The sequence below is a fragment of the Hemiscyllium ocellatum genome, chromosome 2 (genome assembly GCF_020745735.1).
Source record: "Hemiscyllium ocellatum isolate sHemOce1 chromosome 2, sHemOce1.pat.X.cur, whole genome shotgun sequence".
NCBI classification, from domain to species: Eukaryota; Metazoa; Chordata; class Chondrichthyes; order Orectolobiformes; family Hemiscylliidae; genus Hemiscyllium; species Hemiscyllium ocellatum.
Window position 1 is genome coordinate 65,020,572 of NC_083402.1, and position 142,977 is coordinate 65,163,548.

The 142,977-nt window shown below is 40.5% G+C and overlaps 1 protein-coding gene across 4 annotated transcripts; it reads right to left on the reverse strand.

The window, feature by feature from the left end:
* Window positions 1–5,886: 5,886 nt before the first annotated feature.
* pja2 (praja ring finger ubiquitin ligase 2) lies at window positions 5,887–102,212 on the reverse strand. 4 transcript variants are annotated; one of them, XR_009645549.1, is made up of 10 exons: window positions 101,952–102,212; window positions 76,982–77,182; window positions 67,759–68,815; window positions 67,234–67,416; window positions 60,892–61,083; window positions 31,173–31,281; window positions 18,815–18,929; window positions 14,503–14,618; window positions 6,435–6,616; window positions 5,887–6,065 (listed from the first exon to the last, which is right to left on the reverse strand). XR_009645549.1 is itself a non-coding variant. In XM_060837272.1 (9 exons), exons 2-9 carry the CDS (start codon window positions 77,178–77,180, stop codon window positions 6,494–6,496), a joined length of 2,091 nt encoding a protein of 696 aa, XP_060693255.1. In that variant the 5' UTR covers window positions 77,181–77,182; window positions 101,952–102,212; the 3' UTR covers window positions 5,887–6,493. The 4 variants fall into 4 exon arrangements, 3 of the variants coding, with proteins under 3 accessions (XP_060693255.1, XP_060693241.1, XP_060693265.1); XM_060837272.1 differs by having other exon boundaries at window positions 5,887–6,616; window positions 67,234–67,413; XM_060837258.1 differs by having other exon boundaries at window positions 5,887–6,616.
* Window positions 102,213–142,977: the final 40,765 nt, after the last annotated feature.

The window sequence follows — 142,977 nt, forward strand, 5'->3', positions numbered from 1 at the left end:
GTCATTTTACTGCATTTGGACACTGTCAAAAGGGTATTGAAAAATATATTTAGTTGTTTAAAACCACATAAATCAATCCAATAAAGATGGGGTTCAGGGTAGCTCTATTCAACAAGGGAAATTGAAGCACATAAAATCACCTTTCAGTCATCAAATCCTCGACCGCCACGATATAATAATCTCTGGACTGTAAAAAGCACCCAACAACCTATATCTGTGCTCTCTGCAAGTAATCAACTTTCTCTTATCAATGAATAGCCTCAAAATACTTTTGAAGAGATTTTCAAAGAGAACGAACGATCTAACACATCAGAGCTGTTGCCCATCAATGAAGCAGCCCCACAAGAGGAATTCCAAACTGCTCATTCCAACTTTGAAGTTTTGCACTCCATCTTAAAAACAAAGACATTGAGCAACTGGTATCCCTCAATTACTTTGTTGTTATGTTGTTAATAACTGAATAATTTCTCTACTGTTTTCAGTTTGCGGTCTATTTTTGTTTGTGAATGTGTATTGTAAAGCTTTTCTCCCCCAGCCACCATGACGAAAAGAACAAATTAAACCGGACTTCTGATTTAACGTTATAACTATTATTATAGTCCTTCCAACGTCAGACCCCATAAACAAAGGATGCGAGGGAAATATGCCCTCACTGTTTTGTAAGGGGAGAAATTAAACAACAATCAGCTTATGGATAGCTGGTGAGAATAGGAAGAGAGATCAGTTTTAAAAATTTTCAACATTGTAACACACTTTTAATATGAGGATGAATCATATCAAGAGATATGTAGAAATTGGTTCTGAAACAAAAGATCATGTCATCATAAACTTGCTAAACTGTTGCAAAATGTAACTTGTCACAAATGTACTTTAGGGAAGGAAACCGGTTTTCCCTGTCCATTCTGGCATGAATGTGACTAGTTCCATACTAATGTCGCTGCCTCTTAACTGCCCCATAAGATCATGTAATAAGCCATTCATCCAGTAAAAGGAATATACTAGAACATGGTGGCACAATGGTTTGTACTGATGCCTCACTGTACTAGAGAACTGGGTTCAATTCCAGCCTTGGGTGATTCTGTGGTGTTTGCATGTTGTCTTCGTGTCTGTGTGGGTTTCTTCTGGGTGGTCCAATTTCCTCTCACAGTCCAAAGACATATAAAAATGCTTGTAGTATCCAAAGATATGCCAGTTAGTTTTTACCATGGCTAACCCACCAATGTGGGATTATGAAGATTGGGTGGGGTGTAGGTCTGGGTGGAATGACCTTGAATAGCCTCTTTCTGCACTGAGTTCTATGAACGTGAGCTAAGTGAAGCCTTGCAGCAATTCCCACATCCTGAAGAGGAAGGGAAAAAAATTTGGAACTCCAGAATTCTGTTCCATAAAAAACTAAACCGTAGGCAATAAATACATTGTAATTCAATACAAATACATTTTGTTGTGATGACAAAGATCAAAAGTGCGCAAAGAATTAAACTGCATGACTTCCACAAGTGTACAAATCTTCTTGGCAATTCTGAGGACCTGCATAATTAGATGTACAGAAAGAAAACGCCTGAAGTCACTGATATCAATCTTATTGCATTCATTCAGGTTTCTGAAAATAATACACATTTGAAAAAAAAGCCCACAAATCATCAATATTTATTCAAGTAATTGTCTATTTTTGGGAAATGTGTCTGCTTTAGGGAAATTAGAAGCTAGCAATGAGTCGCTGCACATTTTTGTGTGAAATTTAAAATTTAAACAATATGAGCAGAATCTTCATATTTCCTTGAATGGCACAGGCAATGGTGATAACAAAATGGCAAGATCATAAAAATCAGATACTTGACATTAAGACAATAGATTTTCCAGCCAGTGTTTTAATGACAAGAATTTCAGTAATAAGCAGGGAGGGGCCTATTGAGAGCATTAATATTTCATTGTTACTAATTCTCATATAATTTAATCCAATTTACTATTTGTCAGCCACAGAGAAAAAACAGAAAGTGAGAATTCCCGACACAAAAAATCAGCCCAGGTTCTTGGTGGATCCAGCTCACTGTTTGATTTTATCAGCATTCCCCAATACCTTCAGATAGGCTTCATGGGTAGCAAATGTTTACAGCTCCCATCACCGACAATAGAATTTGGCATCAGACATTCATGAACCTCACTGCATCATGACGACATCTCTGACTCATTCATGATACAGTTCACCACTTTAGTACTGTCAACTCCCCACATCAATCTTCTACCAGCAAGTCACATTGTGGGCAGGGACAGATGCATTAGAGAAGAATGCATCTCAGGGCTCTTCCCTTATTTTCTTAGTGCTCAATCACTGTGTCTCTACTTGGATTCTTACAGTATCTCTGCCTTATCTCAACATTTTACATATTTCTGCCTCATTCAGAACTTAGACTCTCAGTACTTCTGTCCTTCCTTTTTGGGTGATGCAGAAGACTGACTGTCAGACTTGGCAGTGGAGATCAATCAAGGAGGCATACTGCTGGACAGTATCTGAGCTACATCAATCTCACAGCTGTACCATGTGCCAGCAGATAGTGTTCAGTTACATGTATGTATGTTTTCTGCACTATGATTCAAAGATAAAGGAATGTGGCCCTCAATCAGTTCAAGGGGTAGGAGCACAGTAAATCTGTTGTATCATCCAATATCTTGGGGTTGGGTACAGTCAGTTGGACACTTGAGTATTCAGAGTCAAGGGTTCCATTTCACTACAGTCTGAGGAGTGAGCTGTGCTAAGCCCTCATGTCCATTGCAAACATTCTTGGGATTTGTAATAAGTAATTTGGGGACCTTCAGAGATCAGTCAGGGGTCTGGCTACTCAGCAGCATATGGACTGTAGTGGTTACAGAAGGCAGTTCACTACTACCTTCTCGAGGACAACTAGGGATGGGCAATAGCTGCTGGCTAGCCAGCAATAATCACAGTCCACAAGTAAAAAGGTCAAGACTGACCTTCCAGGTTGGGATTGAGGGGGGGACAGCAAAGTCAGAATACATGCTCTGTCCACTGAAAGTTGAAGGGGGCTATACAGGGCCACTGCAATGGTGGGCAAATTGGGAAGCCAATTGTGGAGATTGAAGGCAGAATGCTGGAATGCAGAAGGGACAATAAAGGTCCATCTCTAGGTATCCTGGAGGTGGTGGTGGTGGTGGTGATGAACTGCCTTCTTGACCAGCTACAAGTATAACAGGAGAACAAAGCAGCGACATGAGGTACCATGGAGCAGGTGATGAAATCACCAAAATGTCACCATTACCCTGGCCTCAAATGGAAGGGGGGGGGGGGTGTATAAGCTGTAGGTATAGGGTTTGGGAGGGGAGGGAGTTAACTGGGGTGATAAGCAATTATATGAAAACAATTTGATGGTAAGCAAGAGGATCCACATAGATGGGGTTGCCAGGCTGAGCAAGACAAAAGGAACAATTTTGAATAAGTAAACCCTTTCTCTCTCCACACATGCTGTCACATGTTGTCCTCATGTCTGTGTGGGTTTCCTCTGGATGTTCCTGTTTCCTCCCACAGTCCAAAGACAAATAGGTTAGGTAGATTGGCCATGCTTAAATAAAAATGCTTGTAGTGTCCAGAGACATGCCATTTGTGTGTTCCAACTGCCAACTCGTCACATTACTAAGTCGCTACGGCTGGCTGGACTTTAACTTCATTCTTGTTGCCGCTAAAATGATAGTTGATCACAGAGCTGATAATGAAAAGCTAGCATCATAAATTAGTAAATATGTTACGTACCTATGTGTTCTTGTAAGTTTTTTTTTCCTTTTCTCTCTCAATACAGACATGTGCAATCCCAATTGCCACAGCTGTAGTAAAAGGGAGCCTAGCCCATACTGGGAGGTTTGGGGAACCACCTCAGGGACATTTGTGGCTAGAGGGATCAAACATGCTGTAGCCCCTGCTCAGTTGCAGTCTCATCCTCCTCAGCCTGAATTTACATTGGATTAAGAGTTGCTGGCTGAGTGGAGGTGGAGAGCTGAGCACTACTGGACTGTTCTGAGAAGACTTCTTGGGGGTCTTTATTTGGTTCCTCCTCAGGCTGTGCACCTACTGACATCACCCTGTGACTTTGTCAGGGAGGGAAACATGGAGCAAGGTCAAGGTCCCTTTATTGCCTTGACAGCTGACAACCTGTCCATGGAAACAACCAGACACATATGTGCTAAAATTTTAGAAGTGCTGGAGCCAGCATCATTACAGGTGGCATTAGTGGTCTCTTCCAACATTCAATCTGTTTGCTGAGTGTCTCCAAGAAACCTGTCTGCTGCTCCAGTATCTGTGTATTTTAATAATATATTAATGGCAAGAGCATTGAGTCCTCTACTGCCTGGGACGGAGTAGGTACTTGGTTGCCTACAGTCCAGAGTGCCAGAGAACTGGGTTATTTTTTCCTTAGCTGGCTGAAGAGCCTTGGCAGTGATTTACTCACCTAGAATGTGCTCCCAACCCGAGCTACTCACTGAGGTGTCAGTATCTGAATTTGTGAGGCTGCAGAAACCAGCCTTGCCAGTGCTTTCTCAGAAGGATCAGTGGTTCCTCCAAGATGGAGGAGATGATGTCAGATGGGCTGTTCCCTTCAGCGTGCAGGTTGTGTGCATCGCTTATGCCTGCAGGGTCAAGAGAAGGAATGAGTTGCGACAGAGAAATTAGAAGCGTGAGCACCTTAAGAACGCAGTCACATTGGTGGTTGGGGAATCAGCACAGCACTTGACAATGTATCTTACTTGGTTGTCAGGACAAAGATGTCTCAGGAGTACCACAGTTGCAGTCTCTATCCTTTCCCACTAAGGCAAGGATTCTCTCAGCAGGGCTAAGGATACAAATGTCAGGCACTCCACCACCCATCTTTGTTCTCTCTGTCTTAATTGTGAGCTGCTCTTTCCTGAATGAAAGGAAGGGAGGGATCAAATGAAGACGTGTCTGGCACACAGATCAGTGCAGGTGCACAGCCAAAAAGGTGGTGAGGGTCCCAAGTAAGGTTAGAGGATGTGCAGTGGATGGAGTGGGTGACAGCCATTATGGACGCAGTAGTAGTGATATAACATGAGCCTTGGTAAGATGTGGGTGCAGTGGTGGAATGATTTCACGGTAGGGAAAAGGTGGTGGCACTTACCCTTGTGGAATGCAGAAGATCCTTAATCTTCTTCCTGCATTGCTGGGTATTCCTCTAGAATATAGGCATTTCATTGACCCTGCTAGCTATTTCTGACCAGGTTGGCAAGATCAGGTATCATGATCTCTACTGGTGGACCTGAGGAAAGAGGCCAGTCCTTCTCACCAACAGGTCCCTGTTGGTGAAATGTGGTGTCAACTTTCCTTCTCAGCTATGTCTTTTAGAGTTATGCAGCAACATAATAAGTGGCAGATTTAGGCATGCAGCATTAGACCTGACGCACAGCCAGGTTTTAAATATTTTGTTGGTGGCAGAAATCATATAAAGTCCCAGTCAGTAGTTCCACCACTAATGAGCATATTATACAGCAGTGCCATAAAGATATATGTTACATACATAAGGCAAACAGCAAAGACTTTTGTGATGTAACGCTCTAGATTTCACTGAGAGAAAACTTCCACGATGTTCCCCAAAATTTGCACTTAGGCGACACTCTGCAATTTTGATTGATAACTTCACTATTATTCAATATATTGCATTCAGTGATGCATATCATAATGCACTAATCACGCATACAGAACAAGGAAGAAAATTCAACAAATTCTTTTAAAAAATCACGCTGTATAATTACTTAAAACAAAATCTTTTCAAAAAGCTCTTCCAGTTTTAAACATTGAGAATATTTCCTCAAGTTTTTGAATCCAGAATAAAATTTAATTTCATTTAAACAGTATGACAGAGCATGCAATTTTAATAATGCAGTTTATTGGAGGTGAAACAAATCTCAATACTGTTGTGAAATCAGATGATGTCTTCATTTATGGTCACTGTTCTGGTCACATTGAAAGAAACTAAACTTTTTTATCCCATGGAATTAAGACAACTTCCTCACGCTCCATCACCCTATGTAAAGTCAGTGTGTTACTGCATTAGACAAAACAAAACAAAAACCTTAGAATTAACTTCCAACATTAAATTAATACATTCGTGCCCTAAGCTTTCTGTGCAAATACAGATATCAGTGTCAAAATACATGATATATTTTTAACCAAAAAGCCCATTCAGAATTTCATTTGAACAGACAAAACAAAATCAAACACGTCATAAATCCAGCCCCCTTATATTAACAACTATGAAAAAGATCTAATTTTCTGTCACAAAAATACAACCATTAATGAAGTTTTTTACTATAATTATAATGCAGAATTAAACACCTCACCAGTAGTAAGACAGTTTTATCAGCCTTTTACCAAAATAAGCCTAGAAGTAAAATCACAAACATATTTTTCATACTTTCTGCTCCCATTTAAATAGTGCAGTTCCCTTCAACGTTCATTGGTAGAACTTCGGCTCTATCGTATTGCAGGACCATCACGGGTAGAAGGAGGGATCTCTGGTTCTGATAAAAATGCAGTGGTAGCAGTTTCTGGAAGTGTTGATGTTAGAATGTGACGACACACTGGACATGTCCCAGACTGAAAGAGAACAAGTTAGTTAGCAAAGCCAATGCAATCACTCTACTCTTCCACTCTTTTCACTCGATTTGTAAAAAAATCATGTGGTATCTCCATCAAACTGGAACTTCCATGATTCTTGTAAATGCTAGCATTTTAAGGTTAAACGAAATTCTTTTACTGACTTGTAATCATTTACAAATTCTATGGACAACCTCATGAATGCAGATTATCACTTGCAAGCAGGCTACCGCATTGGTGGCAGACAGTTGTAAAATTGGTCCTCAATTTGTTTGAAAGATTATGATAGTTTCTTCATCAAAAATATTTCAAGAATTAACATTGGAATTTCAATTCATTTTACTGAAGAATGCCTCAATATGTGGATCACATGGTAATACACTTACTACTGAATTATAAATTCAGGTTCAAATCCCATTCAAGGAATTTAGCATACAATTTAAAACTGAACTTTATATTTCCCCACTGTAATGTCAAAGATGCAGTCTTTCAAGTGAAACTTTTAATTAAAGCTCCATATGCTTGCTCAGGTTCAAGGAAAAGTCCCATGACATGACTGAAGGGAAGGACAGCAATCCACAGCACCAAGTTTCATCCATCAATTAACAATACAAAAAATATATTTTCCAAACATCATATCACTACTTACAGTCATTGGGTAATATAAAACTGGTATATAGCCGAAGAAGGCACTTTCTCTCTATAGATGCTGCCAGCCTGTTGAGCTTTTCCAGCAATTTGTTATTGTTGCCGATTTCCAGCATCCACAATTCTTTTGGTTTTTATTTTATCAAAGCTTTTCATCTTGCACTCTTCAGGACAATTTGTAAGAATACAAATTCATGGGAAAACCCCTCATTTCTAATAAATGAGAGGAGATTGCTGATTGGTTGGCTAGTGGACTCTGGTAGAGAGGTTACTATTGACAATGATGGCAGATCAATAGTATAGTATTGATGATAGTTAACAGCTGGGATTTGTTTAAATTTTAAATTGGTTCATTCTGATTGGTCATGGCAATGAGAATGAACCAGTAAATGGCAATCACTTATTTTGTTGCATTCAGACGTCTGTTTCAATGCAAAGAACAGGGCCCTAGATATTTATTAATTAGATCACCACATATTCTTTGAAACTCTCGGGAATACAGACCCAGTCTCCTTAATCTCTCCTCATAAGACAATGCCCCATTCCTATAGATCATAGGAATTTAGAGAAATATAAGCTTTCTATTCTATAGAAAGGCAGCAGAAAGCTGTATGCAATACTCCTGATGTGGTATCAAGTCTCAATGCAACTACAGCAAGACATCTTTACTCCTGTACTCAAATCCAGTCATAAACTAAGGCCAACATACTATTTGCCCTCCTCATTGCTTGCTGCATCTGCACAGTAGCTTTTCAAGGAGATTGTTTGGAGTAGTGCAATTGTGCTTAGTGTACTAGCTGACTTCCCATGTCGTGAGCTCTAAATGTCTTAGTAAGTGTCTTGGCTGCTGTAAGTGCTGTAAGTGTAGCAGCAATTAAACAAATATCATTTAAAACATCAAGTGCAACTTTGATTGAGGTAAATTGGCTACATTTTCCACTTTCTGATGTGAAAATGAAAGGAGATACAAGGAGAATTGAAGTATTTTCCATTCACAGTGCTATAATGACAAAATAGCCACACAATAAATTTAAAAATCTCACAGCAACATCTTGTTATCAGTGCTGGAGGAAACATGTACAAGCTGTATTGCAGTATATATCTCACCGGGAAGCAGAAAAACCAGACAGGATTTTTTGCAAGAATTGCAAATACATTTTGAACCCATACTGATATTACTTATGAATGGTATTTGTTCACCATCTGAAGGGGAGAGGTGGACTGAACAATATGTGATTGCACTGATACATCTATCTGAATGAGATTTTAAACACCTGAGAGATGATGATCTCTTTAGAGATGATTATCTCTGGCAATAAAAGATCCTGCTATTGAGCACATATGCTAAGAGAAGAAATGTACTGTCAAGCAAGTTATCAACATACAGTGAAGCTAAAACTAAAACAGAAATTGCTGGTAAAATTCTGCAGGTCTGGCAATAATGGAATGAAACTCATCCCAAGTGTTCAAACAAAGCTGAGAGGCCAATGCAATAAGAAGAATGAAGATTTGGAGTTCCAGATGGCAAATGTTTAACAAATTTCATTCATCCTAGTTGAGGGAGATATAAAGCTTGGACTAGTAAGTCTAGACATGCCATCAGAGATGTGCAGCATTTCACAGGCCACTAGCAACCACACAAATTAAAGATTACAATAATACAACTTCAGTCTTGGATGTCTTTCTGATGAAGAATATCTCTTCTGAAATAGGTAAGAGTGTGAATTCAATGTAGCATCTATTCAGCTACTCCAAGGTCTGAAAGACTAAACAACTGATCTGAAAAAGGAAGTACCAAACAAGAAAATGATCATTTCTACACATCAGATTAGCAGCATGGTAGCAGTAGTGAAAAAAGCAACTGTAACACTGAAAGAATGTAGGTCCAAAAGAAATCAACCCCAGTCTGTGCAATCTCTCATCGTTGCTAAAACTCTGCAGCCCAAGTAACATGCTGGTAAATCTTCTCTGTACTCTCCCCATTACAAACATATCCTTTCTATAATCTGGATGACAAAAAGAATCTCAGTTTTCTACCTGTGATCTAACCGTTTTATACAGATTAGGCATAACCTCACTGCTCTTAAATTCTATGCCTTGGCTAAGGACGTTAAGTATGCCTCATGCCTTCTTATCTAGCTGCCTTGTGCTACTTTAAGCGCACCAAAGTCCCTCTGATCCCTGGTACGTCCCAGAGTCCGATTGAACAACATGTATTTTCTTGCCCTATTTGTCCTGTCCAAGTGCTTCCTCTCATACTTATCCAGATTGAATTCCATTTGCCATCAATTTGCTCATCTGACCATCTATTTATATCTTCCTGTATTCTATGCCTATTCTCACTACTTACTACCCCACCAATTTTTGTATGATTTTCAAAACTTGCTGATTAATCATTCCCCAGTGAAGTCTAAATCATTTTGATTACACCAAACAACAAGGACCCAAACACAGTTCCCTACAGAATCCCACTTGACACAGTCTTCCAGTCAGACAACCACCTTCAATCATCACTTTCTACTTATGGTCACTCAGCTAATTGTGGCTGCAATTAGCCAAACTTTCTTGGAGTCCACTCTTCACTATCAGTCTCCCATGTGGGACCAGATCAAAAATCATGCGAAAGTCCAAATAAACTATGTCAAATATCTTGCCTCCATCTACTTGGTCACCTCTTCAAAGAATTCAATTAAGTTGGTCACAGATGACTTCTCCTTCTTAAACTCATGCTGACTGTTCTTGATCACTTCCTGCCTCCCCAGTGCAGATTAATTCTGTCCCTTTGAACTGCTTCCAATAATTTCCCCATCACTGAGGTTAGACTGACTGTGGTTGTTTTGTTTCTTCTCTCCTTAAATAACAGTACCACACTGGCATGCTTCCAGCCCTCTGGCACCTCATCTTTAGCCAGGATGAAAGGTTATTTTTAGTGGCCCTGCTATTTCCATCCTTGCCTCACTCAATAGCCTAGAATACATTCCATCTAGCCTTGGAGATTTATCTACCTTTTAAGCCTGCCAGACCATGCAGAATCTGAGTGGTATTTGAGTAAAGATCAAGCAACAGCTTTTATTAGAATTCAGCTACTAGTGATGAAAATGCCAATGCCAAGGTGCTAACTACAATGTCAATGATGAAGCCACCTTGCAATGTGATATCAACTGGACAGGGCTTGGAGAAATCCTAGTGCAGCAAGAACAATCAAGTACATTTGTAAACATGGCATTAATGCAAACTGAACAGTAGATTTAGACTAAGGAGGACTACTAGCTGTTTTTCTTTATTTGAGAGTATTTTAATCAATACCTGCTTGGGAATAACAAAGTGGCGAAAGAGTCTGACCGTAAGTCACTTCAAAGCATCTTTCTCAAACCGCTTCTAACTACACAAAACAACTGTAAAGAATGCTACTTCATTTGCAAAAACATCAGGATATAAAATTTATAAAAGGGAAATAAATGCACATTATTGTGCTGTTCAGTGCAGCACTCTCTAAGAAAGAAATTAAGAATGCTAAGGCAGAGTGTGAAATCTGCCCGATTCAGTAAGAAACAATAGCTTGATATTTTCTGGGAAGTCGTCAAGACAGCAGGGATGTAGAATCTGAAAATCAAGTGACTTGTTTAAATCAGATAATTGTGCAACAACATACAAGTCTCCAAATGCTTCAGGAAGTAGTGATGAAAGAATGACCTTAGAGAACGTATGGGGCAAACTGAAATGAAATAATCAGTCAAGATGGAAGCTTATACATAGGAATTAGTCATTATCCCCAAGGAAATGAAAAAGAATTGAGGCACATCCATACAAGACATCAGTGAATTAAGTCTAGTCGTGGGAAGCTAAGAGAAGTGCTCTACTGGCCAAATATGAGCAATGAGATTAAGAATTACATCAGCCAGAGGACCTGCAATGGAATTCAGGGAGCTAGGTAGAAAATTAGCAAGCAGACATAGAAAGCAATCTGTTAACTTCGTTGACTGAATGGCTGGTTTACAACGCAGGGTGACACCAACAGCATGGATTCACTTCCTGCATTGGCTGAGGTTACTGTTAAGGACCCTCCTGCCCAACCTCTCCCGTCACTTAAGGTGTGGGGATCTTCAGGTTAAACTACCACTGGTTAGACCTCATCTGGAATAGTCTGTATAATTCTGGGGACCACAATATAAAAAGAATGTGAATGCACTGCGGAGGGCGCAGAAGAGTTTGACAATGGCTACTGGGATGAGGAACTTCAGTAAGTAATGGAAAAATGTAAGAAGGGCACTAAAACTGTTACATCACTATGTCGCACAACTTACCCAGAAACAGCATGTTTTAGATCTAGTAATGCATAATGAGAATAGGATCAGTTAGAGATCTTGGAGTTAAGGATCTTCGATGGGATAGCAACAGCAAGATGTTAGAATTTCAAACTCAAACTTGAAGGCAAATATCTCAGGTTTCAAACCAGTATCCTTAAGATAAATAAAGGCATTTACAAAGGTATAAAAAAAGTCAAGGAAAAAGTGAGGACTGCAGATGCTGGAGATCAGAGTTGAAAAGTGTGGTGCTGGAAAAGCAAACCAGTTCAGGCAGCATTTGTGGAGCGGGAGAGTCGACATTTCAGGCATAAACCCTTCATCATTCTTGACTCTCCTGCTCCTCAGATGGCGCCTGTCCTGCTGTGCTTTTCCAGCACCACACTATTCGCCTATAAAAGAAGTCTCTAAAGTGAAGTGGGGAAATAGACTAAAGGGTAAAGTCTGGATTAGTGGTGCTGGAAGAGCACAGCAGTTTAGGCAGCATCCAAGGAGCAGCAAAATCGACGTTTCGGGCAAAAGCCCTTCATCAGGAATAAAAGCAGTGAGCCTGAAGCGTGGAGAGTTAAGCTAGAGGAGGGTGGGGGTGGAGAGAAAGTAGCATAGAGTACAATGGGTGAGTGGGGGAGGGGATGAAGGTGATAGGTCAGGGAGGAGAGGGTGGAGTGGATAATTGGAAAAGAAGATAGGCAGGTAGGACAAGTCCGGACAAGTCATGGGAACAGCGCTGAGCTGGAAGTTTGGAACTAGGATGAGGTGGGGGAAGGGGAAATGAGGAAACTGTTGAAGTCCACATTGATGCCCTGGGGTTGAAGTGTTCCAAGGTGGAAGATGAGGTGTTCTTCCTCCAGGCATCTGGTGGTGAGGGAGTAGCGGTGAAGGAGGCACAGGACCTCCATGTCCTCGGCAGAGTGGGAGGGGGAGTTGAAATGTTGGGCCACGGGGCGGTGTGGTTGATTGGTGCGAGTGTCCCGGAGATGTTCCATAAAGCGCTCTGCTAGGAGGCGCCCAGTCTCCCCAATGTAGAGGAGACCGCATCGGGAGCAATGGATACAATAAATGATATTAGTGGATGTGCAGGTAAAACTTTGATGGATGTGGAAGGCTCCTTTAAGGCCTTGGATAGAGGTGAGGGAGGAGCTGTAGGCGCAGGTTTTACAGTTCCTGCGGTGGCAGGGAAAAGTGCCAGGATGGGAGGGTGGGTTGTAGGGGGACGTGGACCTGACCAGGTAGTCACGGAGGGAATGGTCTTTGTGGAAGGCGGAAAGGGGTGGGGAGGGAATATGTCCCTGGTGGTGGGGTCTTTTTGGAGGTGGCGGAAATGTCGGCGGATGATTTGGTTTATGTGAAGGTTTGTAGGGTGGAAGGTGAGCCCCAGGGGCGTTCTGTCCTTGTTACGGTTGGAGGGGTGGGGTCTGAGGGCGGAGGTGCGGGATGTGGACGACATGCGTTGGAGGGCATCTTTAACCACGTGGGAGGGGAAATTGCGGCCTCATAAAGGAGGTGGCTATCTGGTGTGTTCTGTGGTGGAACTGGTCCTCCTGGGAGCAGATACAGCGGAGGCAGAGGAATTGGGAATACGGGATGGCATTTTTGCAAGAGGTAGGGTCGGAAGAGGTGTAATCCAGGTAGCTGAGAGATTCGGTGGGTTTGTAAAAAATGTCAGTGTCAAGTCGGTCATCATTAATGGAGATGGAGGGGTCCAGGCAGGGGAGGGAAGAGTCAGAGATGGTCCAGGTAAATTTAAGGTCAGGGTGGAATGTGTTGGTGAAGTTGATGAATTGCTCAACCTCCTCGCGGGAGCACAAGGTGGCGCCAACGCAGTCATCAATGTAGCAGAGGGAGAGCTGGGGAGTGGTGCTGGTGTAAAGTCATTGAATGGTCAATGATAGATACTTAAGTAGATATTTCATAATGCTCAGAAACAAATTATCCTGGTCAAAAGAAAAGAATTGATGAGAAGGATGAAGCAGAATAATGAATAACAAAAAAGGTAGTTAAGAAGAATATCCAATCAAAAACTAAAGCATACAAAGGAACAAAAACTAATTCTAAAGGAAAAAGTCATTTCAGACTCGAAATGTTAACTCTGCTTCTCTCTCCATAGATGCCCATAAGATTGGGATGTTTCGTTTTAGGAACCAGCCTTGGCTGACTTAGAAGCTTATAAAGAAGTAGAAAATTGATGATGTAAGTAAATTAGCAAGAAATATGAAAACAAACAATAAGAACTTCTGTTGTTACATAAGACAAAGCAGCTAAATGAGTGTGGGACCTCTTGAGGATGTGAATGCAAAATTGATAACGCAGATAATTTAAACAAGTATTTTCTCTTCACAATGGAACAAATAATGAATATCCCAAAGATGTCTGGGAAAATGGATATCAGCAGCAGAAGGAAAGAGGAAATAAAGGCCTGATGTACCTCTGCATTATAAGTCAGCATGTGTTTCCCAACCCAAACTGCACTTGAACTCAGAGGGCAGTAAACCACACTGCTGTTGATTTGGAGCCACGTGTCAGTCAGATTAGGTGAAAATGGCAAATTTCATTCCCGCATGATCATTTGGCCAGAATCTCATCTCAGAGTTAAGTATAACACCAAGTTTGTAAGCAACCTGTTTCTGTTCCAGCAGTTGCCACAGAGTTAGATTCAACAGCTAGAAAATGGCAGAGTTTGTGGCAAAGTTTGAAAAAAGTGACCTCAGTTTTCTCTACATTTAATAAAAACATTACTATAAAAACATTTACATTAATTCCTATTGTGCAGTTCAACATTAGTTCTGCAGACTACAAAATAACTAAATAATAATAAAATAACCTTTCTTTTAAAAGGTAAGCCAAATGTAATCAGAATAGAAGAACAAATCAATATTTTAATCTTAAGTTTTTTTATTAAATAAATTGATTTAAATTCAGATCAGAAGTACATACCTTCTGTAGCCAGAGGGTTACACATGGCCTATGAAATAGATGATGACATGGTAACTCCGTCACCAACTCTTCCTTCACATATTCGCTGCAACAGATGGCACAGGATTGCTCCAGGCCTACAGGATCAATAGTAGAATGGCCATTTAGAGTCAAAATCATAGAGGCATACAACATTGTAACATGCTTTTCAACCCACCAAGTCTATGCCAACCAACAAACACCAAATTACACTTATGCCATTTACCTGCATGTTGTTCATAGCCTCCATTTTAAGTACTGTAGTCATCCTGATGCTTCTTAAATGTTGCAAGAGTTCCTGCCTTCACCAACCTGTCAGGCAGCATGCTCCAAATTCTTACCCTACTCTGTGAAGAAACATTTTTTTCAAATCTCCCCTAAACCACTTGCTCTCCACCTTAAATTTATACCCTCTAGTCTTAGATGCGTCTGCCATGCAAAAGAGATGCCCACAATCTAATCTTGTCCACGCCTCTCAAAGTTGGAAACCACCATGGATACTCCATGGAAAACAAACCCATGTTTTGCAATCTCTTCTCATAACAGAGACATCTAATCTTATGTAAGATACTGATGAATCTCTCTGCACTCTCCTCAATGTAATCACATCCTTCCAACAGCATGGCAACCAGAACTGCATGCACAGTTATCGAGTCATAGAGATGTACAGCACGGAGACAGATCCTTCGGTCCAACCCATCCATGCCAACCAGACATCTCAACTCAATCTAGTTCTACTAGCCAGCACTGGTCCATATCCCTCCAAACTCTTCCTATTCATATACTCATCCAAATGTCTTTTAAATGTTGCAATTGTACTAGCCTCCACCACTTCCTCTGGCAGCTCATTCCATACATGTACCACTCACTGCGTGAAAAAGTTGCCCCTTAGGTTTCTTTTATATAGTTCTATGGCCTAACAATGTCTTAGCAAGTTGAAACAAGACTTTGTTGCTCCTGTATTCTGCAGCCCAGCTAATGAGGGCAAGCATCCTATATGCCTTTTTCACCACTTTATCTACCAGTGCTGACATCATTAGGGTGGACTAGAACACCAAGCTCCCTCTGTTCCTCAGTTCCTAGGGATGTATCATTCATTGACTACATCCTTCCCTTATAGACTTCCCAAAATGCATCACCTTACACCTGTTGGGATTAAATTTAATTTGCCATTGCTCTGTCCACATTACCAATTGGTCAATATCAGACTATAGCTTGAAACCATTTGATTCCAGTTTGTTAACTTGCCTTGGTATCATTGACTCTTAGCTTTTGCACCAGCCTTCCATGTGGAACCTTGACAAACGCCTTATTGAAGTCCATAAAAACAACATTTCACTAACCTCATCAATATATTTTGTCACCTTTAGTCAGAATGGAATTCCCTCAAACAAATCTGTGCTGACTATCCCTGATCAAGCCCTGCCTTTCCAAGTACAGTATTCATTAATCCTGTCCTGCAGAATGTTTTCCTAATAACTGGTGTGTAATTACCTGGCCTCTCTCTGCTGTCCTTCTTAAATTAAGAGACAACATTAGCTATCCTCAAGCCATCTGGCACTACACCTGCAGCCAAAGTATTAGATACTTCTACCAGAACGCCAGAAATCTCCGCTCTTCCCTCCCATAAAGCTTGGGATATACTTCATCAGGCCCTAGGAATTTATGCACCTTTATGCTTGCTAAAACATCTAATACCTTACTCGTACTTGGAAATGCCTGGAGGTTTTCCATCATCTCTCTGCCAAAGATATTCCATGGCCTCCAAACTTCTTCTTTAAGCAACCCTCTATACACAATACTTTTGTTGGGCCTCCCCTGTTTTTAATATGCTATGCTTGACATATCCTTCTTTCTTTTTTCTTTATCAAACTCTTGATATCCCAGGTTCTGTGGACTTGCTGCCCATGCCTTTCACTCTTAGGAGAACTTGCTGGCCTTGAATTCTCACTATGGTACTTTTAAAAGACCTCCATTTTCCAAATATAGATTTACCTACAAGTAGCTGCTCCAATTTTATGTTTGCCAGATCCTGTCTAAAGACATTGAAATCAGTCTTCCCTCAATCTAGACACTTAACTTCTGCACTATTCTTAAACCTTTCAAGAATAACTTTGAAACTTAAGAGTTATGGTCACTATCGCAACATGCCCACTAACTAATACTTCAACCACTTAATTGCATTATTTGCTAGAGCACAAATCACAGATCCAGGACACAATTGTACAATTTTTGTTTGAAATGAAAAAAAAATTATCCTGTATTTAAGAACATCTTAATACATTACTATTCCATTTTGACAACAGCAATAAGATTGCTCAGCCTCCACAAATTACTTCTTTTTCAGAACATAGTTATTATGCAGCTGACAAGAAGCCCCCATTCATTTATGTGAATCAGAGTCATAGGGATGTACAGCACAGAAACAGACCCTTCAGTCCAACTCGTCCATGCCAACCAGTTATTCTAGTCTAATCTAGTCCCATCTGCCAGCACTTGGCCGATATTTATATTTACCAATTCAGATGCCATTTAAATGCTGTAATTGTACCAGCCACCCCCACTTCCTCTGACAGCTCATTCCATACACGCACCACCCTCTGAGTGAAAAAAGTTGTCCCTTAGGTCTCTTTTATATCTTTCCCCTCTCACCCTAAACCTATGCTTTCTAGGTCTGGAAAAGACTTTGTCTATTTATTCTATCCATGCCCCTCATGATTTTATAAACCTCTTATAAGGTCAGCCCTCAGCCTCCGATGCTTTAGGAAAACAGCCCTAGCCTGTTCAGCCTCTCTCTCTATAGCTCAAATCCTCCAACACTGGCAAAATCCTGCAAGTCTTTTCTGAACCATTTCAAGTTTCATAACATCCTTTCGATAGGAAAGAGACCAGAATCGCATACAATATTCCAAACATGGCCTAACCAATGTCCTGTCTAGCAGCAACATGATCTCCCAACTCCTTTACTCAATGCCCTGACCAATAAAGGAAAGAGTAAAAAATGAGGTCTGCAGATGCTGGAGATCACAGCTGCAAATGTGTTGCTGGTCAAAGCACAGCAGGTTAGGCAGCATCTCAGGAATAGAGAATTCAACGTTTCGTTATGCTCGAAACGTTGAATTCTCTATTCCTGAGATGCTGCCTAACCTGCTGTGCTTTGACCAGCAACACATTTGCAGCAATAAAGGAAAGAGAACTACATCCAATACAAACTGAGAAAACAGAAAAGGTGAACAATTTATTTGAATAATATCCATTTTAAATAGAAATTAAGTATTCAATTAGAATACTACTTATAACTTTTTCATAATGGAGATAAACCGTTTAGTTAATCATTAAACATGTCATGTTATACTCGTCCAATGTTGCTTAATAGCATCTTCATTCTCTGCAACCTCTGTCACAACAAAAAACAAGATTAATGTTGTGGAATCACTATTGCTTTGCAAGTTACCCATTAAATTTCAGAACATCTGGACTTGGCTGTACAAATGGTCCCCAATTTACCAGTGTCTGATTTACAATAACTCATAGTAATGAACAAGATTCCACATTGGGGTGTATTGATATTATAATCCAACATGTAAACATTTACTCATACTTATATTGTACGGTATTACATTCAGACTTGTATATAGTCAACTTATGAACATACTTAAGAACAGAATCAGTTCTTAACCTGGGGATCACCTGCATAGTACTTCCTTCATTGATGCTTCATCAAGTATTTTGGAGCTCTGTTCCCAACTTATTTTTGGGAGCACACCTCCACTACGATTTAAGAAAGCTCCCCTCCTTCTTAGGACAACTGGGGCAGCTGTTGAAAGGTGGCTAAGCAGCAATGCCCATGATACAAAATCATCTTTCAAAATAAAAAAAAAATCAACATTGGGTAATTGCCCTTCTTCTGAATATGACGCAAGTGTGGATGTGTTATGCCACTTAGGTAGTAACTGATATCTTGTCATTAGATAATGCACCATTATCTAATTAGATACTGCTGCCACTGCTGAAATCAGCTAATTCTGTACTACGAGGGGGATCAAATTAGTGTTTTGCTTAATTTATTCTTTGAAGGAGGAAAACTCCAACACTCGCATATCAAATTACAATCAAAATAATGAATGAGATTTGTGATACTAGCTTCAAATAAATTTCTATTGTATGATTTTATTTATTCTTCAAACTTTATGTCAGGGCCTACTCAAATCATTTAGGTAAACAAAATAATTTTCAGAAACATCAATGCATCAAATAATGCCACAAGTATTTATAAATACATTAAGTCACTTACCGTTATGCCCCTCAGAAATTGAAACTTGAGGTAAGCATTCAATTGTTTCCTTGGGAGCTGGAGGGGGAGCTTGCTCACCATCTATGGCCAGAGACTCAAGGTGCGCTAAAGCAGCCTTTAAATAAAAACAGATTTAAAACTGAAACATTAAAATGTAACAGAAAAAAACTAAAATGTTAGTTTGTGTATAGGTTATGCATCAGTATATATGAAAAAATATACTTCGTAGCTTAAAATTACTCTATATTCAATCTGAATACCTTTGTACCTTTGTGAATAGAATCAAATTGCTACAACATGTGATCAAATGCAATACTGAATCAGGTACAATTGAGATGCAACATAAGGGTACTACTGCACTAACCTTGGCCATTGCACTGAAAGGAGTTCATCACCATATTCAATTGGGTTTGATATTTGTCTCAAAATGTTGCATTGTAGAATCAAATGAATGCAAACTACTAATTACAATTATACTGTAATTTCATTTTAATAGGTTCACTACAGGTTCATAGAATATGCATAAGTTAAATATCTCACACAGTGGGATATGGCAGAAGAAACCTGTAGATAAATAACATTCCTTAAACTCTTCTCACATTACTTTATAACTTCAATTTTTATTTCTTGCTCTGGGATAGCACAGTTGCTTACTGGTTAGCACTGATGCCTCAGCGTCAGGGACCTGGATTCGATTCCACCCTCGGGCAACTGACTGTGTATGGAGTCTTCCCACAGTCGAAACATGTGCGGGTTAGGTGGATTAGCCATGGGAATGCAGGGTTACATGTACAAGGTGGGGGGTGAGATGCTGCTCGAAGGTCAGTGTGAACTCAATGAGCAGAAATGGCCTGCTTTCACACTGTAGAGATTCTTTAATTTTAACTTTGGCACAGAGGCAGAGTAACAAGATCTCCAATTCAGAAGAGCAAGTCTGTAAAGCAGGACTTAAGATTTCAGAACGATTAAGAGTACCGGTGTTATGTAGTTGTAGAGAGAAAGTGTGAAAGCTGGCAAGGACTTAACAAACACAGAGTATGCTGTAGAAGTTAAAAAATGCAACATTTGGCTTGAACCAAATAGCTGAACTGAGTTGCTATGGTACACAACAAATTGCAAATCGGCCAATCGGTTTAAATTATGCCCCGAGATACCAAACTCCAATTGAATTTGAATTTTACGGTTTTGACGACATCAAACCAATGAGACGATCTGTTGTTTTGGGGTATAAAATTCAGCCATTTTGAACAGTAAGCCAGAGCAGCAAAGAACACTAACAAATAGACTGCCCGCAGAGATGCTCTCTTAAAGGTACCTTTTCATAAGAAATCTGTGCAGCAGAAAATCGAAGAACAGACCCATAAATATCTACATAGGAAGATACAGAGGAGAATCGACACAACTGAGTGGTTTTGAAATTTGAAGTTTGGTAAAACCTACTCGGGGGGGCATTTTATCAGATCAGTATATTATTGTAGAGTGGGAGGTAGATAAATCAAAGAAGGCTTACAGTATAGATAGTTGTTTAATGATTTTTTTTCCTTGGAGATAAGAATAAATTGTTATTTTTTTTCTTTAAATAGTGGGATATGGTAGTTCTTTGTCACTCATACTTTTACAGATTACAAGGTAAGGTAAGCTTTTCTGTATGTCTGGTGTAAATTAGCAGAGGTGTTTACTCAGTGTTGGAACACCGATAAAAGTGCAGTATGAAACTACACCAGGTTATAGCCCAACAGATTTATTTGGAAGCACACTAGCTTTTGGAGCACAGGTCCTTTATCAGGTGGTTGTCACTGATGAACCACCTGATGAAGGAACGGAGCTCCAAAAGCGAGTGCTTCCAATTAAACCTGTTGGATTAAAACCTGGTGTTGTGTGATTTTTAACTTTTATACCCCAGTCCAACACCAGCATCTCCAAATTATGAAACTGCATAAGACTACGAGCAAGATAAGCTAGAGTTGTGAGTTTATGCTTATCTGAAAGGTCTGCAATTGCAAAAAAGTATTTTTCTGCTGGTTAAATTCTACTTTCATTATATTTGCAAAAGTTACTTTCGATAGTGACAATGACTTGAGAAACGTGATGTTAATAAATCTGTGAAAAGCTCGACTCTGGGCAGATTATGTATACTATAGGTTGCAACTCACTAGTCTGGTAGCATCAGTACCAGGTCTTCGCCAATCAGAGTACATTTCCCAATCATAAATGGTCATGATGTATCAGGATCAGCTTGTGAGCTTTCAAATCCATTTCTTTCGCTAAACACTTGGGTTACCACTGGCCAGAAAGTGAACCGGCCCACCCATATAACTACTGTGACTAACAAGAGCAGGTCAGAGACCAGGAATCCTGCACTAAGCAACTCCACCAGCTACAAAGCACAAGTCAGGGGTGTGATGGAATATTCCTGACTTGCCTATATGAGAGCAGCTGCAACAATACTTGAGAAGTGTGACCCCATCCAGATCAAAGCAGCCTAATTTAATTGCATCATATTCACAAACATCTATTCCCTTCGCCATTGACATATAGTTGTAGTTCTGTGTACCATTTACAACATGCACAAATTTTGTCAAGGTTCCTTCAAGAGTACCTTCAGAATACATGACTATTATAATCTAGAAGAACAAGGAAAGCATATACATGGAAGACCACCACCGTCAAATTCTCCTTCAAGTCACTCACCATCCTGACTTAGAAAGATATCATTATTCCTTCAGAGTTGCTGGGCCAAGATCCTGGAACTCTCTCCCTGACAGCTTTGTAGGCATACCTAGACAAATGGACTACAGTTTACCTCCATCTTTTCAAGGCAATTGGTGACAGATAATAAATGTTGGCCCATCCAGCAAATGAATGAAAAAACCCTGCCATTCTTGCTAATGATGTAGTTAAATCTTTCATAAAAACAAGTCTCAAAGTGCTCCTTATTCTTGTCCCTCAACCAACTCAGTCAGTCATTTATTTAATTTGCTGGTTTTAATGTTTTGATTTGCATAAAATTTGAAGTTCTACTGACCCTATATTGCAACAAGTACTTCCTTTCTTGCAAAATTCCAAATTGTCACAGCCAGATATTAATAGATCCGAAGCACATAAACTTTGCTTTCAGATTCAATGAATTTAAATATGTTGGATGCCCAAAGAGACTAGGGAATGCAGATCCATAGATCTCTAAAATACCACAAACAGATGTAGAACATAATCAAGAATGCGAATGGAATGCTGGCCTTTACATTTTAAGGACTGGAGTATAAGGCTGTATAAGTATTGTAGGAGAAAGTGAGGACTGCAGATGCTGAAGATCAGAGCTGAAAATGTGTTGCTGGAAAAGCGCAGCAGGTCAGGCAGCATCCAAGGAGCAGGAGAATCGCGTTTCGGGCATGAGCCCTTCTTCAGGAATGTGTAAGTATTGTTTCAGTTATATAAAACCCTGGTGAGACAATACTCTGGCTTCAAGAGGTGTATTTTATCCTGATTTTATGAATGAAGAAAAGTTGAGATAGAGGGGTTGAGTAGATTATTCAAACCCAATGAAGTAACCAGTTGAAGCCTTGGCTTTTTTTTTAAAAAGTTGGAACAATGCAAGCAGCCTGAGTAGGTGGAGCCAAGCTCCCACGGAACCAGGGCTTTTAGTTTTAGCTTTCAGCAGTTGCTGGAGAATTGAAGTTGAACATGAAAACTCTTATTCCTCTTTGCTACACCTAAAGCCGCAGTTGTCTCCTGCTGCTAGAATTGCATGTGAGACAATTCTACTGAATTTGCCTTTGTTGAGAGTGTGGTGCTGGAAAAGCTCAGTAGGTCAGGCAGCATTCTCCTATTCTTTGGATGCTGCATGACCTGCTGTGCTTTTCCAGCACCACACTTTCAATTCTGATCTCCAATGTCTGCAGTCCTCACTTTCTCCTCCTGAATTTGCCTTTTCCAAGGGTGCATTTATGGGATGTTGGTATATTGGATCAGTAAATGTGTAGTAGTTAACATTTATATTATGTTATGCATTTTGACAGTTACAGTTAAACTTTTAAAAAAATTTGCCTGTATTTTAACTGTAGTTCAAAAATAAAGTGTGTTTCACTTAAAGTTGAATAGCTTGTCCAATCAAATTGCATCTGGAACACAACACCCTACACTTACCTTTAAAATAAGAAAACATTACGGCCAAGACTATCTTAATATATTTTGAGGTGGTTTGGTCTGGTCCACAACAAACTGGGGCTCTTGTCAAGATCAAAATCTCTAATTCCAGATTGAGTTGAGGATTGTTGGACTCAAAGGCGGCGAGTGGTATTTTATATTTCAGATGTTGCATTTAGTTGGTTTAAACAACGTGTGCCCTATGTAATAATGGCCTTTTCAGTCGCTAAGAGTTTCCGAGGGCTGAAAGTAGTCACTTCAGAATTTATAATAAACAAACAAGGCAAGGATTTCAGAAATAGCAAACAAATTGAAGTTGAGTGCCTGTGTCTGAAAAGAATGGGAAAATAATTGCAGCAATAACTCTACATTTACAATTGCCAGGAATGCAATCAAAATCATTGGAGATTGCTGAAATTCAAAAGCAGCTTGAATTAGAGGCAATAGCAAAGGTAAGAAAAAATAGCCCTGGCAGAACAAAAAGAAAGGATGGTTCTAGCAAAAGAAAGGGAGGGAGGGAGTCTTTCAACTTCGGAGGTTGGAACTGAAAACTCAAAGTTGACTTTAAATAGCGAAGGAAGAGGTGAAAAGTTGAAGTAGTGATGCAGACAGTGATGGAGAGCAATCCCATTGTAGCCATAGGCCTGGTGCGGATCTTATTAAATATGCCCAAGCATCGCCAAAGTTCAATGACAAAGATGTAGAAGCCTTTTCTATTTTATTTGAGAAAGTGGCTAAATAAATGACATAGTCAGTGACCACGTGGGTACTGTTGATCCAAACAAAATTGGCAGACAGAGCTAGTGAGGTATTTGCATCACTATCAGAGGACATATCTGGGGTGTATAACAAGGTGGAAGATGCTATCTTAAAAGAATATGAGCTAGTATCAGAAGTCTACACAGAATGTTTTAGAAATCCGAGGAGGGAACTTGGTCAAAAGTACATAGAGTTTGAAAGGATCAAATAAAGTAATTTTGATAGATGGATAAGGGCACTGAAAACAGATTAAACATATAATGCTATTAGAGAGAATTATTTTAGAGGAGATCAAAAATTCACTCTCAGAAGTAACAAGAACTCGTGGAAGAGCAGAGCTAAAATTGCACGAGTAGCAACAGAAATGGCTAATAAGGAGCAGTCAATTCATAAATCAAAGCTTGGCTTCTGACCGATTTGGGGAAAAGAGAAATCCTCAGGATGTAAGGGAAAAACAGATCCCATTGAAAATAGTGAAGATAGTTTACCACAGGATAGAAAGAAAACCCATGAGGGAGAAAGAGAAGTAATACAAAAAGCTCAGGTGTTTTCACTGTAATAAATTAGGCCACATGAAGTCACAGTGTTGGTGGTTTAGAAAAAGCAGGGGGAAGACTTGCTGCAGTCATATAGGGCTTTGGCAAGACTACACCTTGAGTAGTGTGCGCAATTTTGGTCTCCTAGTCTAAAAATGGACATCCTTGGTATTGAGGAAGTCCAACAAAGGTTTAACAAATTGCTTCCTGGGATGGCAGGACTGACATCTGAAGAAAGACTGGATCAACTGGGCTTGTACTCACTGGAATTAAGAATAGGGGTGGGGGCTGGGGGGAGGGGAATCTCAGAAACACAAATCTTGATGAGTTTGGACAGGATAAATGTGAGAAGCATATTCCCAATGTTGGGGAAGTCCAGAACAAGGGGTCACAGTTTAAGAATAAGGAGTAAGCCATTCAGAACTGAGATGAGGAAGAATTTCTTCACGAAGTTGTGAACCTGTGAAATTCTTTCCCACAGGAAGCTGTTCGGGCCAGTTTGTTCAAAACATTCAATCAGGAACTGGATATGGTTCTTGTGGCTAAAGGAATCAAAAGGTATGGTAAGGAAGCAAGAGTGTGAAACTGAAATTGCATGATCAGCCATGGTCATATTGAATGGTGGTGCATATTAGAAGGACTGAATGGCTTAATTTCCATGTTTCTCAGACAGATATGGGAAAACACAAAACCCAGTGAGTTTTGTTTGAGTAGCAAAGGAAAACACAGTGGAAGCTAAAAAGCTACAAAAGAATGTACAACCTGATCAGGGGTTGGTTGAGAAATAAGTGCCAAATCTCTTTAAATAATTTACTTGCATGAGTTAGGTTTACTCATATATGGCAAGAGAAGTAGGTAAAGAAATTAAGATTTTGAGAGATACGGGAGCAAGTATATCTTTGAAATGAGAGATAAAAAGATATGTAATTCGGGAGTATTGCCAGAAAAAGTGATAATGTGTAGAATTCACGGTGAGAATAACAATCTTCCATTGTATAAAGTGAGGTTGGGGAGTCCAGTAAAAAGTGGTGAAGTGGTAATGGAGACAATTTCAGATCAAGAAATATAGTTTATCCTTGTAATAATATAGTTAGATCATAGACGGGAGTGATGCCAGTGGAAATTAGGCAACTGAGGTGTTACAAGTATATCCTGGGATTTTTTTCTGACTGTGTGGTAACAAGGTCACAAAGCCACAGGGTGAAGCAGGAGGAAAAATCACGGAGTAAAGGACAATAGACAATAGGTGCAGGAGTAGGCCATTCAGCCCTTCATGGCTGATCATTCCTAATCAGTATCCGCTCCCTGCCTTATCTCCGTAACCCTTGATTCCACCAGCTTTGAGAGCTCTATCCAACTCTTTCTTAAATGAATCCAGAGACTGGGCCTCCACTGTCTTCTGGGGCAGAGCATTCCACACAGTCACCACTCTCTGGGTGAAGAAGTTTCTCCTCATCTCTGCCCTAAATGGTCTACCCCGTATTTTTAAGTTGATCAAAGAAGTTGATGTTCAATCATCAGAAACTATGTTTGATCAAATGGTTGACAAACAAAAACAAGAACAGTGGGAGGACAAAGTGGACTTTTAACATTTTTAGTTGAGAGAAATTAGCTGAATTGCAACCGAAAGATGTAAAACTGAAGTAGTTGCTCCAAAAGCATCCACAGAAGCAGAATTTGAGTGTGTCTCAGAATGTTACTATCTTAAAAATGAAGTCTTAATGAGGCAAGAGAGATCATCACATATTCAGATGAGAAATGGGCAGAAGCTCATTAAGTTCTATTACTGGTGGGTTATAGAAAAGGTGTTGTGGGTAGCACATGAATTACCAGTAGGTGGTCATTTGGGAGTAAGGAAATCATTTTATTGGCCCCAACTGAATAAGGATATGCTCGAATATTACCAGACACATCATACACGTCAGTAAACCTCAAGCAGTGATAAAATCAGCACCCTTAATACACATTCCCACATTGGAGGAACCTTTTACAAGAGTCTTAAGTGATTGCTTAGAATCTGTCCTTAAAACAAAATGTTTAGCAATTTGTATTTGATGAACACAATGGATGTATCTACTAGATTTCCAGAGGCCATTTCCACAGATACTTAATTTTTTTAAACTAGAAACAAACTACCTCCAGAAATACAATCAGAAAAAGGATCAAATTTTCCATCAACTTATTCAAGAAAGTTACAGACATTTTATGAATAAAACAACTCAAATCCACCATGTACAATTCAGAATCACAAGACACATCAGAACTGGGGCATCAATTAAAGGCCATGTTGAAGGCTTATAGTCAAGATTATCCAAAGAATTGGGATAAAGGAATTCCATTTGTACTTTTAGCAATCATCTAAATTCAGTCCATTTGTTTAGTTTTTTGGGCATGAGGTGAGAGGACCACTGAAATTATTTAAGGAGAAATTGGTGAGTCTGGAGTTTAGAGATCACATATTTGGAATGTGCTTTAAATTTTAGGGAAAGATTAAATAGAGTAGGTGAGTTAGCCAAACAGCACAACAGGTGATGAAACAGGAAGTAGACAAGAAATCAAAACTTGTAACTTTGCTTGTAGCAATAAAGTATTACTGTTACTCCCAGTGATAGATGAAACCAACCTTTAAAAGCAAGGTTATCAAACTGAAATAAAATTGAGTGAAGTGAATGATTTGATAAGAAAGAAAGATATCTCACACAGTGTCTTAGGAATATGCTCAAACGTTATTTTGATAGGGAAGGATAGAAAACAGAAAGAGGAAAACAGCAAATGTGACACCACTGTTTAAAAAGACAAAAGATTGGGTATTATAGACCAGTTAGCTTAACCTCTGTAGTGGGGAAGATGCTTGAGTCTATTATCAAGGAAGAAATAGCAAGGCATCTAGATAGAAAATGTCCCATTGGGCAGACACAGCATGGATTCATGAAGGGCAGGTCACACTTAACTAATCTTTTGGAATACAATGAAGACATTATGAGCATGGTGAACAACAAGGACCCACTAAATGGGTGTACCTAGATTTCCAAAAGGCCTTCAACAAGGTGCTGCACAAGAGGCTGCTGCATAATATAAAGATGCAAGGTATTATGGGTAAAGTAATAACATGGATAGAAGATCGGTTGACTAACAGGAAGCAAAGAGTGGAGAAAAATGAGTGCTATTCTGGTTGGCAATCAGCAACTAGTGGTGTGTCTCAGGGATCAGTGTTGGGACCGCAATTATTCAGAATTTATATTTTGATTTGGAGTTTGGGAACCATATGTAGTGTGTCAAAGTTTGCAAATGTTACTAAGATGAGTGGCAGAGCAAAGCTTGCAGAGGCCTGTGAAACTGCAGAGGAACATAGATATATTGAGGGAGTGGGCAAAGATCTGGCAGATGGAATACAATGTTAATAAATGTGAAGTCATCCATTTTGGTAGGTGTAACAGTAAAAACAATTACTACTTGAATGGTAAAAAGTTGCAGCAAGCTGCTATGCAGAGGGACCTGGGTGCCCTCGCATATGAATCACAGAAGGTTGGTCTGTAGATACAAGTAATTGGGAAGGCAAATGGAATTCTGTCCTTCATTGCTAAAATGACTTTGTTTAAAAGCAGGGAGGTTATGTTGTATCTGTATAGGGTGCTGGTGAGGCCACATCTGGAGTACCGAGTGCAGCTGTGGTCTCCTTACTTGAGAAAGGGTGTACTGGCACTAGAGGGGGTGCATAGGAGATTCACTAGGTTGATTCCGGAGTTCAGGGGGTTGCCTTATGAAGGGAGACAGAGGAGACTGGGATTGTATTTATTGGAATTTAGAAGAATGAGGGGGAATCTTATAGAAACATATAACATTATGAGGGGAATAAATAAAAGTAGAGAGGCCTTTCCACTGGTGGGTGAAATTAGGACAAGAGGACATAGTCTCAAAATTAAGGGAAGTAGATTTAGGACAGAATTGAGAAGGAAATTCTTCATCTGGAGGGGTGTGAATTATGGAATTCCCTGCCCAGTGAAGTAATTGAAGTTTCCTCAGTAAGTATTTTTAAAGCTAAGATAGATAATTCTTTGAACAAAGAATTAAGGATTAAAGTGAGAGGGTGGGTAAGTGAAACTGAGCCCACAAAAAAGATCAGTCAAAACTTTCTTGAATGGTGGAGCAGGCTCGAAGGGCCAGATGGCCCACTCCTGCTCCTCCTTATGGTCTTATGAAAGCAAAAAGGAGAATGTGGTCCTGGTCACAACACAGAATGAAGAACCAAGTTCAGATGATTCTGAATAGAACTTTCCTCTAATTAAAATGGACAGTGAAGTTTTCAAAACTTGAGATAAACTGAGTCACCTTTCAGAGGAAAATCAAAATGAGTTGAAAGTGTTATTACAATCATTGTGGAGATATGTGGGAGTAAACTGGAACGTACTTAACTGATTTTGCATGATGTAGATGTAGGAAATGCTGTTCCAATTATGCAACGTTCTTAAGGACTTAAAATTGGCACAGGTCCAAAAAAAAGAGAGACCGAACGCATGCTCAAAGGCAATATAATCCGAGTTTTAGTGACTGGAGCACACCCGTAGTAATGATGCCAAAACCAGACGGCACCCAACAATTCTGTGTGGACCATCGCAAAGTCAATGCAGTTAAGAAGTCTGATCCATATCCTATTCCACATTTGAAAGACTGTATCGAGAAGGTTGAACAAGCAACTTGTATTTCTAAGTTGGACTTAGTCGGAGGATACTGTCAGATTTCTTTATACAAAAGAGCAAACAAAATCCAGCTGATGCCAAGTGGACCATACCAGTTTACAGTCATGATCTTTTGTATGAAAAATGCCCCAGCCAAATTTCAAGGATGAATCAATAAAGTCATTTCAGAATTACCCTACTGTGTGGTGTACATCGATGACCTGGTGATTTTTAGTCACATGTGGAAGAAACGTTTGGAGCATCTGTCACAGTTGTTTGTTCATCTTCAGGAGGTGAGCTTGGTGATAAACCTGGCTAAAATTGAGTTTACAAAAGCCCAAGTCACATTCTTGGGCCATATGATTAGCCATGGAAAAATGACCCCACAGGATACAAAAGCAAAAGTTATTGGGGAGATTCCCATACCATCAACGAAGAGGGAAGTCCAATGACTCCTGGGATTGAGTATTTTTTAAAATTGGAAGCTTGTACCAAATTTTAGAAGTGTGATTGCTCCAGTGACATTCAGATAGCAAGGACTATAGATGCTGGAAAGTCAGAGTTAATAAGGTGTAGAGCTGGAAAAAGCACAGCACGTCAATGAACAAAAGAGCAGGGGAGTCAACAGTTCAGGTTGACTGAGTCAACCTTGCATCAGGACCTGAAACGTCAACTCCCCTGCTCCTCTGCCTGACTAGAATCCCAGGCTATTTGGCCCAACAAATCCACACCAACTCTCCAAAGAGTAACGTTCCCACGCCCATCATCCTACCCTAACACTCTACATTCACCCCTGACTAATGCATCTAACCTAAACATCCCTGAACACAATAGGCAATTTAGCATGGCTAATTCACCTAATCTGCACATCTTTGGATTGCTGGACGAAACTGGAGCACCTGGAGGAAACCCACACTTACACGGGGAAAACGTGCCAACTCCACACAGACAATTGCCTGAGGTTGGAATTGAACCTGGGTTGCTGGTACTGTGAGGCAGCAGTGCTTACCACTAGGCTAGTGTACCACACAAGACTTGCTGTGCTTTTTCCAGCTCTTATTCCACTGACTGACTTGAAGAAGTGCAGAAAGTTTCAGTGGACAGAGGAACGTCAGAGGGCATTGAACAGCCAGAAGACTGTGTTAAGCACTGCCCCAGTGTTAACCACACCTAAATAATGCAAAGCCATTCAAAGTGGCTATTGATGCGAGTGTTGATGCTATATTCCTGCAAGAAGACAAGATAAAAAGACATATTGGGTATTTTTCCAGAAAATTAGTTAATCATTAACAGAAATATTCCACAACTGAGAAGGAGTCCTTGAATATGATGTTGGTATTGCTACTATAGCCCATTTCAGTCCGTTTTCTTCTGCCATCGAACACCTCCATCTTCCTTCTTCAAAGTCACGACAATCCGTCAGCAATTACTTTCTTTCATCCTGCCACGTGTATAATTTTCAAATTGATTGAAAATTGATTGAGTGTTATCTCCATTTAAACAAACGTGTATTTTTATCCTCCAATTTTTTCTAAAAACTTTAAGGAGTTGTGATTATTATATACAATTTTCTTAGACACATTAAAGGCAATAGAAATGTTGCAATACCAACATCATATTCAAGGACTCCTTCTCAGTTGTGGAATATTTCTGTTAATGATTAACTAATGCTACATACAAGGAGTGGTAGAGGTTTGGTAATTCTTCCACAAATGGCAGTTGATATTACATTAGTTGTTAGTGTTAAATCTGAAGTAGAAAATGTTTTAAGTGTAGGTATTCAGGGATATGTGCCAATAACAGGTATATAGATTTAAGCCACAGATTGAGTAGAATCTCACTGAATGGTGAAACAGGTTCGAGGTGGTGAATGGCCTATTCCTGTTCCTATGGGACTGAGAAAGAGGATGTCAATGATGTTTCTAAAGGCAATTATATTCTTTTGCAAACTTAATCAGGATTTTTTAGGGGATAAAACTTAAATTGAATCTCATGCTTTGAGCCAAAGGATAAATTTTCCACTTTTACTTCTGGCTAATAGTATGTCAAACAAAAAGAGGAAATTAATAAAAATAATCCCAAGTACTTAATAAATAAACCTGACTATTGTATTTCAAGTGAGGACTCTCAAAAGCTTATTACAAGGATAGATCAGATACAAAATCAATGATACTTAAAAAGCTCAATGTGGTTAATTTCAATTTTGTAGGTTTAATCACAAAATACATTAATAAAGGTTATCACCTCCATTGCTTGAGCCAAGCGCTCTTCCAGAGCCATAAAGGTAAGAAGTTGTGGATCAACAGACGAAATAGCTTGAGCTGTAAGTCCTTCACCAAGTTCGTCAAGCAATCTGAGAAAATACATGAAATAGACAAGATGAAGATACGTAAAATAAAAGTTCATGACGCAGGGGTAACAATAGTGTGTATAGAGTTTTCGCTAACTGGGAACGCTAACTATACAGAAATGGGTCATTTTAGACAGGCAAGGTGCAACAAATGCAATGCTACAGAAATCAGTATTAAGACATCAACTGTTCACAATTTATATGAATGATTTGCATCAAGGAATCATGGGGTGTATTGTGGTGGTGGCACAGGTGCTATCCATTGAGGAAAGGTATAGATAGGCTTGACTGAAAACCACGATTTCAGAAAAATGTGAGGTCATCTTCCTGTGACATAGACAATCCTGGTATGGTTTAACATGATGATTGCTAAAAAAAAGATGATTCCACAGATGTGAGAGAGACCAGATTCAGAAGACACAGCTTTAAAATAAGGAGTCTTGAATTTAAGACAAGCGTAAGGAGATTTCGTTTTGAGTGAGTCTTTGAGACAGCCTTCCATAGAGAATGGTAGAGTCATTGAATATTTTTAAGGCAGGGATAGATTAGATTCTTCACTAACAAGGGAATTAAAGTGAATAGGGATAGGTCGGAATACAGACTCAAGAGCACAATCACATCTGCCAAATCCTTGAATGATGGACTAAGATCAAGCAACCGAATAGACTAATCCAACTTGTATTTCATATGCTAAAACAATTTTGCATATCATTCAATTCATCAAATTGAAGGGTCTTTGTGTACTGAACCATTAAATAAGATTGTTTATTAAATTTTTAAAGCCAGGAAAAATATTAAAGCAAAAACAATGGATTCTAATATTATTTCTAACTCAAATGTAACTGAATTAAGTCAAAAGTGGAACAGAACCCACAAGAAATTATTTAACTAATTTCACAGAGTACTTTGCAAGTATAGTTAAAACATTATTATTCATTTACCAAATTCAAAATTTAAACCTGGAATTTTTTTATACCTTCTAACAGAACATGATTTTTATGACCACATTTAGTATTAGGTGGTAATGTAAAAGATTCACCATCAACTATTTTATTTATATTCAATGTTTACTCAAAATCTGGCCATTCTTGTTTTTAACATCCTTTAGTTCTCTTGGAAGAACGAAAGAAAGAATATGTTTAAAAAAAGTAAGGAAAAAACTACATAACTCTTCTCCAAATTCTGTAATATGGGATAACAGGTCACACCACAGTTTTCAAAGATCTCCCATTATCGCCATAAAAGTGAAATGCTTCAAAACACTGCTTATAGTTGACTACGTAGCAAAGCTCAAAATTCTTGGATTCCCCAATGCGTAGATAAAAACATTTTGAGGCTAATGTCTAAAGATTTTGACCTCAATATATCCAGTAGATAAGTACATCGCATCAAAGAATGACAGGTCACTAAATGAGGAAGTGCAGATGCCCATTCAAAGCATGAAACAGTAGCACTGCTGGCATTAGAATCAACCAAGTTGTTTGGCAGATGGAGATGGTGAAGTGGAAATCAATCGTGTCAATTCTTATAATCTACTTCGAGTGTTAGTAGGATAGTGCCAGAAAGAAAAGACTGTATGAGCCTTATGAGAAAAATAAAATCAGAGCCATCATGTCAAGTGGAGTCTAAGTTTCAGATACTAATCAACAGCTACAGGCTACTGTTTTACAAAATCAGAAGTAAATCACACTAAACAGGAATGCTATTAGATAACACAACATCCATCTTTGAAGCAGCAGCTAAACAGGAACTTCTGGGTTGGAATTGTCAAGCAAACTTCTAAGGAGACAGTAATATAATGATAATTTTTATAAAACCAGTAAGCTGGAGTTGTAAACCAACGTTTGAGGCATGAGTTCAAATTTCAGCTGGGAAGTTAGTTCGGTTAGTTAATATGTTAAGAATAAAATTAATTTCTCATTAATAATGATCCCAAAGAGGATTAATATAAAAACCAATATCCATCAAGGTAGGAAATCTTACCCGGTCTGGATTACAATTGATTGCACAGCAACATGGTTGACTCTGAACTGCCCTCTGACCTGCCTGAACCAAATCCTTCAATTGTTTCAAATTGTGATTAACAAAAAAACTGAAGATTATTATTGATGGACTACCTTCCATCAACCTAGGCCCAGGAAATGACCTTGCAAAGTCCACCTTACTTATTTCTGGGGAGGTCTGCCGAAATGTAGGACAGCTGAACCGCAATGAATCAAGCAACAGTCCGACAGTCATTCTCATCAAATCATACCTTACAGCCAATGTCATGAACAAGAAAGGTTAATTTATAAAGTTACATACAAACATATTACTCAGAAGGCAGGCATTCTTCAAAATGAACTAAATCCTGCAGATAATAAGGCATTCCTGGGAAGAAATGGAGCAGACCTAGAGTCCATCCCAAAATCTTGTCCCATAAAAGGTGCAACACAAAATGTGTACCTGCTTTACCCCAGTAATTTTTCAACATCAAAACCTTGATGGGAGGTTGAGGGAAGGGAAAAGCCATCTGTCTTCATCAATTCTCACAATACATTTCTCTTTCCCCTTTTTTTAGCCAATAGCATTGGGCATCCCACTGCTATGTAATCATTATTCGTATGCACCTATATCGGTCACATGCGTAAAATCAATTAGCTTAATATAAACCAAGGTTAGGCCACCATTTATTGCCAATGCATGAAGTGACATGCAAATTTTTATCATGACCTGCATAATATACAAAGATCATATGCATTGTTGTCTTAACAAAGATTTTAATACAACAGAAAATTTCCATTCAGCTCATTAAACTCTGAATCAGAACTCAACTTGTTTTTGTCTGCAATCTTATTCCCCAATACCATATTTACCAACCTGCATCAGAATGCAACTACTTTAAATCTTCAAAAGCAGCACTTTATCATAAATATATAGGCTTTTATAGGGTTAACATTTAGTTTTATGGTCTAACTTTGTCTCTGGCTCTTCATTCATAGTTTTTCAAGAAGTATTCCTTTACATCAAATTCTTTAATTACTTACAAAATTAAATTTATTCACTATTTTCCATCAATAATCATACATCTAGATCTCTTACTCCTTTCACTAATCTAAAATCTAGATTTTCATCTTCTGGTAAAATTATGAGGTTTAAACATATAAAACACAATAATATACGACTTACACAAAGATTGTATCAAATACATCAATTGTGGTAAAAAGACTTTCCCTTATGAGAGCACATAGAACTAAGGTTCACTGTTAAAAGAGGCTTGATTCTCAGCTTATGTGATGGCATGACTACATTGTTATATAAATAGACACCTCTCGGCCCTTGAAAAACAGAAAAAAACATTCATTTCATTATTAAATGCAGTTGACAAAAATTGTTTTCTCAAGAATTTGTAACCAGAGCTTCATTTATAAAAGGCAGCTTAGACAGGACAAGTATATGGGTAAAATTCTGGTAGATGGAATACAATATGAGAAAATGTAAAGTTGTCCATTTGCTTACATGGAGAATACAGAATACCAAGGTGCAGGAATTCCTAATTTCCACAACTCCAAGGTTGGGAGCTAGTTATTCACTGCAGAATTTCTTGTTTCTGACTTGCTCTTGTAGCCACAGCATTTACATGACTAGGCCTATTCAATTTCTAGTCAATTGTAACCCACAGGAATAGGATAGTGAGAAATTCAGTGATGATCATGTCATGAATTTTAGAAGGGAGAAAGATGGTTAGATCTTTTCTTTTTAGATGGTCATAACAGACAATTGCATGATGCAAATTTCACTTTTCACTTATCTGTCTAATCTTAGAATTTGTTCAGTGTGTGCTGCCTAGGGATACTATATTGTGTAATATAATACTGCATACATTTCCAGCCAGGCTGCATAGCAAGCTAGAATTAACTTTCCAATCCTAAAATGTAATTATTTATAATGATAACCAGAAAAACAAAATCAGAAGATATAACCTGGTGGAAGCAATGAGTAAACTTAAAACATTTTAAATCAGTTTTTACACTGATTTGAAACTCGAACTACATTAGTGCCAGAAGAAAAATTGAATCATCTAAAAATGATCACTGATAAGCACAACTGCAGCTGATAATTAATTGGGCATCAATGATTCAGAGGCATTTGAGAATTTGAAGTAAACTGCAGTTTCCTATAAGGCAATCTAAAAAAAGTGAGAGGGGATCAAACATAACTTTTGTAGACAGGAAATGAAGGATTATTTAACTGCTGGAAGCTGAATTAAGAGGACAGTAAAAACCAAAAACAAACTTTTGGCAACATTTGACTCTTTTCCCCAGCAAAAATAAAATTATCACATCTACAGGCATCAATTTCAATGCCTTAGACAACAGAGTTAGACAAACTCATTGACAATAAAAGCAAAATTCTAAAGATGCTGGAAATCTGAAACAAAAAGAAAATCCTGGAGAAACTCAGCATTGTATGTGAATAGAGAAACAGAGTTTTCAACCAAGATCTGACTCCAGAACTGAAAAGCGTTGGAAAATGATGCTCTTTTACACTTTTGATGGAAGATAGGAGAGCAAAGGGAACACTGTGTGGAGGCCTAGTGTAAAACACTAAGGGATAGCTAATTGGAGTGAAAGAAAACGAGAGTTGGAAAATGGGAGCATATTAAAGCATGGAAGGGTAAAATCTGGCTCTCTCTCATAGTCAGAGTCATAGAGATGTACAGCACGGAAACAGACCCATCAGTCTAACCATCCATGCCAACCAGATATCCCAACCCAATCTAGTCCCACCTACCAGCACATATCCCTCCAACCCTTCCTATTCATATACCCATCCAAATGTCTCTTAAATGTTGCAATTGTACCAGCCTCCACCACATCCTCTGGCAGCTCATTCCATACTACCCTCTGCGTGAAAATGTTGCCCCTTAGGTCTCTTTTATATCTTTCCCCTCTCACCCTAAACCTATGCCCTCTAGTTCTGGACTCCCTGACCCCAGGGAAAAGACATTGCCTATTTACCGTATCCATGACCCTCATAATTTTGTAAACCTCTATAAGGTCACCCCTGAGCCTCCCACAGCCCAGGGAAAACAGGCCCAGCCTGTTCAGCCTCTCCCTATAGCTCAAATCCTCCAACCCTGGCAACATTCTTGTAAATCTTTTCTGAACCCTTTCAAGTTTTATAACATCTTTCCAATATGAACGAGACCAGAATTGCATGCAATATTCCAACAATGGCCTAACCAATGTCCTGAACAGCCGCAACATGACCTCCCAACTCTTATACTCAATACTCTGATCAATAAAGGAAAGCACACGAAACGCCTTCTTCACTTCCTATCTACCTGCAACTCCACTTTCAAGGAGCTATGAACCTGCACTCCAAGGTCTCTTTGTTCACTTCCTTGGACCTTACCATTAAGTGTATAAGTCCTGCTAAGATTTGCTTTCCCAAAATGCAGCACCTCGCATTTATCGGAATTAAACTCCACATGCCACTTCTCAGCCCATTGACCCATCTGGTCAAGATCTTGTTGTAATCTGAGGTAACCCTCTTCACTGTCTTCTGCACTTCCAATTTGGTGTCATCTGAGACCAAAGTAAACAACACACAAATAAGACAAGATCATTTTTGGGGGTGGGGTAATATTAAAAAAAAAGGCGTACAAACAGCATAAGTACAGACTTTGAAATTGTGAAACTCGATATTCAGTTGCAGAAGGCTGTAAAATGCTTTAATGGAAAGTGAGATGTTCTGGATGTAAGTCTGTTTGAGCTGGAAGGTTTGTTTTCAGACATTTAAAAACTATAATAGGTAACATCATCAGTGAGCCTCCGGTGAAGCACCGGTCGTATGGTCCAATTTTTATTTATGTGTTCAGGTTTTCTTGGGTTGGTGATGTTATTTCCTGCGATATCATTTCCTGTTCTTTTTCTCAGGTGGTGGTAAATGGGATCCAAGTCAATGTATTTGTTGATAGAGTTCCAGTTGGCATGCCATGCTTCTAGAAATTCTCGTGTGTGTGTCTGTTTGGCTTGTTCCAGGATCGATGTGTTGTCCCAGTCGAAGTGGTGTCCTTTCTCATCTGTATGTAAAGATACTAGTGAGAGTGGGTCATGTATTGCAGTGGCTAGTTTTCTGCCGGTTTATCCAATGTAATGTTTGTTACAGTTCTTGCAAGGCATTTTGTAAATGACATTAGTTTTGCTTTTGTCTGTATAGGGTCCTTCAAGTTCATTAGCTCCTGTTTTAGTGTGTTAGTGGGTTTCTGGCTACTATGATGCCACTGCTGTGCTTTTCCAGCACCACTCTAATCTAGACCCAAGAGTTCCGAGTAGTCTGGCAGTCATTTCCGAGATGTCTTTCATGTAGGGGAGAATAGCTAGGGTTTCTGGGCGCATTTTGTCTGTTTGTTTGGGTTTGTTACTGAGAAATTGGTGGACTGTGTTCATTAGGTACCTGTTCTTTTTGAATACTCTGTATAGATGATTTTCCTCTGCTCTTCGTAGTTCCTCTGTAGTGCAGGGTGTGGTGGCTTGTTGAAATAATGTTCAAATGCAGCTTTGTTTGTGGATGTTGGGATGATTGCTTCTGTAGTTCAGTATTTGTTGTTTTCTTATGGACGCTAGTTTGAAGTTCACTGTTGGCTGTTCACTTTACTGTGACATATAGGAATGGCAGTTTGTAGTCGCTTTCCTCCTCTTTAGTGAATTTGCTGCCAGTAAGAGTATTATTGATGGTCTTGAAGATTTCTTCTAATTTGTTTGTTTAGTGATGACAAAGATGTCATCCATACAGCAGACCCAAAGTTTGGGTTGGATGATTGGCAGAGCTGTTTGTTCAAGTCTCTGCATTACTGCTTCTGCTAAGGACCCGGATATCGGATGTTGTGGGATGTTGTAACAGACGTGCTTGCCTGAAATGGCAAGCAATGAGAAAGTTGGGACTATTCTTATAGAATGGGGTTCTGCAAAGCAATCACTCAGTCTGCTTTTGGTCTTGCCAATGTAACGGAGGCTGCATCATGAGCAGGAAATACAGAAGCTTAGACTGAACAAAGTAAAATGCTGCTACACATCGAAAATGTGTTTTTGGGCCTTGGATAGTGAGAAGGGAGGAGGTAAATGGGCAAGCGTTAGACCTTCTGTAATTACATGGAAGGTGTCATGGGATATGAAGACACTTTAGAAATAACCTTTTAGGCAGAGTGGACTAAGGTGTCAGGGAGAGAGGGCCCCTGTGGAATTCTGACAGTAGAGAGAGATGTAGTCTTTAGTGGTGGCATTCTGTTGGAGGTGGCAGAAATGCATGACCCATTGAATGTCGAAACTAGTGGAATGTAGAGTTAAGAGGAAGACAAGAGGACTCTACTTTTGTGCTACTAAGGTGGAGAAGGGGTGTGGAGGATAGGTTGTACATGGCTGAGGGCCCAGTCATCCTCAGTTTGGTGGTGGGGGGGGGGGGGGGGGTGGTAGTGGAATCATCTTCAGGGATAAGAGTAAAGGAATTAATTTCAGAGTCACAAAAATGTAGAAGATGGCATTAATGGAACAGATGTGACAGAGACAAAGAAATTGAGAAAGTGGAATAGAATGCTTGCAGGAAGTAGGGTGTGAGAAAGTATAGTTGAAGTTGACAGACTTATAATGGATATTGGTGGTCAACCTATCCCTAGATATGGGAACTAAAAAGGCAAGAAAGGGGAGGGAAGAGTCACAGCTGGACCAGGCAAAGAGAAGGATGGAAACTGGAAACAAAGCTGATTAATTTTTCTCATTCCAAATGAGAGCAGGAAATAGCACAGCTGACACTGTTGATGAATTAGAAAAAGAGTTGTGGGAGGGGTCCTGCAAATAGGACTGGAACAAGGAATTTTCCAGCTTCACCACAAGAAGGCAAGCATAACTGGGACACATGTGGGTATCCATAGCCATATCTTATTCTCTCTAAATCAGAGGGAAGTTAAACGAGAAGATGTTCAAAGTAAGAGCTCAGGTAGGAAAAGGAGGGTGATGATACATGGAGAGTGTTCACACCTCTTTTCAAGGAAGAAGCAGACAGATTTCAGACCATCCTTATGGCGGTGGGTGTGTCGAGAGACTGCATGAAGAAGAGCAGGCAGCTAGGAACGGATAACCGGAACTTGTGGAACCGACAACTTTGTAACAAGACTAAAAAATGCAGCCAAAAATTACAAGTTTAAGGACACAGATGAATGGGTTTCAGCACACCAAGAAGCGCAGACTGAGACACTTAGGAACTATAAGCTCACAATATCACAAACTGCAGATATTGCCAGAGCACATGAAACCACAAACAAAAAATTAATATGCTGACTACCTAAACAGCCTTCTTGAACCGTTGCAGTCCACGTCTTGTGGGTTGACTCACAATGCCATTAAGGAGGGAATTCCAGGAATTTGACCCAGTGACAGTGATGGAACAGTGATTTATTTCCAAGGATAGTGAGTGACTTGGAGCAGAACTTGAAGGTGCTGGCTTTGCCATTTTTCTGCTGCCCTTGTCCTTCTAGATGGAAGTGCTCTTGGGTTTGAAAGATACTGTCTGAGGATCTCTGGTGAATTTCTGCAGTGCACCTTGGAGATAGTATACACTGCTGAGACAGAGTGTCGATGGTAGAGGGAGTGGATGCTTGTGGATGTAGTGCCAATCAAGTGAGCTGCTTTGCCCTGGATGGTTATTCACCACAGTATTCCTAGCTTCTGACCTGCTCTTGTGGTGCTTACGTAGTGAGTCCAGTTGAGTTTCTAATCAATGTTAATCCCAGGATGTGGGTAATGGGGGATTCAGTGATGATAACACTACTGAATTCCAATGGGCGGTAGTTACATTGTCTCTTATTAATGATGGTCATAGCCTGTTATTTCTGTGGCACAAATGTTACTTTTCACTTCTCAGTCCAAGCCTAGATATTGTCCAGATCTTGTTGCATTTGAACATGTGACTCCTTTGTGATTAAAGCAGTCAAAATTAGATTACATTAGATTACTTATAGTGTGGAAACAGGCATTTCGGCCCAATAAGTCCACACTGACCCGCCGAAGCGCACCCACTCAGACCCATTCCCCTACACCTAACACTATGGGCAATTTAGCATGGCCAATTCACCTAACCTGCACATTTTTGGACTGTGGGAGGAAACCGGAGCACCCGGAGAAAACCCACGCAGACACGGGGAGAATGTGCAAACTCCACACAGTCAGTCGCCTGAGGCAGGAATGGAACCCAGGTCTCTGGCGCTGTGAGGCAGCAGTGCTAACCACTGTGCCACCCACTGAAATGGCGCTGAACATTGCATAATCAGCGAACATCCCCTCTCCTAGCCTAATTGATGAAGCAGCTGAAGATGGTTGAGCCGAGAACACTACCCTAAGGAAGTCTTGTACAGATGCCCACGAACGGAGATGATGGACCTTCAACAACACAACCTCCTCCCATGTGTCAGGGATGACTCCAACAACCAGAGAGTTTGCCCCGAAATCCACTGATTCCAGTTTTGCTAGGGCTCCTTGATGTCACAGTCGGTTGAACGCAGCATTGATTAAAATTGCTGTCACTCTCACCTCACCTCTGGAATTCAGCTCTTTTGTCCATATTTGAACCAAGGCTGTAATGCGGTCAGGAGCGTAGTGGCCCTGGCAAAATCCAAACTGGGGGTCACTAAGCAGGTTATTGCTGAGCAGAAACCAATTGATAGCACTGTTGATGACAACTCCATCATTTTGAGTGATGGATACCAGGGTAGGAATTGGCCAGGTTGGATTTGCCCTGCCTTTTGCACAGGACAGACGTGGGCAATTTCCCACATTGTCGGGTAGATACCAGTGTTGTAAATATACAGGAACATCATGGCTAGGGGAGCAGCAAGTTCTGGAGCACGAATCTTCAATACTATTGCCTGAATGATGTCAGGACCTGTAGCTTTTGCAGCGTCCAGTGTCTTCAAACATTTCTTGATATCACATGGAGTGAAATGAATTGGCTCATGACTGGTATCTCGAATGCTAGCAATCGCTACAGGAGGCCGAGAAGGATCATCCACTTGGCACTTCTGGTGGAAGATTGCTGCGAAAGCTTCAGCCTTACCTTTTGCCCTGATGTGTTGAGCTCTTCCATCATTGAGGATGGGATATTTGTGGAGCCTCCTCCTCCAGTGAATTATTTAATCATCCAGCAACATTCATGACTGGATGTAACAGGACTGTAGAGCTTAGATCTGATTTGTTGGTTGTGGGATTGCTTACTTCTGTCTATTGTAAGTAGACTTGGCATGCGTCCTATTTAATGTTTTCACCAAGTATGCCTGGTGCTGCTCCTGGCATGCCTTCCTGCATTCTCTATTGTACCAAGGTTGGTCCCTGGCTTGGTGGTAAGGTTGAGTGGGGATATAAGAACATAAGGACTAGGAGCAGGAGTAGGCCATCTAGCCCTCTGAGCCTGCTCCGTCATTCAAGATGATCATGGCTGATCTGTTCGTGGATTCGGCTCCACTTACCCACTCTCTCACCATAACCCTTAATTCCTTCATTGTTCAAAGAAAAAATTTTAGCTTTAAAAACACGTAATGAAGTAGCATCAACTACTTCACTGGCCAGGGAATTCCATTGATTCACAACCCTTTAGGTGAAGAAGTTCCTTCTTAATTCAGTCCTAAATCTGCTCCCCCTAATTTAGAGACTATGTTCTGTTGTCCTAGTTTCACTGCCTGTGGAAACATCCTCTCTACTTCTATCATATCTATTCCTATCATAATGTTATATGTTTCTATAAGATCCCCCCTCATTCTTCTAAATTCCAATGAATACAATTCCAGTCTCCCCTCATAAGCCAACCCCCTCAACTCCAGAATCAACCTAGTGAAACTCCTCTGCACCTTTCTAGTACCTGTACATCCCTTCTCAAGTATGAAGGCCACAGTACTCCAGGGGTGGCCTCACCAGCCCCTGTACAGCTTTAACATAAGCTCCCTCCTTTTAAACTCAATCCCTTTAGCAACGAAGAACAAAATTCCATTTGCCTTCCTAATTACTTGTAGTACCTGCAGACCAACCTTCTGTGATTCATGCACAAGGACATACAGGTGCCTCTGCATAGCAGCATGCTGCAACATTTTACCATTCAAGTAATAATCCCTTTTAATGTTAGTCCTACCAAAATGGATGACTTCACATTTATTAACATAGATACTTTTCTCACTCAAAGGACAATGTACCTCTGCAAAGTTTCACAGTCCTCTGCACACTTTGTTCTGCCACTCATCTCGGTATCATCTGCAACCTTTGACACACGACACCTGGTCCCAACTCCCAATCATCTATGTGAATTGTAAATAATTGTGGTAAAAACACTGATCCCTGAGGAACACCACTTGTTAGTGACTACCAACCACAATAGCACTTCTTTATCCCCACTCTTTGCTTCCTGTCAGTTAACAAATCCTCTATTCATGCTAATACTTTACCCAAAACACCATACATCTTAGTCTTAAGCAGCCGCCTCTTGTGCGGCACCTTGTCGAAGGCCTTTTGGAAATCTAGGTGCACCACATCTGTTGGGTCCCTGTTATCCACTGTGCTCGTAACGTCTTCACAGAATTTCAAAAGATTAGTTAAGCATGACCTACCCATCAGGAATCCATACTGCATCTGCCCAGCGGGACAATTTCTACCAATATGCCTTGTTATTTCTTCCTTGATAATAGACTTGAGCACCTTCCCCAATACAGAAATTAAGCTAACTGGTCTATAATTCCTCATCTTCAGTCTACCACTCTTTTTTAATCAGTGGCGTCACATTTGCGGTTTTCCAATCTGCTGGAGTTGCCTCAGAGTCCAGCAATTTTTGGAAAATTATCACAAGTGCACTTGCTATTTCTCTCTCCATTTCTTTTAGTACTGGGATCCATCCCATCAGGGCCAGGATCCATCCTTAGCTCTATTAGCTAGACTAACACTACCTCTTGTGTAATAACAATTGTTTCCAAGTCCTCAACTACCTTCGTCTCTTTGCCAATTAATGGCATGTTATTAGTGTGCTCCACTTTGAAGACTGACACAAAATACCAATTCAATGCCTCAGCCAATTCATCACATCCCATAACTAAATGCCCCTTCTCATCCTCTAAAAGGACCAACATTTACTTTCGTCACTCTTCTTAATTTTATATATTCACATAAACCTTTGCCATCTGTCTTTTTTATGCTTCAGGAGGTTACCAATTGTACTGGAGTACAATTCTGCTGCTGGTGATGGTCCACAGCACCTCATGGATGCCCAGTCTGTAGGTGCTAGATCTGATCAAAGTCCATCCCATTTAGAACGATGATGCTGTCGCACAACACGAAGGTTATTCTCAATGTGAAGGCGGGACTTTATCTCCACAAGGACTGTGCAGTGATCCCTCGTACAGAGAACATCATAGACTGATGCATCTGTAGCTATGAGGTTGGTAAGGATGAGTTCTATTATGTTTTTTCCCTCTTGTTGGTTACCTCACCACCTGCCACAGTCCCAGTCTAGCAGCTATGTTCTTTAGGACCCGACCAGCTCAATACATAGTACAGCTGCCAAGCTATTCTTGGTAATGGACACTGATATCCCCCCCGAATGCATTTTGTGCCCTTGCATCCTCAATGCTTCCTCCAAGTGCTGTTCAACATGGAGTAGGACCGATTCATCAACTGTGGTAATCAGTGGGAAATTTCCTTGCTCATGTTAACCTGAAGCCATGAGACTTCATGTGGTCCAGAGTCAATGTTGAGGACTGCCAGAGCAACTCCCTTCTGTGTACCACTCTGCTGCCACTTCTGCTGGGTCTGTCCTGTGATGACGTATCCAGGGATGAGGATGGTGGTGGCTGGGACATTGTCTGTAAGATATGATTCTGAGAGTATTATTATGTCAGGCTATTGCTTGACTAGTCTGTGAGACAGCTCTCCCAATTTTGGCACTAGCTCCCAGATGTTAGTGAGCACGTCTTTGCAGGGTCAACTGAGCTACTTCTGCTGTTGTCTTTTCAGGTGCCGTGGTCAATGCCAGGTGATCCATCCGGTTTCATTTCTTCCAGACTTTGTAGTGATTAGTACAGCTGAATGGCTTGGTAGGCCATTTCAGACAGCAATTCAGAGTCAACCACATTGCTGTGGGTCTGGAGTCACATGTAAGCCAGACCAGGTGAGGATGCCAGATTTCCTTCCCTGAAGGACATCAATGAACCAGATGGGTTTTTCCAACAATTGATAATGATTTACAGGTTATCAGTAGATTCTTAATTCCAGATTAATCCTGTGGTGGGATGCATACCTGGGTTCCCAGAATATTAGCCGAGTTTCTGGATTAATAATTTAACTATAATACCACTAGGCCGTTGCCTACCTTTAGGGATCAATGCTCTCAATGCCTTTACAGAGAGGTAGGCACTCTGAGGGATAGAGTGCTTTATTTCCACCTCCAATTCTATTTTGATTTAATCCCTTCTTGCTCTCCCAACCCTTCTCTCAAAATAACATTGCAGTGATTTGGTGGTGGGAAAGCAATTTGGCTCCGTTTGTTAACACGTCTAGATATTTTTAAAAAGCGGAGAAAATAAAATAAAAATAAATAAATAAATACATAGTGCAATTTGCATGCCACACTATTCAAGTTTAGCAATCACAATATATAGGACGAAAGCCAGGACAGATGCTGGAGATTAGAGTCGACAGTGCGGTGCTGGAAAAAGCACAAGCAGGTCAGGCAGCATTAGAATCAACATTTCGGGCAAAAGCCCTTCACTAGGAATGAGGCTGTGAGCCAAAAGGGTGGTAAAATAAATAAGAGGGGGTGTGGGGAGGGGGTGTGGGGCGGGGGGGGGTAAGGTGGCCAAGTGCATGATAGCTAGATGGAGGTGGGGGTAACGGTGATAGGTCAGAAAGGAGGGTGGAATGGAGAGGTGGGAAGGACGTGGATATGTGGGATAGGTCATGAGGGCGGCAGAGAGTTGGAAGGTTGGAACTGGCATAAGATGGGGGGGGCGGTTGGGAAAGGAAAATGAGAAAACTAGTGAAGTCCACATTGATGCTGTGGGGTTGGAGGGTGATGAGGCTTTCTTCCTCTAGGCTTTGGGTGGTTATGGAGTGGTGATCGAGGAGGCGCTGGACCAGCATGTCCTTGGAGGAGTGGGAGGGGGAGTCGAAGGGCGGTGGTGTTGGCTGGGGTGGGTGTCTTGGAGATGTTTTCTGAAGCACTCTGCAAGTAGGCATCCTGTCTCCCCAATGTAAAGGAGACCACATCGGGATCAACGGATATAGTAAATGACATATGTGGAAGTGCAGGTAAAACTCTGATGGAAGTGGAAAGCTCTTCTGGGGCCTGGCACGGAGGTGAGGGGGGCAGGTTTTGCAATTCCTGCGGTGGCAGGGGAAGGTAGGTTATTGGGAGGGTGTGGACCTGACAAGGGAATCACTGATGGAATGGTCTTTACGGAAGGTGGAGATGAGGGGGGATGGGGTGAGCATATGTTTTGCAGGTTTTTCCCCTTTTCCCCCTCACCTTTATCTTCTTTAAAGACCATTCCCTGCCCTCCTGGCAACTTCCCCTGCCACCGCAGGAATTGCAAAACCTGCACTCACACTTTCCCCTTCACCTCTGTGCAAGGCCCCAATGCAGCCTTCCACTTCTATCAGAGTTTTACCTGGCCTTCCACATGTCATTTACTGTATCCATTGCTCCCGATGTTGTCTTCTCTACATTGGGTATACAGGACGCCAACTTGCAGAGCGCTTCAGAGAACATCTCCAGGGCACCCCCACCAACCAACCCTACTGCCCACAGCCGAACACTTCAACCCCCCGCCTCCAAGGACATGCAGGCCCAGGGCCAACTCCATCGCCACTCCGTAACCATCTGATGCCAGAAGGAAAAAGGCCTCATCACCTTCCAACTCCACAGCATCAATGTGGACTTCACCAGTTTCCTCATTTTAAGTCCCCCAATCTTATTCCAGTTCCAAACTTAAACTCGACACCACCCTCATGATTTGTCCTTCCTTCCCACCTATCCGCTCCATTCTTCTCAACAATCTATCACCATTACCCCCATCTCCATCTACCTACCGCACTCTCAGCTACTTTACCCCCAGCCCCACCTCCCTCCCATTTATCTCACCACCCCCTCGGCTCACAGCCTCATTCCTGATGAAGGACTTTTGCCTGAAACATTGAGTCTCCTGCTCCTCAGATGCTGCCTGACTTGCTATACTTTTCTAGCACAACACTCTGATCATAATATCCAGTTTACAATGATAACTGACAAAGAGATTAATACTACAAATACCAAAGTAACAGAGTCAGAAAAAGTCAATCATGACAGAATTAGGCTGGAGCCAAGGAAGCATATTGAAGAATAATAGTCTGAAATATTTAAAAGTTGGATAGAGTTCATGAGAAATATAATCACTGAAAAAAGAGCCAAGAATAAATAGCCAAGGATAAAATGGAATCTAACAAAAAAAATGTTAGCAAAGTGTACAAATAATAGTGGGTATAGTTACCTCTTTTTAGGAAGAAGGAAAAAATTTTAAATTTAAATAATAAAAGAATATAAACTACAGAGGTAGGAACTTTGATGGGGTGTTCTTGAATAATATATTAAGCAATAGGTGAACAGATACTAAGTATCCAGAAATTGAATCATTAACAGGATTACTACAGTTTCCCCTTGTTTAGCACTTACTATCTGTCGCCATTAAATACTTGCTAAATAAAATGACTTTCCCATTATAATGCAATCAGGATAGGCCTGACCTGGAATTGTTGACTACTACCCTATTTTATACAATACCTGATGGATTTTGGATATTGCTAAACATATACGTAGTTTTAACCTTCAAGAAAAAAAGCCTAGTTTACATGGTCAGGTGGATTCTTCAAAAGAAGGAAGGTTGCTGTAAAATCATTCCTGCCTTCAATCAAACAGGTTCAAAAATTCTCTTTCTACTTGAAGGTTCTGACCTTGTACTAATTTCAATCGTCTCAACAACTGCATGAAAATTCTTCCACCGGCCAAGTTTCAAAAATCCTTTTCAAAAAAGATAGATGTGCACGTTCCAGCTAGTTTTCTGCATGCCCAATTCTTGTCTGATTTGAACTGCGTGCTTCAGTTACTGGTTCTGAAATTGCTCCACTTAGAGTCTGGACTTCAGTTTTATTGGGCTACAATTTGTTACTAAATAACTGAAGTCAGATCTCTGGAGCCAGCAACTGAAGACCAAATTATGCGTTTGTTTAGCTCCAGTGTGTTGTTGTCGAATGTGGCTCAGAATGCAGTTATCAATGTACTCTTTGACACTAAAGTGAAAAAAAGGCAATACTAAAGGCAAAAGGCAAGATCTTTGTTTTCAAACAGCTGAAAAACAACAATATGTTATTAGCATGTGGAGATACTGTCCAATTCACTGGTACAAGTAAATTAATGCTCATTTTTAGAAAAGAAGGTGGAACTACAGACTGTGGATAAATACTTACGCTACAAAATAAAACTCCAGAACTTATCCTAGAAAGATGGTTTCAATAAAATAATTGGAGAACAATATAAAGGTAGCATGGGTTTCTGAAAGTCACTTATGTCACATTTTAGAAGTACTTGAATAAATAATGGGGAAAAAAAATGCAATGATGCCCCTGGACAATCAGAAAACTTTTGATAAGCTGACACATCAGAGAATTGTAAGAAAAGTCATGGCATATGGAGTTCAAAGCCCTACAGTAGTATGTAATGAAAGATGGGTATAGTATAGAAAAAATACAAATTATAAGAAATCTCTTTAACTGGGGGTAAAATGGAAAGTAGTGCACACAAGTACCTTCTGGCCACTGTTTTACACCATACATAAAGATTTTGCCTCAAAACCGGAGGAATTGTATTAGTATTCAACAAATTATAGAGCACAGCTAATAATATGTGGAAGTGCACAGATATAAATAATAAACTAGTTCATTCTGTGGGTGGATAAGTGGTAAACTGAATTTAATATGGGGCTTGACGTTTGAGGTGAATCATTTTTGGTGGTAGGCTGCAGGAACTAGAAGTTAATTGCCAGCTGGCTCTTTCGCAATCAATAGGCACAATATCAAACACAATTTCCCAATTGTGAATAATCCACAGCAGAAGTTATTTCAAAATTTATGATTTAATTCCACTTATTCTTGGGAAAACATAACTATTCTGAGATCTCATTTGCACCTCTACTGCCTTAAGTTATGTAAATCGCTAAAGTACTGTAGTTATAAGTTGACAGGGCCTTAAGGAATAGACACAAAATACTGATTAAAAACCTCTTGGATATTGATGACTCATTATCCTTCTTCCCATTCACAGTCCTCTGAATTCCATCTCTCATTTCAATCTAAGTGACATATTGTCACTAGACTGCCACAGGAGCTGTCTTCAAACTCTTTATGCTTCCATACCAAAGCTGAGTTTGACACTTCATTGAGGTCGCCTTCTACCTCCACCTCTGTTTGGTCAGGAGTCATACTCCCCCACAGTGGACCATTTCACTCAATTCAAAAGTTTTGGCTCACTTTGTTTTATCCTCGTGCCACATAGCTCAGAATTTTTCCATCATCAACTTCCAATGTAATGGCATCAGCCAACTCAGTTTTTGTATACCCCTCACTCAAAACTACCTCCCAATGAACCTGCAGCAAATTGTTGCCTCAAGTTCAACTATCACCTAAGATGGTCATTAAATATGCCGATAATAGTGCTGCTGAATTTTGATAAACCAACCACTACCTTGCGGTGGCTGATGCCAACTCTGATATAATTCTTTCCTCCCTTTGAACCATGACTCCACCAGTGAACAATAATTTCCCAAGTTGTCACTAACCTCAAGTTCTCACCATGAGCTTTGAACCTTGCATAACTTTCTCAAGATCCACAGATTGTCCTGATAAGTCCATTATTTCAGCCTGCTTTGAATGGATTAAAACTCCTATCTTATTACTGCCATTTTTTCAACCATATGTCTACTTCTGATCTACATCCCTGGCTATTTCAACACACAGAATAAATGAGAACTGCAGACTGCACTAACTCCTGCAGCTACCTTGACTGCACATCTCCTGTCCTATTTCCGACAGATACTCTATTTCAGTCAGTTTCTCGGTCTTTGTTATATCTGTTCTGATGAGGTCACCTTCCAAAGATTCCCTTTAGCTGCCCTTGATGTGGCTCTTAACCAGTCCATTTCCTACACTTTGTCTCTTCATCTTTACAAAAACATGAGGTTCTCTTTGTCCTTAACTGCTCTGACACTGGAGTCCACATTCAAAAAAATGTATCTCTAGCAGGATGCTATAATGCACATGATAGTGTTAGCACATTCAGAGAGTTGGTCATATCAAAAGTATACCATAAGCAGGCAGCAAGGGAACAGGGGCCCATGAGACAGTTTAAGAGAAACTGGCAGGTACTGCAGGAACCCCCGAGCTTCCCACTTACAAGTGGTCTATTTTTCTGGATATTCGTGTGGGTTATGAATCATTGAAGAAAGCATTAATAGCCAAGGTGGCCACGTTGCATTGAAGGGTGAGTGGCTCAAGTGTTAGTTGGGAACACCTTTGGACTAGTGATTATAATTCTATTAGTTTTAAAATATTTATGGAAAAGGATAAGCTCCCCATAAAAGTTAAAGTTCTTAACTGGAGTAAAGAAAATTTTAAATGGTGTGAGACAAGAACTTTCAAAAGTTGATTGGAGTAGACATTTCACAGATAAAGGAACAAATGGCAAATGGGAGGCTTTCAAAATTGTAATAACCAGAGTTCAGAGGCATTATATTCCCGTTAGAGTGAAAGGTAAGACTAGTAAGATTAGGGAACAATGGATAAAGATTATCAGGTTCTAGTCAAGAACAAGACACAGACAATCAAAATCAAATTAATCTCTTGAAGAGTATAAAGAGTGTAGGGGCATTCTTAAAAGGGAAATCAGGAAGGCAAAGAGGAGACATGAGATAACCTTGTTGGACAATGTTAAGTATAATCCAAAGAGACTATACTAGTAGATTAAGAGCAAAAGAGCAATTGGAGAGAGAGTAGGGCCCCTTAAAGATCAACGGGGTCTCAGGAGATGGGAGAGATATTAAATGAACATTTTGCATCAGCTTTTACTGTGGAGAAATAAATTGAGGCTAGAGAACCGAGGGAAATAAATAGTGATGTTTTGAAATTCACATTACAGAAGAGAAGTGCTTGAAGTCTTATACAACATGGAGGTGGATAAATCTCTGGGACCTGATCAAGTGTATCCCAGGACGTTGTGGGAAGTTACGGAGGAAATTGCAGCTCCCCTAGCAGAAATATTTATATAATCTCTAACTATGGGTGAGGTGCCGGATGACAGGAGGGTGGCTAATGTTGAGCCATTATGAAGGAAATCTCTAAGGGGAAGCCTGGGAACAGTAGACCTGAGAGTCTGATGTCAGTGCTTAGATTAGACAGGTGCTAGAAAAGCATAGCAGGTCAGGCAGCATCCGAGGAGCAGGAAAATCTACGTTTTGGGCAAAAGCCCTTCATCAGATGCTGCCTGACCTGCTGTGCTTTTCCAGCACCACTCTAATCTAAACTCTGGTTTCCACCATCTGCAGTCCTCACTTTTGCCTAGTCTAATGTCAGTGGTGAGTAAGTTGTTGGAAGTATTTCTGAAAAGTAGAATTTATTTGCACTTGGAGAGGCAAGGAATGATTAGGGATAGTCGGCATGGATGTGTGTGAGGGAAATAGTGTTTCACAAACTTGATGGAGTTCTTCGAGGAAATAACCAAAAAGATTGATGAGAGCACAGTAGCAGATGTTGTTTATTTGGTCTTTAGTAAAGCCTTTGATAAGGGTCTGCATGATGAATAAAGTTAGATCACATGGGATTCGGGGTGAGCTTGCCAACTGAATACATAATTGGGTTTAAGCTAGGAGACAGAGTGATAGTAGAAGGCTGTTTATCAAACTGGAGTTCTGTGACTATTGGTGTTCCATGGGATCAGTACTAGATCCACTTATGTTTGTCATTTACGTAAATGAATTGGATGAGAATATAGGAGGCATGGCTAGTAATTGTATGGATGACACCAAAATTAGTGAAATACTGGACAGTGAAGAAGATTACCTGAGATTACAAAGATATATAAGGCTCAGTTGTTCGCACTTCTGCCTCACAGATCCAGGGACCCGGGTCCAATTCCGGCCTAGGATGGCTGCATGTATGAAGCTTGCAAATCCTCTCAGTGTCTGCATGGGTTTCCTCCCACAGTCCAAATAGGTGCAGGTTATGAAGATTAGCCATCAGAGATGCAGGATTACAGGGATGGGGATAAGTTTGGATGTGGTGTTCTTTGGAGAGTCAGTGTGGACTCGATGGATGAATGGCCTGCTTCCACATTGTAGGGATTCAATGATCTTGATCACAGCCAGTCAGCCAGCTGAGGAGTGGCAGTTGGAGTTGACTAAATAATTCGGGGTATTGCATTTTGGTTAAACAAACAAAGGCAGGACTTGTATAATTGATGGTAGACCCCTGCAGAACACAGACACCTAGAAGTTTGGTTACCTAATTATTTGAAATTTCTATCACAGGTGGACAGGATGGTTAAGTTGGCGTTTAGCACGCCTGTCTTCATTGCTCCAACCTTTGAGTATCGGAGTTAGGATGTCATGTTGAGATTGTATGGTGAGGCCTTTCTGGAATATTGTTTGCAGTTCTGGTCTGTTAAAGAAAGAGATTATTAATTGGAGTGGGTTCAGAAAAGGATTACCAGGATGGTGCTTGGACTACAGGATTGGAGTTATAAAAATCGGCTGGATAGGCAGGAACCTTTTTCACTGGAGGTTAGTAGGTTGAAGGATGACCTTATGGAGTCGTATAAAATCATAAGGAGCAAAGATAAGGTGAATGGTAAAAGGTCTTTTCCAAGGCGTTGGATTCGAAATCCAATGGAGTTCCCTGCGCAGGTTCGAGTCCTGCTCACAGCGTTGATTTCTTTGGAAGTCGCCGCTTCATTGGTAAGGTCTTTTCCATAAGGCAGGGGAGTACAAAACTAGGGGGCGTTTTTAAGGTTAGAAGAGAAAAATTTAAAAAGGACATTAAGGACAACATATTTTTACATGGAGATTAGTTAGTGCATGGAACAAACTACCAGAGGAAGGGCTGGATGCAGGTACAGTTACAACGTTTAAAAGATAATTGGATAAGTCCCTGAATAACAAAAGGTCAGAGATAAGGGCCATAAGGGCAGGTGGGGCTTATTAAATTTGGGAACATGATAGGCATGGACCTTTGGACTGAAGGTCTGTTTCCATGCTGTATGAGTCTATGACTTCAAGAGTGATGGGATAGCACGGATATTGGATTCTTCAGTTCAGTGAACAGTTAGGCATTTCTGTGGCTGACATGACTCCAGAATCACATTTTGCTTGCCTAGTACTAGTCACAGAACGGCTGCAAGACATTCACCTTGGGTACCAGAGATCGTAGCCCGCATTAGTAATGACAACACAGGTACAAAAGAAACATCAAATCCTGCAATTAGGGAGCTAGGTAGAAAGTTCGCAAGCAAGATTTATGAAGTAGTGGTTTCCTGATTACTCCCAGTGATAGCGAAACGGAGTAGAGAAGTGGGAAGATAAGAAAAGCCAATCCCTGGCTGGAAAGATGTTGCAGGAGGGAAGGCTATAGAGTTTTCACACTGGCTTTGTGGGAAATGACACCAGCATATGCCAGATGGTCTATACCTGAAAAGAACCAGGAATGAGATTTTGGGAGGGTGTTTTGCTAGTGCTGTTTAAAAGGTTTAAACAAATTCAACAGGTTTTTGGGAACCAAGAGAGAACATTAGAATACAAAGCACGAAATGTTGAGAAAGGCAAATAGCATAGAATACTAAGACAATAAGTGAAATTGGTGAAGTGAATAAAGAAATCAAGTTTAATTCAGGGCTTCACTGTAACTCTATGAAGGCAGAGTATATTTTATGTGATTGAAGTGTTTGTTCGAATGGTTTAGTGGGACTTTGGAGGTTGAGGCAATAATGAAGTCTCAGTTTAGGAAAGGCAAATCTGTGTGTTGAATATTCCCAGTGATAAGATTGCTCAGAATATATTGGAAAGCAAAGAAAGATGAAGACATGACATTTTCCAAAGGAGGTCATTGCGGGATTGGAAAAAGAGGATGTTTCAGAAAATTCAAGAACATAATTGATAAGGCCACAGTTAAACAATAAGGAGGAATGAGGTGGGCCAAGTCAATCCAGAATAAAACTAATCAACAGTGAGCTGGCTTCAATAAGGCAAGAACAGAGCTGGGCCAAATAGCACCATTTATGACACCACAGATACCGAAGTGGCTTAGGTCTGAAACAAAAATAAATTGCTGGAAAAATTCAACAGATCTGGCAGCATCTGTGGAGAGAAATCAGAATTAACATTTTGGGTCAAATGACTCTTCCTCAGAACTGAGCTTTACCGGATATTTCTGATTTATAGCATCTGCAATTCCCTTGGATTTTATTACAGACTACGTTCAAATGCAATAAAACCTGGACATTAACCAGGTTTGATAGCAAGTGACTCACATGGAAGTCAATGACCATGTCAAATGAGACAGAATCTGAACCTCACTCCTTGACATTCGATGGCACGGCCATCACTGAACATTACCCCTGGAAAAACATCATGGCGATAACCACTAACCAGAAACTGAACTGGACGACCCATATTAGATACTATGGTTAAAAGAGTACGTCAGAAGCCTGGAATTCTGCAGTGAGTAACTCACCTCCTACTTCCTAAAGCCTGTCTTCCCTGCACAATCTGGTGTGTGATTGAACACTCCCAATAGTCAAGTAGTTTGACATCATCCAGGACATCATCAACATGCTTGACTGGCACCACATGAACAAGGAACATTACAGAACAGGAACGGACCCTTCAGCCCCCCAAGCCTGCGCCATTCCATATCCTCTATCTTATCTGTTGCCTATTTTCTAAGAGTCTGTATCCATTTGCTCCCTGCCTATTCACGTATCTGTCTCGATACATCTTAAGTGACGCTATCATTCCCACCCATATCAACTCAGCTGGCAACACATTCCAGGCACCCACCACCCTTTGCGTGAAGAATTTTCCATGTATATGTCCACTAAGCTTTTCCCCTCTCACTTTGACTTGTGATCGCTAGTGATTGTATCCTCCACTCTGGGGGAAAAAAAATGTTTCTTGCTATCCACCCTGTCTACATCTCATGATTTTGTAGCCAAAAGAGAAAATGCTGGAAAATCTCAGCAGGTCTGGCAGCATCTGTAAGGAGAGAAAACAGCTGATTTTTCGAGTCTAACTGACCCTTTGTCAAAGCTAAAAGAAAAAGGAGAAATAGGGAGGTACTTATACTAGGTTTCAGATTCCAGCATCTGCAGTAATTTGATTTTATCATAATTTTGTAGGCCTCAATCAGGTCCCCCCTCAACCTCCTCCTTTCCATTGAAAATAATCCTAATCTACTCAACCTCTCCTCATAGCTAGCACCCTTCATACCAAGCGCCATCCTGGTGAACCTTCTCTGCACCCTCTCCAAAGCATCCACATCCTTTTGGTAATGTGGTGACCAGAACTATATGCAGTATTCCACATGTGGCCAAACCAAAGTCGTATACAACTGTAACAAGACCTGCCAACTCTTGTACTCAATACCCCGTCTGATGAAGGAAAGCATGCTGCATGCCTTCATGATCACTCTACTGACCTGCGTTGTCACCTTCAGGAAACAATGGACCTGAACACCCAGATCTCTGTACATCAATTTTCCCCAGGATTTTTCCATTTATTATATAGTTCACCCTGGAATTGCATCTTCCAAAAGGTATCACCTCGCATTTGTCTGGATTGAACTCCATCTGTTATTTCTGTGCCCAACTCTCCAATCTATCTATATTCTGTTGTATTCTCTGACAGTCTCCTTAACTGTCTGCTACTCCACCAATTATAGTATCATCTGCAAACTTGCTAATAAGGCAACCTACACCTTCCTCCAAATCATTTCTGTGTATCACAAACAACAGTGGTCCCAGCACAGATCCCTGTGGGACACCACTGGTCACAGGTCTCCATTTTGAGAAGCTCCCTTCCACTACTACTGTCTCCTGTTGCCTAACCAGTTCTCTACCCATCTAGCTATAACACCTTGGACCCCATGCGACTTCACCTACTTCATCAGCTTACCATGAGGAACCTTATCAAACACCTTACTAAAGTCCATGAATATGACATCTACATTCCTTCTCTCATGCACAAACATGAATTCTCTTCACTAACCACAATGCTTAGTGGCAGTCATGTGTATCATTTATAAAATGTACTGCAGAAATTCACCAACGCTCCTTAGTCCATTACCATCAAGATAGACAAGGGCAGCAGATGCACCCATAACTTCACCCCCAACCCACTCACTATCCTCACTTGGAGATACATTGTCGCTCCCTCAGTTTCGCTCATTCAAAATCCTGGAACTCCCTCTAACAACAGGTTGGACAAGCTACACCAAAGGTACGCAGTGGTTTAAAAAGGAAGCTCACCACCACCCTCTCAAGGGCAACTATGAATGGGCATTAAATGTCTGCATACCTGCATTCCATGAAAAAATTAAAGATGGAACTAGAGGTTAGTGGAAAAAACTGCAGCAGACATGAGACAGTTTGGGGATGTTAAAGGTACATTTCATCAGAAGGGAAAATACAAACAAACCCAGAGCTCCCTGGACGACAAAGAAAGAAAGAAACTAACTTCATGGAAAAATGTGCACTTACGACAGCTATCAGGTTGTCAACACAATTTAGAATCATGTTGAACTGAGAAGCTTCAGAATGAAATTAAATAAATAAAATCGGAGGGATTATAAAAAGATTGGCAGTTAGTCCAAAGCAAAATCCTTAAGTCTGCCATAAGCTTATCAAAGGTAAGAAATTTCAAAATTTGATTGGGTGCAGCTAATTGCAGGTAAAAGGACAGTTGGAAAATGGGAAGCCTTCAAAAATGAGATAACTAGAGTCTAGATACATGTTCCTGTTAGCGTAAAATGCAAGGGGTGGGTGTAGGGAAGGCTGGATGACTAGAAAAATGGAGGTTTTCATCAAGAAAAAAAAGAGGAAGAATATGTCAGATTTAGACAGCTAAGATTGAGTGAATCCTTAGAAGAGTATGAAGGCAGTAAGAGTATACTTAAAAGGGAAATCAGGAGTGCAAAAAGGGGGTATGAGATAGCTTTGGCAAATAGGGTTAAGGAGAATCCTAAGGGATTTTATAAATACATTAAAAGATAGAAGGGTAATTAGGGAAAGAATAAGATCCCTCAAAGACCACCAAGGCAGCCTACATGAGGAATCACAGGAGTTGGCGGGGGTACTAAACTAGTATTTTGCATTAGTATTTAATATGAAGGAGGACATGGATGACACAGAATGTGGGGGAAAAAATGGTGACATCTTGAAAAATGTCCATATTCCAGAAGCTGGTGGTGTTGGATGTCTTAATATGCTTAAAGGTGGATAAATCTCTAGGACCTAATCAGGTGTACCCAAGAACTATGTGGGAAGTTAGGGAAAGGATTGCTGGGCCCCTTGCTGAGATATTTGGATCACTGATAGTTACAGGTGAGGTACTGGAAAACTGGAGGTTGGCTAACGTGGTGCCACTATTTAAGAAAGGTAGTCAGGAAAACCCAGAGAACTACAGACTGGCGAGCATGACATTGGTGGTGGGCAAGTTGTTGGAAGGACTCCTGAGGAACAGGATTTACATATATTTGGAAAGGCAAGGACTGATTAGGGATAGTCAACATGGTTTTGTGCGTGGGAAATCATGTCTCACATTGATTGAGTTTTTTGAAAAAGTAACAAAGAGGACTAACGAGGGTAGAGCAGTGGATGTGATCAATATGGGCTTCATCATAGCATTCGACAAGGTTCCTCATAGTAGACTGGTTAGCAAAATTAGATCACATGGAATACAGGGAGAGCTAGCCTTTTCGATACAGAACTAGCTCGAAGGTAGAAGACAGAGGATGGTGTGGAGGGTTGCTTTTCAGTCTGGAAGCCTCAGACCAGCGATGTGCCAGAAGGGTCAGTGCTGGATCCAATGCTTTTCATCCTTTATATAAATGATTTTGATGTAAACGTAGGAGGAATCGTTACTAGGTTTGCAGATGACACCAAAATTTGAAGTGTAGTGGACAGCGAAGGTTACCTCAGAGTATAACAGGATCTTGATCAGATGGGCCAATGGGCCTGGTAGTGGCAGATGGGGTTTAATTTAGATAAATATGAGGTGCTGCATCTTGGAAAGGCAAATCAGGGAAGGACTTATACACTTAATGGTGGATAAATCTCCAGGACCTGATCAGGGGTATCCAAGAACTATGTGGGAAGCTAGGAAAATGATTGCTGGGCCCCTTACTGAGATATTTGGATCACTGATAGTTACAGGTGAGGTACCAGAAGACTGGAGGTTGGCTAATGGCAAGGTCCTGGACAATGTTGCTGAACAAAGAGAACTTGGTATGCAGGCTCATAGCCCCTTGAAAGTATAGTCTCAGGTAGATAGGATAGTGAAGTATGCTTTCCTTTGTTGATCAGAGCAGTGAGTAGTGTAAATTGGGATGTCATGTTGCGACTGTACAGGACATTAGTTAGGCCCCTTTTGGAATACTGTGCGCAATTCCAGTCTTCCTCTTATAGGAAGGGTGTTGTGAAACGTGAAAGGGCTCAGAAAAGAATTACAAGGGTGTTGCCAGAGTTGGAGGGTTTGAATCATAGGGAGAGGCGGAATAGGCTGAAGCTGCTTTCCCTGGAGCGTCGGAGGCGGAGTGTGAACTTAGAGGTTTATAAAATCTTGAGGAGTATGGCTAGGGTAAATAGACAAGGTCTTTTCACTGGAGTAAGGGAGGGCATAGATTTAGGGTGAGGCAGAAAGATTTAAAATAGACCCAAGGGGCAACTTTTAACACAGAGGGTGGTGTGTGTATGGAATGAGCTGCCAAAGGAAGTGGTGTAGGCTGGAACAATAACAAGATTTAAAAGGCATCTATAGTTGGGTATATGAATAGGAAGGTTTTAGAGGAACATGTGCCAAGTGCTGACAAATGGGTCTAGATTAATTTAGGATATCTGGTCGGCATGGATGTGTTGGACCAAAGGGTCCACTTCAGTGCTGAACATCTCTATGACTCCAATAGTTAAAGAATGGCAATAGGAAATGCAGGAAACATTGGGGACCCAAGAGGGGATTTATGCATGGAGACAAGAAACATACTTGAAGTTTAAAATGAACAGTTCACATCTGTCTTGACCTACAAGGCAAATGCTTTTCAGGCCATGGTGAAAGAGGAAGGAATTTAGTCACTAAAAGGGCATGAAATACATAAAGAGGTATTTTTGGTAATGTTGTTGGTAATCAAAATTGAAAAAACAGTGGGACCCGATGAAATGCATCAATAGATACTGATAAAAATGAGATGGAAAATGCACGGGCACTGGCAATGATCTTCCAATTTTCTCTTTACTAGGTGGTGATGTTAGAGGATTGGAAAATTGCAAGCATTACACACTTTCTTTAAAAAAGAAAGTAAAAATTAGTCTATAAATACTAGGTCTGTCAGTTTAACTTGGGTATTGGGGGCACTTTTGAAAACAATTGTTCGGAGAGATGTGATTGAAGGACAAATGTGGTTTAGTTCAAGTGACAGCATGGATTTGTTAAAAGAAAAATATGTCCAACGTGTTGGGGTTTTTGAAGAACAAGCAGAAAAGTGAGGGCAAGGCAGCTGATGTGGTATACATGGATTTCCAAAAAAGGTATTCAATACACTGATACAGACTTGTTAGAAGAGTTATCAGTCAAGGAAGAAAACTGACAGCAGCAGTGCAGATATGAATTGTTTTGGAGTCCTTCAGCCACAGTCATGCTCAATGGGTATTTTTCAGACTGGAAGAAGGTTTGTAGTGAAGTTTCCCAGGGACCAGTATAATAGATAACACAAAACTTAGGAGAACTGTAATCTATGAGCAAAGCAGTCAAAACTTCAAAATTACATTGGCCGAAGTGAATTAGCAAGACAGATGGCAGATGGTATTCAAAGAGAAGTTTGAAGTGATGAACTTTGCTTCAAAGAATACGGTGGGATATTATCAAACAAAGGACTAAAGGGTACAATTCCGAAGGGTGTGCATAAATGATGGGCCTAGGTTTGTAAGTGGTTAACTCATTAAAAAAGGACAAGTAGAGGGTTTTTAATAAAGCCTACAGTATTCTGGGCTTCATTAATTAAAACAAAGAACTCAGAAGCAGAAAGTTATGCTGATCTTATTTAAGACACTGGTCAGAATGGAATATTGTGTATAGTTTTAAGTACCAGATTTGACAGAGAATGTGAATGCACTGGAGAGGGGCAGAAACAGTTCACAAGAATGATCCCAGGGATGAGCAATTTCATTTAGGAGGGTAGTTTAGAGAAGTTGTGACTGTTTTTTCTTGGAGATATCTATTCTGAAATTTCTGAGGGATCTGGACAGAGTAGAAGGGATATATTGTTCTTTGCTTTTGCAAATCACTGAGGAAGTGGGAGAGGACACTTCTTCAAAGTAATTTGCAAAAGAAGAAAATGTGAATTAAGAAAACACTAGGATCTGGAATGCACTGCTTCTATGTGTGGTATGATCAAATGAAAGATTCAAGAGATTTATATGATGATTTAAATAGAAACAATGCACAGATTTATGGGAAAAAGGTAGAAGATTAGTATCTAGAACAAGGTGCAAATATGATAGCTGCCAATAGGGAAAGAAATAATTTGTGAAAAATGTATTTACACCAATTGATGAAAGTGTGACAAGATCAAACCAGATGAAGTGGATAGCATTGATATGTTTAAGAGGAGGTGTGATGCAAGCATGACTAGACAAGGAAAAATAAATATAGCAGCAAAGCAGAAAAGCCTTGTGTGCGTTATAATGATTTGAATAGACCTCATTCCTGGAATCATTGTTAAAAACTGCTTCTGCACTCTCTCCAATGCATTCACATTCTCTTCATTCTGGCAGAATGATCTGTTCTAAAGATTCTAAATGATTTTATGATATTAACATTCTACAGTTTAATACTTAACAATGTGGAAACAATTTGGAGCACAATAATCAAATCTAAAAGTAAGACATTCTTTAAATGTTTCAGTAATGCCTGGATCCAGTAAATGTGTTATTTTGAAAAAGGATATGCTAATTTTAGGTCAGTTGAGTTATTACAGTTCACTGTTAAACACGCATATGTTGTTTGTCATTATATGCAAGATCTGAAAGAGGGATTCTGTCAGAAGTCCTTGCAGATTGCATGTTCTTACTCACATGTTTAGGAACCTTAGTTATAATTATTAACTAGCAAGCTGCTCTCAAACAAAATCCACTCTCAGCTGCCGATGCCACAACCTGAGAAATCTCCAACAGTTGAGGTCAGATATGTCTAGATCAGGAATAGTGGTTTTTACTAAACATACACCACACTTGATAATATAAATGGAATTATAAAAAAAAACAAACCTCCATTCCATGTCCAAGTCTTCACTTACACTCGAATCATCTTCAAAGTTGTTGTTATCATCCAGGATTAGAAGTCCCGAATGTGCAAGTTGACCCAAGCCTTCGGTCTCATCAGTACTATTGCTGCTGCTGTCACTTTCTTCATTAAATGCTACCCAGGGGATCTCTCCTTCTTCCAAAGAGGTTTGTTCCCTATGGAAATAATAACATAGTTACAATGTGTGAAGTCAACTATTTGCATTAAGTAAAAGGCAACAGAGGAGAGCGCCTTTACTTCACAGTATGGAGTAAAGCGGTCTTCTACTTGATACTTTATTTTGTTATTAGATGAGTCATTTATGATTTCCTGAAGCTCTACATTCAAGAATTATGCTTCCTGATTAAAAGATTTTAAATATCACTATTTTTCTGAGAGCCAAGGGACAAGACTGGAAATTGTATGCTAGTCAATATCAGCTATGGGGAAGTTACCATTGTGTCAGCTATGGCTCAGTTACTAGCACTCTCATCCCTGAGCCAGAATGTTTTAGAAGTTCTTTTGGGGGTTGAAATGACCTGTAAAGAAGGACAGATTGCACCTAAATTGGAAGGGGACTAACATACTGGCAGGGAGATTTGCTAGAGCTGCTCAGGAGGATTTAAACTAGTGAGGTGGGGGAAGGGGGAAGGGAAGAGATGGGACCAGGAAGATAGTGAGGAAAAAGATCAGAGACGGGTACAGCAGAGAACAAAGGCGAGTCAAACAGTCAGGGACAAAGCAGAGAACAAGGTAGGACTGATAAATTAAACTGCATCTATTTCAATGCAAGAGGCCTAACAGGGAAGGCAGGTGAACTCAGAGCATGGTTAGAAACATGGAATTGGGATATCATAGCAATTACAGAAACATGACTCAGGGATGGACAGAACTGGCAGCTTAATATTTCAGGATACAAATGCTACAGAAGGACAGAAAGGCAGGCAAGAGATGAGGTAGAGTAGTGTTTTTGATAAGGGATAGCATTACAGCTGTATGGAGGAAGATATTCCCAGAAATACATCCAGGGAAGTTATTTGGGTAGAACTGAGAAATAAGAAAGGGATGATCAACTTATTGGGATTGTATTATATACCCCCTCATAGTCAGGGAGAAATTGAGAAACAAATTTGCAAGGAAATCTCAGCTGTCTATAAGACTAATAGGGTGGTTATGGTTGGGTTTTTTAAACTTTCCCAACAGAGACTGGGACTGCCATAGTGTTAAGGGTTTAGATGGAGAGGAATTTGTTAAGTGTGCGCAAGATAATTTTCTGATTCAGTATGTGGATGTACCTACTAGAGAAGGTGCAAAACGTGACCTACTCTTGGGAAATAAGGCAGGGCAGGTGACTGAGGTGTCAGTAGGAGAGTACTTCAGGGCCAGTGACCATAATTCCATTAGCTTCAAAACAGTGATGGGAAAGGATAGACTAGATCTAAAAGTTGAAGTTCTAAATAGGAGAAAGGCCAATTTTGACGGTATTAGGCAATAATTTTCAAAAGCTGATTGGGGGCAGATGTTCGCAGGTAAAGGGAAGGCTGGAAAATGGAAAGCTTCAGAAATGAGAAAACGAGAGTCCAGAGAAAGTATATTCCAGTTAGGGTGAAAAGAAAGCCTGGCAGATATAGGGAATGCTGGATTACTTAAGAAATTGAGGTTTTGTTTAGGAAAAAGAAGGAAGCACATGTCAGGTATAGACAGGATAGATCGAGTGAATAGTTAAAAGAAGATAAACCAGAAGGCATAGGTTTAGGGTCAAAGGGCAAAGATATAAAAGAGACCCAAGGGCCAACTTTTTCACACAGAGGGTGGTACGGGTATGGAACGAACTGCCAGAGGAAGTGGTGGAGGCTGGTACAACTGCAACATTTAAAAAGCATCTGAATGGGTATATGAATAGGAAGGGTTTGGAGGGATGTGGGCCAGGTGCTGGCAGGTGGGACTTGACTGGGTTGGGATAACTGGTCAGCATGGATCAGTTGGACCGAAGGGTCTGTTTCCATGCTGTACATCTCTACGACTCTAAGTCCCAATCCAGGAATTGAGCATGCATATCAAGACTGATGTTCCAATACATATTGGGAGGTGCAGTCTTTTCATGTTAACCCTAGATCGAAGTGTAGATTCTCATGGCATTATTTTGAAGAGCAGGGAATTTATTCTATGTTTTGGCCAATATTAATTCCTCTATCAACGTCCAAAGAGCAGCTTAGCTGGTCATGGTTGCCTTGCTGTTTGAGAGATCTTGCTATGCATAAAATATTTCTTCTATTACAACAATGACTATACTATATTTCAACTGCTGATAGATCCTTGGGACATCCTGTGACGTTGAAAAGTCCTATATAAATGTAAATTTTCTTGATGGTCTAGTGGTATCACTGCTTGATTGTTAATGTGGAGACCCAAATAATGTTCTGGATACCTGGGCCATGGCAGATAATGGAATCTGAATTTAATTTTAAAAAAAACTCTGGAATTATGAGTCCGATGATGACCATGAATCAATTGTTGATTGTTGGAAAAATGCAGCTGGTTCATTTATGTCCCATAGGGAAGAAGACTGCCATCCTTACCTGGTCTGGCCTACATGTGACTTTTGACCCACAGCAATGTGACTGACTTTTAACTGCTCTCTGGGCAATAAATGCTGCCTAGCCAGTGATGCCTTAAACCCATCAATGAATAAATAAAGAAAAAGCATTTGGGTAAGTATGAGCTGACCAAAGAGAACCAAAAGGCATTTATGAAAATAATTTATGCCGCTCCCTACCAATGGATAAATGAGCATCGATGCATGTCGTCCATATAGAGGTCGAGAAGACATTTAGTAAAGTTCTACATATGGCATTAGCAGCATCAACAAGAGCACACATAACTGAAAACAATCTTTGATATGGATTTGGATAACAGCTTTTGAAATAGTTATGTTTGCCAGAGATACGTGGAACCTCAGATTTTAAAAATTCATATAACCTGGTTGAAGTAATAGTTATAAACCTAAATTTGAAGAGAACAAGCAGTAGAAATACATGTTTGCTTGCTGAGCTGCAAGGTTCGTTTCCAGACGTTTCGTTACCCTACTAGGTAACATCTTTAGTGGGCCTCAGGTGAAGCAATGCTGACAATTCCTGCTTTCTATTTATATGTTTGGGTTTCTTTGGGGTTGAAAACCAAACCTTCCAGTTCAGCGAGCAAACCTATATCTAAAACCTCAACCTTCTCAAAAACAAATCTTCTCAAAATTTGCTAAGTGGAAATAAAGTTTTGCACAAATGAGACCATAAGATAACAAAAGGGTTCAGAATGGGCAGGTCATAGATTGAGCTCATGTTAAAAGCATGGGATCTCCAGTTTGAATTGAACAAAGACAAAATAAAGTCTTTGCTTTAATGCCGTGAGCTAGGAGCTGTGGAGGAGCAATGGAAATTTGGTTTCTAAGCATACAAATCACTATAAACTAGTACACAAGGATAAAAAGTAACAAAGTCAATGAAATGTTGGCCTTTAAGCACAAGATCTGTCTTAATATTAAGTTCTATGGAGGTCAAGATTTTCCAACATGACATGGATGGATATTGCTTATTGTCCTACAAGCTCAAATCATGAAAAGAAGCTTGTGAACAAGTTAATCAAATTAGCTCAATGCAATCTCTAATAATTAGATCTAAAATTTAGAATTAAAAAGAAAATAAACCAAAAATCCGGGACAGGGAGTAGTATTGCATATTTATAGTTTCACAATCCTTTTATTGGAAATCCTCGGGGCCAGTTATTTTTCGATTTCAAAATAAATGACATTTTCACAGTGAATTTTTAAAAATTATCTAACAGCAGATGCATGTGTGAATAGTCCGAGCACTGAGACACATCTGATGCCTGCCAGTGCTGGGCCATGCCACCACGTCACATCTGAGTGGCGTGATTTGAATGGATGTGAAGTTGAGTAACCTGCTCACACACCAAAATGACACTTCATACTCCATGAAAAAGATTTTGGATTTCAAAGCTTTTCCAATGTTGGAATTTCGACATCTGTAGTACCCAGTACAATGGACTCATTTCACTCCTTCCGTTGCAATTTCAATCCTTCTTAATTGTCATGGAAAATATGAAGGATTCCTTCGTGAAACTTAAATCAAAGGCAGTTAGCTTCATTATGCTTTAAATGCTGACTCTTTCAAGGAATTTCCATTAAGTAATAGTACTCCACGCATTATAAACTATATTTTGGCATGAAATTGGTGATATTAACTTTATTCAGGTATACACTTGATTTCACATTCCTTTAAACACAATGCTTGCTTATTTTATCCCCACTAAAAAAAAATCAGACAATTACTCCATTTTAGAAGTACTTTTCTTGGTATTTCTAAAGTTAATGCTCTGATTTAAGTTGTGTCAATACTAAGCTGTTTAAACTGGTAGGTTTTGGGCTACTATGATACCTAGGGGCCAGAGTAGTCTGGTCGTTATCTCCGAGATGTCTTTAACGTTTGGCAAGGTGGCTAGAGTCTCTGGGCATCGTGTCTTCTTGTTTAGGTCTATTGTGTAGGAATCAGCCGACTGCACTCATCAGGTACGCGCTGTTCCTGAATACGTTGTATAGATGTATTTCCTCGGTTTCTCATAGTTCCTGGGTGCTGCAATGTGTTGTGCCTTGTTTAAATAATGTCCTGATGCTGCTCTGTTTGTGGGTGTTGGGATGATTGCTCCTGTAATTGAGTATCTGGTTAGTGTGTGTGGCTTTCCTGTAGTTGCTGGTCTGCAGCTCTCCATTGGCTTTTCGTTCTACTATGACATCTAGGAAGGGAGTCTGTTGTTGTTCTTTTCCTCTTTGGTTAACTTTATACCAGTAAGGATGCTGTTTGTGTGTTTGTGGGTTTCTTATAATTTGTTGCAGAGCTGCAGACCAGCATATATAGGAAAGGTAGGCATCATGGTAGCTCACAAACCTAACAGCACACTGAAACAGCTCCTAATGAATTTAAAACGACCCCGTACCAACTACCAGCAGAACAAACTTCATATACAAAATACGCTGCAAGGACTGCAACAAACATTACATTGGACAGGAATGTAATGTCCAATTACACTCCACCAGAATAAATGGGCACCAACTAGCTACCAAAGGTCATGACCAACTCTCCCTAGTACCCATACACACAGACGAAGGGGGAGACCAGTTTGACATCCTCGGACAGACTAAACAAAGACAGACACGGGAACTCCTGTACACTGGCATTCAAACTGGGACTCCATTAACCAATATATCAATTTGCACCCCATTTACCAACCTCTCAGACAAAGAACTGGAGGCCATATCACCCACCACAAAAGACCAAGATACACAAATAACAAGCAGGACAGAACACCAGTGCCTCATTGAAGACTCACTGATGACGTTCACTGACATTGTAGCATCGTGACGAAACGTCGGAGAACAAATCTACCAACTCAGCGAGCAAACTTACAAACTGATCCACAACCTGAACTAGGAGTCTTTTCCAAAATTGCATAGCATACATGCATTTAACAGAAAAGCCGATAAATACATGGGAGCAAAGAATGAAAGATGCTGATAGAAATTGATGAGCAGACTCAGGAGTTATAATAGGAGGACAGGTGTATAACATGCTACTATAAATTCTGTGTAATTTTTTGGATAAAACAATAAAATATACCAAAGAAAATCGGTAACTTGTTTGAGAAAGCAGATGCATATCCATTTATTTAATAAAGCAATAAATGGCTATCTTACATACTACACATTAAAAGTCTTTCATTCTAGAACAGAGATGTCAAACGCAATTTTCAGAATGATAAGACATTCCAGCACTTTGCATGAGCCAAATCGAGTGAGAGTTGTTTTAGATGTGCTTCACCCTAGTTTATGTAATACAGGAACCTTGCGTATCAATTTCTGAATGTGAGTTCCTACATTCAAGTCCCACTTTCCCAATATAATCCTCCTCGGGTCCCAATCCTCAGGTCTTACATTTTTCCGTCAGCTCAGTCCCATTTCTAGTCACTTCACTTATATTGGCCCAGTGAGGCAGTGAAAGTGTGGTATCATGTAAGGGTCAACACTGTTACACCAGATTTTAAAAGGATCCAGACTTCAAGCTCTTTGAAACAACAACTAAGAGATTCATATTTCATTTTAATGGCCCATGACCCAAACGCAGTACAGATTCACCAAGTAAATCTGTATCACAGATTCCTTTCAGTCCATGACCCACATGTTTGATACCCCTATTCTATCACTTTACAGACTTAAATGAAATGCAATATCTGGGTTATAACTGAAGGTAAGTACATACCCTACGGTGTAGCTATGCTTAAAAGCTTCTTCATCCAGACTGCTACTAATGCTGTTCGGTTCGGTTTGTTGTTCATCAACTCCTGACAAGGTCTCCCAGCTCTCATCACTAGAATGCATTTGTTCTAAAACGAAATCAGAGGTCCATATTGCTGACCACTCCTCATCACTGCTTAGAGAGCTGCTGAGGGGGAAGTAAAGTAAGGGAAAATTAGATTAAAAGTAGATGGCATCTACATACACATTTTCCTCTAACAACCTCAAAAACTGTTTTACTAAATTTAGTCAAGACTAGGTAACTTAAATAGCTGTATATGCTGAATTGAATAAAGAGAAATATTAAAAACTGTTATTAATTTGAAGGATAATCGTATAACATTTAGCTTGGTTGTCAATTTAGAATTACGCAAAAATAAATTTTTCTTTTACTGGTTGTGATATATTTGTCATCATTGAATAAACGTTTAATACAAATAAATCAATTTTCATACCCTTCAGGAAAGCAATAGACATGACATTTTATTACCTCGTTTCACCTTTGTTACAATAATTTTCAAAGTCATCCCAGAAGCTGTTTTCTTCCAGTGTTTCTTTTAGTTGGATGGTGGCCTGTTCCTTCTGAACACAAGTTGTTTCCTTGCCATTAAGTCCAGATCCGATCTTTGAATCTATATGGAGCTTATTTCTGCAGTTCCACAAGGCACAATTTGATCCACAGCACTCATTTCTTGAGTTAGCTTTCATATCCCCAGTACAATAACTATAAAACTCGTCGGGGGAAGGCTGATCTCTTTTAGAATGGGTTTCAATTCTTTCCTTTCTAACTTTTGGTCTTACTACCATTTCTGAGGAGCTTGGTTCCTCTGTCATACAACGAAAAATGGTCCCTTCTGTTTGAACATTCAGTGAGGCTTTATCAAGATTTCTTTCTCTTTTTTCTTTTACATCCTCCATCTTGACATAGCTATTAATTTCTTCCATACTTCCCACAGCTGGTAATGTTTTCCTATGCTCTTTCAATTCTGTTTGATGTCCTTTAACAGCAATATCTGCAGAAGTCAAATTGTCCAGTGCCAAAGAGCATGGCAACTCAATCTGTGAGCTGTTCCCATCGTGCATTACAGCTGAGAGATACGACTGTAGCCCATTAAGATAGTCAACGCCTTTCTCCAACTCTGAAAGCATGGTATCCAACCTTTTCTGAAGTTTTCCTTCTTTTTGTAAAGATGCTTGAATGTTTGAATCTTCATCCTCTCCTTCACTGCTTTCTGGTTCATAAGAATCAATATTTACAAAACCAATGCCAGTTGGACTTCTGGAATCAGTCTCAAAAAAATCATTAGGAATTGACCACTTGGAGGACCCTGTACTTTGGCTACCTGAATAATTGTCTAATGGCTCTGCAGAACTGGGCAAAGCAAAGTCGTTGGACTCACATTGAAAAAGTCTTTGGTTCAGAGAGGATGGCAAAAACCTATTCTCTTTCTGAGGTTCACAACCTGCATTGCTTTTAGCATCCATAGTTAGGTCACACGCTGTGCACTGCGGCAGAAGTTCTTTTGTTGTTAAGATTCTACTGGAAGCTGAGAGAGAAAAATTAACCTTAAGTAACTTGAAATTGAGGATTATATCAAACTACAATCTTTTGATTATTTCAAAATGCTCCATGTGTCTAAAATAATGCAGATTCAACAATGCGTGGATGAACTAACTTGTTTGGGAGTTATAAGCCTAATGGTTTAGGTTTACTGAAAGCAAATGCATACACTGCAAACATGAAACAATCAAAAGACCTATTGTTCAAAAGATGTAAACGTTCCTGACTTCTGACACTGAACCCAAATTTGTAGTCATGGGGAAGGCCATTTGCCTGAAATAATGTGATCAGCGTCCACGTGACAATGGGGCATACTTTGAGCATCTGTCTGCCCAAAGAGGCTGAAATTTCTGTATGCAAAGCAGGGCGTGGTAAATGACAAAATATTTCTGTAAATTTTAATTTCACATCAAGGTTCCAAGTCATAAACAAAACCTTAACAGTTAGATCCTTCTAAAGTTCAAAACAACAAAATTCACTACTTTTATGGTATTTCAACCTGCTCATGTACCACTAAACTTGAAATGTGTAAATTCCTGGCATGCAAATCAGTCCACGCTCACTTCTATATCACTGTTCTGGTTTGTGTTGGTGAAAGATGCAAAGGATCATGCAATAGTGAAAACCATTCCATGGTAGTCTGGTGACCCCGAAGTTAGACAAGCAGACTAACATATCTTCAAAACAAAAACATGGCGAGTTCAGATATTCAAAAAGTACATTCAGCAGCAAACACTAAATTGGTAGGACATGATGAATCTTAAAGGAAGGGTACCAAAAAATTATTTCTAACAGGTGTATTTATTCAATACATGAGGAAATGAACTACAGTTGGGAATATTTTAGAAGCAGTGACCGCCAAGACAATTTGATTTCTAATAAACCATACAAATCGAAACTGAAAAGTACAAAATAAATCCAACTACAGGATAACCATGTACTAAGAAACAAAATGGCAATGAACAATTTAATGCTGTTGATAAAATAAACTATGCAGAATTATAAGCCATACAAGAATTTGCATGTATAAATTAAATAGCTAGAACAAAAGGCATGGATGAATATTAGGCACAAATAATATATGAACTGAATGCATTTCCAAAAATGCTTTGAGAATAACCAAGTTGGTCAAGGAAACAGCAGTATCACAATGGTGAAACTGCTTTGGAAACGAACAAGGAATACTCAATATTCTAAGTGACTCTTTCTGATCTATGTTTAAGGGCTCAACAGCATAAAATAAGCATTTCCATGGGTAAGTTAAATTTATAAAAACAAGTGCAAAATTCAAGTCAAATGGCAGGCAAGCAGAGTATTCTAAAACAGTCACCTAACGTAAGTATACTAAAAGCTAGCTTTCTAACACATGGATATAATGAAAGCTTTAGGGGTTACATAGAAATAGAGTAATGAATTGATGCCAAATCACTGAGGAGGAGATGGAAATCCATATTTTTAAAATTGGCTGTAAGGAATGAACCTGAAAGAGCTTCAGTACTGTTAATCCTGTTGTGGTTCCGAGTAGTGATAGACCAACAGTGAAAGCATATACTTAAAAAAATGAAAATGCAGGAACTCTACAACACAAAAAGATGGAAATAGAATTTCAAGCAGCTTCTGACCCAGATACTGCTTATGTCTATAATTCAGCATCAGTTGTCAATAACATATGAAGAAGTCAAAAAACGACTGCAGGAAATAGAAAAATATCATACTGGTGCAGTAGAAAGTGTGCTTTTCTATTCTTTCTGATAAAATGAACATTTTCCCACGTTAATCTCCTGTCAAGTTTTTGTCCACTGATTTAGCCTACTTTTATCCCTTTGTAGATTCTTTACCTCATCTAAACAACCTACATCCATTTTTTTTAAAATCGTGTACCACAATTTCAGTCCCTTCATCCAAGTTATTGACACAGATTTTAAATGGTGAGAGTGCACCACAATCCCTGTAGCATTCCATAAGTTGTGGTTTGCTGATTCCTCTCAAAATGTATATTCCTAGTCTCTGCTTCTGTTCGCAAAACAATCTTTTTGTCCATGCCAATGTGTTTCTTATCTCTACAAGATGTTACATGAGGTTAAAGCACATTTGATGTGGTCAAAATTCAAAATAATCAAAATGCCAAATGCATTCCACGTACACATCTACAGACTCTCCTAAATTAATTCTTCAGATAACTAATAAATTAAGTATGGTTTCCATTTCATTAAAGTATGTTGATGTTCTGATCCCATTATGATTTTGTTTAATATGCTGCCTTAACCTAACAAGATTTTTTTAAAGTAAATAAATCCTTAGTAAAGGATTCAACCGGTTGCTTATTCTAAATATGTCTTCTGAAAAGCCACAGCAGACTCAGAATTTTCACTTTGTTTCTCTCCACAGATGCAGTTAGCATCCACAATACTAGGCTTTTATTTATCTCTACTGTAGATGTTAGGTTAACTCATTTTTTTTTCTTGAATAAAGAGTTACCTTACCTATTTGTCAAACTTCTGAGACTCTTCCAGAAGCTAATGAATTCTGGAAAATTATAAACAATCCCTCTGATCTGCAGCCATTTATGCAGGACATCAGCAATGAGTGGCTCCACCACCTTTGGATCTAAATGTCTTCCACACATCTTTGTCCTGATGATGGAAACTGTCTTAATTTCATCTCTCCTATTCACCTCTTAATTTCCAAATATATTTGCATAATGAAGTCAGAGTTGAAATAACTGTTCAACAGGTCCAGGGTTTCCTTGTTTACCCTCATCAACTTTCCAAATTCATATGCTGAAGAACCAACACTAGTTTTAGTCACAACTCCTCATCCCACCCAGAGATGCAGGAAATCTATAAAGGAAACAAGAAAAACGTCATGGCCTGAAGGTGATGTTGAAACAACGTGGTTTCACGATCCCCCTCCTCAGCATACTCCTAACCAACGTCCAAGCTATTGAAAACAAAATTAGTTAACTCATATCTAGACTTGCCTACCACAGGGAACTCAGAAACCGACATCCTCAGCTAAAGCAAAAGGTGGTGAGGTATACTTCCTGATCAATATCTCTTGGTGCTTGGATGTAGTGACCCTAGGAAGCCATTGCTCCCCAGACCTAGAATACCTTACAGTTAAATACCATCCCTATTATCTACCGTGAGTTCACCTCAGTCATCCTGACAGCAGTATACATACACCCCATGAGAATGTGGAGAATGCCCAAAATGAGATTGAAACTATCACAAGCACACTACAGACAAAATTCCCCGAGGCCCTATTCACTGTAGTTGGTGACTTCATGCAAGCCAACCACAAAAGGGTGTTCCCAAAGTGCCATCAAGACATCTCCTGTCCCACCAGAGAAACAAACATTCTGGACAATTGCTACACAACAAAAGACTGCTCCATCCCCCAACCACACTTTGGAAAATCAGATCACAGTGGCTGTGTACCGCCTGCCAGCTTACAACACAAACTAAACCAGGAAGACTCTTCACAAAAGGAAGTACAGTGCTTGTCTGAAGGTGTGGAAGACATCTCCGGGACTGCCTGGAATTGGTGGATTGGACCATGTTCAAATACTCAGTGGAAAACCTAGACAAGTACGCCACCAATCTCAGACTTCATTACCAAATGCTTGGAGAAATGCATTCCAAAAGAAGTCAACCCGAATGCACCTTGACTGTAAACCTTAGATGAACCTGGAAATCCACTCTCTACTGAAGGCTAGATGTGTAGATTTCAAGTCTGATGACCCAGATCAATACAAGTAGTCCAGATATGACCTCCACAAAGCCATCATGGATGCCAAGAGGCAGTCTTGGACTAGATTAGAGGCTCATATCTGCCAAAGACTCACGCCGCCTGTGCAATGTTAAACAACAGTAAAGGATACAATATGAAACACAGCAATATAAAGATACATCCATCCTTGATATGCTCAATGCTTTCTCTGCTCAGTTTGAACAGAATATCAGCAGCATGGTGATGCCTGTCCTGACAGCCCTAGATACACCTGTTCCCTCAGTCACCACTGCAGATGTCAGAAATGTCTTCCTGGGAGTCAACCCAAGGAAAGCGACGGTACCGGACAGTGCCCCTGGTTGAGCATTCAGATCCTGTGCATACCAACCTGCAGAGGTATTCATTAACATCTTCAACCTCTCCCTCCCTACAAGCTGTCGTTCCCACCTGCTTTAAGACCACCACCATCAGCTGCGTATTAAGAAAGCGTGTGCAATGTGCCTTAATGACTACTGCTCAGTGGCTCTAACCTCCATAATCAGGAAGTGCTTCCAGAGGCTGGTCATGGCTCACATCAATTCCAGTCTCCCAGCCTGTCTCTATCCTCTACAATTTGCCTACTAGAGGGACAGGTCCACAACAGATGTCATATTCCTAGCACTGCACTCATCTCTGAAGCATCTGTATAACAAGGACACCTACATCAGACTCCTACTAACTGACTACAGCTCCGTTTCCAGCACTATTATCCCCTGCAGATGGATCTCAAAACTCTGAGACCTCAGTCTTGGCTCCACTCTCTGCAACTGGATCCTGAGCTTTCTGACTCATAGACCACAATCAGTGAAGATAAAGATACAATAACACTCAACACTAGAGCATCCCAAGCATGCATCCTCAGCCCCTCACTGAACTCCCATGATTGTCTTGCTAAATTCCAAACAAACGCCATCTAAGTTCACTGTTGACACCACCTTAGTAAGACAGATATCTAATGACGACTATTCAAAATACAGAAGGGAGACAGAGGATTTGCTGACATAGGTTGTTCTCACCGTACCTTCTCTCAACAACAGCAAAACTAAAGACTTTCGCACGGAAGGAGTAGAACACACCTACATCTACATCAATGGATCTGAGGTTGAAGGGTGGAGAGTGTCAAGTTCCTCAGAGTACGATAACTGAGGATCCATCCTGGTCTTACCATGTAGTTGTGATGATGATGAAAGTACAACAATCCCTCTTCGTCCTCAGGCAGCTAAGGAAATTTGGCATGCCCAAAGGACTCTCACTAACTTCGACCAACGCACAACTGAAAGCATACTCTTTGGGTGCATAACAGCCTAATATGGAAACTGCTCTGCCCACAAACATAGGAAATTACAGAAGAGGGTACCCACAACCAAGGCCATCACATGAGCCAAATCTTCCATCCATGGACTCCATTTACAGAAAGGCTGTCAACCTCAAACATTTTTTGCAGCCCAGTAATGACATCCTACAATCTGTTCTGTCAGTCAGAAGGTACAGATATGCAGTTGTATGTTTAGAGACAGCTTCTTCCTGGCTATTATTAGCCTACTGAATGGACTCTCTTGTCTCAAATAATGCTGATCTTGATAATCTGGATCTCGCTTGTATGGCCTGCGCAATGTTACCTGTACGCCTCCATCTAAATCTTTTGTTCTGTACGTCCTTGCTTACTATGATCTGCCTGTACTGCTCATAAATAAAGCTTTTCACTGTACTTCGGTGCACATGACAATAAAGAAATCAATCATTTAAAACACTTACTTTCTGTTTGGTATTACTAACTCACTTTGTCCCATATTCTTTTAGTTTTTCTTTGTTGGTTCTTAAAATCTGACTCATCTTTTGACCTATTCCTAGCTTTATTTAAGCTGTATTTCTTTCTTGTTGAAAGTTTTTCAAAAATCATCCTACTCACACATGTTCAGGTGGGATATGAAACCACATCTTCTAGCACAGAGGTAGGGATACTACCACTATACACTTACATCATTTTGATAAAATTCTTAATTTCCCTAATTAGCCATAGAAAGTGCATCCTTATTATCAATGGGATAGATTTTTGCTTAGTTATTAGATCTCTCCTTAAAATGCATACTGCTGAATCACCACTGTCCAGCCTTGTAACCTCATTTTGCGGTAAATTTTAGTTACTCTGCCTTCATATAATTTTAACTCCAGTTTAAAGCACTGATGTTAGATCCATACTTCTCCCTTTTGAACTGAACATACGATAATTGACTAATCCTGTGACATTGCTCAGTACCAATTATAATAGCTTTCTTTACAGTTGGTTCTAAATGTACTGCTTTAAGAAATTGTCACAGTTACCATCAATTAAATAACTTTCAAGGCAACCTTTGCCAATCTGATTTACACAATCTACAGGTAGATTAAAGTCACCAATTAATGTTGTGATACCTTTCTTACAAGATCCAGTTATTTCTTCTTGTATTTTCTGTCCTACAATGTAGCTATGTTGAATGCCCACAGCTGCTCCACATGCCCTCTTAATTTGTAATTTATTTTTACCCAAACCGTTTCTGCACCTTTCTCTTTTGAAAGAAAGCGACTTCTCACTGCTACAATGATATCCTTAAACAGACCAACACATCATCTTTTAATACCATCCAATCTTTGCAAAATGTCAGATACACTTCAGCATTCAGATCCCAACCTTAGTCACCCTGCAATATAAGAATAGGAAAGTCTTACTGCAACGTGACAAGGTGCTGATGAGACTTCATCTGGAGTACTGTGAGCAGTTTTGGTCCCCCTTTCTCAGGGAAGATTATTATTTCATTGGAGGCATTCATTAGAATGATATCCAGTATGGAAGGATTGTCTTATGAGCAAAGGCTAAACAGGTTGGGACTCTACTTATTGGGAATTTATAACAATGAGGGGTGATCTCATTGAAATATATAGGCATCTTGAGGAGCATGACAGGAGTAAACACTGAAAGATTGCTTCCCTCACAGAAAGTCGAAGAGCAAAAAGCATAGCCTCAGAATAAAGGGACGCCAATTTGAAACTGAGCTGAGAAGGAACTTCTCACAGAGAGGAGTGATTCGTTGGAATTCCTTGCTACGCAGAATTGTGGGGATAAGTGACCTTCACGTACATTTAAAGCTCAGACTGATTCTTGATCAGTAGCAGAATCAAAAGTAATGAGGAAAAGGCAGGAAAGTGAACGAGAGGAATGTTGGATCACCATGAAGTACAGCATAGAGAGTTTGGTGCTGGAAAAGCACGGCAGGTCAGACAGCATCTGAGGACCAGGAGAATTGACCTTTCTGGCATAAACCTTTCATCAGGAACTGCAGCTCCCTTACCAATGGAAACAAAAAAAAATTAAGATAACTACAAAAATTAAAAGTCATGAGTGTGTGTGGGGGGGGCGGGGGGGGCGCGCGGAGTCTAGGTCTTCATATGCAGGCAGGCAAAACACACATATTAATTAACCTCTGATATATTTACTTATATAATCTTCATACATTGTATAAGTTGGGATCTTGGAGAATAAAGCAGAGATAAAACTTGACAGGGGTATATAAAACCAAGAGAGCTCTAGACAATGGAAATAGGAAAGGAAATATTCCCATTGGTGGAAAAACCAAGAACAATGACACAAGAATCTGGTAATTTACCAGAAGTAACAATGAAGAAAAACGTTTTCACAGAATGAGATGTTAGGATCTAGGATACACCGGTTAAGAATTTGGTGAAGGCAAGTTTGATCAAAGCACTAAGAGGGAATTAAATTAATACGTGATCATATTTGCAAAGATAAAGCAAGAAGCCTGGGGAATGGCATGAAGGAAATTCTCCCTTCAGAGTCAACCAAAATTCAAATAGCCTCCTTTTTTGCCAGAACCAATGATTGTTTGGTTTTGAAATACTTTCTCCAAAAAGATCAGCTTGCCTCTTGAATGCAGTCCTCACAATTTCAAATATTCATGAAGTAACTTATTTTGCTGAGAATGTTCTCACCAAATTGGAATAAAACCCAGAATTGTAACAAAAATGATTCTGAAACATATCTCATTTTGCATTTAACACAGTAAAACCAAACAGGCAGAAAAGTGACAGGTGGATTCAAATTACCATAATCTTCACTGACTTTTTAGCATAACTGACATATAGTGGCAGAATATTTCAAATACTGTGCACTCTGAATAAATTAATCTTTCCTGATATTATATTAATCTGTGGTCTTAAAGATTGTACTTTGTAGAATTAATCCCCCATATGCAGTGGAGGCCATTTTCTAAAGAATCCAGTGATCAAATTGAGATTTGGTCTCTACATTTACATCTGCCTTTTCAATGCCCAAATCTACTTTTCCTTTCAAAAAGACAGGTCATATTGTATATGAAACACAACACACATAAACCATTATCTTTTGAAACAGTGTTTAGCTCCATTTCTTCCCATTGGTGCTCATTTTCTTTTAAGTGGTTCCACGACTTGGAAATAGAAGGGCGAAAGCTAATATAAGCATGCCTTCTCCCATATCTTCTTCCAGTGATAGTCTGATAACCTCCTGCTGGTCTGGGCCAGGCTGACTTTCCAGACTCTTGACCCATCACTATAAAACAAAAAGGAAAAATAACATCAGTTAAAACCAAACAAAAATCAAAATTATGTAACAAATGTTTTGTGTTTTACAATATGACTGCTTAAAATAATATGCAGAGGCACAATAATTAAATGTGTCCAATGAGTCCCAATTATTTACAAAATCAGAAATGAACCAAGCGTATGCAAAATTATTTTAGTTTACCATGCAGTTTCAATTTTTGTGGCATTCTGAGCTGTTGTGTCAAGGCCTTCTTAGGTTTGAAAATAAAAGACTTCCGATTACCGCAAAACTAATCTTATACAACTTGACTTTTTTGCAGGCTTCTAAAATTTGGAGTTGAAAATACACATTTCCAGCGTAATTTCCAACTTCAGCACCAGGGTAGCACCTGGCAAACTATTGCACCCATTAGGAGACAATAACAGACATATGCTGATGACCTCTTAAAAAGATAATTTGGACATTGTGTTTTGGTCTTATGGGAATGCATATGCAGTGGAGAAGAGGAGGTCCAGTCAATCAAGTCTGCTCCGACATTCAATGAGATTGCAGCTGATCTTATAATCTTCAAATCCACTTTTCTGCCTTTTTCCCCCTTAACAATGGATTTCCTTACTGATTAAAAATTAATGACAGTCTTGAATATATTTATCGACTCAATCTCTACGGTACTCCACAAATTCAATATCTTTCGGGAGACGAAATGCATCCTTGTCCCGGATGATTGGAAGATCGCTGTTGTAACTCCCTTGTTCAAGAAAGGATCAAGACAAAAGATGGAAAATTATAGGCCAATTAGCCTAACCGCGGTTGTTGGTAAAATTCTAGAATCCATCATTCAGGATGAGGTTTCTAAATTCTTGGAAAAGCAGAGTCTGCTTAGAACAAGTCAACATGGATTTAGTAAGGGGAGGTCATGCCTGACAAACCTGTTGGAATTCTTTGAAGAGGTGACAAGTAGGTTACACCAGGGAAACCCAGTGGATGTGGTCTATCTAGCCTTCCAAAAGGCCTTTGATAAGGTGTCACACGGGAGGCTGCTGAGCAAAGTCAGGGCCCATGGTGTTCGAGGTGAGCTACTGGTATGGATCGAGGCTGTCTGACAGAAGGCAAAGAGTTGGGATAAAAGGTTCTTTTTCAGAATGGCAGCCGGTGACAAGCGGTGTCCCGTAGTGTTCAGTTTTGGGGCCGCAGCTGTTCACATTATATATTAATGATCTGGATAAAGGGACTGGGGCATTCTAACGAAGTTTGCCGATGATACGAAGTTAGGTGGACAGACAGATAGTACTGAGGAAGTAGGTAGGCTACAGAAGGATCTAGACAGTTTGGGAGAGTGGTCCAGGAAATGGCTGATGGAATTCGACGTGAGCAAATGCGAGGTCTTGCACTTTGGAAAAAAGAATAAAAGCGTAGACTACTTTCTAAATGGTGAGAAAATTCGTAAAGCCAAAGTACAAAGGGATTTGGGAGTGCTAGTCGAGGATTCTCTAAAGGTAAACATGCAGGTTGAGTCCGTGATTAAGAAAGCGAATGCAATGTTGTCATTTATCTCAAGAGGGTTGGAATATAAAAGCACCGTTGTGCTACTGAGACTTTATAAAGCTCTGGTAAGGCCCCATTTGGAGTAGTGCATCCAGTTTTGGTCCCCACACCTCAGGAAGGACATACTGGCATTGGAGCGTGTCCAGCGGAGATTCACATGGATGATCCCTGGAATGGTTGGTCTAACATACGAGGAACGGCTGAGGATCCTGGGATTGTATTCATTGGAGTTTAGAAGATTAAGGGGAGCTTTAATAGAGACTTACAAGATAATACATGGCTTGGAAAGGGTGGACGCGAGGAAATTTTTTCCGTTAGGCGAGGAGACTAGGACCTGTGGACACAGCCTAAAATTAAACGGGGTAAATTCAGAACAGAAATGCGGAGACATTTCTTCAGTCAGAGAGTGGTGGGCCCGTGGAATTCATTGTCGCAGAGTGCAGTGGAGGCCAGGACGCTGAATGTCTTCAAGGCAGAGATTGATAAATTCTTGATGTCACGAGGAATTAAAAGCTACGGGGAGAATGCTGGTAAGTGGAGTTGAAATGCCCATCAGCCATGATTGAATGGCGGAGTGGACTCGATAGGCTGAATGGCCTTACTTCCACTCCTATGTCTTATGGTCTTGTCTCTGTATTAAAAATGGGAAATACCTGGTTCTGAAATTATGTCCTGTGATCCTAGATTCTCGACAAGGGGAAACAGCACCTCTGCATCCAACCTGTCAAATCTTGTTGTGTGTTTTTCAAAAAGATTGCTTCAAATTTTTCCATTCTTTGCAGGCACAACCTACTCAATCTGTCCTTAGAAGGTTCCCTCCACAATCAGGATCAGTCCAGTGAAACATCTCACGACTGACTCTAACATCAGTATATCTTTCCTTCAATAAGGGGACCAAAATTGTTCACAGTATTGCAGTTATGGTTTAACTAGTGCCTTGCAAGACTGCCTTATTTTTATACTCCACTCTACTTGAAATAAAGGCCAACATTCCATTTGCCTTCCCAAAAACCAGCATCCGTGCTGGCAATAAGATTTATGCACGAGGACTCCCACATCCTCCTCAACATATCGCTCTCCAATCTTTCTTTATTTAAATAATAGTCACCTTCTCTCTTCTTTCTGCCGAAATACGTAACGCAATATTTTCCCACATTATAGTCCATGTATCAAATTTTTGCTCACTCATTTAACTTGCCTACATCCACTGTTATTCACAGCACGTAGCTACACATTGTTTCTTTATATTATGATTCATTCACTTTGCTTGTCTAAATTGATCTAAATTGTAAATAATTGTGATCTCAACACTGATCCCAATGGTACTCATCTAGTTACAGGTTACCTTAATGAAACTGCCTCCCTTGTCCAACTCAGTGTCTTCTATGCATGCCAGTTGCCTGCCAGTCAGTAAAACGTGAGATCACAATCTTGTATGTCCTGCTTTTCAACTTCGCTCTTTTAGCAAAACCTCCTCTCTAGACTGATCAAAGCTGTTGGTACCAATGTTGATAACAACAACTAGATTCCAGCTCTCCTACTTTAGGTTCTCCTCTAGCTGTGAGGAGATACCCTTATTCCGAGCACCAGGCAGACAACACAACCTTTTGGGACTCCCATTCAAAGTTGCAGACATGGTATCTGTCCCCCACCATTACTACATTACTATTTCTTCCCCCTACTCAAATGGGTCCCACATTCTGTAGTTAGTTTGGTCATCCTCCCTGCATTCCACATTCTCATCTGCATAGCCAGGTAACTGCAAGGGCTGAAGCTCTCTAAATCTAGCCTCTTGGGTTGTCATAACTGCCTCACCAGTAATCAAACACTCTTATATCCCTGATTACATGCCAGTTTTGAATTACCTAGTGTGAGGAGTTACAAATCACTACTGACGTTTTGATCGTCTTACAATGTCGAAGTCTTTGCTGACTTTGCAGCTAATGTCAGATTACATTAAGGGACAGTTAATGGTTTCTCTCTGTTTTGCATAACTGGAGATGGTAATGGAATTCTGAGATGCAGAGCTACGTTCTCGTTAATTTTTCCTGCCACTGAGCAGTCCTCCAAGGTTCGTGCACAGTAGCAACTTCTGGAATCTGAAATCAATGCATTTACATGCTAAGTGACAAGGGCGGGGGCCTACAAGTTTTGAGGGAACATAAATGCAGACAGATTTAAGTATTCTTGTGCTTAAATCACAAAATGCTAATATGCAGATTCTACATATGGTCAAGGCGGCTAACAGGATTTGAACATCAAAGTAAGGATGTTCAGCTTCAGCTAGCTATACAGGGCATTGATATTACATCAAAATACCCACTGCAGTCTTGGTCTCCTGACTGAAGCACGGATATAAAAGCATTGGAGGCGGCTGAGGTTTATTATATTGATATTTAGAATGAGTGGGTTGTCTTACGATGATATGTTAGCCTGACTGGACTTGTTTCCACTATAGCTTAGAAGAGTGACTGGTTACTTGATTGAAGTGTAGAACAGTAACTAGCAGACTAAGAATTTAAAATTTTCAATCAAAACATTATAGTTAATGAATCTGAAGTTATATTTGGAGAGGAATAATGTCCAGATTGTAAAAATTAAGATGGTACAAATTCAAATTGGATCAAGGAAAAGACAGACCTAGAGATACCTTTACAAACCTTTCATGGAGACAGGATGTTTTGACATATATATTTTTTATGAAAAAAAATAAAGGGTTTCTTGACTTTTTAAAAATAGAGACAGAGTTCAAAAGCAAAAAAAAGTTGGGCGTCAACTGAAGTAGCATACCAAATTCACAAAAGACAACAATGGTAAAAGGGAGATTTAAATCAAGTATTTAAAACTGAAAGCTTTTGATAAACAATTGCTTGGCAATACGAAACTCAAAAAAGGAAACAAGAGGGCCCAGTTCTTTCATCCTGCACTTACAAAGATTAGGATACAAGAAACAAATATGCAAACTTGGATATTTTATAATCAACCTGTTCATAGATGTCATTACAGACTTCTGGAACAGGTGGGATTTAAACCCAGTAGCCCTACCTCACTTTTCCACAGAAACAAGCTTGAGAAAAAGGCATACCTGTTTATACAAAAAAAAGCTGGGATGCTGGACATCAGAAACAAAATCAGAAATTGTTGGTAAAAAACTTTGTTAACTTCTGTCCTGAAGACAAGCCACTGGATCTGAAATGTTAACTCTGCTTTCTCTCCACAGCTGCTGCCAGATCTGTGGAGATTTTCCAATAATTTCAAATTTTGTTATCCTTATATGGTAGGAGGGAGATGATTGGTTGTGCCATTATTGGCACAGAAATGCAGCCAAAACATTAAAGTTGTCAAATCTTAGTTCTCAGACACAGCGCATAGATAGATCAAGCGACAGATCAATCTATCAGGATGTTGTAGCCATTGGCAGACTCCATGCCCACCTTCCTCCCCTATGAAAAGGTTTAATGTATGTTCAATTCATTTTCCCTGCATGTTAATGAATGTAGCTTCCAGCATGCACAAAAGCATTATATTTAGGAGCCCAATATTTAATTGGAACAAATTTCTGCTCAGTGCAGGATATCAGACAAGTATACTGATAATTTAGCAACAGCGCATAAGTGGAGAGACATGTTTTGGATCAGACCCCCTCAAAACATTTCAAGACAACCCAGCCACTAACATTTCTAGTTGTTTTGAATAGGTACAAAGCCGATATTCCACAGATGCAGCTGGTCAAAACCCCTCTGTTTTAAAGAAAACAATTTATTTATAGAGTTCCGAACGAAACACAAGCAATAAAGAACATAATACAGAATAACTTAAACTAACCAAAATTCCAACAGACTATACTAACTTAATGATACTGTTCCAAATTCCTGCAAAACACTCCTGGGCACAAAAGGTAAAATCAAATATAGGGTCTTACAGGAGAGAGAGTTGGCAGAGAGATTTAGCACGGGACACATTATTCTATGTAGCTGTTCCTTTTGGATTACGAGCTAACAACTGACCAGCAGCTCTCAACAGCCAGGCTGCTAAAACCAAACCAAACCAAAGTAAAGCTGAGCTGGGAGAACTGGTCACTTCCCTTTCATTGTACAAGTGTTTTTTTTTAATTTGCAAGTCTTTCTCCTGAGGCAGTATCTGTTAGCCATAATGAAATTAGCCCTAAAAACCCATCCAAACCAGACACATCTGAACCTACATCTTTATGACCCCTCTGAAAAACCCCAAGGACAACATTAACTTCTTAAAGGAGTAGCATTTTCACTGATGTAGTGATGAGGGGACCACGTGAAAACTATCACTTAAGTTTTCAAATGATGTTGCGAAGAGAGGCAGTACGTAGATAAAAAATAGTGGGAGAGAGACAGGAATGGATTCTTTAGAGCACCAAAGGCAACAGAATACAGGAGCAGAAGAAGGAGGCACTGCAAGTGATACACTGTTTTTGATTACATTAAAATTGCCATGGTCTAGCTTTTACCACTCCATTGTCCACAGCATTTGTGCAATAACTGATTTACTCAACTTCATCCTCATGTTCAATTTTGATAAGCAAGACTCCAGCAAAAGCCTTACTGTGAGAATATCATTCCAAGATCAAAACTTCAGAAAGAAGCAGCCACTTGTCACTATAGAGGCAACGCTATCTTGAGGTGTGCTTTCAGCACACTTCTTAAACTAATGAGTGAAAGAAATGGTCAGGGTTGATAGGGATAGGAGTGGGTGACAGTGAAGGAAAATTCCTGTCAGCTATGGCCTTAACTAATTTAAATACTCCTTGCTTGCAAGATGGGTTTCCATTCCATGCCAAATCTAGCTTCCAAGAAAATGGCCTGAAGTTATAACTGTGAAGAACTGATCAGTAGATAGGTATCTGAAAAAGTCACGCCTACCAATTTGACCCTCATATTTAGCAGAATTTCAGTACCAGTACGTTTTTGCTAAACACTTAAAGGAGTTTAGAACATCAAAATATAAGCAAATTAGTGGCAGTTTTGACTAGCCATAGTTTCTCTCAAAGTAACTACTCAAGGTAAAAATTCACTTCTGGTATAACAAGCTACTCTTTCTTATTTTCTGTTATTTTCCAAAGTGAAAGTTCAAACTCACCCCAAAAAGTGGTAAAGCAGACAACTGTGTAACAGTAATGTTTTGTGCCTTTTAGATTTTTATTTCTCATACCTGATGCATTGCTGGTCATCTTTCACAATTATATTAGGTTCTGGAAAGTGTTGCTGAAGTCAGGCAAGTAGTAAATGTAGCTCCAATATACAAAAAGGGAGGGGGTGGGGCCAAATGCAGACTGTAACAGGAGGCATGTACAATTCCCCAACAGTGTCAGGAGGAACATGCAATTCTCAATAAATTACAGAGAGCTGAGGACATGAACAGGAGAAACGTTTTGCTCCAGGTATGGATACAGTGAAGTCAGCAACTTAAATGACCTATTCAGGCTAGGAAAAGTGAGGACAATTGTTGAATTCCCTACAGCCTGAGTTGTAAGGGGCCTGGCCCCTTGCAAAACGTACTTCAAGATATACACTCACCTTTCCACAGGAGCCATCTTCACTTTCTACACACTTCTTCATTTCGCCACATATCCATCCACAATTGTCACTCAGCCCAACCTCACCAGATGTACTGCATACATTAAGTGAATATCTGACTTGCCCCTACTGGTCTGTTTTTCCCAACTCAAATACCAATATGCTAGCTCAAAAAGACTTATCTGTGGACTTCATGGATAATCTAGTTAACAGATGTGACACATCACCATTGCTCTGAGGTTGAGAGACTTACAGGTAACTAGTCATAGAAATACACATTGGACACTTCAGTCATTGATGAAGTTTTAGAAGATGATTACAAAGGTTGTACTCGGCCATCCTTTTTTGTGTCTTCATACTTACAGCGAAGATTGCTGAATGTACAGGGGGACAATTACTCAAGATCACCTAAACCCTTTTAAGGTGTATGTGACATATAGGATTGCATAGAGGAAATACAGGAATTGGAGTGGGTCCATTTAGACAACTAGATAAGTGTTAACTGGTTGACTCGCATACACAAATAAGCACAAGCAGACACTATTAGCACAGCTACAAAAGAAGACAAATACTGCATATCCATGTCCTTCAATGTGTCACTGATCTCCATAAAGATTGTCTATACCAGTGCTCTGACAGCATTCCAGCAACTGTACTGAAGATTTCTGTGCCACAACTTGATGCAACTGTTGCCAGCTCTTTCAGTACAGCTACAGCATTGGCACCTACCCAGCAATTCAAATTTCTCAAGTATATCCTGTATGCAAAAGGCAGGAGAAATCCAACCAAACCAATTATCGCTACTGTCTACTCTCAATCATGTGTAAAGTGGTGGAAGATTTTATCAACAGTCTTATCAAGCAACACCTGTTTAGCAATATGCTCAGTGACACCCAGTTTTGGTTCCGCCAGGCCCACTCAACCCATGCCCTTATTACAGTCTTGGTTCAAATATGGAAAAAGGAGCTGAATTCCAGGTGTGAGGCGAGAGTGACAGTCCTTAACATTAATGGTGTATTTGACAGAATGTGGCATTAATGAACCCTACAAAAACTGGAATCAAGGAATTTCATGGGAAAACCCTCTGCAGATTGGAGTCATACCTGGACGTAAAAAGATGCTATGGCTGTTTGAGGTCAGTCAATTCGGCTTCCGGACACACCTGCAGTAGCTCTTCAGAGTAGTATCCACCGCTCATCCATCTTCAACTGCTTCATCAAATGACTATCCCTTCATCATTGATCAGAAGTGGGTATATTCTCCCATTACTGCACTATATTAAGCACCATTCATGACTCCTCAGACACTGAAGCAGTCCATGTTCAAACGCAACATGACCGAGATAATTGAGAGATCGAGCCTAGAAGTAGCAAACAGCATTTCCTGACATTTGTGTGGCACAATGACCATATCCACATCATCCCAGATCCAGCCTTCCAACTCAGCACTGCCCTCCTGAATTGTCCTAACTGTCCATCTTCCTTCCTAGCTACCCACTCCACCCTATCACCCCACCCCCCACCTGCATTCGCTATCACATTCCTGCTAACTTCCCCCACCCCCTATTTATCTCTCAGCCCTCTCCCCCACCGCATTTCTGATGAAGGGTTTATGCCCGAAATGTCAATTCTCCTGCTCCTCAGATACTGCCTTTTCCAGCACCACATTCTCTACTCTCATCTCCAATAAGAGACAATATAACCACCATCCCTTGGTATTTCATGATAGCAGGTTTTGAGGAGATTGGTAGCTCAGGTTGAGGTCCTGGATGCAGGTTTGCTCGCTGAGCTGGAAGGTTTGTTTTCAGACAATTCATCATCATACTAGGTAACATCATCAGAGAGTCTCCGGATAAAGCACTGATGGTAATGTCCGCTCTTGATTTGTGTTTAGGTTTCCTTGGGGTGGTGATGTAATTTCCTGTGGTGATGCCATTGGAAATCCTATGGGTGTTCCGTTGGTTTGTCTGTAGGTTTTGTTGTTGAAGGTGAAGAGCGTGGTAAGGCCTACACTATTAGACAAACCAAAGACACATACACTAAACACCACCAACTTCATCAGCAAGGACAATGTCGCCAAACTAGTGGACCTATGCCTTACCACCCACTTCATCGTAAACAGCAAAACCTACAAACAAACCAACGGAACAACGATGGGATCTCCGATATCAGGGTTCTTAGCAGAGGTAGTAATGCAGAGACTCGAACAAACAGCTCTGCCAACTTAAACCCAAACTGTGGTCCACTACGTGGATAACACTTTTGTCATCACGAAATGAAACAAATTAGAGGAAACCTCAAGATTATCAATAATACCCTTAACTAGCATAAAATTCAGAAAAGCGGAGGAAAACAACAACAAACTGCCACTCTCAGATGTTGCAGTCGAGCGAACAGCCAATGGGGAACTTCAAACCAGCATCTACAAGAAAACAATACATACAGACTAAACACTGAACTACTGAAGCAATCTCCTCAACACCCACAAACGAAGCTGCATTAGAACATTATTTCAACCAGCCACCACACACTGCAGCACAAAGGAATAATGAAGAGCAGAGGAAAATCATCTATACAGAGGATTCAAAAATAATGGGTACCCAACAAACACAATCCACCGATTTCTCAGCAACAAACCCAAACAAGCAGCTAAAACATGTCCAGAAACCCTAGCCACTCTCTCCTAAATCAAAGACATCTCAGAAATGACTGCCAGACTACTCAGACCCCTTGGCATCATGGTAGCCAACAAACCCACCAATACACTGAAACAGCAGCTAATGAACTTGAAAGACCTTATAATGACGAAAGCAAAACTAATGTCATTTACAAAATACCTTGCAAGAACTGTAAAAAAATACTACAGTGAACAAACAGGCAGAAAACTAGCCACAAAAGACATGACTCACTCTCACTTCGATCTTTACATACAAACAAGGAAGGACACCACTTCGACTAGGACAATACATCCATCCTAGGACAAGCCAACCAGAGACACATGTGAGAAGTCCTTGAAGCATGACATTCTAACCAGAACTCTATCAACAAACACATTGACTTGGATCCCATTTACCACCCCCGAGAAAAAGAACAAGAAATGGCATAACCAACCCAAGGAAACTTAATCACAAATAGAAAGTGGGCTTCATCTGGAGGCTCACTGATGATGTTACCTAGTATAGTAATGAAATGTCTGAAAACAAATGTTCCAGCTCAGCGAGCAAACCTACATCCAGTATTTAATGACATTACCAATATTGAATCCCTCACCATCACAGCTTACGTGTTACCACTGACTAAAAACTGAACAAAATCATATATACAAAATGGTTGTTCTGTTGTATATATATTAAAACACACAAACAAGTCAGAGACTAGGAAGACTGTGGCGAGTAACTCACACATACATCTGGATGAACTCCAAAAGCACTCAGAAGGCACCATCCAAGACAAAGCAGCTGGCTTGATTGGTACCACAATCACAAACATCCACTCCCTCCACTACCAACGCTCAGCAGCAGCAATATGTACCATCTACAAGCTGCACTGCAAAAATTCCCCTAAGATCCTGAAACAGCATTTTCCAAACCTATTACTACGTCCATCTGGAAAGGCAACTAGGAACAGGCAATAAATGCTGGCCAGTCAGTGCTGTTGCTCATGCCCCACAACTGAACAAAAAGGAATAGGAAAGGTGGCCTGACCATGGCTAACATGTGAAATTAGCAACAGTATTAGATTCAAGGAAGGGGCATATAAATTGACTAAATAAATTTGTGGATTGGGATCAGCTAAGATTTCAGCAAAGGAACACGAATAGACTAATTAAGAGGGGGAGAGCTGAGTATGAGAATAAGCTTACAAAGAACATAGAAACTGTTTATAAAAACTTTGATAGTTATATCAAGGGAAGATACATTATTGAGAACAAATAATACAGATCCCTTGCAGTCAGAAACAGGGAAAGCTATAATGGGGATCAAAGAGTTGGCAGACTGCTTAAACCCATATTTAGGTTTGTCCCGAATAATATCTCAAAAATGCAACTACAGAGATAAAGACACTACCACCACGCCACAAGAGCCCTCTGTGATGCTCTCATTTATTTTTTTTAATATCTCTCACAACCAAATGGTGTTCCAACTACTGAACTTACATGCAAAGGCCCCCAAGGACGACGACATATGAACACCAGAGGTATGGTGCGGCAGGCGGGGGGCGGGACCAAGATGGGGGAGGGCGGAAAGAGGGCAAGATCGAGTCAGGCTTTTCCTAAATAAGACCATAAAACATAGCAGCAGAATTAGCCATAGAGTTTGCTCTGCCATTTGAATGAGGCCGATACATTTGACAATTCTCTTCTCTTACCGTCTCCCCGTAACCATTAAGCCCCTTACCAATCAAAAAGGTCAGTCTTAAATGCACTCAATAACTTGGCTTACAAAGCCCTTTGCGGCAATGGAGTTCCAGATTCATCACCCTCTGGCTGAAGAAATTCCTCCTCATCTCAGCTCTGAAGTGATGTTCCTTCATTCTGAGACTGTGCCCTCATGTCCTAGACTCTCCTACCAGTGGAAACATCATCTCCACATCCATTCCAGCCAGGTGTCTCAGTGTTCTATATGTTTCAATCAAATGTCTCTTCATTCTTCTAAACTCCATCGGGTACAGACTGAGAGACTGCAAATGCTTCTCACATGACAAGCCCATCATCCCCTGGATGATGATGGAGCCTGGAACTAGTCATAATTAGAATGATTGCCAAGCCTGCGTTTGCCTTCCTAACTGCCAATTGAACCTGCATGTTAACCTTAAGACAATTCTGAATTAGTATCCCCTTTGTGCTTCAGAGTTCTGAAGCCTTTCCACATTAGAAACGAGTTTATATTCTATTCTTCCTATTAAAATGCATCTTACCTACATGCATGCCATTTCCCTCCACTTTAATAACTCTTCCATCCTATTCACGTCCTTCCGCAGCCTCCCTGTCTCCTCAATACTATCTGTCCCTTCACCTAATCTTCACATCATCTGCAAACTTAGCAGAGTTGAGGAAAACCTTCTGCACCCAGACAGTGGTGGGTGTATGGAATGCTTTGCCCTAGATGGCAGTGGAGGCCAAGTCTCTGGATACTTTCAAGAAAGAGATGGATACAGCTCTTAAAGATAGTGGAATCAAGGGCTATGGGGATAAGGCAGAAACAGGATACTGATTAAGGATGATCAGCCATGATCATAATGAATGGTGGTGCTGGCTCAAAGGGCCGAATGGCCTACTCCTGCACCTATTGTCTAGTGTTATCAAGGCTCTAAATTCCTCCAGATTGTTAATATGTAACATTATAGTTCTGATCTCAACACAGACCCTGAAACTTGTTACTCACTGGCTGCCATTCTCAAAAAGACACATTTATCCTTACTCTGCCTTCTGTCAGTCAGCAAATTTGCCATCCATGCCAGTACTTTATGCCAACACCAGGGCTCTTATTTTATTTCACAGCCTCCTACATGGCACCTTGCCAAAAACCTTCTGGAAATCCAAATAGATGACCGATAACTCTCGTTGTCTAACTTGCTTTTTATTTCCTCAAGGAACACTCATTTGTATCAAGTAGGCCTCCTCTTGATGAAGCTGGACTGACTCAGCCCTATTCCATCATGTATTTCCAAGTACTCTGCAATTTCACCCTTAATAATGGAATCTAAGATCTCGCGTATAACTGAGGTCAGGCTAACTGGCCTATGGTTTCCTGTCTTCTGCTTCCCTCTCTTCTAAAACAGGGATGTTACATTAGCCATTTTCCAATCCTCTCGCATCCTGCCTGATTCCAGTGATTCCTGGAAGATCACCACCAACACTTCTACATTCTTCTCAGTTATTTGTTTTTCTCTACTTACCTTTTGGAGGGGGTTTGGTCAAGCAGGCAGCAGTGAAGGCACTGACTTGGTGGGTGCTGTGCCTGGATAGAACTCAGGCAGTTGGCTGCACTGCGGAAGGGGCTGGAGGCCCTCGAGTTGGACTCTAGCAGTTGGCAGCGAGACAAGGGATTGAGACAGTGAGCCCAACATGGGGGAGAAATCCAGTCCACTGTGAAGCTAAAGGATGACTGCAATTTGGAACTTACAACTTTATCTGTTATGTACTATAACATACTAAGAAACACCAGATACCCTGTACCTAAGGTGGCGGCATGAATGGCAACATTGTAAACTTTGCATATTTCTCGACTTCAGTACATGTGACAATAATACCCAATTCTAAATCCTTCCGAACTCTGGAGTATAGTCCATGTGGTTTGGGTGATTTATCCACTTTCAGACTTTTTAGCTTTCCAACATCATCTCCTTAGTGATGGCAACTACACTCACCTCTAACACCGTCTCTCTCCAAGTTCTGGTATGCTGCTGGTGTCTTCCACTCTGAAAACCAACGCAAAGTACCTATTCAGTTCCTCCATCATTTCTTTGTTCCCCATTACTACTTCTCCAGCCTCATTTTCCAGTAGTCCAATGTCCACTCTTAGCCCGCACTGAACTTTTAGTGATCCAGAAAAATTCTTCCGATTTTCTTTTATGTTGCGAGTTAGCTTGTATTTGTATTTCATCTTCTTCCCTCTTATTGCTTTTCTAGTTATCCTCTCCTGGTTTTTGAAGGCTTCCCAATCCTTTGATTTCCCATTAATCTTCACCATATTACATATCCTTTCATTTGCTTTTTTGCAGTCTCTAACTTCCCTCATCATCCATGGCTGCCTTGGTCTCCCCTTGGTTTGCTTCTTTTTCCTTGGGATAAGTTTCTGGTCTGCCTCCTGTATTACCTCCAGAAACTTTACCATTGCTGCTCCACTGTCTTCCAGGCTAGGTTCCCCTTCCAATCAACAGAAGTTGTTAGAAAAGTTCAGAGGGTCTGGCAGCACCTGCGAAGAGAAATCGGAGTTAACATTTCGGGTCCGGTGACCCTTGCTCAGATCCACTTTGAAAGGGCGCCAGATCTGAAATGTTAACTCTGATTTCTCTTCACAGATGCTGCCAGGCCTGCTAAACTTTTCCAGCAATTTCTGTTCTTGTTTCCGAATTACAGCATCCGCAGTTCTTTTGATTTTTATCTCTCATCCAATCAATTTTATCCAGCTCCTTCCTCGTGGCTTTTTAGTTACCTTTAATCAATTGTAATAAAGGGCTAAGTGCCCGACACGTGCTCCACGTTTCTATGTTTGCTCTTCATTCTCAAGTCCTATAGAAGTGGCTCGTGTGACTGTTGATTTTCCAAAATTGCCATAGTTGGCTGCAGGAGGACCTCTGTTAGAATATAAATACTTTTATTTATTTTCCATTCTATTTATTTAAATTCTTTACATGTTCCTTTATTTTGAAAGGGAGACAGAAAGCATGAAACTACAGGCCAATTAGCTAAATGGAAGCTATAAATAAAGTGATTATAAAAAGAATTTCAGAAAATTCAAGGTAGAGTTAATATGGTTTAATGAAACAAGGTCTTGATAAACTTTAATGCCATGAAAACTGAGGAACTGACTGCCCTTGGAAATGAGTTGATGAGCTGCTTCTTAAGTCATTGATGAATGTTTACCTGCACCTGTTAGGCAGGGAGTACCAGAAATTTGATCCAATGACTGTGAAGTAACAGTTTCAAGACAGCATGGTGTGTAACTTGGAGATGAGCTTGCAGATCATGGTATTCACACATGTCTGCTGCCCTCGTCTTCCCAGGTAATAGCAGGTTTGAAAGGTACTGTTGAAGAAACATTGGTGTTGCTTCAGTACATCTTGTACAGAATACACTGCTGCAATGTATGTCAGTGGTGGAAGGCATAAATGTTAAAGGCATGAGACAGGGTGTCAAGTCAAGGAGCTGCTTCGTCTCTGGTAACAGTGTGTTTCTTGAGTATTGTTGAAGCTACATCCATCACATTGCTGACTTGTACCTTGGAGATGATGGATACATTTTGGGGAGTCAGGTGGTGAGATATTTATCACAATTGCCAGCTTCTGATCTGTTCTTGTAACCTACAGTATTTATTTTGTGGTATTAACCGGTTGATTGGTTATCAAACCTCATCCTTTGAAACCCTTCTTGGTCAAAGAAACATTTTTTATTTATCCATTAGCACAGCTGTTACACGTCAATTAAGTCTAGTCTAAAAAGTGTGTATTTTATCACTTAATTAATTTACTGGAATTCTTGGAAGATGCTATGGATAAAGAGGAACTGGTGCACTTGAAATTTCAAGACAACATTTGATGAAGTTTCATGCCAAAGCTTATTACAGAAAACAAAAGCTTCTGGTGTAGGAATTAATATATACAGATAGCTGATTGACGCCAGCACTAACCCCTGTACTACACTAGCCGTTGCATCTTTTTTGTTCGCAAGATGCAACAAATAGTGTGCTACAGGGGTTGATGCTGGTGCCTCAGTCATACCACATGGAAGCAGACCCTTTGTTTGGCGGGGTCTAGTTGGACCAATCTCCATCTTGTCCCCACTGTCCTGCTCCTGTCCCATATCCCTGCAAGGTGTTTCTATTCATGTACTCATCCAAATAGAATCAGAGAGTCATAGAGATGTACAGCACAAAAACAGATCCTTCGGTCCAACATGCCCATGCCAACCAGATACCCTAACCTAATCTAGTCTTATTTGCCAGCACCTGGCCCATATCCCTCAAATCCCTTCCTATTCATATACTCATTCAGATAAATTTTAAATGCTGGAATTGTACCAGCCTCCACTACCTTCTCTGGCAGCTCATTCCATACACGCACCACCCTCTGCATGAAAAAGTTGGCCCTTTAGTCCTTTTTATATCTTTCTCCTCTCACCCTAAAGCTATGCCCCTCTCGTTCTGGACTCCCCCACCCCAGGGAAAAGACTTTCTCGATTTACCCTATCTATGCCTCTCATGATTTTATAAACCTCTATAAAGATTACCCCTTAGCCTCAGACGCTTTAGAGAGACCAGCCTATTCAACCTCTTCCTATAGCTCAAATCCTCCAACCCTGGCAACATCCTTGTAAATCTTTTCTGAGCCCTTTCAAGTTTCACAACATTCTTCTGAAAGGAAGACCAGAATTGCACGCAATATTCCAAAAGTGGCCTAACCAATGTCCCGTACAGCCACAACATGATGTCCCAACTCCGTACTCAATATGCTGACCAATAAATGTCTTTTAAATGATGTAATTGTACCCACATCCACCACTTCCACAAGGAAATTAAGTTGTGAAGTGGAAATAAGGAGTTACAAAAAGATGACAGGCGATTCTGTGACAGCAAACGTGACTCCACTGCGGTATTTGCCTCCCAGATACCAGGGTCAGGGATGTGCCAGAGCAGTTGCAAGGTATTTTAAAAGGGGAGGGCAAACAGTCAGTAGTCCTAGTACATGTCAGGTACCAACAACATGGATTTAAAAATAAAGGTCTTGCAACAGGAATTGAGAGAATTAGGTAACATATTAAAGAGGAAGACCACTAAAGTTGTCATCTCTGGATTACTCCTGGAGCCACAAGCTACTGAGAATAGGAATAGGAACATACTTCAGATGAATAGGTGGCAGCTTCTGGCAGGGGTGGCAACCTCTACACACTGGATGGATTGCACTTGAAACATATTGGGTCCAATATCTTTGCCTGGATGTTTGCCTGTGCTGTTGAGGAAGTGTTAAACTAATTTGGCAGGCGGATGGAGCACGCAATAGATGTGAAGTTGAAAGCAAGATCTAGTCAGGTGTAGGAGGAATGCCGGGACAGTCCAGTAAATCGAGAAGACAGGGTAGGATTAGACACATGGGAGGTCTGGAAAGCTAAACTGTATCTATTTTAATGCAAGGAACTTGACTGGTAAGGCAGATGAACTTACAGCATTGATGAGCTTATGGGAATGGTATTGCAATCACTGAGACATGGTTGAAAGACAGACAGAACTGGCAACTCCATATTTTAGGGTATAGAAGTCTCAGGGGAAATAAAGAAGATGTAAGAAAATGGGAGCATTGCATCATGGAATCAAGGAAACCATCAGTGCAATAATGATGGAGTGCATCCTAGACGGACCAGCAAATGAGGCCATCTGGGTAGGGGTTAGATTTGCACAGGCTACGCTTGTATCTATTCAAATTTAGAAGAGTGATAGTCAATGTTATTGAAATATACATGATCTTGCAGGGCCTTGACAAGGTGGATGTGGAACTGGATGTTCACGTTTGCTGGAGAATTTCACTCATTTAAGTGACAGTCGGGAGAATTCATTTTCACAGATGGTTTGGAATCTTTGGAACTTTATCTCTCAAAAGAGTTGGGGGAAAAGAACGTCATTGAATATTTTGAAAGCAGGATAGATAGATTCTTGATAAGCAACAGGGCAAAAAGTTACCCATGACAAGTTGGAATGTGGAGTAAGGAGCGAGTGGCCTACACTGCTACTGATTCCTCTTTTAAATATGTTTATATGTAATATACATACATTCGCTTATAACATGATAGCTCTTTTCAAAGCCATACACTTGATAACTTAAATCTTTATTTTGTTGGAAAAATAGACAGACATAGGAGTTTATTAAATAATGAGCAAATCTCACATGGTCTATGTGTACTCCTCATTCTAAGCCTTTATTCAGTACGGAATCTTGCTTTTCATTTTTAAAACTTTTGACTCCAGCAGAGAAGTCAGTAAACAGCAAAATTTGGCATCTCGTTAAACTAATCAGCTTATTCAGTAGAAAATTATTTAATAAATCAATAAACCCTTAGCAGGTAAATAATTTACCTTAGAGTGTGGTTCTAAATCAAGCCTTTAAATATTTGAATTTGTAACACCAAATTATTTTCATAATCATTTATTGAGTCCCAGATTTTGCTCTGTTAACTAAAATTAAGTTGATGAAATGTCACTCAATTTGCATTGAATACAAACAGCAAAGATAGGACATAAATACAGGATAGGTGCAAAATCAAAACTCCATGACAAAAATCAGCTGATAGCAAGATAACAGCAAATTATTTAAAATTGGAATAGCAAATAATTACTGAATAACTTTTTTATGGATTCTTTAGAGTGGATTTTAACTTGTCAGCAGGTGGCCAGAGATGACAGTGGGCAGTTATGATGCAACCGGGTTATAATCTGGTTTAACATTTTGGACATGGACATTTTCATTCTAATGACTGTACTGTTAGAATTTCACTGATTTTTCCTTTTTTTTATTGTTATTCCTTTTATCAATTTTCATTTGGAGCTGAAGCTAACTTGAGGACCTTGAAGAAACAGGTTGTGACAAAAGGAAATGAACAAACCAGACAAGCTTTTGTTTGTTCAATACCAGGGAATTGGTTCCAGCAAGTCTAGAAGAGATCCTATGTTTAAGCAGATGGTATATGCTGTATAATAACTGAGATGTTAGGTTGAAACAGTCTATTATTCAGGATAGAACCAGAGTTGAAGTTTTTTTCAACTGACAACAGCATGAAAATTTAAAAGCTTCTGGCTAATTTCCCCTCCAACTTTCAGAAGCCCAAAGAGTTCAAAGCTGAGTTAGATGTATTACTACCCATACTTGAATGAATACAAAAATATGTAGTGTTTCCAGAAAAGCAACTAATAAGTCCATACCTATGCCTGTGAAATGTATCATGAAATTGTTTATGTAATCTAGTAAAGTTTTATTATTTTTGTAAATTTATGGCTGTACTTTTTATCTGCTTACGTTATTACATATTTAATAAATTATTTTATTTAAGAAACAAAACCGTTTTCCAGAACTAAATTATTTGCAAAGCGTGGTACCGATTATACAACTGGAACCAACTGGAGTTACTATCGTGGGTCTTCGACAGTTTTAATTTTACTGTTGTAAATAGAGGCAGAAAGGTTGACTTGGTTCAGTTGCCAATCTGTGTCATAACAGTAAATAAGTTATGACAATGGCAGGAAGCAGTTTACAGGATAGCAATCTGATGACATGATTGATAATGATCTAATAACTCATTATTGCACTGACTTATTACCATGCATTCTGTTTTATTTTTATCACTGCACAATAGACATACTGTAGAACTGACACCATATGGTATCCTGGCATCATTGCCATTTCATCTAAGGTTTCTTTTAAACCTGACATTGAGTGAGAAACAAAAGTGTGGTTAAATTGCAGTTATTTTCGAACAAGCAGAATGTTCATTACATACATGTCTCTCCCAAAACCATCAGCAGAGGAAATTTGAAAAGCTTGCTATTTTAGGCATCTGTTATCAGTGAGTAATCATCCTCCTTTTTGACCTCACTAAGTGCTTAATTTAAACTTATGCACTGCCAAGTTTTTGGTTTTCAACCTATCTTCATTCTGAAGCAACTTTTAGTGACACCAACTGTGGGGAAACTGCATTCATGTGTTCACTTGTAAACGTGCATATGGATGGTTCAAGAGCCTCTACGTTATTGATTCATGTGCGAACTGCGCACGTGCACGGAATAGACGTGACACTGAAACAGCGTTTGGTAGCAGAAAAGATGACTACCATTAAAGGGAGTGGTGGTGGGAGTGGGTGTTGTACTGGAGGGGGCTCTCCTATTCTTTGAACCTCCCCACCCCATCCTACCCAATCTATTTTCTTCCCTGGCTTTGTCTCTTGCTCTCTATCTCCCTCACCCACTGCCCCACTACTCCGGTTCTCTCCAGGGTCCAGATATTGACACCCTACCCCTGATACTCCTGACTTTCAACCTGTCATGATCTCCCACTCCTCCTGGGTCCTGACCTCTCACCTCTTCACCCAGTTTCCAACCTCCAGTGAAACATTCATGATTGAAAACATAAAAATAAATCTTATTCACAAGTGCATGTATAAGCACCTTCCAACAGCATAGTGCACATGCTTCTCTTGTCAACAAATACAGCCTAATTCTTAAAACCAATAAAGTTACAGAGTCAGAGTCACAGAGCTGTACAGCACAGAAACAGATCCTTCAGTCCAACTTGTCGCAGCCGACCAGATATCGTAAACTAATCTAGTCCCATTTGCCAGCACTTGGCCCATATCCCTCTAATCTCTTCCTATTCTATTACCCATCCAGATGCCTTTTAAATGTTGTAATTGTACGAGCCTCCACTACTTCGTCTGGCAGCTCATTCCATACACGCACTACCCTGTGTGTGGGAAATGCTGCCCCTTTAGGTCCCTTTTAAATCTTTTCCCCCTCACCCTAAACCTAGCCTTCTAGTTCTTGAATCCACCCACTACAGGGAAAAGACCGTGTCTACTTATCCTATCCATGCTCCTCATGATTTATGAACCTCTACAAGATCACCTCTCAGCCTCCGAAACTCCAGGGAAAACAACCCTAGTCTATTCAACCTCTCCCTAAAATCCTCCAACCCTAGCAACATCCTTGTAAATCTTTTCTGAATCCTTTCAAGTTTCACAACATCCTTCTGATAGGAAGGAGACCAGAATTGCACGCAATATTCCAAAAGTGGCCTAACCAATGTGCTGCAACATGACCTTCCAGCTCCTGCACTCAATACTCTGACCAATAAGGGAAAGCATACCAAACACCTTCGCTATCCTACCTACCTGCGAATCCCCTTTCAAGGAGCTATGAACCTGCACTCCAAGGTCTCTTTGTTCCGCAACACTCCCTGGGACCTTACTATTAAGTGTATAAGTCCTGTTAAGGTTTGCTTTCCTAAGATGCAGCACCTCACATTTATCTAAATTAAACTCCATCTGCCACCCCTCAGCCCATTGGCCCATCTGATCAAGAACCCGTAATAATGAGTTAACCTTCTGTCCACTACACCTCCAATTTTGGTGTCATCTGCACACTTACTAACTATACCTCCTATGTTCACAAGCAAATCATTTATATAAATGATGAAAAGCAGTGGTCCCAGCACCGATCCTCATGGCACTCCACTGGTCACAGTACTCCAGTCTGAAAAACAACCCTCCACCATCGTCCTCTGTCTTCGAGTCAGTTGTGTATCCAAATGTATTTCAAGAGATCTAACCTTGAAAACCAGTCTCCCATGGGGAATCTTGTCGTTCACCTTACTGAACTCCATATAGATCAGGTCCAATGCTCTGCCCTCATCAAACATCTTTGTTACTAGAGGAAGTCACTCGTGTAGTACGAGCATTGTTTCGGCAATTTAATGATCATAATAACGCCACTCCAATGTGCATATGCAAAAGCTGAAAGATTTCTTCAGTGAAAAGCATGAATATACCAAGGAAAATAATCCTGGTATGTTCTTCAGGCTTACAGAAAGATAAATATTTTCAAAACAGATAAAAGCAAAGATCAAGACTAGCAGTAACATTGTCACAAGATCAGAATGAAAATAGCTGAAATTAAATTTCATTGAGTAACTATGTTAAAATCTGAACAATGGCAGACAACTATTTGTATGGATGCTTTTCACTTTCCTGGAAAACTTCAGACTCATGGTGAGAAAAAAGTAGTATTGTTACTTTTATGTGAAACATTTCAGAACATAAATGAGAACATACACTCTGGTAACTTCACCCAAATTACTTATTTTAAACACAATTTGAACAACTGCAGCACTGCTATGTGGAATATTTTTTTAAAATCTGGCTGATCCACAAGCACCCACTTTGTCCACCAATGATGCTCCATAGCAGCAGTGAATACCATCTGCAAGATGCACTGCAGAAATTCACCTAAGATCCTTAGACAACACTTCCAAATCCACGACCACTTCCATGTTAAAGCACAAAGGGCAGTAAATACCTGGAGACACCTCAACCTGCAAACTCCTCTCCATGCCACTCATCATCCTGACTTGGAAGTATATCGCCATTGTTTCACTGTTGCTAGGTCACGATCCCTAAGTGCACTGTGGCTCAACCTATGTGGATTACAGCGATTCAAGGCAGCAGCTCACAACACCTTCTTAAAGGCAACTAGGAGTGGGCAAAAAGGCTGGCCAGCCAGCTACGTGCATGTCCCATGAATGAATTTTAAAAATGAGACTTCATTCCTACAAAAAAATTGTGTTAACAAATCAGTATCATGCTCAATATTCCACAAACTAAACAAGTGTTTTAACTACAGAATCTATAGTAGAAAAGAATGTAATTTGAGAATTTAGAGCTCTGGCAAGAATCTAAGGCATGCCGTTATAGTGTCCCAAAAGTGACCCACCTTTAGGACGCAAAATTAAAATGAATCCCAAGTTACATATAAGCATACTTTGAGCTAAGCCAGTGTTGTACTAATTCTCATTTCGGGTCATTGTCCTGAACAAAAATCCATAAATATTTTATTCAACTATTCAGACAGAAATTAGACAAAGTTTTGAATATGCCAAAATTTCATTAATCAAAGTGTTTAACTTAAAACACTTTGGTGCAGATGGCTCTAGCTTTTCTACAGGTTATCTCATGAGTAAAAGAATAACAGTAGGTTACCAACCAATGCAAAACCCAAGCAGGGGAGTTTCAAAAACAGAAATTGCTGGAAAAGTTCTGAGGAAGGGTCACTCAACCTGCAACATTAACCCTGATTCCTCTCCATAGGTGCTGTCAGACCTGCTGAGCTTTTCTAGCAATTTCTGTTTCTGATTTACAGCATCCGCAGTGCTTTCGGTTTTTATTTAGGGGACAGTTTCAGTCCAGTATGGAAAAAACATTGTTTGCTGTCAAGATGCAGCTGCTTCAACATAATCTGCTTAAATAAAGCCACAAGCTTCATGGAACAGACAGCAGAATTAAGGGAGAGAGCCATTGCACTGGACACTAATAATGACTGCAGCACTCCACTATCTACAAGACATACCTAAAATGATGCACAACCAATGAAAGTGAAAATATTAAAGCTGAAGTGACCACAAGATCCCTGATGGAAGGCCCTGCTGGCGGATCATAAATTAATCTAAATACAACTCCGTTACCTGCTAAGTGTTTTGATTCAAAAGGTAATGAAATACACATATTGATTAGCTTTGTAAAATATCTAAAATGCAACAGCACTTTATGACAAAAACATGAGACACCAGAAATACTCAAGAGTAGCAGCAGCATCTGTGACCTTTTATCAGAATTAAAAATATTTACATAACTGCAGAGAAAAGGGGAAGGTCAAAAGTAAAGGTCTGTGATACAGTCAAAAATTGGAGAGATACATTATAAATAGGGTGATGGTGAAAGGCAGAAGGAAATAAGCCATAAACTTAAGATGGATGCAGAGGGATAAATAAGGAAAAATTAGGCAGTTGCATAACTTATTTCCAGAGAACACAATTTAAACCTATACAATAAAAACACAATACCACCCTAGAAGCTTGACTTTTAAGTGTAATATTAGAACAAAACTGGGATGAAGGAACTAAGTGCATTGAAGCCAATTTTGTAATATAGGTAGGTAGAAAAGCAAGCTATGAGGTGCATATAAACAACCTCAGAGATTTTGGTAAGTTGTGACTGCACAAACTTTCCCAGATGAAGGGTAATGTGGGAACATGTGAGGTTGTTCACTTTGTAAAGTAGAAGGATGAATCTTACTTAAATGGACTCAAGCCACAGCAAGTTGCAAGTGCAGCAGGATCGATGCGTCTGTGTACATGAATCACATTCCAAAGCAAGTAGATACAGCAAGTAGGCAAGAAACATTGGAATTCATTGCAAGGGGAACAGAATATTGACATAAAGTTAGGGTTACAACTTTACAGGGCATTGGGGAGATCATACCTGCTTACCATGTGTTTCTGGTCTCCTTATTTAAGGTATATACTTAATACTTTTAGAAGCAGTTCAGAGAAGGTTCTGAAGAGATAACCTGATAAAGGACAGTTGGGCTTATGTTCACTGGAGATTTGAAGAATATGCTCTTTAATTTTAATCATTATTTGATGTTATATGGCCATCTGATATTCGTTCTTCCTCTTTCATTCATAACCTCAATTGCTTTTTCAATCATTGCCAGGACAACGTTATTGCGTCTTCATTCCCAATGTCTGTATTTCAGAATTGTTTAGTCTCTAAAATGTACTAAACCAATCTTTTGATACCTCAACTTTTGACTCTTGATCTTACCAACTCATTTGTCTTTCTATCTAACCAACCAAGACAATCTTACTGAAACAAAAAATTCTGAGGGTGTTTGACAGAGTAAATACAAAGACTTGCTTTCCTTTGAGGAGCAATCTAGAACTGTACAGGATAGGGTAGAGACACCAATTAAAAACAAGTCTCCCAAATGAGATAAGCATGAAGAATCTCTTCTTTCCAAACACCATTATCTTTGTCATGCTCTTCCACAGAAAAGAGTAGAAGTTGAGTCATTTAATGTATTCAAGGAATACTGCACACAGGCAGAGAGAAGCATGGACTTGATGGTATAGTCAGAGGTCATGACCTTCGTGAATGGGGATGGGGATGGAAAAGAGGCCAAATAGGACTAAATGGCCCATTAGCTACATTAACAACTTCTAACATGAAACTTGCAAACATGTTAGGTGAATTTTGTTCTGCTCAAATAACGGTCTGTATTTAATGTCTCCAGCAACAACCTCTTACTGCCAACGGCGACTATGAATACATTAAAAGAGTTGGTCCACTAACAGTATTACAAAGATCCTCAATAACGCAGTTACTCGCTGCAGATGACAGATCACCTGCGTTTTGTTTGCAATACATACAGAAATAGAAGGCGATAGTTTTCCCCGATTCAGGCTTTAGGTTGTGCGAAACATTCCCTAGGCCCGGCCAGTGACAGGATTCCGGAGGCTGGAAACAGAACCAGTTATAAGTCAAATTTCTCCACTCATGGGCCAGTGACAGCGGCTCATACTGTAGGTATTGCAGCTACTTCGACGGCCTGGAACAAGCATTCAGTTGCGATGTACAGCGGTTACTTCTCAAGCCCTCGCTTCCTCCTCTCTCCCTCATCTCCCAACAGCCTCACTCCAGCAGTAAAACAGCCCACAAGAGAGAAAGACGTCACTGAGGGGCCAATAACCAATCAGCAACCAAACTATCACTGCGAGAGGGAGGGGCAAATTGGGGGCGATGGAGGGTAACAGATGAAGGGCACAGAAACTATGAACAATAGATGAGAAGGAGTTGAACACGACCAACAGAAAACAAAGTAGTGTGCTCAGCTGGACAGTAGAGGAAAAATATCACATCTGGAGAATAGAAAAGTGAAGTCAGGCTAAAAACAGGATACAATTCAAGTGCAAGAGTAGTGGAGGCTAGGGAGAGGACTAGAAAATACAGGGAGGAGATAAGGACTTAGGAAATGGAGGAAGAACGGAAAGATAAAGGGTGAGGTATAAAGCGAGAGAAGGGAAAAATAAGAGGACACAGTTTTCAGAAAATGATTGGAAGAATAAAATCGGGGAAAAGAACAGGAACAGAAAAGGGCATTAAAGGGAGAAAATGATATGAGAAGTAGAGCAAGAGAATGGAGAGGCAAAAAAGGAGAGAAGTGTGGAAAAATGTATAAGGTAGGTGTAAGGAGTCAGAACAGAAGGATGGTAAGGAAGAAAAGGGAACATGGAAGTAGAGATGAGATGAAAGAGGTTGACTTAGTACTCAAAGAGAGTATAAAGGGAGAAACTGAGAATGGGGGAAACAAAGGAGAAACAATGGAGAAGCAAATGCAGTAGAGAAAGAGAAGGAAATGACAGTCAGGCTGTGTGATTGGGAGAGATGTGATGATAACAGCAAAAGGGAGAAATGCAAGAAAAGATATGGGAGAAAAGAGACATTAAAGATCATTGCTGTGACGGTGTAACAAGATGAGGATAAAACTGGAAGTAAAAGGTGATGATGGAGAGTATTGAAGAACAACAGAAGAAGAGTAAAGGGAATGGAGGAAATGGAAACATAAGCAGAAAGAGAGGGAGTGGGCATGGTAAGAAGAGATCCAACAGAGGGAAATTTGCAAGAATAGCTGGCAAAACAAAAATAAGATTCTGGAAAGAGTGAGAGGATAGAAAATGGGTTACTAAAAGGAGGGTGAGACACAGGCAGAATAGTGAACTGGGAAAGGAAAGACAGTGAGACAAAGACATCTAATAGAGCAAAAGAAGAGAGAAGAGAAACCTGGAAATGAAAACAGAGAAAACAGAAAGAAAATAAAGTGGACAAGGGGGGAGAAAAGGAAGAAAGGAATTGGGAAAATCTCAGTCGAGATCAATATATTTTAAAATGAAATTCAAACTCCATGTCCTATATTTCCCATTAAAAGAAAATCTTATGTGGTACAGAGTTAAAATGAATGTACTATTGACTTCACACTATCTTTCTAAACATGTATACTTTAGATTTTAGATTAAATTAAATCCCCTACAGTGTGGAAACAGGCCCCTCGGCCCAACAAGCCCACATCGACCGTCCGAGGAGTAACCAACCCAGACCCATTTCCCTCTGACTAATGCACCTAACACTATGGGCAATTTAACATGGCCAGTTCACCTGACCTGGGATACCCTAAAATCAAACTGGTTGTCATGCCTGTTTCTGTGAGATTACACAGGTATATTACAACATCAAAATAGAATTCTAGTAATCTAGCTCCATAGCAAATTGTCTTACTTAGGATATCTAAGTCAGAGATTTAAGCAAATTAACTTTACCTTCAAAACATTCCTCTGAATCTAGAACCCATATGAATAATTTATATTTCCAAAAGGGACAACTGTAATCTTAATACTTGCTGGCTTTATTATTAAGCGAAGGGGGAATCACTTTTTGTTTACTGTTGGCACACCTCTCACTCTAAATCCTTTAAGTAATTGTTGACCATATTTTGAGTTGTAATTAATATAGTTTCATTGAGCTGTTTCTTAAATCCAGATTTGTTTTCCCTTCTACCTTGCATTTAAAAATTCAATTCCCAAAACTAAAAGTTCCATTGCCTAAACATACAAGCCCTAATATGATCCCACCTGACATTATTGCTAGTAAGGTCCCAAACTGAAATCTGGCTTGATATATCATATCTGGTTTTAACAAAGTGGTCTGTCACTAAAACAAGCACGCAGTATTGCTAATTTGGCTTCAATAATAAAACAGAAGTTTATTAAACATAGAAATAGAAGATAAATAAATTGTTTGGATCTATTTTGCATATAACACAGCTTTACAGATTTGAAACTCATGGCAGAAATATGAATCCCAAAAGCACTTCTTTCCAAATCTTTCCTGTCTAGTATCCAAAAGCTGGACTCGTACAACACTGAAATCAAAGATCAAAATCTCTTTCTGCAATACCTCAATAGACTTAATTGTGATTTCAACTCCCAGTTTGGAAAATCTGATAGAACTTTCATACATTTGTTATTCAACTTCAAATAACCTCTTCAGGGTTTTATCTAAGCTGTTGAGTCTTTCATTTGTCCGAATACCATTATAGTTTCACTTCCTTCATGTGTAAATCACAAAACCTTTCTTTAAAAGTTGCATTCTCAGGTTAGCTGTAACAATTGATGTTAGCTAGACAATATGTTAAAGGTGTTAGCCCCTTGTATTCTTTGTCTAAGACATGATGGTTAGATTGATTCTAATCTAAAAAGTGAGATAACAGAGTTTTACATGAATTCATGCAGTTTTTGAGTTCAGAGTTTTACATGAATTCATGCAGTTTTTGAGCGAAGTACAACATAACTTTGCAAGTACAAATTCAGCCCACAAAATATATAAGTGCATGTGGGTCTTTGTGTCTGTGTGTCTCTGGGTTGGGGGTTGTGAGTGTGAGAGAGAGTGTATATGTGTGTGTGTGTAGTGAGTGTAGAGTGTTTTAAGTTTGTGAGGGGGTGCATGTGTGTGTGTGGGAGTGTGTGTGCGTGTCGGGATGGGGGATTGTGAGTGTCTGTGAGAGAGACTGTATAGGTGTGTGCATGAGTATTGCGTGGTCTAAGTCTCTGAGAGGATGCCTGTGAGAGTGTGGGAGTTTGTGTGTCTGTAAGGGTGTGTGTGAGTGTCTGTGTGCGTGTCTGTGTATATGTGTATCAGTGTGTATAGGAGTGTGTCTGTGTGTGTGTATAATGCAATGGTGGTCACCTGTAATGTGACATTAACCCAAAGTCCCAGTTGAGGCCCTCCCTATGGGTACCGAACTTAGCTATCAGCCTCTGCTTGGCCACGTTTTGCTGCTGCCTGTCCCGAAGTCCGCCTTGGAGGATGGTCACGCGAAGGTCCAAGGTCAAATGTCCTTGACCACTGAAGTGTTCCCCAACTGGGAGGGAACACTCCTGTCTGTTGATTGTTGTGCGGTGCCAATTCATCCGTTGTCATAACCTTTGCTCAGTTTCCCCAATGTACCATGCCTCAGGGCATCATTATCTGCAACATATAAGATAGACAATGTTGGCTGAGTCACATGAGTACCTGCCACGTACAAGGTGGGAGGTGTCCCTACGTGTAATGGTGGTATCCATGTCTACACTCTGACACGTCTTGCAGCGCCTATCGTGATAGGGTTGTATGGAGTTGTCCTGAGAACTGGGCAGCTTGCTACGAACAATGATTTGTTTGAGGTTTGGCGTTTGTTTAAAGGCAAGCAGTGGAGGTGTGGGGAAGGTCTTGGCGAGGTGCTCATCCTCATTGATAATGTGTTGCAGGTCACAAAGAACATGGTGTAGTTTTTCAGCTCCTGGGAAATACTGAACAACAAAGGGTACCCTGTCGGTTGCAGCATGTGTCTGTCTCCTGAGGAGATCATTACAGTTCCTTGCTGTAGTATGTCGGAACTGGCAGTCAATGAGTTGAGCATTGTACCCCATTCTTGTGAGGGCATCCCTGTGTACTTCCAGGTGTCCGTCACATTCCTCCTCATCTGAGCAGATCCAGTGTACGCATATCGCTTGTCCATAGGGGATGGCTGTTTTAATATGTTTTGGGTGGAAGCTGGAGAAGTGTAGCATTGTGAGGTTATCTGTGGGCTTGCAGTAGAGTGTGGTGCTGAGGTGTCCATCTTTGATGGAGATGCATGTGTCCAAGAACGAGACATATAGTCGAGAGTAGTCCATGGTGGGTTTGATGGTGGGATGAAACTTGTTGATATCACTGTGTAGTTTTATCAGTGACTCTTCGCCATGGGTCCAGAGGAAGAAAATGTCGTCAATGTACCTGGATTATAATGTTGGTTGGAGATCTGGCGTAGAGAAGTAGTCTTGTTTGAACTTGTGCATAAAGAGGTTGGCATATTGGGGTGCAAATTTGGTCCCCATGGCAGATCCACATGTCTGGATAAGAACTGGTTGTCAAAGATGAAGACGTTGTGATCGAGGATAAAGCGGATGAGTTGTAGGACGGTGTTTGGAGATTGGCAGTTGTTGTGGTTGAGTTTACACAAGAAAATTGTGTAATAGCAGCACCATTCAAATCACTGGAACCAGAATTGCATTATAGCCTATACAGGTCAGGAAAGTTCACGTTCTACAAATAATGGTCTAATTCTTCAAGTGCGTTATAGCCAATTCATGTTGAAGAAACACGTGTTATAGCAGAACCGACTATATGAATTTTTACAGTAAAGATTGATTACCATCTATCTCATTAATTAGATTGACTAATTCTAGCCTTTGTCTCAAGCTGGAGAATGATCCCTTTGTGTCATCTTGATCTCCAGACTTTCATGGCCCCTGGCTGATTCTTGGAATACTCAAGTCTATTATCTCCAGGCAGTATTGATCAGATGACCACATCATCAGTAATTCCACTATTCATACAAATGCTTCGACATTAAGAGCCATAGCTGCAAAATGAATTGCCTTCCCTTTTTTTTAACCAACTCTCATCAGTCGCGGCTATTATTTGTTGTTTGATTTATCACACAGCTATATCATATGTGAATTAACAATTAGTTAACTAGATATGAAATAGGAGCAGACATAGACCAATTAACCTCTCAAGCCTGTTCTGACATTCAATAAGATCATAGCTGATCTATCTGGGTCTGAAGTTTCACATTCTAATTCGTCTTTTGAGTTTTATTCACTTGTAAGGCATGGGCATCACTGACTGGCCAGCATTTATTGCTCATTCCTAGTTGCCCTAGAGAAGGTTGTGGTGAGCTGCCTTCTTGAACCATTGTAGTTCATGTGCTAAACGTTGTCCCACAGTGCCAGTAGGGAGGAAATTCCAGGAGTTTGACCATGCAACAGTGTAGAACAGTGTTTTATTTCCAGGTCAGAATGGTAAATGACTTGGAGGGAAATTTACAAGTGATGATGTTACCTTGTATCTGCTGTCCTTGTTCTTATAGATGGAAGTGCTTGTGGGTTTGGAAGTTGCTATCTCAGGACATTTGGTGGATTTCTGCAGTGCATCCTGTAAATGGTACACACTGCTGCTACTGAATGTCAGTGGTGGAGATAGTGGATGTTCTTTGGTGTAGTGCCAATTAAGCGGGCTGCTTTGTTCTGGATGGTGTCAAACTTCTTGTTGTTGGAGCTGCACACATCCAGGCAACAGGGGAGTAATCCATCGTACTCCTGACTTATGCCTTGAAGATGATGGACAGGCTTTGGAGAATCAGGAGGTAAATTACATATTAGAGTATTCCTAGCTTCTGACATACTGTTGGGAGCCACTGTGTTTATGTGGTGAGTCCAGTTCAGTTTCTGTTCAATGGCAACCCCCAGGATGTTGACAATACGAGATTCAATGATGGTAACATTACTGAATATCAAAGGAGGTTATTAGATTGTCTGCTGTTGGAAATATGAGCTGAAAATGTGTTGCTGGAAAAGCGCAGCAGGTCAGGCAGCATCCAAGGAGCAGGAGAATCAACGTTTCGGGCATGAACCTTCTTCAGGAATTCTCCTGCTCCTTGGATGCTGCACTTTTCCAGCAACACATTTTCAGCTCTAATCTCCAGCATCTGCAGTCCTCACTTTCTCCTGCTATTGGAAATATGTCCACTTTCTCATGACCATTCAGAATCTTATACATTTCAATTAAGCCATCCCTCACTCTTATGAACTCCAGTGGAAATAAAGCGAGGCTACTGAAGCTATGCTAACAAGACTCATTCCAGATCATAGTTTAGAAAACCTCATCTGAACCGTTTTTAATGCATTTACAGCCTTCCTTAAACAAGGAGACCTAAAGTGTGCACAGTATTTGAGATGTAATCTCATGAATGTCCTGTATAACTGAACCATAATGTCCTAAACGTTATGGTCAGTTGCATTCATAATAAGGAAGAGCATCCAATTAGCTTTCTTAATTACATGCTGGACTTGCAAACAAACATTTTTGAATCAAGCTCTCAAACAGCTAAATCCCTCTGCATCTCTGAATTCTGCAGTTATTTTCCATTTAAATAAAAGAATGAGTGACTAACTTCCCATTTTTTGCATCATACTCAATCTGCCAGACTATTGCTTGGTCACTATCCTATGTATACCTACCTGCAACCTCCTTATATCTTCTTCACAACATATTATCTTGGTGTTATCTATGAATTTAGCTATCAGTCTCCTCAGCTGAGACACCGATGTAAATTATAAAAAATTTGAGGTCACCGAATAGATACCTGCACAAATTCACTCATACATTCTGTCTGATTTTTGCCAGCTACCTAATGGCGTATCAATGTTAATATGTTAGCTGCTAAACCATTAACTTTTATCTTACACAACAGACTTGATGTGGCACCTGATCAAATACCAATTGTAAATGTAAATACAATATATCTAAAGGCTCCAATTTAACCACAGTGCAAGTTACACTTCAAAGAACCGGTCAAACGTTATTTGTGGGGGAGAAAGGTGGATTCAGTGATAAAAATGTCAATGACTGTCAAAAGCAGGTGTTTAGATTCTCTCCTGTTGGAGACCATCATTGCTTGCAGCTTGTGAATTCCAACCATCATTTGCCATTTATCAGCACAAGACTGATGTTATCCAGGTCTTCCTGCAAGACGGGAGGGGAAAGATTTAAAAAGGGACCGAAGGGGCAACATTTTCATGCAGAGGATTAAATGAGCTGATAGAGGATTAGTGGAGGCTGGTGGTGCTCCCATTATGGTCTTCTCTAAATCGGTGAGACCAAATGTAAATTCAGGGCACTTTTCGCCAAGCATCTCAGTACAGCCAGCAGTCACTGCCCATTTTAATTCCCCTTCCCATTTTCTTTCTGACAAGACCATCCTTAGCTACCTCCATTGCCACAGTGAATCAGATTGCAAACTGGATGAACAACACCTCATCTTCTACCTGGGCAGCCTATAGCCCAGAGGACTCAACATCGAGTTCTCCAATTTCAAATAACCTGTCTTCCCAGGCTCTCCTCCTCCCTCTGACCGACTGTTTCTTCCAGCTACCAAATTCATTCCTTCCATCGACCAACCAGATCATACCTCTACCTGTGTTCACCTATCACTACCTCATCAGTCAGCCCTTCTCACCACCCCCTTGTTATCTGCAGCTCCCCTCACATTCACCCCCAATCCTGAAAAAGAGTTACACCCGAAATGTTCACTTCTTCACCTCCTGATGTTGTCTAGCTTGCTGTGCTCTTTTAGCCTCCTGCTTGTCCATCTTAGGACAATTTAAAAAGCATTGGGATGGGTACATGAATAGGAAGAGCTTAAAGGAAAATGAGCCAAATTGGAATAGATTCATTTAGGTTAAGATTAGATTACTTACAGAGTGGAAACAGGCCCTTCGGCCCAACAAGTCCACACTGACCCTCCGAAGAGCAACCCACCAAGACCCTGAGACGGGAATTGAACCCGGCTCTCTGGCACTGCAAGGCAGCTGTGCTAACCACTGTACCACCATGCTTGCCATATCTATTCAGCATGGATGAGTTAGATAGAATAGTCTGTTTCTGTGCTGTACAATTCTATGACTCTCTACTGACAAAAACTGCCTCCTTTTCTAGAGTTGCAAGTAGTATTGAGCATTGTTCAATCAGCTTTGTAACATCAAAATTGATGTTACAAATGTTTTTTTCAAAGAATGAAATACAAACTTAAAGTGGCTTCAGTGGTCACCACTCAAATTACCATTTTTATTTAAAGAAATTAAAGCTGGGTAACAGAGTCAACATCAAGAAATTTTCATCTCCTGTTTTCATTCACACGTGTATGATAATTTTACATATTAGGAGGTGAAAGGCTTCCCTATCAGTTAAGATTAGAGTGGTGTTGCAAAAGCACAGCAGGTCAGGCAGCATCCGAGCAGGAAAATCGACATTTCGGATAAAGACCCTTCATCAGGAATGAGGCTGGGAGCCTCAGGGGTGGAGAGATAAATGGGATAGGGGTGAGGTTGCGGAGAAGGTAGCCGAGAGTGCAATAGGTGGATAGAGGTGGGGGTGAAGGCGATAGGTCAGAGAGGAGGGTGGAGTGGATAGGTGGGAAGGAAGATTGACAGCTGGGACAGGTCATGATGACAGTACTGAGCTGGAAGGTTGGAACTGGGGTAAGGTGGGGGGAGGGGAAATGAGGAAATGGTGAAGTCCACATTGATGCCATGGGGTTGAAGGGTCCCGAGGCATGTGGTAAGGGAGTGGCAATGGAGGAAGCCCAGGACCTACATGTCCTCAACGGAGTAGGAGGGAGAGTTGAAATGTTCAACCACAGAGTTAATTGGTGCAGGTGTCATGGAGATATACTCTGAAGTGCTCTGTGAGTAGGTGTCCCATCTCCCCAGTATTGAGGAGACTGCATCAGGAGCAACGGATACAGTAAATGACATGTGTGGAAGTGCAGGTGAAACTTTGATGAATGTGGAAGGCTCCGCATTCATCCCACCTACTTCAATACCATCCTATTCCCCCCTGGTCCAGGAACTCCCCACATAGGTTCAGCATACCACTCATGCCCTCTACCCCCTCCAAGACTTTCGTTTCCCTGACCCCCAATACCTCAACTTCACCATGGACATTCAGTCCCTTTACACCTCTATCCGCCATGACCAGGGCCTTCAAGCCCTCCATTTCTTCCTCTCCCAACATCCCCACAAATACCCTTCCACTGACACACTTATTTGTTTGGCTGAACTGGTCCTCACCCCCAATAATTTCTCCTTTGAATCCTCCCACTTCCTCCAGATGAAAGGGGTAGCCACAGGCATCCACATAGGCCCCAGCTATGCCTGTCTCTTTGTCGGCTACGTGGAACAATCTATCTTCCAGAGTTACACCGGCACCACTCCCCACCTTTTCCTCCGCTACATTGATGACTACAACGGCACCATCTCGTGCTCCCACAAGTTCATCAACTTCACCAACATATTCCACTCTGACCTTAAATTCTCCTGGACCATTTCTGACACCACTCTCCCCTTTCTGGACCTCTCCATCAACGGGGACTGACACAACACTGACATTTTCTACAAACCCACCAACTCCCAAAGCTACCTGGATTACACTTCCTCCCACCCTTCTTCCTACAAAAATGCTATGCTTTATTCCCAATTTCTATGCCTCTGCCGCATCCGCTCCCAGGAGGACCTGTTCCTTCAAAGAACACACCAGATGGCCTCCTTCTTTAAAGACCGCAATTTCCCCTCCCACGTGGTTGATGCTGTCCCCCAACGCATCTCATCCATGTGCCACATGTCTGCCCTTGAACCACACCCCTTCAACCGCAACGAGGATAGATCCCATGGTCTTCACCTTCCACCCCACCAACCTCTGCCTACCTCACATCATCCTCCACCATTTCCACCACCTATAAACGGACCCCACCACCAGTGATATATTTTCCTCCCCACCCCATCCACTTTCTGTAAAGACTGTTCCCTCCGTGACTATCTGGTCAGGTCCACACCCACTAACAACTTACCCTCCCCTCCTGGCACCTTTCCGCACCACCGCAAGAATTGCAAAACCTGTGACTACATCTCCCCCCTCATCTCCGTCCAAGGAGTCTTCCATAACCATCAAAGTTTCACCTTCACTTCTACATGCGTCATTTACTATAACTGTTGCTCCCAATGTGGTCTCATCTACAATGGGAAGATGGGAAGCAGAGCGCTTCAGAGAACACCTCCGGAACACCCGCACCAATCAACTCCATTGCCCCGTGGCTGAACATTTCAACTTCCCCTCCCACTCTGCCGAGGACATGCAGGTCCTGGGCCTCCTTCATTGCCACTCCCTCACCACCCGAGGCCTTAGGACCCTTCAACTCCATGGCATCAATGTGGACTTCACCAGTTTCCTCATTTCCCCTCCCCCCACCTTATCCCAGTTCCAACCTTCCAGTTCAGCACCGTCCTCATGACCTTTCCCACCTGTCAATCTTCCTTCCCACCTATCCGCTCCACCTTCCTCTCCAACCTATTATCTTCCCCTCCACCTCCATCCAACTATTGCACTCTAGCTACCTTCACCCCAGCCACACCCCCTCCCATTTATCTCTCCACCTCCGAGGCTCCCATCCTCATTCCTGATGAAGGGCTTTTGCCCGAAACGTTGATTTACCTGCTCCTCGGATGCTATCTGACCTGCTGTGCTTTTCCAGCACCATGCTAATCTTGGCTCTGATCTCCAGCACCTGCAGTACTCACTTTCGCCGAGTTGATTCTTTCCCTATCAGTTAGCCGGCTTAGAAAGATAATGGACTAGACCAAGGAATACATATTGAACTATATAATTAGACAATTTATACCAATGTTTCCCATTGGTCTTTACAGTGGAGGATACTTTAACATCCCACAGATTTCAGAGAAGCAAAATGCTAATGGAAGCAAAGGTCTTGTAACAGTCTCTATTATGAGGAACAAATATTTGACAAACTAATAAGATTGAACGAGCAAAAATTCTTATTTCTGACCTTAAGAAGGAGGGTCGCTAAATAAGCAGGTGAATTCTTGGGTCTTGAGAATGAAGATAATTGGCTTCCAACAGCTATAAATCTTTGCCAGGTATGACTTCAAGCACCACAGAGCTCTCCTCCCAATTCCAACTTGAACGCGAGGAGTTGGGGCTGGTGGATATTTGGAGATGTCTTCACCCTACCAGTAGGAACTTCACCTTTTTTTCAAACCCACATAAATGTCACAAGAGGATTGACCTCTTTCTGGCTCCTTCGACCCTTCTGGGTTCGATTATGGGTTGTAAAATTGGGAACATAGCTATCTCTGATCACGTGGCAGTATTTGGGGGTGAAGTGAAGGACTAGGTTTGCAGCACTGACGTTTGGACCCCTTTCTCCTTAAGGATTCCAAATTTGTGGAATACTTTTCGAAGGAGTTTCAGGAATTCTTGACTATCAACTCAGGCATGGCTAGTAGTCCGTCCATGCTATGGGAGACTGCGAAGGCCTTTCCTAGGGGATTAGCTATTTCTTATTTGGCTAGCTGGAAACGACAGAAGGAGGAACAGCAGCGTCTACTTGAGACGCGGTTGAAAGCCGCAGAGGCAGCACACTTTGCGCGGCCTTCGGTGACTAAGCTACAGCGGATCACAGCCCTCCAGGCTGTCTTGAACTCACTACTGACACAAAAAGCAAACAAAGAACTTGCTTTTGCTAGACAGAGGCTGTTCGAATAGGGGGATAGGCCAGGGAAGTATTTAGCATACCTGACTAGGAAAAAGCATGCTCTCCAATCCATTACTGCAATCAGAGACAGCGTCGGGGTTCTTACATATGATGCTAAAAAGATTAATGAGGCTTTTTGGAGCTTTTACTCTGAATTGTATCAGTCTGAAGGTTGCAAAGACAGGAGGGCTAAAATGGAGACCTTTTTTAAGAACCTGGACCTCCCAGGGATAACCTTGGAACAGGCATCTCTCCTTAATGCCCCCTTAACAGTTCAGGAAATACAGGAGGCAGCTAGGCAACTTCAGAGTGGGAAAGCGCTTGGCCCTGATGGTCTCCCGGGTGAATTTTATAAGGAGTTTATAGGGATTCTGTCAGGGCCGATGTTGGAGATGTACAATCACTCCTATATGCATGAACGTCTACCACCATCTTTGAGAGAAGCTAATATTTCCTCAATTCTTAAGAAGGGGAAGGTTCCTGAGGATTGTGCCTCATACAGGCCCATCTCTCTTTTAAATTCAAACTTCAAGATTCGGTCCAAGATCCTGGTGCTGAGATTGGAAAGGGCGTTGCCCCATATTATTAAAGAGGGCTAGACAGGCTTTATATGACAGGCTTTAGAAGGTTGCTGAATGTGGTCCAAGTTTGTCAGCAACGATCGATTCAGGGGTTAATGATTTCCTTAGATGCAGAGAAAGCATTTAACTGGGTGGAATGGCTGTATCTCTTTTATTCTGGATTAGTGGTGCTGGAAGAGTACAGCAGTTCAGGCAGCATCCAAGGAGCAGCAAAATTGACGTTTCGGCCATGAGCCCTTCTACAGGAATGGAGCAGTAGAATAATAGGGTAGGGGAATGGGTCTGGGTAGATTACTCTTCAGAGGGTCAGTGTGGACTTGTTGGTCTGAAAGGCCTGTTTCCACACTTAAGGGAATTTAAGGGATTCTATGATGCCAAAAGATTTCTATTTGCTCCGCCCTCCTCTCTGACCCATTCCCCTACCCTATTACTCTACTGCTCCATTCCTGAAGAAGGGCTCATGCCCGAAATGTCGTTTCGCTGCTCCTTGGATGCTGCCTGAACTGCTGTGCTCTTCCAGCACCACTAATCCAGAATCTGGTTTCCAGCACCTGCAATCATTGTTTTGACTTCGTATCTTGTTTATGTCTTATAACAATTGGGGTTGGGTGGAGTGTTTGCTAGGTGGGTGGAGGTTTATTTCGTCACCCTCTGGCTGCGGTCATCACCAATGGGGTGAAGTCTGGGAATTTTACAATTGGTAGGGGTAGTCAGCAAGGCTACCCCCTCTCATCATTGTTGTTTGCGTTGGTGATACAGCCGTTGGCAGAGGCTATTCGTCAGAACATCCACATAACCACTCCAGAAGTGGGATTGAGGGCATACAAGATTACATTGTATGTGAATGACGTCCTTCTGTTTTCATCGAACCCGATCACCTCTGTACCCCGTTTGATACAATGTATTAATTCATTTGGGGCTATTTCAGGATTTAAGATTAACTTCGCAAAATCAGAGGCTATGCCTTTGGGAACCTTAAGGATGGGCCAGAAGTTGAAGGTGACCCTAAATTCCCTTTAAAGTGGTCACGGGCAGGGTTCCGGTCCCTAGGCATTTTGATTACCCTCAAGTTTGATCTGTTATTTCGGACTAACTTTGCTCATTTGCTCGACAATATTAAACAAGATCTCCAGAGATGGGAGGCTTTTCCAATTTCATGGCTGGGCTGAATATCTCTCATTAAGATGAACGTTCTTCCTTATTTGCTTTATCCCATGCGTATGCTCCCTATAATGTTTCCCAGGTCAACGCTGCAGAAGCTTATGGGGTGGTTTGGTTCCTTTGTATGGCATCGTAGGCGGTCCCTCATCAAACTTACTAAATTGCAGTTGCCTCAAGGAGGGGAAGGAGGTATCAATTGCTGTCCTTTGTCTGTGATTGGGTAGGTAATGATCCAAACTCAATATGGCTGGATATCTAGGCCTCCCGAGCAAAGTGCCGTCTTATTAACCTATTGTTCATGGATAAGATGAGGACAGTTATGGACCACTGCTGGAACCCCATTGATATTAGTACAGTCAAGGCATGGAGGGCGATGAGTGAAGGTTGCTTATCCAATACTTCGCCACTTACATCTATAGTTGGCATGCCAGGGTTCCGACCAGGGATGATGGACTCAGGGTTCAAACTATGGGCAGCGAGAGGACTTTCTAGTTTCGGAGACTTGTTTGAGGGGCAGGTTATGATGTCTTTTGAGCAACTGAGCTGCAAGTACGGGTTGCCCATCAGAGACCTTTTCTGTTTTTTTCAGGTTAGGGATTTCATCCAGAAGAAAACCACGCTTCTCACTAAGCCCTATAGAGGATGTTGCTACGCTTCACAAGCACCCTTTCGGTTAGTGCCCTCTATCACCTGCTGGGTGGCAAGGCCTGGCAGGATATTAACCGGTTTTATGAGGTCTGGGAACAAGAGCTGGGAGTGGAGATCTCTTCTGAAACATGGGAGCACAATTGGGAGAATACTCGAAAGATCTCAATCTGTAACAGGACATGTGCAATGCAGTTAAAAGTTCTGCACAGGGCTCATCTGGCACCAGACCATCTGGCAAAGTTTAAAAAAGGGGCATCTTCAGTGTGCCCCAAATGTAAAATAAGTGTCGGTACTCTTACCCATTTTTTTCTGGACATGCCACAGGCTCCATGTTTATTGGAGGGCTGTGGCAGGAGAGATAGGGATGGTATTGAGGACTGAAGTCAAAGTAGACCCGATATCTCTCCTCTTAGGTCCCTACCGAATTTACCATCTTTAGACAGGCATGGGAAGAAACTATTTAATATTCTTGCACACTATGCACGGAAGAATATTCTGATGAACCGGGTGTCTGACAACCTGCTGAACTTGTTGGGATGGCAGAAATTAATTATAGAGCACATTCCCTTGGACTTTTTCACAAACATGGTGCACCACACAACAGACAATTTTTATAAGACATGGCAGCCCTACTTGAATTATTTGGATATAGATTTATCAGTTATCTTAACTAGAACGTTTGTTTAACCAGGATGATTAGATTTGTCAAGCCCTGGGTCCTGGAGGAGATCTCCTGAGTTAATATGGGTATGTATACAATGCCCTCGTTCTTTTATTTGGGAGCGTTGCGCCAAGCATAGCTGTTCTGTATTTTGTGTTTTTTATTGCTTTTCTTTTTTTTGGTGTTGCTTTGCACAGTGTTAGGGTTACTTTGTATTATAGAGTAGACGAGTAGTTAGTAGATAGTAATTGTATTGTTATTTGTGTTTTTTTCTTTTTATTATACTGATATTTGTGATTGATTTTTTCCAATAATTTTATATGTTTGTAAAGTTAAAATAATTGCTAATAAATATATTTACAAACAAAAAGATGTTGGATTAAAAAGCTAGTCTAATGATGATCATGGAGCCATGTCAATTGATGTAAAAACCCAGGTAGTTCATTAATGGCCTTTGGGGAAGGAAATCTGCCATTCTTTCCTGGTTTGGCTTACATTATGACTCAAGACCCACAGCAATGTGGCTACCTCTTAACAACCCACTGGGTAATTAGGGATGGGCAATAAACGCTGGCCAAGTCAGTGATACTATATCCTATGAAGAAATAAAAAAAGTCAGTTGGACAAATGGGGCTTTATTAATGAAATCAGCACAGATTTGTGAAGTGCAAGTCATACTTAACTGACAACTGGAGTTTTTTTTTAAAGAGGTATGAGAGAAGGTGATGACGGTAATGCTGTTGACATGTTTACGAAAGGTATTTGATTAAGTGCTTGCAAGGTTAGATCTCATGAAATACAGGGAGAACTAGCCATTTGGATACAGAACTGGCTCAAAGAATGGTGGTGGAGTGTTGCTTTTCAGACTAGAGGCCTGTGATCAGCGGTGTGCTGGGTCCACTGCTTTTCGTCATTTATGTAAATGATTTGGGTATAAAGGCATAGTTAGTAAATTTGAAGATGACACCAAAATTGGAGGTGTAGCGGACAGCGAAGGAGGTTACCTCCGAGTACAATAGGAATTTGATCAGATGGGCCAATGGGCTGAGGAGTGACAGATGGAATTTAATTTAGATAAATGTAAGGTGCTGCATTTTGGAAAGGCAAAACAGAGAGGACTTGCACGCTTAATGGTAAAGTCCTAGGGAGTGCTGCTGAACCTTGGAGTGCAGGTCATAGTTCCTTGAAAGTAAAGTCGCAGATAGATAGGACAGTGAAGAAGGTGTTTGGTTTGCTTTCCTTTATTGGTCAGAGCATAGAGTACAGCAGTTGCAGTTGTACTGGACATTGGTTAGGCCACTTTTGGAATATGACGTGCAGTTCTGGTCTCCTTCCTATCAGAAGGATGTTGTGACACTTGAAAGGGTTCAGAAAAGATTTACAGGGATGTTGCCAGGGTTGGAGGATTTGAGCTATAAGTAGAGGCTGAATAGGCTGGAGCTGTTTTCCTGGAGCATCAGAGTCTGAGGGGTGACCTTATAGAAATTTATAAATTCATGAGACACATGGATCAGATAAAAAGAACACGGTCTTTTCCCCGGGTGGGGGAGTCCAGAACTAAAGGGCATAGGTTAGGATGAGGGGAAAAGATTTAAAAGGGACCAAAGAAGCAACTTTTTCGCACAGAGAGTGTTGCGTGTTTGGAATGAGCTACCAGAGGAAATGGTGGAGGCTTGTACAATTGCAACATTTAAAAGGCATATGGTATATGAATAGGAAGGGTTTAGGGGATTATGGGCCAAGTGCTGGCAAATGGGACTAGGTTGGGATATCTGGTTGGCATGTACGTGTTGGACTGATGGGTCTTTTTCTGTGCTGTACATCTCTATGACTCCAAGTGCTACATAACAGACTTATGAACAAAGATAGCTCATGACTAATCGTAGCAATATGGATACAGGAATGGCATATACACAGAGAAGTGGTTAATGAATGTTTTTCAGACAGGAAAACTGTTTGTAGTAGAATCTGTTCAGACTGCTGTTTTTCTGGATGTTTATTAATGATTTAGACATTGGAATGCAGGATAGAATTTCAATAATTATGAATGAAACAGTACTTGTAACTGTTGTGAACTCTGAGGAAGATAATGTTGGACTTCAAAAGAATACTGACAGGTTGGTGGAATTGGTGGCTAAGTGGCAGATAAAATTTAAAGCAAATGAAGTGATTAATTTTAATAGGAAGAATATGGAAAGACAATATACAACAAAGGATACAATTCTAAAAGGTGTTCAATGGATAATCAGGTTGATAGCATGTTCAACATACAGTATCCCAAGTTTATTAATACAGAACAAAAGTAAGGAAATTATGTTAAACTTGTAGAGAACACTCAATGGCCTCAATTTATTGTGCCTATTTGTGGGATCCATGCATTGGAAGGATATGAAAACATTATCATGGGTGTAGAAAATATTCACAAGATTGCTTCCAGGAATGAAGAATTTTATTTAAAAAGATAGGTAAGATGTTGGCACTGCTTTCCTTGGTGGAGAGAAGGTTGAGGGGAGTTTTGAGAAATGTATATAAATCATGAGGAGATTGGGCCGAGTCGATAAGGAAAAATTGTTTCCATTGGTGAAATGATTGAGAACAAGAGGACACAGCTTCAATATACATGGAAAAGAAGAAATGGTAATGTGGAAAACTTTTTCCAAATGGTAAATGGTTAGAATCTGGAATGAACTACTTGAATGTGTGATGGAAGCAGATTCAGTAGAGACATTCAAGAGGGAAATGGATTGTTATCTGAAAATGGAACATGTAGTGTAACACAAGGGGAAGGTAGCGGGGTACTAGCAGGTGAACCAATGCAGACAGTTGAGTAGTTTTGTTGCTGTTGATGCTCCACATCACCTCATTGATACATTTGGAACTTATCCCATTTAGTATGGTGGTTATGTCACACAACATGGTTGAGGATATCCTCAGAGTGAAGATAGGACTTTGTCTCCAAGAACTCAGGTGATCTGTCTTGCCAATATTGTCATGGTCAGATGTATCTGCCTCAAGTAGATTGGTGAGGGCACATTCTAATGGAGTTTTCCTTCTTGAAGGCTACTACACCATCTACAATAGGCCCAGTCTCGCAGAAATGCCTATATATGTTGTGGACACAGCCAATATGGATTGCAATGGTGATACTAGCCACTGTTGGTGATGGACAATGAAGATCCTCATTTAAGTCACTGGAAGATGGGTGCTGCTAGTTGTGTCTCAGACATTGGCGGTAAGATACAAATTGATGAGTATCAATATGTCAGACTGTTACTTGACTAGTCTTTGGGACAGTTCACCTGATTTTGGTACACACGTTTAGATATTAGTAAAGTTGACTTTACAGTGTTGACAAGACTGGATGTCCAAATAGCTTCCTTTTGTGTTGTAACTGTTTTTATTTTATTCTGTTCTATTTGTAACACTGGACCACAATTACTCACATTTTCAAAACTCATGGAAATTTAAATGCTTTCATATTATAAACAGAAGAAAGTGATTTAGGAACACATGTAATGGTGCTACCAGCCTTTCTTATGATCAAGAGGCCAGTTTTACATTCCTCGTACTGTTTGTTACAGCCATTCATATACCAAGGCCTCCACGAAACTGTCTCTTTCTTGAATGAAATATTTAACAGTGATCCTTGAGATTTTTGCTGAATTTGGATATTCAAAGTTCTGTCTGGTCAGCTAAAGCCTCTTAAATTGCCAATGTGATGTGTAATAATTGCCAAACAGGTGGATTACAGCACATCATTACTTGTGTTTAACTTGTTCCCTGGGATACCACATTGATATAATGACTAGCGAATATATTTGATGAATCAAATACTGATGAGATGATGGATTACCTTAAAACAAAGGCAATATGATAACTTAGAAAAAAAGCGTTGATTTATCTAATATGTTTCTATGCATGTGCATGTACATAGAATTAAAATAATAAATTGTTACTCTTGTGCATTGTAGGAGAGAGAAAGCTCATCAGTTTATATGGTTACAATTTGTAACTCTCTGGATGTTCAAATGTCTTGGCGTGCTGTAAAATTGTTCACTGACAAAATACAGTAATGAAATTGCTTCCTTAATCATATGTTACTGATGTGATAGTGGAACCCTGAAATCATCCAAATCATAAAAGCTTTTATGACCAGGCAGAGACACGTCTATGAAAAAGTATGATTAGTCGGATCAGACATATCCAATGTAAATTTCAGTTTCTGAAGGAACTTTTTCTCTGACCTTCAGATCCTGATGTGCGTGTACTACCACCCTATTGTTTGACCTTCTTGTGAGAAGCATAGATTGAAAGTCATGATTTGGAGATGCCATTGTGGGACTGGGGTGTACAAAGTTAAAAATCACACAACACCAGGTTATAGTCCAACAGGTGATTGTCACAATCACCTGATGAAGGAGCGTCGCTCCGAAAGCTAGTGTGCTTCTAATTAAACCTGTTGGACTATAACCTGGTGTTGTGTGATTTTTAACTAGATTGAAAGTAATTGTGTCCACCCTCCGTCTTATTTGGTGTTCATGATTCACACTATTCCAGCCTGCTCCTGTTTGTTTTCCCACACAACAGCTCATTAAGATACATGGTTGATTATCGAAGAGCATTTTTATGCTCTTGAAGAACCTTATAATTTCCATAAAACAAGTTTGACTGCTACAGCGTTGCGACAATTTCCTACGTGCTATGCTTTCTAGTTGAAGTGGACCGTGTGTTATTGGAACATGTCACCAAATCCCATTTGCTCCATTTGATCGGCTCACAGTTCAAAAGTCGAATAAATAATTCTCTCTAAGTTCATCTTCTTACCAACTTCCTGTCTAACTCAAAATTATCTTTTTAAGCAGTTCATTCTTAGCATTCACCGTAGCATAAAACAGTTACATTTGATTCATCAATTCAATATTTCTTGGTGTCATGTAATTGTCGAGGCTGTGGGACAAAGTTTTCTGGGACTCATCTTGCATTAACAAGATTTCTTCTCAGATTTTTCTTTAATATAAACAAACTCAGTCTCTGCAGTTTTGCCTTGTAAATTAGATGTGTATGTCAGGTTTCAGATGAGTTTTCCTGTGTTGTACCTTTTCCTTTTTTCTAATTTTGTTATTTAATACATGGTCATTTATACAGCATCATTTCCTGCATTTGACCAAAGTAACGAGAAAAAGGTGCTTCAACATATCGAAAACAACAAATGCTGGAGATCACAGTAGGTCAGTCAACATCCATGGTGAGAAAGCAAATTAACATTGAGTCCAGATGACTCTTCATAGACTAAAAACATAGGCAAGCTTTCTCTCCATGGACGCTGTCCGACCCACTGTGATCTCTAGCATGTGTTGTTTTCAGTACAAAGTCCAGCATCTGCAGTAATTTGCTCATGCTTCAAATATTGACTGATATATGACTAAATATAACATGAAACTATGGTTGTGAGAATAATAAGCAAATATCAGAGAAACTGTGACTTTATATGCATTTGGGTTGCAGTGACTCTATTTGTGGCTGCACTAATGATTGAAATTGGAAAGGTGGATAATTATTAGGGGATGATGCTACTTAAGTGATAATAAACACCTGGGGTCCCATTCAGTTGTATAATTTTCACTGTCTACTATGAATAATTATGACTTATTGTTTCTTCTGCAAGTGACATTGCACTTTTGAAGAATAGCTTTCATGGAATACTGATGTGCATATAAACCAATAACTGGTTGCAAGCATTCTTAATTTGGTTTTGACATTGCAGGTAGCATCTTCTTAACTCAGCAAACAGCATGGTAGCTCAGTGGTTAGTACTGCTGCCTCACAGTGCTAGAAACCAGAGTTCAATTCTACTCTCAGGTGACTGTCTGTATGGTGTTTGTACATTCTTCCTTTGTCTGCGTGAGTTTCCTCCGGGCGCTCTGGTTTCCTTTCAGAGTCCAAAGATATGCAAGTTAGGTGGATTGGTCATACTAAATTGCCCATGATGTATAGGGATGTTAGGTGGACTAGCCTTGGGGAAAAAAAACAGGGACAGGGTACGGGGGTGGGTGTGAGCAGGCCTCTCTACAGAGGATGAGTACAGATTCAACGGGCTGAAAGACCTCTTTCTGTACTATGTGGATTCCATGAAACTCAGATGCTGCAGTGCTGTCCTGTTCAACATTTACTTCTACATTTTCCTAGTAAATGTAGTGTAATCATATTGTAATTATACACAGCAGATTTTTCTTAATTCACTCATAGGAGTAGGGTCTTTTTGGCAAGGTCAGAATTTATTGCTTGTTCCTAATTGGCATTGAGTCGACAGTGGCAAGCTGCCTTCTTAAATCGCTACAGCCCACATGGTGAGGTACTCCCACAGTGCTGCTAAACAGGCTTCAGGATTTTAATTAGCAATGAAGCATGGACTGGTAGTATAATTCATGACTACATAAGATTTGGAAACAAATCTGTATGTGGCGATATGACTATACACCTGCTGTCCATGCTTCTAGAAGAGAGAGATAATTGGTTTGGGAGATGCTGTCAAAATTGCTGAATGGCACAGTACATCTTGTAGATGGTACACCATCCAGAACATAAGATATGAGTGGGATTAGGCTATACAACTTCTTGAACTTGCTCCATCATTCAATAAAATGATGGCAAATGTAATCCGCCTCAGCTCCACTTTACTATCTGCCCCCATAACTCATGTTTCCCTTGCAGACCAAAAATCTGTCTAACTCATATTGAACATATTCAATGACCTAGTCTCATAGCACTCTGGGGAAGAAAATTCCACAAAAAGATTGAAAGATTATCGGGTACAAGGGGATTTGGATTTAAGGTTACAATCAAATCAACAATGAACTTATTGAGTAGACTACTCCTGATTTGCAAGTTGGCATCTCTATCTTAAATGGGTAGTGCCTTATTCTGAAACTGAAACCCCAATTTCCAGACTACCACATACAGTGAGATATTCTCTTAGCAGCTACCCTATTCACCTCCTTATAAATATATATGATCACCTTTCATTCATGTAAGTTACAATGGCTATAGGGCTAAATTGTTTAACCTTTTCTCATTAAAGTTTGATTCCTGTTTTATCCCAGGAATCAAACTAGTGAAATTTCTCTGAACTTCTCCCATACATCTTTTTTTTTTAAAACAGGAAACTAAAAGTATGCAGGAGTAGTCTAAATGTGGTCTCACCAATGATTTGGATTGGTCTGGCAATTTTGTTTTACTATTTTTAATCTCTATTCCCTTTGCAATTAACATTAAAATGCATTTACCTTCCTAATTACTTACCCTACAGGTACTGTGACAATGCTGTGGCTTTAAGCCATGTATTTTGTCCTGGTTTCTCTTAAGGGAGATAATGTACACAGCTTGTGAGGCCTTGGGTTTTTTTTAAAAAAGTTGGAACAATAGAAGCAGTCTAGGTGGGAGTGGTCAGCTTTCACAATGTTGTCTATCTTATATGTTGCAGGTAAGGATGCCCTGAGGCATGATACATTGGGGAAACCGAGCAAAGGCTACGACACGGATGAATGGGCACCGCACAACAATCAACAGACAGGAGTGTTCCCTCCCAGTTGGGGAACACTTCAGTGGTCCAGGACTTTTGACCTCGGACCTTCGGATGACCATCCTCCAGGCGGACTTCGGGACAGGCAGCAGCGAAAAGTGGCCGAACAGAGGCTGATAGCTAAGTTCCGTACGCATAGGGAGGGCCTTGGGTTCATGTCACATTACAGGTGACCACCATTGCACTATACACACACACAGACACTCCTACACACACATACTCTCTCTCATACACACACAGGCACTCCTATACACACATACACACGGATACATATATACACACACACACACACACACACACATGCTCCCACAGTCACACATGCACCCCCTCACAGACTTAAGACTCACTACATACACACACACATACTCCTTCTCACACTCACAATCCCCAACCCAGACAGACAGACAGACACACACACAGACAGACAAAGACCCACATGCACACATATATTTTGTGGGGTGAATTTGTACTTGCAGGGTTACATTGTACTTTGCTCAAAAACTGCATGAATTCATGTAAAACTCGGTTATCTCATTTTTTAGATTAGAATCAATCTAACCATCATGGCATAGACAGAGAATACAAGGGGCTAACACCTTCAACATATTGTCTAGCTAACACCAATTGTTACAGCTAACCTGAGAATGCAACCTTTTAAAAAAAGGTTTTGGTGATTTACACATGAAAGAAGTGAAACTATCACGATATTCTAACAGATGAAAGACTTAACAATCATTTTTTCAATGTATAATTTCAGTTACATCACACTGTAAATTTTTGCTATAAATTCTGTGTGTTAGGATTGAGCCATCCACTATCACCTGATGAAGGAGTGACGCTCCGAAAGCTAGTGTGCTTTCAATTAAACCTGTTGGGTTATAACCTGGTGTTGTGTGATTTTTAACTTTGTACACCCCAGTCCAACACTGGCATCTCCAAATCATGTTCACAGAATAGGATTTCTTGTTTTTTTTAAGCTTGTACAGAAGCTGCTGTAATCTTGAAGAATTAAAAACTATTTTTTCCCCCTCTCTCAGTTACAACTAGAAACTGGGGTTTCTCTTCACTCTGCAGGCATTGCATGTGAGAAAATCTAAAGTCTGAAGTTACCTTTTTGCCAACCGAGTATATTTATGGGGTGTGACAATGTTGGAACAGTTCATTAGTAATAGATACTGTTACTGTATCTGGTATTCAGGTAAACTTTCCACGAGTTATGTTACTCTGAATCCCTCTTTCTATTGTTTGTATTTTAACAATAGTGTTTAAATGAATAGTATTTTGTTTAATTGTGAGTAAATTGGACAGTAGCATCGCATCAGGAAAATGGCATTTCACAACTACCTTTAAAATCAGAACAAGTTAAATCTAGGTTACGTTCTTAAATTATTTTGAGGGGGTCTGGTTTGGTCTCTAACAGTAGCCACATAAAATAATTTTATGATTCGGATCAACTTGAAAGCTTCCATTTAGAGAGAGGGAACCATCCAGAAGTTGACTGATTATGAAGGCTTCTTTCAGACAGAGAGAGAGAGAGAGAAAGAGAGAGAGAGTTCCTTGTACCATTACTTTATTTAAAGACATTCCTATTCCATAGTTATGCTGCTCACTAGAACACTGGTCCTAACAAATTTACGTCTCATGTGGTATATTCTACATGTTCACCAGTACTAGTGCCAGTACTCATGGCTCCTCGGATGCTAAAGCAGTCCATGTTCAAATGCAAAAAGATGTGATTAATGCTCAGGTGGCAGGTAACATTCATGCTACACAAGTGCCAGGCAATGACCATCTCCAATAAGAGACGATCTAACCACTGCCCCTTGATATTCCATGGCATTACCATCACAGAATTCCATCCTATCAACATCCTGAGGGTTGCCATTGACCAAAAGCTCAACTGGATTCATCATATAATCACAGTGGCTACAAGAGTAGGTCAGACGTGAGGAATAATGCAGTGTGTAACTCACATTCTTATTCCCCAAAACCTATCCACCATCTACAAAATACAAGTCAAGAGTGTAACTTGCCTGAATGGGTGCAGTTCCAGCAACAGTCAAGAAGATTGGCAGCATCCAGGTCAAAGCAGCCTACTCGATTGGAACCACATCCACAAGCATCCACTCCCTTCACCATCAACGCCCAGTGGCAGCAGTGTATAAGAGATGTGCAGCAGAAAATTGCCAAAGATCCTTAGTCAGCACGTTATAACCCAATAAGTATATTCATCTAGAAGGACAAGGACAGCAGATACATAAGAACACCACTACGTACAAGTTCCCCTCTAAACCACTCACCATCCTGACTTGGAAATATATCATCATTTCTTCACTGTCACTGGATCAAAATCTTGGAATTCCCTCCCTAAAGGCATTGTGGGTCTGCCTATAGCACATGGACAACTGTGGTTCAAGAAAGCAATTCATCACCAATTTCTTAACGGCAGCTAGGGAAAGGCAATAAATGCTGGCCAGCTAGAACTGCCCACATCCAACAAGTTAATAAAAAACAAAATCCTCTCCCTCTCTCTCTTAGTCTCTCTACAGCACTGAGCAGATGCCCAAACCCTAGCATCTGGTAGGCAACACTGCCTTCTGGACCTTGCCTCTTTGCTACAAAGAAGAGTCATAATCTTGCTCACTATACCGTCCCCTACTACTACAAAAATTCTTTTTTCCACCTCCTATTTTGAATTGCTTCCTGTACCATGGTGTCATGGTCAGTTAGCTCAGCAACTCTACAGCTGCCAACCTAATGAAGCAAGCTAAAAGAACCTCAAACCGATATTATAGTTGCAAAGACTTCAGGTCTTTGTTTCTGGGTCCTCTTTCCTACCTCACCTGCAGTCGACTCCCCTGTCTCTGGCCATGATCAAATCAGAACACCCTATGCCAGGACTTCCAAAAGTGGGAATGAAATAAGACCCTGAATGAAATTTGGAAAGCTGGAGTTGCTAATTCTGAGGCAGCAGTGGCTGCTGTGGAGCTTTGACAGAGATACAGCTCTATCCCCACACTTGGTCCTCTCTCACAATTTTCAATGGGGCAAAATGTTTGGGATGCACTGCCCTATGCTGAAAGATTTGACCATTCCTAGTACAAAATATCCAAATAATTTGCCCCCCTAACTGATGCATTGTAGTGTTAGTCAGTCAACTACTGTAAAAGAATAAAAAAAATCAAAATTTCCAGCAAATTTGAAAACAAAATCCACCACTGTTTAGAAAGTTAGCATGTATTTAGAAATTCACTCACGATTTGTTTGATGGTTGGCTCTGCTGTAATGAAGTTGACAATTTGGAAGAGATTGACCCAAGTATTGTCATAAGGCACCAAGTTAGAGCTAAAACAAAATCCTTGCTGGTTGTGGTTCATCACATTGTGCAAATACACATATTTATTGCCACTTTTCAGGAAGCAGATTTGATAGTACTCATAGAGACAAACATCTTTCTTCATTTATTTTTATTTTCCTTTTCCAACAGGCAGGTTATAAGAGTAAAGACCCACGAGGTTTGTTCATCAATAAAATATTGTGCTAGATGTTCTACTCAGGTTCAGTATGGCCAATTATTCCCATAGTCACAAAACTCTCAGAACTTTTATTGTGCAGAACTTTTATTGTCTCTCTCAGCAATTTAACCTAATACCAATCTCCTGCCTTTTCCCCACAACGCTGAACATTGGTTCTATTTAAATAATCATCCATTGTCCTATTGAATGCTTCAATTAAACTTGTCTCCACAATGCATTCCAGATCCTCACTATTCACCGGGCAAAAATTTTTCTCACCTTGCATTTACTTATTTTACAAAACACTTTAAAACTGTACCCTCTGTTTCTCAATCCATTTACAAGTAAGAACAGTTTTTACTAGAGTTATTTCCATCTATTCTATAAAGAGTCAAGATTTTAAAGGGTTCCATCAAATCTCCTCTTAGCCTTTTCCTCTCTGCCGTTTCCTCTCTAAGGAAGAAGGTCCACCTTTTCCAATCCTTTTTTATAACTTTAGTGTGTCATCCCTGAAACCATTCTTATAAATTTCTGCATTTTCCAATGCATTCATATCCTTCGCATAGCATAATAACCAAAATTGTACACAATACTCCAGCTCCAGTCAGTCAGCTAGATATCATTTTTCTTGAACAACTGCATGCTGCATAGACTCAGTGACACATTATCAACAAACACCAAACTACACTAATCCCATTTACCTGCTCTTGGACAGTAATCTACAATGTCCCGGCATTTTAAGGAAATACTGATTCAATGTATATTAAACGTTGCAAGAGTATATGCAACTACCATCCTTTACTACCCTCTGGATGATGCAGATCTCCTCTAAATCACTTGCTCCACACCTTAAACATATGCCCCCTAATCTTAGACATACCTGCCATGAGGAAGAGATTCTCACCATCTACTCTGTCTATGCCTCATAAATTTGGAGGTGCCAGAGTTGGACTGGGATGGTTAAAGCACAGCAGGTTAGGCAGCATCCAAGGAACAGGAAATTCGACGTTCTGGCCCGAAACGTCGAATTTCCTGTTCCTTGGATGCTGCCTAACCTGCTGTGCTTTAACCAGCAACACACTTTCAGCTCTGATCTCCAGCATCTGCAGACCTCACTTTTTACTTGGACTGGGATGGACCAAGTTAAAAGTCATACAACACCAGTTTATATTCCAACAGGTTTATTTGGAAACACTAGCTTTCCGAGCGCCACGCCTTCAACCTGATGTTGTGTAATTATGAACTTTTTCATAAATGTGTAGACGTCAGCTGGATCACCCCTCAGTCTCCTCTGCCCCAAGGAAAACAAACCCAGCCTCTGCAGTCTCCCCTCATAAATTAAGTCTTTTCAGCCCAGGCAACATCCTGGTGAACCTCCTCCTGAGCAATCATGTCGTTCCAAATGTTTGGTGACCTGAACTGTACACAGTATTCTATCTGTGGCCTAACCAACACTTTATAAAGTAGTAACAAGACTTCCTTGTTGCTATATAATACACTATGGCTTTTGAAGGCAAGCATCCTGCATACTCTCTTTCTTACCCTGTCTATGTGCGCTGCATTGGTGGAGGAATGTCCCTTAAAAATAACAGCTCTTTTGGGACACTAAAAGCAACGCTGACCAACTGAACAGCATGCTGGGAGGGGAATTCAGATAGTAACATAGGAAGCTTTCAGAATTCACTGTCAAATTGAATAAGACCAAACAAATGTGTAAGCCATTTATTTTGATTGCTATTGCATGGATGTTGATGAGACAATGCTACGAGGTTTTGGATGGAACAACGGATTGGGGTTTCAGTAGATCTGTTTTTGAGACTGCCTGAATTCTAAGATCTGATCAATCAACAGGGAAATTACAATATCCACTACTGCCTTTTGTAACCCCTTTTCCTGGGACAAAAACTCGTTCGTATGGAATAACAGAATTATGTTAATTACACTGCCGTATCAAACTGCTGTTACTACTAGAGGAATCTGAAGTGGTTACAATGCCATCATAGTAAATGACATAAAGCCACTGTACTTGAGGGTGATGCAAAGATTTAAATGGCCTCTTGAACCAGAGGGACGGAGAGTTCAGACACAACACAAGAAGCATGAACCTTGGGAGCAAGAAGAAAAGCCTCAGTTGGTCAGCTGTAATCAGGCTGGCATAAGCTTCTTTACCAACTTGTGCTTCCAAAGCAGATTTTAAACCAGTGTGAGAACATAATAATTTAAGAACTGTAAGGTTACTCGGGAAATTAGAGGAAGAGATGGGCTTCACAGAAGCCCATGCATATATCTTGAACTTCGACGATAACACATCTCACAGTAAACTATGCCTCATTATTAGTATAAAACGAGTCCCAGTAAATAAGTAAATCATTCACCCATGAAAATAATGTTTATTTTACAGCTGACACCTTCAGGGATCTGGAATGCATTCCTGATAGAGTCATAGAGATCCCAGTTACCTGCCAGCACCCATCCATATCTCTCCAAACCCTTGCTATTCATATACCCATCCAGATTCCTTTTAAATGTTGCAATTGTACCAGTCTCTAGTACTTGCTCAAGGAGCTCATTCCATACACGTACCACCCTCTGTTTCAAAATATTGCCCTGTAGGTCTCTGTTATATCTTTCCCCTCTCACCCTAAACCTATGCCCTCTAGTTCTGGACTCCACAACCCCAGCGAAAAGACTTTGCTATTTATCCTATTCATGCCCCTCATAATTTTGTAAACCTCTACAAGGTCACCCCTAAGCCTTCGACACTCCAGGGAAATCAGCCCAAGCCTGTTCAGCCTCTTCCTAAAGGCTCAAACCCTCCAAACCTGACAACACCCTTGTAAATCTTTTCTGAACCCTTTCAAGTTTCACAACATCTTTCCGATAGGAAGGAAACCAGAAATGCACACAATATTCCAATAGTGGCCTAACCAATGTTCTGTACAGCTCCCAACTCCTGTACTCAATATTCTGACCAATAAACGAAAGTATTCCAAATGCCTTCTTCACTATCCTATCTACCTGCGACTCCACTTTCAAGGAACTATGAACCTGCACTCCAACGTTTCTTTGTTCAGCAACGCTCCCTAGGACCTTACCATTAAGTGTATAAGTCCTGCTTTCCCATAATGCAGCACCTTGCATTTGTCTGAATTCACCTCCATCTGCCACTTCTCAGCCCATTGGCCCATCTGGTCAATATCCTGTTGTAATCTGAGGTAACCCTCTTCACTGTCCACTACACTTCCAATTTTGGTATCATCTGCAAATTTACTAACTGTACCTCTTATGCTCACATCCAAATCATTTATGTAAATGACAGAAATAGAGGACCCAGCATCGATCCTTGTGACACTCCACTGATCACAGGCCTCTAGGCTGAAAAAAACTCTCCACCACCACCCTCTGTCTTCTACCTTTGAGCCAGTTCTGTATCCAAATGGCAATTCTCCCTGTATTCCGTGGGATCTAATCTTGCTAATCAGTCTCCCATGGGGAACCTTGTCAAACGCCTTACTGAAGTCCATGTAGATCACATCTACTGCTCTGCCCTCATCAATCCTCTTTGTTATTTCTTCAAAAAACTCAATCAAGTTTGAGAGACATGATTTCCCATGCACAATTCCCTAATCAGTCCTTGCCTTTCCAAATACACGTACATCCTGCCCCTCAGGATTCCCTCCAACAACTTGCCTACCACCGACATCAGCCTCACTGGTCTATAGTTCCCTGGCTTGTCCTTACCACCCTTCATAAACAGTGGCACCCCATGAGCCAACCGCCAGTCTTCCGGCACCTCACCTGTGACTATCGATGATACTAATATCTCAGCAAGAGGCCCAGCAATCACTTCTCTAGCTTCCCACAGAGTTCTAGGGTACACCTGATCAGGTCCTGGAGAGATTTATCCACCTTTACCCGTTTCAAGACATCCAGCACTTCCTCCTCTGTAATATGGACATTTTTCAAGATGTCACCATCTGTTTCCCTACAATCTATATCTTCCATATCCTTTTCCCACAGTAAATACTGATGCAAAGTACTCATTTTGTATCTCCCCCATTTTCTGTGGCTTCACACAAAGGTTGCCTTGCTGATCTTTGAGGGGCCCTATTCTCTCCCTAATAAGGGAAGGATGTACAGAATGAGTGGTAGGCCCCCAGAAAGTACTGAGGAATAAAGGGATCTTCGTGTACAAGTCCATAGATCCCTGAAGGTAGGCGAAAGTGAGGACTGCAGATGCTGGAGATCAGAGTCAAGATTAGAGTGGTGCTGGAAAAGCACAGCAGGTCAGGCAGCATCCGAGGAGCAGGAAAATCAACATTTCGGGCAGGAGCCCTTCAACCATAGTGTTAAGGGTTTAGATGGAGAGGGATTTGTTAAGTATGTACTTTTGTCCTTAATGTATTTGTAAACAGTCTTTGGATTCTCCTTAATTCTATTTGCCTTCCTGATTTCCCTCTTAAATATACTCCTACTTCTTTTGTACTCTTCTGAGGATTCACTCGATCTATCTTGTCAATATCTTACATATGCTTCCTTCTGTTTCTTAACCAAACCTTCAATTTCTTTAGTCATCCAGCATTCCTTATACCTACCAGCCTTTCCTTTCACCCTAACAGGAATATAATTTCTCTGGATTCACGTATCTCATTTCTGAAGGCTTCCCATTTTCCAGCCCTTTACCTGTGAACATCTGCCGCCAATCAGTTTTTGAAAGTTCTTGCCTAATACCGTCAAAATTGGCCTTTCTCCAATTTAGAACTTCAACTTTTAGACCTGGTCTATCCTTTTCCATCATTATTTTAAATCTAATAGAATTATGTTGCTAGCCCCAAAATGCTCCCCCACTGACACCTCAGTCACCTGCTTGCCCTGCCTTATTTCCCAAGAGTAGGTCAGGTTTTGCACCTTCTCTGGTAGGTACTTCTACATACTGAATCAGAAAATTGTCTTGTACATACTTAACAAATTCCTCTCCATCTAAACCCTTAACACTATGGTTGAAGGGCTCCTGCCCGAAATGTCGATTTTCCTGCTCCTCGGATGCTGCCTGACCTGCTGTGCTTTTCCAGCACCACTCTAATCTTGACTCTGATCTCCAGCATCTGCAGTCCTCACTTTCGCCTACCTTCAGGGATCTATGGACTTGTACATGAAGATCCCTTTATTCCTCAGTATTCTCTGGGGACCTTCCACTCATTCTGTACATCCTTCCCTTATTAGACCTCCAAAAATGCATCAACTCACATAAATTGCATTTATCAGGATTAAATTCCATCTGCCATTGCTCATTCCAATTTCAGACTGTAGCCCGAGATGATTCTTCACAAATCATCAACACCACCAATTGTTGTTTCATTTGTAAATTTACTAATTAAACTTTTTACATTCATATCCAAGTCGTTAAGGTATATAACAAACAGTAAGGGTCTCAGAACAGAACCCTGTGGTACACCACTGGTCATAGGTTTCCAATTACAAAAACATCCTTCCACCACATCAAAGGCCTTACTGAAGTCCATGTAACCCACATCGACTACATTTACAAACGCTTTAGGGTTTTCCTTGATCCCATCTGCCAAAGATAGTTCAAAATCTTCCAAATTAACACATTTTTTTCACGTGGCTATTAATTCTCTCCTGAATAACCGTTTTGGAAGTTTCCCCATCACTGAAGTTAAATTGACTTTTCTGTAACTACTGGGCCAATCTACACAGCTTTTTTTGAACAGGGGCATAAGCTTACTATTCTCCAATCCTCATTATCATCCCCAAATCAAGGGAAGACTGAAAAATTATTGCCACTGCCTCTGCAGTTTCCACTTTCACTTCCTTCAATACCTTTGGATCTCACTGATTCCAGTGCCTTCTCAATATTTTTGCAGACAGCCTATCCAATACAGCCTCCTTACTAATTTGTAAACCATACTAGTTCCTAAGTTTCTTCCTCTCTCGCTATGGTCTGGGCCACATCTGCCCCTGTAAATGATAAAGAAACAACGAGAACTTCATCTGATGAAGGAGCAGTGCTTCGAAAGGTTGCAATTTCAAATAAACATATTGTATAATGACCTGGTGTCATGTGACTTCTGACCAGCTCTAATTACAAAGTTTTCATTTACCGTCTCAGTCAAGTTTCTTGCTCTATGTTTAAATCCCCTTTTTGGCCCCTAAATTGCCCTGATTGCTTTTATACCTATTAACTAATCGTGAGTTAATATAAAATTTTGGAATGACATACTTGTTAGTTGTATGTCTTTATTTTATAATCCAATGTATCTCAGATTCCTTATGGAATTAATCTGGATTAATTTATTGTTTGTTCAAAATCCAGGTAAACAATAGTGAATGTGACCAAAATGTTTATGAGGTGCACTGATTTTATGGCCAGTCAAGCAAGCTGTGTGAGACGTGTGCTTGTTTAAGTGTCTTCAGAAAGTCAATGCTATTACAACAATAGACATTTTATGACAAATTCCTCATGCAAAGGTTGGTCAGGTATGTTTGAAACCTTAATGAACAATGAAAAAAGAGAAGGCTTTGATGATGAAGAAACAACGAGAACCTCATCTGATGAAGGAGCAGTGCTTCGAAAGGTTGCAATTTCAAATAAACATATTGTATGATGACCGGGTGTCATGTGACTTCTGACCAGCTCTAATTACAACAATGTTGTCAATAGTGGTTTCTAAACAAATAGTAGCCATTAAACTCACCTAATCACTAAAGCTTAACCCCAACATTGACCCCATATACCACTTCCTAACTCTAACCCCAAAATTAATCCATTCCAATCACAAAGAGATAACATAAGAGATGGGGGGGGGGGCGTGTTTGAGAGGGGAAGGGACTAAGGAGTCGAAACAGAGAGAGAGGGTGCAATGATGTCCACCCTGTGCTGGAAAGTAAGCATGGCCTTTTGTTAAGCAGAGGCTCAGTTGCTGGCTAGCTGAAGTTTCAACACATTTTGACTTTACAAGGGAGAGTGTGTATATGGAAGAGGAGAGGTCTGAAGCTCAGGACAGACCACTGGCGATTCTCACCTCTCCCCTCCCCACCCCACCAATCCCCAAGTTATGCTTGATCCAAGTGCACCCAGTCTCCATTTGAAAGAGGGTGGAGGGGGCGGGTGGAGGGGGCGGGTGGAGGAGACTCTGAAAGTCTCAGCCCCTCATTATCTCTGAAACCCAAGCCCCATCAAACCTCCAGCCATTCAGAGCAGCCCAACTGTTTAGCCACCCTCTTTAAAAAAAGATTTTACCCGTGCCAAACTTCGTTCCAGAAGTTTCACACATTTTAATGTCAGAAAGCCAGGTTCTGAATCAACTCCTTTCCAAAAGCTGGGAGCACAACAATACATTGGGAAATTTTGCTTGTAACAACATAGCATTTCTGTAACTGACCAGAAATGGATAGGTTCACTTGAGTCCCTAACACAGTTTTTCCCACAGGCCCCATTACTTCCATTGCACGATTTTATATAACATAACGTCACATGGGCATGCAATTACTACGCCACAGGATAACTACCTGTAGTCATTTACTCATCCTGTATTATTCCTGTATTACTATACCTTGGTGATCTGGTATGACCAGACACAGGAATAATAAAATTTATTCCAGAAAGTTTGGTATCATGTTGAGAAGATGAAATGAGAAATGACTAAATACTGTTATTGATTTTAAGTTAAATGCTTAAAATAATTTGTTGCAGATTAAAAAAAAGTAGCTTAAATATATTTATTTAGTTTGTAAGGTATTGAATACAGAAAATATAATTAAAATACTAACGGCTTATGTTCCAGGAATGTGCATTCATAAATCATTCTACTTCAGTGATAGTCTTCTGCTGTCAGTGGGTTATTTCAATATTAACAAACAGGACTACCCTTAAAAACAGGACATTGGTTACCTGAAGTTGTCTACATCCTTTTGTAGACTCATTGCGTCATTCTCACTACTTCTTTCCCACCTATTTTTGTGTCATCCGCAAACTTAGTGATAGTACTTAACTTGTGTGCCCCAAAAATTCATATTTATTGTAAGTCATTGTGGCTGCAGCACTGATCCCTTTGGTACAGATTGCCATTCTGAAAATGCTCCTTTAGCCAACATCTCTATGTTCGATTAGTTAGCCATTCTTCTGTCGATGCTGATACACCACCCACAATATCATCGACTCTCATCTTATTAAATCAGCTTATGCTGCACCTTATCAAACATCTTTTAGAAATCTAATTATATTCCAAATACTGGTTTACCTTTTTCTACCCTACTTGTTACCTTCTCAAAGTGTGCTCCTCCGCCCTTGAGCCCCGCTCCTCCAACCACCACCAAGACAGAACCCCACTGGTTCTCACCTACCACCCCACCAACCTCCGCATACAACGTATCATCCGCCGTCATTTCCGCCACCTCCAAACGGACCCCACCACCAAGGATATATTTCCCTCCCCTCCCCTATCAGCGTTCCGCAAGGACCACTCCCTTCGTGACTCCCTCGTCAGATCCACACCCCCCACCAACCCAACCTCCACCCCCGGCACCTTCCCCTGCAACCGCAGGAAATGTAAAACTTGCGTCCACACCTCCACACTCACTTCCCTCCAAGGCCCCAAGGGATCCTTCCATATCCGCCACAAGTTCACCTGTATCTCCACACACATCATCTATTGCATCCGCTGCACCCGATGTGGCCTCCTCTATATTGGTGAGACAGGCCGCTTACTTGCGGAACGCTTCAGAGAACACCTCCGGGCCGCCCGAACCAACCAACCCAATCACCCCGTGGCTCAACACTTTAACTCTCCCTCCCACTCCACCGAGGACATGCAGGTCCTTGGACTCCTCCACCGGCAGAATACAACTACACGACGGCTGGAGGAGGAGCGCCTCATCTTCCGCCTGGGAACCCTCCAACCACAAGGCATGAATTCAGATTTCTCCAGCTTCCTCATTTCCCCTCCCCCCACCTTGTCTCAGTCAGTTCCCTCAACTCAGCACCGCCCTCCTAACCTGCAATCCTCTTCCTGACCTCTCCGCCCCCACCCCACTCCGGCCTATCACCCTCACCTTGACCTCCTTCCACCTATCCCACCTCCATCACCCCTCCCCCTAGTCCCTCCTCCCTACCTTTTATCTTAGCCTGGTTGGCTCTCTCTCTCTTATTCCTGATGAAGGGCTTATGCTCGAAACGTCGAATTCTCTATTCCTGAGATGCTGCCTGGCCTGCTGTGCTTTGACCAGCAACACATTTGCAGTTGTAAAAAATGGGTCAGACATGATTTCCCCTTCATGAACTCATCCTGACTTAGTTTTGATTTATAATGTATTTCTAAATGCTCTGCTGTTACTAACATTAGAATAGACATTAACACTTTCTCAGTGACAGATATTAAGCCAACTGGTCTACAATTACCTTTTTTTTGTCTCCTTCTGTCTTCAAAGAAGATTGCTACATAGGCAATTTTCCAATCCTCTCAGACTTTTCCTGAATCTAAGGAGTTTTTGAAAATTACTATCAGTGCATCCACAACCCGCCACTTTTAAAATCCTAGAATGGAACCCATCAAGTCCAGGGAACTTATCTGTTTTTAGATCAATTAGGTTTCCTAGTACTTGTTTCTCCGATGACAATTATGTTTATTTCTTTCCCACCCATCACTTTGCACTCACTTGAGCCCATTGATTGTTTAGTATTTTTGGAATGCTGATGCAAAATATTTATTCAACTCCTCTGCCATTTCTGCTTCCTGAAACAAATTGATTCAAGGCAAGAAATTTGAATGACAAACAATGTCAGAGTACTTTTAAAATTTGAAAGCTGAACAGCCAGAAGCAATTAATAAGAAACCAATGAAATTGGCTGTTGATGCTCGCGACATTAATATGGCTGCCATTTCAATACAAGGTGGGGATCAAACAATCAGTCAACTATTTTTCACAGAAACCAAATGATTGACAACATAAATATTCAAGTGCAGAAAAGAGAGTTTTGCACTAGTTTGAAATTTACACTGAACAACTCTTGAAGACATAGTTATTTATGCATATTGCACGCCTTTCGTTTTTCTGGATTTTATGCCAAAATTTAAGACCGTTTCACTGGAGTTTATGGATGTAGCCACAATTTAAAAATCATTCATTTAGCTACCAAGAACAATATAATAGCAACTGCTTTGTCAAGAGCAAATATGAATGAAGACAAGTGCCATGATCAAAATTGATTTATATTTCAGTGACTTATAAAATCAGTGTAATAAAAGATAAATTTGCCATTGTCCTACCAAACCATAGGACTGTTCTCTCATTAGAGAGAGACAAATGGTTGGTGGTTTAACCTAGGGTCACCACACCTCAAGTGAGGGTATTAGTTGAGAAGGAGAGTCCTTCATCATGATAACCTGAGCCAAAGCGGGAATTGAACCAACACTGTTGGCAATACTCTGCATCAGAGAACTGTCATCCAGTTGATTGAGCTAAATATGTTTTGCACAATTTTGTCTGTTGCTCTCTCACTTAAGACGTGGTAATACTGCTTACTATATAAAGAGAAGTCTTTGGTAAGACATTAGTTGAAAGAACCTAAATGCTGCATTTCAAAAGGAACCACACTTTGTATTCCAATACAACAGACAATTATTACATTGCTGATAATGTTTCTTTAGCCAAACTTTTCATACATAATTTTTTCCTTGCTCTCTGCATGCTCTAAATTGGAAACCAAGCTGGTGTTGATTTGTTTACAATCCTGTTTCTGAATATACACAATGCTTAAGCTGAACATTGGAGGTGTTTCATGCTTCTTCACAGTTTTATTTCACTCATGAGTTGTCGATAGTGGAGAAAAAAGATAATAAAAACAGGTTTTTCTTTAAAAATAAGTATTATACATTTTAGAATCAGTTTTCCTACTTTCTAACTCAATTCTTTAAAAAATGATTCAATGAAACAGACAGAAATGTACTTCCGTTAGTGGAGAATTCTAAAAAAGCTGGCATAATCTTAAAATCTGACCTAGTTCATGAGCAATAATATGACTAAGGCATTTTGGAAATCTAGAACACTCGATCCTCTATGTTTAGTTACTGTTTGGATTTGACTTGGATAGAACTTATTCAATATTTTGAAGTGCTTAATTCTCAAATTAATTAATGTAACAAAATAATGGCACGCATTTTACACATGATTTCTTCAAGGCAAAATAGCAGAATTAGATAAAGTATAGAAACATCTCTTCAGCATAAGTGCATCAATCATGCAATTCAGCAAAATGTACACAAAATAACAATTTAATGATCGGAAGTTTCAACTGTCAATTAAATATCAAGTTAATTTTGTGTTTAAAGTGTACAAGTGGTATTATTAACAATGCTTGGTCATTTTCCATAAACACATGTTTTATGCAAATTAACATTACACAACCTAAATTAAATTTATGCTCTTATACTGTCAGTTTTATCAAAAATGGTAACTTAGAAAATTTCAGGATATATGCACAAGACTTAATGTAAAGAATCATAATTTGTTGCAAATTAATTTACAATAGTCTCACTTCCAAACCAAGTTTCCAGAAATAGGAAATTGTCATAAAACCAGAAGTAAATCTATAAATCTTATGTCGATTACATTCACATTACTCAAGCAAACCTGACAACACAATTGGACAGTCTAGTTTGAAGTGGAAAAAATTTATAAAATGTACCTCTGGTACATTAGATGCACCAGCTTGTATCAGGAACCCACTAATACTTAACTGTACCTTTACTCACATACAGCGGCAGCAGTCAGATCATGTGTAGTAAGAACATGTCATCTTGATTTCAGTCACTAAACACTATTTTTGTGCAGTTCTGTGACCAGAAATTTGGGAGATAAGGCCTTGCGCAACAATCAAGCTGTCGATCAAGGCCTCCTTGAACTCACCAGTTAGATAAACGAGATCTTTCGCAGTCCCTGTTCCAAGTGCCAATATAGTACATAAAGAGTCATAGATATGTACAGCATGATATCCCAACCCAATCTAGTCCCACCTGCCAGACTCCGGCCCATATCCCTCCAAACCCTTCCTATTCATATATCCATCCAAATGCCTCTTCAATGTTGCAATTGTACCAGCCTTCTCCAATTCCTCTAGCAGTTCATTCCATACACGTACCACTCTCTGTGTGAAAATGTTGTCCCTTATGTCTTTTTTATATCTTTCCCCTCTCACCCTAAACCTATGCCCTCTAGTTCTGGACTCCCTGATGCCCGGAGAAAAGACTTTGTCTATTTATCCTATCCATGCCCCTCATAATTTTGTAAACCTATATAAGGTCACCCCTCAACCTCAGATATTCCAGGGAAAACAGCTCCAGCCTGTTCAGCCTCTTCCTATAGCTCAAATCCTCCAACCCTGGCAACATCCTTGTAAATCTTTTCTGCACCCTTTCATGTTTCACAACATCTTTCCAAAAGGAAGGAGACCAAAATTGCATGCAATATTCCAACAGTGATCTAACCAATGTCCTGTACAGCTACAACATTACCTCCCAATGCCTGTACTCAATATGCTGACCAATAAAAGAAAGCTTACCAAACGCCTTTTTCACTATCCTATCTACCTGCAACTCCACTTTCAAGGAGCTATGAACCTGCACTCCAAGGTTTCTTTGTTCAGCAACAATCCCTAGGACCTTATCATTAAGTGTATAAGTCGTGCTAAGATTTGCTTTCCCAAAATGCAGCACCTCGCATTTATCTGAATTGAACTCCATCTGCCACTTCTCAGCCCATTGGTCCACCTGATCAAGATCCTGTTGTAGTCTGAGGTAACCTTCTTTGCTGTCCACTACACCTCCAATTTTGGTGTCATCTGCAAGCTTACTAACTGTACCTCTTAGGCTCATATCCAAATTATTTATGTAAATGACAAAAAGTAGTGGACCCAGCATCGATCCTTGTGGCACTCCACTGGTCACAGGCCTCTAGTCTGAAAAACAACCCTCCACCACCAACCTCTGTCTTCTACCTTTGAACCAGTTCTGTATCCAAATGACTAGTTCTCCCTGTATTCTGTGAGATCTAACCTTGCTAACCAGTCTCCCATAGGGAACCTTGTCGAATGCCTTACTGAAGTCCATATAGATCACATCTACTGCTCTGCTCTCATCAATTTTCTTTGTTACTTCTTCAAAAAAACTCAATTAGGTTTGTGAGACATGATTTCCCACACACAAAGCCATGTTGACTATTCCTAATCAGTCCTTGCCTTTCCAAATACATGTACATCCTGTCCCTCAGAATTCCCTCCAACAACTTGTCCACCACTGACGTCAGGCTCACTGGTCTATAGTTCTCTGGCTTGTCCTTACCACCCTTAAACAGTAGAACCACGTTAGCCAACCTCTAGTCTTCCGGCACCTCACCTGTGACTATCGATGACACAAATATCTCAGCAAAATGCCCAGCAATCACTTCTCTAGCTTCCCACAGAGTTCTAGGGTACACCTGATCAGGTCCTGGGAATTTATCCACCTTTATGCGTTTCAAGACATGCAGCACTTCCTCCTCTGTAATATGGACATTTTGCAAGACGTCACCATATATTTCCCTACATTCTATATCTTCTATATCCTTTTCCACAGTAAATACTGATGCAAAATACTTGTTTAGTATCTCCCCCATTTTCTGCAGCTCCACTCAAAGGCCGCCTTGATCTTTGAGGGGCCCTATTCTCTCCCTAGTTACCCTTTTGTCCTTAATGTATTTGTAAAAACCCTTTGGATTCTCCTTAATTCTATTTGCCAAAGCTATCTCATGACCCCTTTTTGCCCTCATGATTTCCCTCTTAAGTATACTCCTACTTTCTTTATACTCTTCTAAGGATTCACGTGGTCTATCCTGCCTCCACTTGACATATGCTTCCTTCTTTTTCTTAACCAAACCCTCAATTGCTTTCATCATCCAGCATTCCCTATACCTACCAGCCTTTCCTTTTGCCATAACAGGAATATCCTTTCTCTGAATTCACGTTATCTCATTCCTGAAGGCTTCCCATTTTCCAGCTGTCTTATACTTGCGAACATCTGCCCCCAATCAGCTTTTGAAATTTTTTGCCTAATACCATCAAAATTAGCCTTCCTCCAATTTAGAACTTCAACTTTTAGAACTGGTCTATCCTTTTCCATCACTATTTTAAATCTAATAGAATTATGGTCACTGGCCCCTAAGTGCTCCCCCATTGACACCTCAGTCACCTGCCCTGCCTGATTTCCCAAGAGTAGGTCACGTTTTGCACCTTCTCTAGTAGGTACATCCACATACTGAATCAGAAAATTTTCTTGTACACACTTAACAAATTCCTCTCCATCTAAACCCTTAACACAATGGCAGTCCAAGTCTCTGTTTGGAAAGTTAAAATTCCCTACCATAACCACCCTATTATTCTTACAGATTGCTGAGATCTCCTTACAAGTTTGTTTCTCAATTTCCCTCTGACTATTACGGGATCTATAATACAATCCCAATAAGGTGATCATCCCTTTCTTATTTTGCAGTTCCACCCAAATAACTTCCCTGGACGAATTTCCAGGAATATCTTCCCTCAGCACAACTGTAATGCTATCCATTACCAAAAATGACACTCTCCCTTCTCACCTGCCTACTTTTCTATCCTTCCTGTAGCATTTGTATCCTGGCCAGTCCTGCCCATCCCTGAGCCACGTTTCTGTAATTGCTATGATATCCCAGTCCCATGTTCGTAACCATGCCCTGAGTACATTTGCCTTCTCCATTAGGCCTGTTGCATTGAAATAAATGCAGTTTAATTTATTAGTCCTACCTTGACCCTGCCTGCCCTGACTGTTTGACTCGCTTCTATTCTCAACCGTACCAGTCTCAGATTGATCTCTTTCCTCACTATCTCCCTGCACCCCCCCCACCTTACTAGTTTAAATCCTCCCATCCAGCTCTAGCAGATTTCCCTGCCAGTATATTAGTCCCCTTCCAATTTATGTGCAATCCTTCCTTCTTGTACAGGTCACTTTTACCCCAAAAGAGATTCCAATGATCCAAAAATGTGAATG

Excerpts from the sequence above, each read along its gene's own strand:
- pja2 (XM_060837258.1), bottom strand. The coding sequence starts at position 77,180 with ATGGGTCAAGAGTCTGGAAAGTCAGCCTGGCCCAGACCAGCAGGAGGT. Across the intron at positions 67,417-67,758 it reads TGTAACAAAGGTGAAACGAG|CAGCTCTCTAAGCAGTGATG; the intron begins GTAATAAAATGT and ends CTTCCCCCTCAG. Across the intron at positions 14,619-18,814 it reads AATTTCTGAGGGGCATAACG|GCCTGGAGCAATCCTGTGCC; the intron begins GTAAGTGACTTA and ends TTGATCCTGTAG.